The following is a 138568-nucleotide window of genomic DNA, read 5'->3' as shown; positions in this document are numbered from 1 at the left end:
GCTGCTCAGGCGAGGGGAGCTAGAGGTGGTGGTCGTGGTGGGATTAGTGGTTACCCCTCCCTGAGGTGGGAGTCCAAAATTCAACAGCACCTCACTCAGTTCCTGAATCAACTCAGTCTGATCTGGGAACGGGGGAAGGTCCTCGGGGGCTTCCACACAGTGGTTGTCAATGTCCACAAAACACAAATTAGCCTGCAGAAAAAAAAATAAAGAGCATTTTTGTCTCTCGGCTCCACGATCAGCTTAAGCGGTTTAACCAATCTGATTTATTTCATGCAGATAAGGTGGCTGAGCTCCAATTAAGCTGTTGGACCGAGGCTTCCATTATCACCTCCTTTGAATTTCACCGTGATAAGTGCTCACAGGGTTTTATCAGATCAGCTAGCAACAGCAGACAATGTGGACACTTGTGGTGTCAGCCTCCAACAATAAGAACCATTTGCAGTAAAAGGTGTAAACCTGCTGAGCCTCTTTTTTTTAGGGATGTGAAATAAAAACTGCCTCTGTAAGGAGTAGTCAGCCGCTATGCAACCTTCAGCAGTGACCTGAAGCTGACAGCTTTAATCCTCTGGGGACGCTGGGAGATGCACTGTGGAGTGGACAGTTGTAGAAGTCTCTGCAGCATCATCCTTCCAGTCCTTCACTTTTTATTACTGAGCCAAAACAGAAAAATGGGGAGCTACAGAAAGTAAAAACAATAAAACTTCAGGAGGTCACATTTCTTATTCAGAAGCAACGTGTCGTGTTCTGTGTCCCTTTGGTCCCTAGCCCCCTCCAGGTTTTCCTCATGTTCTCTTAGTCTCCCCACTGTAGTTTCTATAGGTTTATTATTTCAGCTCCATATGGGCCATTCCCATCTGTACCGGGTCGGCCCGGGCCGGGTAGCGTAGGTTGTTTACATATCTGGGTGGTCTGGTATTTTTCCGGGCCAACCAAGGCTCATTCTCAGCCCTCTTCTCGAGGGGGTCTGCTTCAGGCCGACCAGGGCCAACACACCCACTGCTGACAGCAAATTCACACCTTCCATTAGAGCAAGCCTCTGATTGGTGGGTAGAATCAGCCCACATGGGCTTAAGACAAGGATGTGTGGAATCAACCGGGCCAGGCTGGGGCCGACTGGGGCTACCCGGCCCGGGCCGACCCGGTACAGGTGGGAATGGGGCTATAGTCTCCTTTAGTGTGTGTGTGTGTTCCCTTCCCCAGTTAGGTCTGGTTTCCGCCCCTGCTCCGTTCTGCTCCTCCTCTCTGTTATTAGTTTCACCTGAACCAAATTCCCCACGCACCTGCTCCTTGTCTCCCATCACCCCAGCCCTGTGTATATTACCCTGTCTGTGTCTGCAGTGTTTGTCAGTTCATTGTCAGCGTTGTTTTTGTCCCCCTCTAGTAACTGTAGATTCTGGCTCATGAGTGAGCTTTTGTTTTTGACTTTTGGAACTTTGGCTTAGAGTCCTGCAGTGTTTGCTTTTTAGTTCTCACCCTAAATAAAGGACTTTTTATTTATACAACCTCTCCAGCCTTGAATTGTGGTGTTCTGCATTTTGGATCCAATCCTCCTGCGCCCGCAGCATGACACAACGCAGACAGGTGTATTTCCAGAAGAGCAACCTCTCATGAATTCCAAACAATCTGATGTCAGATTTAAAAAATGATTAAAACTGCACAACTAAACAAAAAATAGAAGCAATCTCTCATTTTCATAAATTATTCACTGAAGCCCATTATTATGGATTAGTCAGCGCTGCATTCTCCGCTCACCTCTCCCTGGAGCTGTCTTAAGGCTGCCCTTTTCTGGGGCAGAGCAACTTCAAAGAGGACTCAGAGATATTCATGCAGCATAAAGGGATTTTGGATGCAGGCGTGGATTCAGATTAGGAACGGCTCAGAGGAAATACATGTGAGCCAGTTTCTGGAGGCAAAGTAAGAGCTGCAGAGAGCTGTTCTGGATTTTATTATTCTTTCTATATAAATGTTTATTGATATATCTGCACATTTCAGACTGGTGCACAGCACATCTGCACAGTTGTTGGGTTTAATACCTCATGGGGAAGGTGGAGGGAGGACCTCTGAGCTCCGTCTCTGTGCTGGATCCCCATCAGGAAAGGCACAGGAGCATCCAGGAGGTGATGCAAAGGAGTAGAAATGATCGGCAGGTAGACGTGCTGCCACTGAAATGGGAACAACAGGGTGGTGATGCCCTCTGCCACAGTCATTAAACGCTGGTAATCTGCAGAGACAAGAAGCAAAACGAGGACAACTTTAGCATCAAAGGATCACCGGAGAGCACCCAGTCCCAGAGATGTTTTTATTTTAAAAAAATACCCATAAATGTATTTTAATAAAGCCAGCAGCAGCAGCTTCTAGCTGCATGGTGGTGTAGATGGCAGCACCGCTGCTTCAAATTAAGAAAGTTGCAGGTTTGAATCCAAGGTGCAGCCTTTGTTTGCGTGTTCTCCCCATGCATGTGTTTCCAGGTGCTCCGGTTTCCTCCCACAGGCCAAAAACTTGCATCTTAAGTTATCTGGAGACTAAAATAAAAACTGGTCTGGTTTATGTCCAAGTTTCAATATGTGTTTAATAACTTAAAGGAAAAACTGGAGAGTATTTTGGGGGGAAGTTTCTTAACAAAGTTTTACACTTTAAGTAAAAAAGTAAGATATTTTTCTAATTCCCAGTATTTTAGCTCCTCACCTCCTAAAGTGCATCTTTTCCTGTCAGTGGTGCATGTTATTTATTTGCAGCTCGCTACATTAGCTATCAGACAGGTGCAATCTGAATTAAAGTAACATAAAAGTTTAATGTATAAATGAGGTGTTGGGGCCATCTTCACTATCGCTGAGTGAAGAACAAAATCTTTTAACTGCATCTAGAAAAGCACTCCCAACTCACCCTTAGAGTACAGCAGGACTTGTGTCTCCAGCAGGGCACAGGTAAGCAGCTTCACCATACTGTCCACACCCAGCAGGGTGAAAGCCTCTCCGAGAGGATAGTCCCCCAGGGGAAGCTCCCCTGAGCCGGGCCGCTGGCACACGATAGGCCCATGCACTCCGTGGAACCTCAGTGACCGTCCAGGTGGAGGCAGGGGCACCTCATACAGGATGTTATAGATATAGCTCTCCAGAGGGAGAGGTGGTGCTGTCTGAGATGTGACAGCTTGGTGAAGCTGAGCCAGAAACTGTCGCGAAGCTTGCAAAAAGGGGAGCGGCGTGATCAGGCAGAGGGCTTTGGACACATACAGGGTGTCACGCGCTGCATCAAAGGAGCCCACGCAGCCAAGGCAGCCAGGAACCCTGGCTAGAGACTCAGCATCAGACTCCTCCAAGCTGCTCACCAGAGAGTCCATGCTGGAGGAGGAGGGCGAGGAAGCAGAAGAGGAGGAGGAGGAAGGTGAGGATGATGATGAACAGTGGTGCTCTACATGGTGCATCTGATAGAGCGTCTGCATGGCAGTGATGATCTGAGGACTGGTCACCTCCTCGTAGAAGGTGTGAACAAAGCCGTAAGAGCGTGTGCCATCGTCAGAAGTGATCGTGAAGGAGTGAAAGTGAGGGTCGAGTCTGTCGGCCTGGGTGCAGAAGGACAGACCTCTGGGCATGCAGAGCTGAAAGCGAAAAGATGAAAACATTTTAGAACAAGTGGAAATTCAAAACTGACCAAGTAGGACAGCAGTTACACTCAGGGTTTCTGCAGAATTTTAGTCCTTTGTCACATGTTTTTGCTTTAGTTTCAGGGTTTGATTGTTGCCAAGAGTTGACTTCAATATATTTGCTGTCCAGGCATCTGATGTGTTCTAATTGTCAGAATTGCCAATCATGCTAAAAACTGGCCAATTCAAGCTGACTTTTATGGTCGTTTTTGGATGAAGATTGTAAAATGCAAACTACTTCCTCTTTTCTCAAGGGTTCAGAAAATCTTTTCTGAATTCAAATGTTTATATAGGAAAATATATCTGTAAAGAAAACAAATTAAATATGGAATAAGCCCCCAAAACTGAAAGAAAAACCCATTTTAAATGGCTGAGCTAAAATAAAATGTCCTATTTTTATCTGACAAACATTCTCTTAGTCTGATGCTTTCATCATCATGACCTGATTTTCCACCAGTGAACAAAAAGCATGCTCTGCACGCAAAAATAAATAAATAAAACACCTAAATTTAACTGGAAACGGAGTAAAAACGAGCTGGAACAAAGGAAAAGCAGAAAATATTTTTAAAACAACATCAGAGAAAGTCTTCAATAATTCAAATGTCGCTTTGGAAATTCTATATTTTACAAGTAATTAAATTTTTTGAGACACTGGCTGGTAAATTTCCCTGGTTTCACTGCACCAGAATTAGGCTTCTATTGCATCCAAACACATTTCTTGGAATATTTTACAGAAATACCGAAAACTGTTTAGAAAAACAAAACATCACCACACATCTCACCATGTTGACAGCATCTTTGTTGAAGGGGTTCCTGTCTCTGTTTTCTGGGTAATGCACAAGAACTCTTGACCTGAAGGACCGTCGGATGGGGATCTGCTCAAAATTCTCTCCTGAGAGTCACACGGATGCAAAAGGAGGTTACTGCATCATCAGACAGGAATGTTTGACCTTGATTGCTGAATCAGAATTTAAAAATGAGACATAAAACAAGGACATGCAACTTTGACTCATACAGCACAGACAGGACACCCTTGTCTGCCACAGACTAGAAGTTAATTTTATTGTTGACTGCACGGACGATGCTGCTGTGAAGAGGAGACAGGAGCCATGTGAGGGTTATATAACTACTTATTACCATGAAGACAGACAGAGGATGCAGCTCATGTCCGCAGAAGAAAACTCCATTTGCTCACTTTGCCCTGGGTGAATCTAAAACTCTCTATCACATGCATCCTGCATGGTCACAGACATCACTGCATTGCAAAAACAAAATCAGCAACAAATTTAAAAACTAGCAGCTTTGACGCAATTGCTCAATGTTCAGGAACATCCACCTCAACTGGCTACAGGATGACGCACGCGGCCCCTAGACGAGAAAATGCAGCGAGAAAGGAGCACCACTTGGAGTTAAACTGAGTCACACTGGAAGGTGGAAGCCGGCGTCGAAGGAGAAGGAAGGGGGGTGTCAGGGTTCTTTACAAGGGATACAAATTGGAGCCGGAGCTGACTGAGAGGCAGAATCAAGCCACCGAGTTGCCATGGCATCCGCTTTCGCCGCGGCTTCGGAGAGAGCCATTAAAACAGAGCTTTTGTGTTCGTCACCGGTTATTTTATCTTTTGTTGCTGCAGCCAGAACAATTAAAATGTCATTCTGCTCCTGACACGCGTTCCCACTGAAGATCTGACACACAAAAACACGTGACTAGATGGGGTTTTAGAGTGAATCAAAGCCAAGGGAGTTGTTTGGTGTTTGAATGAAAGCTTAAACTTCTGTTTTAGTTTGGCTGTGATCACCAGTAACAATTTACTCGCTACAACTTGTATCATCACTATCTCTTTCACAGTCTCTTTTGCCAATTGCAGCTCAGAAAGCTAAATCCTGCACCGCCGCAAATCTGATTTTATATTCACAACAGTCCTTGTTGGTCATTTTAGTGCAAACCTAAACTTATCATGGTCATTCCATAGATTAGACCTTCCATCTCAGTGATTTATAGCCCTGATTAATGTGATTTATAACCTCTGCTCCCGAAACAGACTCATTCTCAGTGTGCCATAAAAGTGGACATCACTCTCACTCACAAGCTCAGCTGTCCAATTCATCACGTCATTACACTGTAGACAAGGGCAGGTATAGAAAGAGAAAAGGGATTGCAGAAAAGGGGACGTCAGATTTGCTGGTCAAGTGAAGTCAGATAAAAGAAAAGTTGTTTTTAATACAGATTTTGATTTTCCAGAATAAAAGCACCACATTCTTTAAGTTATAGCTGAGAGCATGCATCTCTGCGGTCAGCTGTACATCATAAAGCTGATCTGTTCATCCTGCAATGATGTCAACCCCAACACCATCCCGTGACCGCCACCGGGCCTGCAGCCTCGGCCGTCCAGCATTCCAATAGGCAGTCCCGTGTGAAATTTGATTAGGCTGCAGAAAACACAGTGGCATCTATTGAGAAGCCAACAAGAGCAGATTGTCTCTTGGTGGGCATTCGCTAATTACACCATTACACACAAAAAAACGATATACGTCACCTCATCCTCGCCTCCACAAGAGCAGCACGCACAAGTATTTACAGCCTGGATGTGGAGCTCAATGGAAAATATGTGTACAAAGAGACAAAACCCCTTCAGAGGTGAAGAAGCCCCCCCCACTGTGAGTCTAAAATGACCAACTGTTACATAAGCAGATTGGTGGAGCTCAGATTTCCATCAACTGTTACGGTCACTCACAGCAGGGTGTGTGTGTGTGTGTGGGGGGGGGGGGGGGGCAGACATCAGCCCAATGGTTTGTTAGAGCTCTGAAATCTGCAGCAGCCCAAGCACACTCGACCCAAATTAATGGATGCATTAATTAACTTGGTGCTAAAGCCAAGCAACCGTGTCCCCTTAAGGGACAGTCTAAATTAGTTTCTAATGGAGAGAACACGGGGAAGACAGGGTGTGACTGTTGTCTGCTGCTCCAGAACCTGGAAGTGACGTTGTGCACACTTGTATGGTTCCGTTTCCTCACAGAGCACAGCAGACGTCACACACAGTTCGTGCAGAAGAGAATAACAGCATTCACGTCTGCTTTTTCTTAGAAAGCCATCCACCGTGCTGCTGCTGTCATTTCTGTGGGAACCATCGACACACACACACACACACACACACACACATACACACACACATACACACACACACACACACACACACACACACACATATCACACACACACAGACAGACAGAGAAGCTTAACATGGGTTATAATCTATCTCAGAACAGAGTGATCTGCTCTAACCCTGAACCGCTGCTTCCATTCCCCAGCTGTGCTCCAGAGCAGGATGTTGTTGTTGTTCTCCTGTCTCGGTTCATCCTGTTCTATGCTGTGTTCCTAAACCCAGGTGGAGATTGTGGGTGACTTGCAGAAACCCTCAGAAAAATATCGACCACAATAACCTGATGCTGTGTTTTCCTCAAGCAGAGGTCAGACAGAAAGACCAGACTATGGGGTGTCACTTTCAATCCAAGAAACCTGTTTTCAGATCTAAAAACGAATGTTTTTTGTTTCCTCTATAAATACACAGGCTTATCTTCAAAGCAGTCGTAACAGATGCAATCAGAGGCTGACAGTGTGGTTGTTACATAAATTATCTCATTTTCTTGGCCAAATAGGTCATCTCAGTGAGCTGCACAAATATATATTTTCAGCCATCCTGATAAGAGAAAAATACATGATTTTTAAATGATTTATACCACAAAATGAGCCTAAAGGAAACTGGTGAATATTTAAAAAAAAGACAAAAAAAAAACTCAATAAAAATCTTTTAGGTGTGATTTAATGAGCGTTATTTACCTGCTCCATCGTCGGGCTCCAGGCCCGTCTCGGTGTCCACTCCACACACGACAAAATAGTGGGCGAAACGGCACGAAGGAGCCGAACCACCGACTGCAGCAGCGGTTCCGTTCATCCTCGACGCGATGGCGGTGACAGCCGCTTAAAGCCTCATAACCCCGTAAGAAGCCCCGCTCCTCTGGTCGGTAAGAGCGGGTTCCGATCAGAACTCACCGAATGACTGAGAACCGAGACCGGAGGATCCAACTGGACATCCAGTCTGATCGGGGAGGGAGGAGGAAGGCAGGCTGGGTGGGAGGAGGGAGGGAGGAGGGGGAGGATTGGGAGACAAAAGGCTAAAGAGAACATCACCCCATGCGAATTCCCACATCCTCTGCGACTTCTGCGGCTAAGCAAATAATCATCATCATCATCATCTACCGATTGTTCTTCAAATTATATTTTTGTTCACCTCATCAACATTTTAACAAATTAAAAATGAAATTAAAAACTAAACAAAATGGGTACAAATCAATTATTTCTAAAAATTTGAGGAAAATAAAATCAATGCTGCATTTAATGGTCATCGGAAACAGGACATCTAAAATTTAAATAAAATAAAATAAAATGTATTCTAACAAATCCACATTGTGTTTTCTGTCGAATAAAAGCAAAATTGTGTCTTAGAAAGAAAGAAAAGATGATTGTTGCTTTCCTTTTGCATTTTCATTTAGCAAACAAGTTTAGGAAGAAGAATTTAGCGGCCTGCTTGTCACGTGGACACGTTTGGAGTCAGAAGTAACCAGACAACATGTCAGAACTGGATATACCTGAAATAACAAGGAAATATAAAATTTAAAATGATCGGATGATTAACTGACTGGCACCACGGTGACTTATGGAAAATATGTAACAACTTGTATTTCACGAAAGAAATAAATGCTTTTAATTATAATAATAATTAAAAATAAAAACATGTTTTGGTGAAGATCGCTATAGTGGTCATTAGGGGTATTACCCATTAAGTCATATATTGGCTTCCTTTTTCAACCTAGAACCAGTTCAAAGGACTTAACTGGTAACTTCCTGTGTATCATGCGTCATGAATCATGTGCTGAAGGTCATGCAAGAAGTCTGATATTATGCAGGTATAAAAAATTAACACATTTTGACAGATCTGTATTTTTTATACAGGTGCTGGTCATAAAATAAGAAAGTTTATTTCAGTATATATCTTCTGGATTGTTGTAGATTTTGTATATGTGGTTAAGGTCAGGCGAGTTTGCTGACCAACCAAGAACAGGGATACCATGGTCCTTAAACCAGGTTGGCACTGTGCAGGTGTCAAGTCCTGTTGGAAAACGAAATCTGCATCTTCATAAAGTTGGTCAGCCGCAGGAAGCACGACGTGCCCTAAAACTTCCTGGTAAATGGCTGCGTTAACCTTAGACCTCAGAAAACACAACGGGCCAACACCAGCAGATGACACCGCACCCCAAACCATCACTGACTGTAGAAACTTTACACTGGACCTCAAGAAACGTGGACTGTGTGTCTCTCTTCTCTTCCTCCAAACTCTAGGACCTTGATTTCTAGAAAATGCAAAATTGACTTTCATCAGAGAACAAAACTTTGGACCACTCAGCAGCAGTCCAGTCTTTTTGTTTTTAGCCCAGGTGAGACGCTTCTGACGCTGTCTCTTGTTCAAGAGTGGCTTGACAAGGAGTGTGACGCAGCTTAAAACCGTGGCTTGCAGATGTGTGTGCGGTGGTTCTTGAAGCAGACTCCAGCTGCAGTCCACTCTTTGTGAATCTCCTCCACATTTTTGAATGGGTTTTGTTTCACAATCATCTCCAGGGTGTGGTTATCCCGGTTGCTTGTACATTTTTCTACCACAACTTGTCCTTCCCTTCACCTCCCTATTAATGCTTGGACACAGAACTCTGTCTGAACAGCCAGCCTCTTTAGCTATGACCTTTTGTGTCTTGTCCTTGTGCAAGGTGTCAATGGTCGTCTTTTGGACATCTGTCAAATCAGCAGTCTTCCCCATGATTGTGTAGTCTACAGAACTAGACTGAGAGACCATTTAGGCTTTTGCAGATGTTCTGAGTTAATTAGCTGATTAGAGTGTGGCACCAGGGGTCTTCAATTTCTATGTTTGTGTACACACACTCATACACAATTTCTATGTGTACGAGTGTGTGTGCCTGGGAATGGTTTGTGGATTGGGGGTGAAACTGTCATAATTGTTTTAAGCGTGGGAAAGGGAGGAAATGTGGGTTATATGGGTCATTTTAATCTGTTAAGCACTTTGTGTTGCTTCCTGTGCATGAAATGTGCTAAATAAATAAAGTTTGATTTGATTTAATTCAATTTTGAACCTTTTAACAATATTCAAATTTTCTGAGATACTGAATTTGGGATTTTCATTAGTTGTCATTTACAATCATCAAAATTAAAGAAATAAACATTTTGAAATATGTCAGTCTGTGTTTAATAAATTAATATAATACACAAGTTTCACTTTCTGAATGGAATTACTGAAATAAATCTACTTTGTCATATTTTCTACTCAGAATCCTGACTTTTATGCCAACTGTTCAGTTAGATGTAACAGCAAAGTCCCTGTTACAAAGGTTTGTGTCGCTATTATTTTTCACTCGTTTACAATTATTATGAACGCAGTGACAGATCAATTTCTTAAAGGGGATCAACTAAGTTGTCTAAAATAGTGAAGAATGTCCAACTTTACCAAACATTGAAAGAGCATCAAACGCATCAGACCATATCACATATTTTTTGAACAATTCATACAGACAAGAAAAAAACTAATTCATCTTCTTTATTTAATTAAAATAATAAACTAGCTCATAGGTCAATCCGTGTTCTTCTATGTTTTGGTAAACCATTATCTCCTGAGAGGTATTTTACTTGATTTTATACAAATTGGTGTCCAAACATAGAAATGAGCAGCAACTTCTTTAGATCTAAACCCACCATTTACTAAAAAAAACTATATTTAAATTATTTTTTAACAGAATCGTCACATTTCCAGTATTCTTCCCTTTTGTAAAATACTCTGCTGGTACACGGATCCACAGCTCCGGTCCAGCAGCTGCACAACAGTTGGTTCTGTCACTTGCTGTACTATTTGTGCATAGATTTATATGGCAGCTAGGCCTGCATTTCACATTCATCACTGTTGTCATCAAATAACTATTTAACTACACAACACGTCATAATCATGGCTAGTCTTTCTAACAGATCTGACTTTTTCTTTAAGCTACAAGTTGTAGAACAATAATAATCTTTCTTTATTTGCAGTTTCCTCCTGTTCTTCCTGGGGGGGTGGGGGCTTTGCAACACTTCCGTACACCAGCTGGTGCATTCTGTATCATGAAAACATTCTGCAATCAAATCTTTCTTGCAGCTGTGGCTCAAATCACAACGTGATAAGACAGTGGCTGAACATCAACATCCTTGTCTACAGGGGAGGAAAAGCAAACATTATGGAAGGTTTTAAATCCCTTTTGAGTCACTAAAGGTCAAAAAAACCTTTAAACTGATTAAAATTAACTTTATTAAGAAAGACCGTTCTTTTTGCACCTCTAAACAAAAAAATGTAGAGAGGAATTAATCTGCCTTGTGCTGCTCGAACCTTTGAGAACTTCTGGCAGTAGGATTCGATTCTGAAATTTACCTGAAATACATTCCCAGTGATTTAATTTGATGTTCTCAGAAGATGAGTTCTGGATCTTTGAAGTAATAAAAAAAGGGAACCTGGTGATGAAATCTTTGAGCAGCAGGAAAGATGGAGGTGGGCTGGGATGACACCCACACACCAAACTAATGAGGTCATCCTGATCTCAGCTTTGTTAATTCGTAGCTACGTAAGATGCTAACAGAGGAGGAGTGTCTGAAAAAGAAAACTTAATTCAGTTTTGACTGGTGATGATACGGATCATCCTGTGGAGGATGTTGTTGAACGTCCACAGGAGGTCAAAGATCCTGAACATCTACAGTAGTGATGCTAGAGATGTTTAGTTTAAAAGCTAAAGCGTTGGCAGGGTTGGTGCCTTTGGTAAACTTGGTAGAAGCTTCAGAGAGTGCAGAGAGGGAGAGGTCTACGTCAAAATACGCGCTACCTGGGCCTGGATCTGCCCATCAGGGTGTGAAAGAAGCTGGACAAGTTTGCTGTGGAGCTGGGAAGATTCATCCAGCATGACCCGGAAGAGGCTATCCTGTTTTCGCCGTAGTTCATCTGCCACCTGTGCAGAGGGCCTCCAGGCTTTCAAGTTTCCTGCAAACGTGAGCAGTCGCAGAAGCACCTGAGGGGCTGTTCGCTCGTCAAACAGCAGCAGCACAGAAGCTGGCGCCTGGATCAGAAAACAACAAGCAAGAAATATAAAAACTTTAAAACTAACCAAGATTCATTTCAAAATTAATTTCAAATTTACTTGAGCTTGAACTATGTCATCTATCATGTCTGGATTGGATGACAGGTTCACGAGGACTTTCAGGGTCTGAATCTGGAGCAAAAACATCAGAAGAGCTTCAGATTTCCAATGCTTCTGTTATCTCTTTTGCACAACAACACAAAATCATTATATGTCACATTTAAAAGGTCTGTTTTTAAAATATGAATGTGAAATGCAAACCTGCAACGCCTCACTGCTCACAACCAGAAGAGACAAGAGAAGGGTAACAGATTTCTTCAACAAGTGTTGATGGTTGTCTGTAACTGAGAGATTTGTCAGCAGCCGCAGAGCTCCCAGCTGAAGGTCTGAGTTCACCGGGGACATTTCAATCAGCTCCAGCACTTGTGGCACATAAAGCTACAATATAGAGGAAGATCAATTATTTTATAAAAAAAACGTCTTCTGCAAAAACCAACATCACTGTGTGAACTAAAACAATTTAACGACAGAGTTAATAGCAATGTACCTTAATTTGTTCCTGGTTTGGGATGTTCATACAAAGATTATTTAAAGCATTCAGACTCTGCACTCTGACCTGGGCTTCGGGGTCAGAAAGGAAACGAGCTACAATATGAATCCCTTCGAATTCCCGGATTAGATTCTAAAGAGACAAGAGAACAGAAAACGATGAATGCAAAAATCAATCCAAAGGGGAAAAAAAGCCATAAAAAGCCACATGTTACAGACAGAATATTTAGATATCTTAATGTCCTAACAAAAATAAAATAGGCAAGTAAAGTATGCCAGCATATGCTGGGTTGTTGATCACTTGTAACAGAGCGATCAACATTAGAATACATAGTTTTTCTAAAGTGTAAATTATTCTAAAATTACAATTTAAAGAGCAAGTCACCCCCACCTCAACTCTCTTTGCTGATCAACTATATTAATGAGTGTCTAATCATGCTGTAGACATGTGTATTCAATAATTTGGCACTTTAGTGCATCTTAGTTAAAATTTAAATATTCTGCCTAAAACTGTCAGAGTTGCTCCCACTTCAGGTAAAAACTGCACTGCATTTGAATTCACATCGGCCATCGTTATTGGCTAAGAGGTAGTACCCTATGATGTTAGCTGGTACATTATGATGTCACAATGTCGTTGTGAGCCTGTGTGTGTATTTGTTAGCGGCTCTGCCCTCTCGGTCTGCCAGGCAACAGCATTTGTTGCATTTTTTAAACAGGAAATGGGAGAGAAGTAAGACTCTGGTAGGAGGTGACTTGCTGTTTAAAACTACTTTTTAATCAATTTCTGAACATGTGTAGTTATGTTATAGTATGAATAAACTATATGATCAATTAACATTGTTTTTCAAACGACTAATTTAGGCTAATCAGTGACAGCGTTTGACTTTTTTCTGATGAGCGTGGGATTTTTGAAACATTCCAGTCAGGTTTTAGATCTGAACTTGGGTGAAGACACTGTCCTATTGCTAGTTCTGTAAGCAGCTTTGACACAGTCAATCACAGAATTTGAATCAAACAGTTGGAAAACTGAACAGGGATTGTGGGATAGACACCAGTGGCTGACCTCATATCTGGTTGGAAGGAGTTTCTGTTCTAGGATGGACAGGGCTTTTCATCCTCCATAGCTGACCTAAACTGGGGGGTTCCACATGCCTCAGTTCTTGATCCTTTATTTTTCCCCATCTAGATGATGGACCTATGCAATATTTTTAGAAAACGCTTGACCGATCAGGAACTTTTGGTTGTAACTAGACTCCAGTATAAATCAAGGGGAGATCGAGCCTTCTCGGTGCTGGTGCCGAAGTTATGAAACTGTATCTGTTAAAAAAGCCACTCCGATCACAATCTTAAAAAAACATTTTAAAACCAATTCTTATTTAGTTCTAACTAGGCACTGAGAGCCACATGGCTATGTTTTTATTTTTATTATTTAATCATCTTGTAGTTTGTTTGGTTAATTCTCTTAAACTTTATAAATTCCTAAACTGTTGACATCTTATGGTTATTTTAGCACTGTACAGCCATTTGGTCGTTCTGTGAATGGTTTAAGTGCTCTAGAAATAAAGCTGATTCATTGCAAATCTGTTCAAGTTGCTCTTCTGGCCTCATCTTCTCAGGGTGAAAGGTACAGATCCCTGTGCAAGAGTCAGGCTACTAAAGAGCATTTTCAGCATACCTGATTTACAGTGAAGGCCGCAGCATTTCCTATTGTAACAAGAATCCTACACCTGTCAGATGGGTCTTCACTGGTCTGCAGACATGACAGCAACATCTTCAAGTGCTGTGGCTCCAAATTGTTAGGGGACTGATGGATGACTTCACCTTTGGAGCAGAAAATAAATAAGTTTCAGTTTTATTGAGACTGCTCAGTTTCTTGGTCTTTGCAGAAATTGGTAAAATGCATTCACTGTGAGAACAAACATGGGATAAAACTTTGTTACGATCATTCTGTTATAAATGCAATCTAATTAGTTTCATGATTCTGATATTCACCTGATGCGGCATCACCTGGACGGGGACAGACAACATCAAGTCCGGATACTTTAGCAAGCAGACTCCCCGGTTGTAGCTTAACTTCACGCTGCTGACTGGGTCTGACGGGACTTTCACTTACAGTACTTTTCTTGTTTTTCTTAAACGTTTGCCCACTGATGAGTTTGTACAAACCATAAGAAGCTCCAGCTCCAGCGATTATTCCAAGCAAAGCCTTCATGTTGCCGAGCCTCGGGACAACACTGCCATCACCCATGCTAGCTAATCTCCGCTAACTGGCTAGCCACAGATGCTCCAAATCGCTTCGTGAAATCTGAGTTTTAAACTAAAGATCATTAGTTAGCCAACACTCACCACAAATGCCACGATAAGACAACTACACGCTTTCATTCTCACAACATATCCTTTAACTTCGCTGAGAAGGCACAGTTGACAACAAAAGCAGATTTGTTAAATTACTCTGGTCCAGATTAAAGTGGCCAACAAATACTATCTCTGGGTGAATTTTACAACTTTATATTTATAGGTTTTAATAGTTAGTTGCAATAATCATTTAACACACAGCAGTGTTTTGAATACATGTTTAAACATTTGGTTAATCTTATTGAAAACTTCGAACTTGTTTAAGATTATTCTGTCAACATAACAAGCTGCCGCACGCTTGGTTGCCCAACATTTAATGTTGCTCCACTGATCCGTTTCCTTGGCAACGGATAATTTGCAAGAAGAAAATAGGAATTTAATTTTTTTAAAGGAGCTGATTGGCAAAAGAAATGTTTTACAGGTAAACCGCTCTGGAAAAGGTGAGTATTCAAACAAACACCCAGTTTGTGAAAAACACTTTGGTAAGTTAACCCATGTAGCTGCTTCTTTTCTTGTGCCTTCAGACAAACGCATGGTGGCCCACTTTCACAACATTTTACTCCAAAGCGCCACATACCGTTGGAAACCTATTAAAATCAAATATATACACAAATAAAAGGCTATACTTCCTAAAATGAGCAGTTCATATTTTACCAAGTTTACTTAAATGGGAAGTCACCCCAAATCAACTTTTTTGGCTGATAAACTACATAAACGAGTGTCTAATTATGCTGTAGACAGTGTAGTCAATAATTTTTGCACTTCAGTGCATCTTAGTTAAAATTTAAATATTCTGCCTAAAACGGTCAGTGTTGCGCCGCCGTCAGGTAAAAACTCTGCACTGTAATTGAATTTAAATCTGCCACCGCTATTGGCTAAGAGGTATGATATGATGTTAACTGGTACATTATGTCACAATCGCCATTGTGAGCCGGTGGGTGTTTCCCAATGTCAAGGCGCCTGGCTTTGCGAGGCGATGTCTTGCGAGGCCAGGCGCCTTGCTTATGAGGACACCGTCCTTCCTTGATCAAAGAAAACGATTAAATGGAAAAGACTTGCATCACGTGACCCTGGTGGTCACGTAACGTCACGTGACACGGGAGATAAAGTTATATTTTATACGTATTAGTTTCAATGTAAATATATAATGAGCCTTTTACTTTTTAAAATGTGTATATATTTGTTAAATTAAATATATAAGTGAGTTACTACCCGCTAGCCACCGAAGCTGCAACTAATGAGCAACTAACCAACCATAGATAACTTCTTTGGATTAAAAAAAACATTTTAAATTTGTTGACTTACTTTTAAACTTTTAAACTTGCAAATTGTCCCCTTAGTAGCGAACAGGTGCCGTCCTTTTTAAAATACTGCAGTGTATTCTGGGTAATTTTGACCAAGGCTAGGCTACAAGACACTGCCCAGCGCTTTCAGGGTCTGCATCTTCGAAGGACCCGGAGGGGGGCCAAGATGGTGCCACTGTAAGACGCTTTTTTACGGCGCTGGTGAAACTTTTCGTTCAAAGCTTGAATTTGCTTGCTTTAACCCCTAAAAAATGTAACTAGTATCTTAGCTCTTGTGGGGGACTATGAAGGGAACCTTTTGATCCACATTATTCCTTTCATTAACTTTTTGTTTTTCTCTCTTTGACTCCTGCTGTATTTATTGCTAGCTTACCAGCACGACGTGGCTTGCTAACTGAAAAAAGAGAAACTCCAACTGCCAAAGTTTCGATTTTTTTTTTACTGACAATACTAATACAGGTGAGGACATGGACACAATGGAGGTGACAACGGAGAGCTTTAAACGATGCCATTCGTATGCTAAACAGCAACCTGTGGATGACGACTCTCCCACCAGGAGCCCACAGAAAAAAAAGTCGCCTCGCAGCGAGTCGGAACCCTCAAACGCCGTCCTCCTGGCAGCAATTAACAAACTTACAGAGTCGCAGCTCGGGTTCAGAGAGAAGTTGGAATCCATAGAGGCATCCATTGCGAACAATTTAACGAGTATCCAAGCACTCTTTTCCTCAGTGTAAGCAGCAGAGAAGAACGTCGGGGAGCTCTCAGCCAGAGTGGACCCCCTGGAGCTTCAGATTAAAACGCTGACCGTGGAAAACAAGAAGCTGGTGGACAGGATGAACGACATGGATGCGTACTCCAGACGCTGGAATCTGAAGATCTCCGGGGTCCCAGAGTCCGACGGTGAAAACGTAAAGATGATCGACATCTTCTCCCGGGTGTCACCGGGTCTGGCAGACTCTCTTCAGAAGACCGTGGACGTCGCTCACAGGCTGGGTCCGCGTCCAAAGCAGGAAGATCAACGCGCCGCATCCTAGTCCGGTTCTCGCTCCGGGCTCACCGTGATCAGGTCTGGGCTATAGCTATATTTTCCTCATGGTACTAATTTTTCAGGGGGTGTTTTAATTTTATTTAATCCTAAATTTAATGGTGAAGTCATATACACTGAGGTTTCAGTAGACGGCAGATGGATTCTGTTGGTCATTAGATGTGGAGATAATTTTTTTATTTTAGTAAATGTTTATGGCTTTAATTCTAGGGTTTCTAACACCACGCTCTTCAACTCTTTATCTGATAAAATTCTCATGGAATTGAACAAATTTCCTTCAGCATTTGTGGTTGTTGGCGGTGATTTTAACGAAGCTCCAAATTTATTTTCAGATAGATTTCCTGCAAAAGGTAGTCCAGATAATTTTAACCCTGTTATTTATGATTTCTGTGGTAAACTTTCCTTACTAGATGCCCTGAGAATTTTACACCCTTTGGAAAATAACCTCTTTACTTGGTTTAAAACCGACCTATCTCAAAAATCGCATATAGATTTGTGGCTAATCTCTGATAATTTAGCTCCCTGGGTTCGAAGTTGTAATATTGCTATTGCTCCCTTAACTGATCATGCTGGGATAGATATATCTATATCAAGTTTAAGATCCACTAATTGTAGCAAACCTGGATATTGGAAATTAAACTCTTCCTTGCTACAAAAAAATGATTACTGCTTGGGCATTAATAAAATTGCTACTAAATTCAATTCAATGTCTGAAATTACACCTACCCTAAAATGGGAGCTTTTCAAATTTGAATGTCAGCGCTTCTCCATGCGCTTTGGAAAGCAACAAATAAGAGATCAGAATAAAGCTTATACTAATTATTTAAAAGAGTTTAATGAAATTTTAAGTATACCTGTTCTCAGTAAGGAAGATAAAGTGCGTTTGCACTCATTAAGGGGAAAATTAGACCTTTATTTCCAGAAAAAGGCAAGGGGAGCTTTTATAAGGTCTCGGGCTAAATGGTTGGAACACGGAGAAAAAAACTCATCCTTCTTTTTTAATCTGGAGAAAAAACGTGGAGAGGCAAGAAAAATATCTACTTTATTTATTAATGACAATCTCTCAAAAGATGAAAATGAAATTTCTTCCTTTATCTCTAACTTATCAGAAGCTGTACTCATCCTTGTTTGTGCCTCAAGCCTCTCAGGATTTTTTTGATTGTGTCTCCCCATTCATTCCTAAAATCTCCCCGGAGAATTGTGAGCTTTGTGATAGTCCAATTACGCTTGCTGAACTGAAGAAGACTATTACAAAAATGCCATCTAACCAAAGTCCAGGCCCCGATGGGTTGCCTTATGAATTTTACCAAACCTTTTGGGATGACTTAAAAATATGTTGTTAGAAACCTTCATGGATTGTGCCAAAAATATGGAACTGACTGTCTCTATGAAGCAAGGTGTAATATCCTTAATTCCCAAACCTGATAAAGATCTACATTATTTGGATAATTGGCGTCCTATAACGTTACTAAATTCAGACTATAAAATATTTGCATCACTATACCCAAATAGACTAAAATTTTGCTTGGAAGAAATTATCTCTGTAACACAGTCAGGATTTATGAAAGGTCGACACATCTTTAAATAACCAATAACTGTTAGCAGAAAGAGCACATTATATGGAACCATCAATTACCTGTAGAGGGACATCTAGTGGACAAAAATAAGAACTTGTTATATGACTTACAAAACTTAATTACAGAAAATTGATCTTTTGGCCTTCATTGCATACATTCTTCAAAAGTTAAGTTTTTAGAAATTTGAAAGAATAGCATAAAAATGCACAATATTATCATATTTACATTGAGAATAATGTTTTATAAAAACTTGAAATTACAGCTTTGAAATAAAACATTATTTTTTCTGTATTTCTCTTTAACCAGACTAGACCCAGATACTGTAGGATTAACCTGAGTCTCCCAGTCCTGGACCGTTTCTTCAACCAGCAAGATCCGAGACCAGACTTTTGTTTGAGAAGGGAGTCCCTTTCAGTGCTGCTGAATCTGCTGAACCAAGATCGGCGTCATGGTTGGGGTGCCACAATTGAAACCCTGGTGTTTCTTTTCTGGTTGGTAAGCGGAGCATCTTACGGGGTGGTCTCCAGAGCGTTCAGGATACCTCGTTCGACTGTCCACCGCATCGTCCTCAGAGTCACGGAGGAGGTTGTGGCCATTCGCCACCAGGTCATCCACCTTCCAAAAACCCCTGAAGACCTAGAGGTGGTGTCCCAGGGGTTTGCAGGGCTGGCACGGCATAGAGCTTTTTTTAAAGCTGCAGGTGCCATCGACGGCTGCCACATCAGGATCAAGCCTCCAAGCGGCCCTGATGGTCACTGCTACAGGAACAGGAAACTGTTCCCCTCCATCATCCTGCAGGCTGTGTGTGACCAACAGGGCTGCTTCAATGACACGTACATGGGCTGGCCGGGGTCGGTGCACGACTCCAGGGTGCTCCGCCACAGCCCGCTGTACAGGCAGTCAGTCTACCCTCCTCCAGGGCACTTCATCCTCGCAGATGGTGGGTACCCATGCCTGCAAAGCCCACTCCCACTCATCACTCCCTACAAACGTGGGAATCAAGTGGCTGCCCAGCGCTTTAACAGCCATCATTCCAAGGCACGCTCTGTGATAGTGTGCTTTTGGAATGATGAAAACCAGGTTCAGAGCCATCTTCCTGCAAGCGCTGGAGGTCCACCCCACCTTTGTGCCTCACGTAAGTGTACGAAATGTGGCTTTTCTCTTTTCTTTGAAATATATTTCAATTAATTTATGCATTACAGGTTGTTACCGCTTGTGCCATCCTCCACAACATCTGCCTCAGTGCTGGAGACTTTGTGGTGGCGGAGGATGAGCCTGAGGATGGTGGAGATGATGAGGGGGAGGCTGGTTTGGAGGATGTCAGTGGTGCACGCTGGCGGGACCAGCTGTGCTGTGAGGTGTCTGCCCTGGAGGAGGTTCCACTGGATCATGACTACTGGTAACAGGTAACAAATGAATGAATTTACATTTTTTTTTAAATAGTCTAACATTTCACCACTAGTAAGTAGATTTTGTATGTATCTCCTATTTGTCTATTTATGTTTCAGTCTTGGTCATGTAGCAGCCGTCGACAGCCAGCCCTGCAAACCGATGGACGATGCAGTGGACAGTCAAGACGCATCTTGAAGCTCTTTCTGCAGACCACCCAGTAGGATGCTTCACTTGTCAACCAGAAAAGAGCAGCCACGGGTCTCAGCTCCAGCACTCCATCCTTGACATTCATCTGTTCAGCAGATCCAGCAGCCCTGTTAGGGACTTCCTGCTTCAAAGTTGTTGAAATGGTCTTGGAACAGGACACTCAGGCTAATCCTGCACCAAATATGCATTTTATTTTTCTTTGTCAGCTATTTCTCTTATTTTGTATGTTTCCCTTCATGATTTTGTGTATATATGTTCAACCATGTTCAAACAAAATTGTCGTAAATAAAAGTATTAAGTTTGATCCATTTCTCCATTATTTTCTCAATTATATTTTTTGTTTAATACTTTAAAACATTACAGGTTACAGAAAAGAATCTTGAAGGTCATTTTAATACTGTTTCAAGACATTCTCAATATTTTTAATGTCACTGCAGCTTCCGGTTGTCAACATTTACATGAGTGATACTGGTACTTTTAAATAGTTGACCAACAGTCCACTGTGGTGCTTTTAGAGGCAATTCAAATGCCTCTTTAAAGAGCAAGTCACCCCCTACCAGATTCTTACTCAACTCCCACCTCCTGTTTGAAAAATGCAACAAATGCTGTTGCCTAGCAGACAGAGAGGGTGGAGCCGCTAACAAATACACACACTCACGACATTGTGACATCATAATGTTTCATCTAACATCATAGTGTACCTCTTAGCCAGTAGCGATGGCAGATTTAAATTCAAATGCATTGCTGAGTTTTTACCTGACGACAGTGAAACACCGACAGTTTTAGTCAGATTTAAATTTTAACTAAGATGCACTAAAGTGCCGAATTACTGACTACATGTGTCTGCAGCATGATCAGACACTCATTTATATAGTTTATCAGGAAAAAAAATGTTGATTTGGAGTGACTTGCTCTTTAAGGAACGATTTCAATGGTGGCAATTAAAAATGTTATGTAGTATTTAATTTTATACTATAAACCTAGCATTGCAGATACATGTGCTTGAGTTGAACATAAAATTATAACAAAGCAGGTGTCCAAATATTTCAGCACAGGGCCAAAATCAAGTTTAATGTTCTCAAATGCCACAAAAATGTCATTTGTAATTTTTAAAATGCTAAAATTAGTTTTTAGCCATGACGACAATGATCCTGATACCATGTTTGTATTGCATTATGTGAGCTAAGTGGGCCAATATTGTGTTAAAGACTGAAAAATGACTAACCTTTGAAACAAGCAGGTTTACCATTTTTAATATTTGCAACAGAACATGCATCTTCAGTTAGTGTTAAACACAATGTCGAACGATGTTAGTCGCGTGTCCAACTCCAGAAACAGGGTTTGATATTGGAAATGGATCCTGCTGAAACTTTAAGAAAAATAGTTTACATTTCAAAACAAAACCACTGATGCAGCATTCAAACCAGTCTGAAAAAATTCATACCGTTAACAATCACTTGAACTTTGCTCCATCCGATCCTTCTGTATTATGGTGTGTGGTTTTATATTCTCCATCTCCTGGCAGGGTTCCGGTCGCGATTAAAACCCTTGTCTTGACCCTGCTGAATTGTGATGTAACAGGTCTTTGACAGGAGCGCTGTAGCCCTGGTGGGACGCTTTCTTAACTTGGCAAATGTGTTAGCAAAAAATTGTGATGATTTAGGGAATTTTGATGGAATTGAGCGCAACGTGCTCTTCCAAACTATACAGTTTGAATCCAGAGGATCAACCTCAAACTCTGAAGGCCAGAAAGCAAGATTTGTAGGGTCTGAAAACATCCTAAAGACATTTGGCTGGTTGTAAGTCTTCATAAGGCCAGCTTTTAATGCATCCTCATATCCACCATTTTGGAAAAGGAACCGGTCTTGATCAGAGATTGAGTTCAGCTGATTCCTGGCCATCTTGGGCGAGACTTCTTTCTGGGTTGAATCTGTTCCTCTAGGTTTTGCTTTGGTATTTTTATTTTGCTCCTGCAGGGAATAAACCACATTTTGAATGTAGAGAGGATCCACTTGAACATTCTGGTATCCAAGATGGCCTGAATGTTTGGTTGAGGTGTAAGGTTTTACATTAAACTCCAGGTTGGATTTATCCAGCTCCTGATGAGGTTTATACAGAACATTTTCTCTGAAATCCTTTTGATCTCTTCTCTGTGGTAAACGATCTTTAGGGTTTAACAGTGATCTAGCAGATGCGGTCATCTGTTGTGTGGGCGCATGGCAACCATGGTTTGATTTATTGTCAACACTGGATTGACACGGGGAGGTTTTTGCCGTTTTCTTCTTGTTTTTGGCTGCAAAATTTGGCAAACGCATTTTATTTTTCAGTACAACGTGACTGGAAGATGGTGGCCTCTGTTGGGAAAATACACCAGTGTGTGTCACTTGGTGGAGATCTTTGCCATAAGAACCATCTGATGGGTAACCTGATGATAAATCGTTAATGTGATGCAAATATTTTGGCTTTTGGATGTTTTGCTTATATGATAAAGGTACTGAACGGGAGCTCTTCCCTGAACGGGAGCTCTTCCCTGAACGGGAGCTCTTCCTCGAAAAGAAGCTTGAATCTTGAGATGGTCTGTTTGAAGTGTCAAAGAAGGAGTCAGTCATGTGACCAGTAACAGAATTATCTCCAGGAAATGATCGTGAGGGAGACAGAGTTTGTTCTGGCTGCTTGTAGTTTGAACGAATGTGGTTAGAAACCCTCACAGGAAAGCCACTGGGTCCACCAGAGAGACCAACATCAGCCGTTTCATTAGAAACAAACTCAGGAGCTCCTAAATGGTTGTTCGGGTGGGAGACAGATCGCTGGCTAAATACTTGGCTGTCATGAGCATTAGAGGAGAAAATATTTTCTGGAGAGTAAACAGGAATATTTGAAGAATGGTGTCTGCCTGGTATCTTGTAATCATCCAGTCTGCTCCAAACTTGATTTCTATCAGCTTTATGTACAGAACCAGGGTGGCTTTGTACCATCTTTCCACTAAAACCCCTAACTGGATTTAAATGCTGCATGTTTCCACTCTCCAATGAAACAAAGCTATGTGGCAGAATATCATTTGTTTCACCCTTGTCGTTTGGCTTTAAAATTTCTCCAGAAGACAAATGACTAGAAGGTTGTGAGCTTCTGTACAGATGGTACTCATGTGCAACAGTATAACCTACCAGAGAAGAAACACATTTTAAATTCTCTCATTTTGCAAATAAAGAAATCACGTAAAAATCTTTTAAACTCACCAGTTTGTGGAGCAAAACAAATGCACCCCCATAGCAGCATGCATAGCCAGGAGACTCTGGAAAAACAAGGTTTGAAAGACAGAAACTAGCAACACATATTAAGTTAAAACATAATATTACATTTATACATACCTAAATGGAAGAGCCATGATGATGCATTCATCCACAGAGTCCACCTACAGATGTGAAACCAGCAGATGCTTGATTCAAGTTGCAGCTTGGCTGTGTGACAATCTGCCTAATTAACTGCAGCTGCAGCAGCCGTTCAGAAGGGCACATTTTGAATTTGTTTTGTTTTTTGAAAATGTGCTTTAATAATAATTCCTCTTTATTTAGCGAAGGCCTCAGCACTTTCTCTGTAGGAGTGAACAAAGAAACAAATGCATGAGAATATCCTATTTCCCCTGCAGTCACCAGTTATCTCCACCATTCCATGTTAAAAGCTTCAAGTTGTGAAAAAAAAATCACTTTTTGGAACTATAGATAATTTATTTATTTGATACATATTACTACGTTATTTGAAACTCTACAGTTGAATTATTTAACCCTAATGCAAACCTGTTCACTGAGTTAATGTGATTGGTCTTTGGTGACAGGATGTGGAAGATGTTCACCAGATAGAGAATGAGCTGGCTCGGAGGATGGAGGAATATAAAGATGCACTTTGATGGGAATTCCCAACATGTTCCTCTCACCAAATGTTGTTCCGGACAAAATTACGCAAGAGGAGGAAAGCTGGTAGGTGAAAACGATTTCTAAGTGAAGAAATGACTCTCAGCGGTGAAGCCAGAGAAAACATGTGGTTAAAACTTCCAATCATTTGTTCCCTGCTGACTTTTCCCAGTCCAGTGACTCATGTTGTCCTTCTCCCAGTTTAAATCTTGGGTCAATCCAGACTAGCTTGACTTGTTGTTTTGTTGTGAATGAGTTCATGGTTTTTCTTTTTCTTTCAAAATGCCTTCTGACTGAAAATTGGCAAGAAAAATGATTTTTGATTGTTTCTAACAAAGTCTCTTTTTTTTCATGTTCAGCTGCTATTAATAAACCTGAACCTCCAGTCTCCGCCGGCTGCACGATGCGCATCGCAGCTGCCTGGCATGTTGCTGCAAAAGACTCAAGAAGGGCAAAAGAATACTTTAAGGCATTAAAACCCATTGAATTACATTAACATTTATTCCGAATGATCACTTCTAAAACTAGTTAAGTTTATTATGAATATCTCAGAGTTTAGAAATGAATTTGGCTGAAATCAGGAAGATGCTCTTTCTCTCTAAAGTTTCTGAACCTGATTAACTCACACTCTAAGAGGTGATGGTCCTGTTAAAAAAGCTGCAGATGAGATCTGCTACATAAACTCTGCTGTAAATGATTATCCAGTCTCTGATAGACATTAATCAAAGTCACTTCCAGCTCATTGTGGTTTTAAAAGCATAAATATGCTAAACATGCATCTACATGCAGCATATATATGGGTGTGTTTCTCACAAGAGCTGCTCCAGCTGCTATTATTGGCTTGCACTTACCAACTGCCACATCTGTTTGTATTGGATTTATGTCTGCTGGCAAAGTGAGAATAGTGTTGGCATCTGTGAGGAACCCTTCTCCTGATAAATAGAGCTTTTAACATGACTATGTTTGGAAACAGGTCAGAGCTGCTTGTCCACAGCACACTACCTTAAAAAGTGGCAGAGGTGAGAGAGGACCGTGTAGCCTGTTGAGTAAAAAGTCTTTCAACCCTGACATTTATTCACCCAGAATGTTGATCCTGAACATTTTATGCATTTTTTTCTCAGATATTTCAGTATTGTGGTCCATCTCAACCTGCGCTGCTGCACGCCTTTAAATTGGCCCAGCCTGCAACATATCTGAGTTTTTCATTGTTTTCAGTACCCATGTATAGCTAAAATAGTAAAAAAAATAAAATAAAAATTGTTAAAATATTGGCATTTCTAACAATTTGAATTAAGAGACATGATACAATATGTAACAACATTAAGTGAAAATTGATTAAAAAAAGTCTTTAAGATGCAACATTTATATCAGGACAGTCTGATTATCTGATATTTCTGTGGCACCCTCAAGGGACTCGGCTCCAGCTCCTCCTCCACCTCTCCCAGGGCTTCTAACGGTTTTCCCCAAAGCTCGGGATCCATTTGGTCTTGATCCGGCCCGCTCAGCTGTCTGTCTTTAGGACACTCTCTGTTGTAGGAATGCACGTACTTCTCCACTCTCTCACCGGCATGTTCCAGAGGAGAGTGACACAGCAGGCCCGAGTGCTTCACCCCTGGATGTAGACGTAGCCAGTAAACCATGTAGTGGATGCTTGAAATAAAAAGGAGCGTTTAGTCATTGTTTTTATGAGTCTAAATACATTTTAGTAAATGCTTGAAAAGAAAAAAAACCCACTTGTAGTCACAGAGCCAGGGATTTCCTCCCAGTTTTAGCTGTGACAGGAAGTAAAGGTCTTCAAGAACCCCATACTGAACAAAACGCAGTTTGTTGTTGGACAAATCCAGCTCATGAAGATGCAAAAGCCCAGCTAGTGAACCTGAGTGGAAAAAAAGAAGATTTTTCCACTTCGAATAGAACTGACTGGACTCACCTGGGTCACAAATAAACAGATCCACGTGAGGTCGGTGATTACTTTCTATCTGCAGCTCTCTCAGCAGTCGCTGTCATAAATAAAGCTAACATTGTATACACAGAGATGGCTGGACGCCTGCTACCTCTTCAAAGGAAAAATTAGAAAACGAGGTAGATGTTTATATGTTCCCAAGTTGACGTTTATGTCTCTCCATATGTTCACTAACATATGAGCAAACGTGCACATGTGAAGGATGATTGTGTGCGCATATGAACACACCCACCTGTGTCTATGTGCTCCATGTTGTTGTTGCTGAGGTTAAGGACTCTGAGACTTCTCACTCCCTGAAAATCTCTTGGTTTAAGATGTCGGATTGAATTATGGGACAGGTTGACCTGAACGACATCTTCGGGTATACCTGAAGGCACCTGAGTTAGACCTAATGACAAAGAGGATAGTTACTTACGTGTGTGTGTGTGTGTGTGTGTGTGTGTGTGTGTGTGTGTGTGTGTGTGTGTGTGTGTGTGTGTGTGTGTGTGTGTGTGTGTGTGTGTGTGTGTGTGTGTGTGTGTGTGTGTGTGTGTGTGTGTGTGTGTGTAGGGGGGTCAATAGCATTAAAAAAATGGAGAAAAAAAACTGAAGCCTCATAATTCAAGTCTCCTGCCACTGAGGTAAACTGTTGTAATAACTTGATCTTGTTTGTATATGAAGAAAATGTTTTTAGAAGTACCTCCTATTAATCAGCATTACGAGAGAGAGCAACGTTAACCCTGAATAAAAACGCTCGCCAAACCAGATGTGTCGTTCAGCATCTCCACGTGAACTTCTTTTGAGAAATGGAAGTTCAGTCATGCAGCAGTGATGATTCATCATCTGCTCTCTGACAGGTCTGTCATTTCTCTCAGCCCCACGTGTGACAAATGAATCCAAATGATTTTAGGCTCAGGATCGGTGCTTCAAAATGAACTCGCCTCGGTTGCTGCAGTCCATTTGTACTTTTGGAAAAAAGTAGGTGTGACAGAGTGTCGTAGCATCTGATTTGCTGCGGATTGGACTTGGCTCTATAGGGTCTGTCATGTTGCCATGTGGATCCCCGGGAGACTCTTCACAGAGTAGATCAGGATTAATATTCTTCAGTTTCTTGTTCTTTAGACTGATTGGCTCTGCACACCTAGCGGAGGAGATGTTTTTAAAGATCAACAGTCATCCAGAGACTCTGTTATTACTCCTGCACCTGGTAAACTTGTGCAATTACTTACCTAGCATGATTTCCAAAATTCCTGTTACTTGGAACTTGAAGAGTTCGAATGAGACTTTCCATGGGGCAGAGGCATTTCCAGGGATTGCCGTGCAAACGCAAATAACGAAGATTTGGAATGAAGATGAGAGCTTCTTCGCTGAGTGTAGTCAGTCGGTTATGTTGCAGCAGAAGGGTTGTGAGCTGCGTTAGGTCCTCAAAAGCCTGCTCCTTCACCAGAGAGATCTGGTTCTGTTGAAGGTCTAGACTAATTAAACTCTCATAGCCAGAGAAGGCTCCATCATGGAGGACTTTGATTCTGTTTCGAGCTAAAAGAAGGTGCTTGGGCACTTTGGACCAGGTGTTCGAGGCAGGAATAGAGGTGAGATATTGATCTTGACAATCCACAAAGTTTTCCCCAGATTCTGACAGCTCTGAACACGTAGGTACCACAAACCTGTCTGATCTGCTGTGACGCCCGACTCCTCTTACCATCTGCAAAAGTCTGCAAAAACACACAATTATAATGTTATCAGAGTTTCAGGAGGATGAAATATTCATATTGTCAACGAGAATAAATACACACCTGTCCTGTGCAAGTTTCTGCCTTGCACGTTTGAGGCCTCGGCCCTTCCCGGGTCTTTTCATCTCGGTGGAGGGGAGCAGCAGGAGGAGCAGGAAGGCTTGGTTCAGGAAGAGGATCACACGCATCCTGGACTTTGCAGGGGTTGTCTCTCTAGCAGCAAAATCTAAATCCAAAACAGGAGTTTGTGGTCAAAGGTCCTCGGGTGGAAGCAGAAGTAACAAGGTCAAACGGTGGCTGAGTTATTTTGATGGGAAACAGCTGCTGTTTACTGTGCAGAAAGTAAAAAAGACAAGAAACCTTTAATAATGTCATTCAAATAAAGCATTTAACACTAAGAAAATGCTTGAATCGTTATGTTATTTTTAAAAGCTGAAATATAGATATAATAAAAGATTTTTAGGTGAATGCAAAAACCTGCAGAAGCTCAAGTTAGTGTTATGGTGAGTAAACATTAGCATTAGCATTAATGAAAATAAATCAACTTTAAATAAAAGGTATTTGAAACTAGACCAAGTATTATTCATGTGATTAAAATTAATCAGTATATTAGTTATTTAGAGGAATGGCTGAAAATCACATTATTACTTTCATAATTGTAGCAAAATGAGTATTTTTTTTATCTTTAAAAAACTCTAAAATTAGCAGCTGTATTGTATTTGCCTGTCACCTTGTCACATTTGCTTCTGTTTTTTCTCTGATGTTAGGCTCAGGAAGCCAGCAAATTGCATTGGATGCAAACATAAGTGAACAAGTGAAACATCTGTTCTTTAATAGGATACGATGGAATTGCTGAGGCCTGTCCCTTCCTGCCCTACTAGAGTCTTCCATGCACACTCGTAACAAACGACACCCTAAAAGAAATAGCCAGGTAAACCTTTGTATGATCAGTGTTAATGCAAACTGTGGTTCATCGTCTCACTTGTTTCTCAGAGATAAGTAATGTCTGATTATACGTGTCCTTTCTCCAGTTTTCTGCCTTTAGTATTTACAGAATTGTTTTCTCATTTGCATCTTCCTGCTTGTATTTAACATCTAAAACAGTCTGGTTTGTGTCAATGTAATGATTCAGAGGAACAAAGATTCATATTTTCTGAATTTTTATCACTTCATTAACTATTTATGTCATATTTTACAGCAAATGATACATTTTTGAAATTTAAAAATTACATTTTATAAGACTTTAACAAGTTAAACAACACTATCCTTGCATTTATCTTAAGAGTGGTGTGAGACTCCAGAACTTGAGTCACAGATAAAGTTTTTCAGTACCTGACCACAGGAAAGCGTGTCTTCTGTCATCCACCTCAGTTTGTCCAGCTGCACTCAGGTCAGTTTGTTTTATGGTCCTTTAAGTTTTGTAAATAACCAGTCCAGTAACGTCTGTGGACTTGATCACTGGTTTTTGTGTCCCGAGTCCTCTCCTGTTTGCACGTGTCCGCTCGTGTCTCCGTCTCCCTACTAGTGAGTTAGAACTCGGAGTGAGTGGGGAAAGATTTCATGATCCGGGAAAGTAAAAACGGCTGTCGCCAAGTGGAGGGCTGGGTTTATAAAGTCACCTCTGGCCCACACCCACCCCCTCACCATTTGCACACTGTGTAACATAACACACTCACCACACTCTCCCCCTCTGGGGGTGTGCGTCAGTCTGGCTTCACATGCATGGTTTAGCCTAATGAGGCCCAAAAAATGTAAGGAATGATGGAAAAACTGGGATTTGGTCTGTTAATCAGATGTTTTTATCCATTTCCTCCCAGATGAGTGTGAAGTTTCAGATACATTCCAGCTGGATGCCAATTACTCCGAGAGGTCGTGATCAATGACATGCCTACACTGTCAGGCAGCTGTGTTTTTGTGAGTTCATTTTCATTTGCAAAGTATTTTAGCTTTCAAAAAGCCAGCATGACACTTGAATCCACAAAAGGAGCTTGTAAACACCTCACCTGTTTTTTTTACTTCCTGTACCAGAATGTTGTTTTGTACTTTTTTTACTCCTACAGACTCTACTCTCCAGATGTTCCTCTCTCTCTCTCTCTCTCTCTCTCTCTCTCTCTCTCTCTCTCTCTCTCTCTCTCTCTCTCTCTCTCTCTCTCTCTCTCTCTCTCTCTCTCTCTCTCTCTCTCTCTCTCTCTCTCTCTCTCTCTCTCTCTCTCTCTCTCTCTCTCTCTCTCTCTCTCTCTCTCTCTCTCTCTCTCTCTTCTCCTCTCTCTGACATTTCTCTTAACACCATTGCAGAAACAGCCAGTCTAACAGCTTTTAGTAGAGGGTAAGATCTGTTTACACCCTGTTGCTTTTTTTTTCTTAAACACGTGAAAAGAAGGAACATTGATCTATTTATTCCATCATGTGTGCTTTACGTAACAACAAGCTGAGCAACGTCAGCTGGAAATCCCTGTGCACCAGACCTGCAGACTACACGCTGCAGAATGCCCGAGAATGACTGATGACAGCCTAAGATTCGTGAAAATCCTCCAACACCTCATGCACCTGGACATCTCGTTCTGCAACAGGTGTGCACCTGTGCTCGCAGCAAATATCAACCCTGTATTTAATGTTTCAGGGTGAGCGATGTTGACTCAGCCAGAATCACACAACTGACAAGATGACCTCAAAAAAGGTAAGTAGTATGACTCTTAACCAGAACATTTCTTATCCCAATGTCACCACTAAACCAAATCTTCATTACATTACTTTGTAGCTCTTATTTCATGCATCAGTGGTGCCAAGAAACGCTTTGAGTGACTGCAAGAGGCTGAGTGTCAGCTCCATCCCTACTCTTGTCATCACTGGTTGTAACATCCAAGACCAGGTACTTTTACTCCTGTTGTTAGACACTTCTGAAGTAAATTTAACTTGCCAAGATGGAGAGCAGTCTGTATAAAAGTGTTTTTACTTTTAGGGAATGGCTACACTTAGAACACATCTGAAGAAGCTAGTGCTTGCTGAGTGCATAAAACATCATAGATGTTGACTTTGATGTACAAATATTTTACCCCAAAACTGTATTTTTAGATATTTTAGTGCATTTATGTTAGTCCTTTGGATAGAACATCAAGAACAAAAAATAATTAGCTATTCCAAAGAAGTAGTTTTACTTTCTCCTGATCTATGTGTGAAGATGAAAATAGGTTTTCTTGATTTATATTTTCACACGGACATTTCTCATTTAGTGGTGTTTACAGCTGTGTCTGATGGAGCCTTCAGAGTCTTTTGATTTCACTGCAGAGGTCTGCTTTTAATGCACTCATTAACTGTCAAGTTGTGTTTGCCCATTTGGATATAAACAGACCTAAATAACATTTGTAAAGGTAAGGCAGGAATCACAAACCACTGAAATCTATTTATTTGTTTTTCTGCAAAATTGTTATAGGTGTGGGGAAACTTGTTTATCCAATACAGAAGCGCTTGGATCAGCACAGACAAGTCTGCAGCAGCAGAGAGTGGCAAAACGCAGCAGGGTTAAGAGTCTTATTTCCTGGATTTGGACATCTCGCCTCGGATTGGATAACAGCAACATGACTCTACCACTGACTTGCAACGTGGATGTTTTATCTCTACACATAACACAAGCCTGGAGGAGTTTTTCTGTGTGGTGGAGCTGCTAATGCTAACGGTTATGTTCTACTAGCCGAGACGTTCTCTGCCGTTTCCTGGACGCTAAACCAACAAAAGCCTTCCCCGTCGTGAGTCATGATGGGTGAGTCCATGAATGTTAAGTGAGAGTGTTATGCAGATCTAGCAGGCATTTCAAAAACTAGAGTTTCCTTGTCTATTTTGTTTCAGAAGCTAATGCAGACTATTTTCATGTTCAGCGTGCATGAAAAACTCACAGTGACCAATTATATTCAGAAATAATATTATTAAATCAAACTGGTTTTTCAGAGTTCCACATCTGAAAGAAAGAATACAGACCTGAAAGTTTACTTTACAACTACTTCATTTTTATTATTTACATGCAACTCGGGTGTGTTCACAACAGGGAATAAGCACAACGGACGCTAATAAAAAAAATTTATGCCTAAGAACATTTTAAATATTTATGGCAAAGTATGTATAAATGATTAAATTCATCAAATAGAGCTCCATTGTACAATTAAACAAATGAAATGCAAAAGTCTAAATGCTGTTTGAGACTTTCACACGCTTCAGCCACCCAAAAAAACATGAACAACCTGTTTTTATGCTACACTTGATCTGACACCTGAGCTAAGAGCCTGTAGCAGTTTCCCAGACTCAGTGGGATCCGTGTGTAGGGCACTTTATTTATAATAAAAATACATCCTGAGTACAAACTTAAATTATTGGATAAATAGCATCATTATGATCCCAGATTCAAGGACTCAAACCAGCTTTGTGTCCTGAGTTTGACAGAACCTCTGTCTGCCTGAGCTTTGATCCGCCGCTCTACTGGTGACTCTTCATTCAAACAGCCTGAGAGAAACACAGAGCAGAGAAGAAAAAGAAAAGGAACACAACGTTCTGTGATCATTTACTTGTTGAAAGTTTAAACTTGTGTAATTTTATCACAGTGATGTCACGTAATGAGCGCAATAGCTTACCAGAGATTGTAGTGCAGCTGTCAGTGGTGTTGTTTTCTACTCCGTGCAGAACTACCTCCGGGCTAATATCCACCGACGCTCCACAAAGATCCACACCAGCTCTTAACGAGGACGGGACACGCACACTCACATCTCCTGCAAAAACAATTAATCAAATGAAACAATCATACAAAAGATGCATCAGAACAAAAAAAAGGTGACAGGCGTGTTACATTAGCTACTTACCTTCCTGACTGTAGAGTTCAGCAGCACCACCGTCTCCCACATAAACATCAATGTCTCCGCTGTTAGAGGAAACCTTCAGGAAGCTATTGGAACCATCTGCAAAGCAACGTTTCAGGTGTTTTTATTTTTCTACCAGCTTCTGATAAAATCCACACAGGTGGGGGTCGCCATGCAGTCAACCAGCCTGCTTACCAATAACAGTGTCTCCACACGCATTCTCCACTGTAAGGTTCCCTGTAACCAAAGAAAGCACAACATCGGGCTTAGTTAGTGACATGTCACATTTTCAACTAGAACCCGAAACTTTATCATCAGACAAAGAAAATTCCAATCCTGCACAGCTGAGGTGAAGATGTCTCCGTGTGTTTAGTGATATGAGGCTCATTTGTATCAGGAAAAAATTTAAATTCCTAAAGGATGACACTATTTTTATTATTTTACATCACAGAGCTGTTTGCCTTTGCGATCAAAGATTTCATCTTTTAAAGCTAACTGGCCGTTTTGGCTTATCGTAAAACAAAATAGTTGGAAGATGTGTGTTAAATTGAGACCACATTGCATTTAAATCAACCGTCCTTGGATCTGAGCCCAGAGTTCTGTATGTACCATGATCTAGCTTTACCAAACAACCTAACATGAAGCATGTGTGCACAAGAATTTACTTAAAAGCAACAGCTTTCCTTGTGAAATAAAGCACAACGGCAGCCATAAATGCTCTTAAATAAAGTTGTCACCCAAAAATATCACACACTGCAAAAAATACTAACAATCAAATAAAACATTTTAATAACAAGCATGTGTGCATTGCTCTTTTTTTGTAAACGTTCACTTGAGTGTGCCAATCAGAACTTTCTGAATATAACTTCCTCCGTCTGCACAGAGTTCAGAAGTAGCACACGCCACCTGCTGGCTATGAATCAGGATAAAGGCGTCCTAGAGGTGAGACATGGATGCAGATGTTTGCTCACCGTGTACATGCCCCAGTTCCACTCTCCCAGAGCTGGAGGAGACACAGCTGGACTCAGCATAGATGGCTCTGACCTTCAGCAGTCCGTGTTCAGTTGAAACATTCATAGTGGTGCCCTGGAGCTTCCTGACATTCACCACCTGCACAAAAAAAATGGCTTGAAAGCAAACAGATGAATAATTGTACATTTTTTTCTCAGCTATCTGCCGACATCAAAAACAGCAGAGATAAAAAAGAATCAGTTATGATGAAAAGTGCATCAAGCTGCTGCTGCCCTCTAATGACAGCTGAGAATAAGATCAGGGTGTTGTAATTCAGCTGTACTTACACCATCGCCTCTTGTGCTGATGTTCACATTTCCATGGATAGTTCCCACACCTGTAACATGTCCTCCATGAGCCTGTACCTCGACCTGATGACTCTAAAGTACAATAATTAAAACATTAGAAGAACTGATTACTTTTTATTACAAATTAAATTTATGTCCGTGCTTTTGCTGTTATGTTTACATACAACAACTAAGACAAATGTAACGAAAAACACATTTTTAGGATAAAATGATTTCCCTCTGTTTTATTAGGCAACAATTCTGAATTTGACTAATTTGTTGCTTTAATATTCTGAAATATTTTATAACAGAATTTTATACATAACATTTTTAAATAGTTATATAATATAACTAATAAATTCTTGACTGCTTTGCTAGTACACCCATAATTTAGAGGGTTGCAGTCTGCACAGACACATGTTAGACTCACCAACCTTAATAGAATGAAGTAAACAATTTCCCTGTTGAGTTTGCACTTTACAGATGTCGCACTCCATCCTCTTCACCTGTACATTACCTTTTCCTTCAGCAGTGATGAAGATATCTGGCAAAAACGAACATAATTAAAAAGTGAATTTAATAATGACATGTGCTGTGCTGAGGGGTTTAGAAGCCAACTCACTGCTTTTGATAGGTGCGTCCATCTTTATCGTTACGTCACTGTTTACCTTTTTAGCTGAGATCATCAGCACTTTGCTCCGATCATCGTAGTGGACCTGTAACTGGCCCAGAGCGACGTTTTGGTCGCCGTCTGACCTGAGCACCGTGATGAAGGCTCGGTCAGCCTCTGGGTAAGCATGTGGGTCCAGCGGGTGGACGGTGATGCTGCAGCCTAGCTTGGCCCTCACGGTGGTGAAGGGGCTGACGGACAGAGCCCACTGCTGCAGAGGAGACTCATTGTGCGTCGGTGACGTTTCGGGGACAGAACCGGAGCAGAAGGACCGTAAAGTGATCAAAGGGCACCGGGGAGCTGTGAGACACTTGTGGGACCAGCAGCGATGGAGCCCCAGCGATCCTCGTTGAGCTGCTGATGTCCAAAACATCTCTGTTGGTGAAGGAGAACTACTCAAACTACCGCTGATAACATGAGCTGAACACGCTGTCACGTAGCCGTGTCCGGTTACAGGTGTTTACTACAAGAAACATGAACATCCGGTTAGTTTTCAAAATAAAAGCTCAGTCCTATCATTAGAATCAGGTATTTCTATTGCTAAATGTGCGAGAATCACAACATATCTGTTAATTGTCTACTTAAATACGTTTTAAATTAATATTATTCCTCTTCACATTAACTAAATTAGTAGAGATTGTTTGGGAGCATAATAACCTCAGTTCTTATTTTAGTTATCCACGAGTCTTCTGTTTTTTTAAATCTGTACCTAAACCATCGACATATATACATAAACGTATACACACGAACGTTTGTTTGACCACGTTTTCTTGTTACTTAATCAAAACACAAATTGTTAAGACTGTTAGCATCATCAACAATTAGTTACGTCATAACCCTTTTTTATGCATTTATCGACAATTATTCATTATATAGTGGGAACCATATACTATTCCTTCAGATCAAAACCACTCACACTTGGATTTAGTCCATTATCAGAAACTTGACACACCGGATGTACATGTTTGTGTAAGTTTGGCTCCGCCTTTTGTCTGCTCTTAACCAATCATCCGAAACAGTATGTGACGTCATGTTTAAGCGAAGCGTTTTGGGAATTTGAGTATTTGCTTTTTCACTATCAGTTTTTAAATATAGTTTAATAAATTGAAAAAATGCAGACATTAATTTAATGTTGTTTTTATTTGTCTTCCAAACAATAATTATATTGAATCATATTTAAAAATCAACTGGCCGCCAAATAATTGTTGCCACAAACCCGTCAGATTTTCACTTCATACAGCTAGAAAAATAGCTTGTCTCACATTTTAAACTCAACAACAATTCCGCTTTAAAATTATTATAAAAGACACAAAACAAGCAAATTATTTACATAATCAGTCCTTTCAGTTCAACTTTCCCAATTTAAATGCCAGAAGGGGGCAGCATTGTGTTGAAAATTAATAATACGTGAGTTAAGAATAAAATATTTATTAACAGATTCATTTTATAGTTTTATTTTTGGTTATTGCCCTGAAAGGGAGTCGCAGCTTATTGCATAAAGGCTTTAGGTCTGATCATCATCCTGACTGACTTAAAAGACAGTCTCTCATTAGTGGGGTAGTACTCCTCTGATATATTATACCAGGTACCCCAGAAGATCCCATCCCGGACTCCTCTATATTTCCCATTATAATATCTCCCGTTGAGGTTTGCAGCCATGCAGGCATCAAACCACCACCCGGAGCTGTAATAGGCCCCGCAGTTCCCAGACGGATAGCGGTCGTGGTCCCTGTCCGGAGTGGTGAACGCCCTGTTGTTGTGGTCGTATCTCTTGCTGAAGCGCAGAGCATCACCTGCTGTTCCAGAGTAACCGTCTACTGTCAGCCTGTAGCGCAGCCGCTCACCGGCCACCCTGAACAGCTCGTACTGCGCGAATCCCGTCACTCCATCAAAATCCTCCAGCTCCACTCGCAGCATCATGTCCCTGTCGCGGGTGAGCAGGTGGATCATGTTGTTGCCTAACCAGAACTCTCCTCCATCCAGCACTCCGAAGCCGGTCTGGTACTCCATCCAGGTGCGGTTGAAGCTGACGCTGCCATCCTGTCGGCTCTGCAGGAGGGTCCACCCTCCTCCACCCAGCACCATGTCACAGAACACCGGGAAGCTTCTGCTCCGGAGGTCGGGGGTCACCAGGTAAACCCCGCTTGTAGTTTTTCCTCTCAGCAGGAGGTCCGAGCAATCTCTGGGTACTGTGAGGAAAAAATCCATTTAAAAAGGACATAGACAGGGGCAGTTCTAAGGAGAGTGATGACAGCTTAGACCCCCCCCCTGTGCCCACCCTTGTGCTTAAATAGGACATAAGTAGATTGATTTCTTTTGTGATATTTTCACTTAATGAAAGGTGTGAAACCACAGCATGTGAATGCATTTTTCTTTAAATGAAAAGTTATTCTGAGATGAATATTTTCATGTTGTTACTGAGATAGACAAGCTGCAATGGCAAATCTGTAAAACAAGCTAGCTTAAAACATTTTCTCTTACTGCTTAACAACATTCTAATGTGGCAAGGTGGAGAAACAAGGGTCCGGTGTCATGATCTTCAGTCATCCTGCCTCTCTGCATTGCTGTGCCCCACCTAGCTATGCTCACCTGTTGCTTGATGATGGTCTGTCTAATCATTTCCACCTGTGTCATTCTGGACATAAGCTTCCTCCAACCTCTACTCTGTGCCAGATTATCTGAAGCTCTTGCAGACAAAATCCAGCCTTTACCAAGCCAAGCATGTCTACATTTTTTGACCCTGTTTCTGCTCCCAGGACTCCTGCCTTTGCCTGCTAAGTCCCACAGACCTGGATTTCCCAGCTATCGACCCCTGCCTCCTCTCTGATTCCTCTCTGCCTGCTGGACCTTGGTGCCTTCCTGATATCTGACCCCTGTGTACCCACCTGGACTGTACTCATGACCATGCCCCCTGGATTGTCCTCCCATGGAGATTACTAACCATCTGCTCTGTTTATGTTGCTGCTCGTCAGGAAACTGTCAGCAGTCCAGCAAACGGTTCCTGTGCTCAGCATCTGGGACAGAGCAATAAATCCTCATCAATAAAGAACTATTACTGCTTTATTCTGGTGTTGGCTGAGTTCTTGGGTCCGATTCACTCCAGGTTCTGGTTCTGGTTCTGACACCCGGGTGGGATTCGATCCCTAGACTCCCAGATGAGTCACGTGCACTTACCAGTCAACCAAAGGGACATCCCCTTGGCCAAGTAGCCATGGCGCATGATCAATTGGGACACAGTGACAGGATGCTCACACTGTCACATCTCTACCCCCCCCCCCCCCCCCCCTTCCACAAGCACGTCCTCGTGCTCCCGTGCAGAGTGCAACAAATTTCACATCCATGGACCTATTTGACAGTACTACATGGATCCTGTTCGTGACGCCAAATGTGGCAAGGTGGAGAAACGAGGGCCCGGGCGGGATTTGATGCCCAGACTCCAAGGAGAGTCATGCACGCTAACCAGTCAGCCAAAGGGACATCCCCTTGGCCAAGTAGCCAGGGTGCGTGATCAAACGGGACACTGACAGGACACTCACTGTCACACTAACATATTTTGTAGAGGGAAAAATAAACAAAGTGGTTCTCTGGCATTTGTCTAAAAACTTCCATCGTTAACACAGCTTGTCCGAAACCAACGATTGGACCATCCAGTTGCAGTTAATTATTGAAAAACTTGTATCTAACAGTTCTAATCTAATTTCTATTGCTGTAATCACAAAAACTGGAAATACTTAAAAGCATGTTTGTAGTCTTTTTTTTTTGTCTAAATCCTGGGGCACACCGGAGGCAGACGTGCTGTCACGTCGTGGTTTTGAGAAGTCAAATGATCACAAAGAACGTGCCATCGAGCGCTTCTTGGGAAGTTTCGCGATAGTCACAACATCACGTGAGACACTTGGAACAGGAAGCTGGAAGTTACTCTATTGATGCGTGATCAGACTGGCCGTCATTTACAGAGACTAGTTCATTAAAAATGGCTAAATGCCTTGTTTATCAGAATATTTTAAGATCTATAGGGAGCCTAAGTCTCCTCCCTTTCTGGTCGGCTCATGGGTCCCCGGAAGAACGAAAAAATTGATGCAAGTCAACGGGGCTAAAAGAGCTATTTTCTAATCCACTTTGCCTTACGCCCTTGATCGCACATATGTTGTAGATGAAAACTAATGATGTGTGTTTTTACCTTGCCTGTCACGTACTTTGAGATTTATCAGCTTGTAAAAGTTCGTAATTAGCATGACTACAAACAAGACATTGGCACGTCGCATATATCACATTAGAATCTCCTCTGCCCCAGTGTAGCTGCTACTTATCAAATGGTCAGATTTATGGTGGCTCTTTCCTCCCGAAGGAAGAATTTGAGGCTCGCTGAACTTACAGCCATTTTCCTTCTGTTTTTCTCTGTGTATAATTCGAGGACGTCACTTTCATGAAGTGCATTTGTAGTCCTGGACTTATTTTCACACAGAACCTAAAATAATGTTTCCCCATTCTAAAATAAGTGCGTTCTTGGTATCAAAATGCTTCTTAAAATTCACGGACATCGTAAGTGAAATCCACGGCACATAACAAGCAGAATTAGAAAATAGCGTTTTTGGCCTCATTGATTGCATTACTTTTTTCGTTCTTTCGTGGACCCATGGTCCCATGTAAATGAGCGTGACTTAGGCTCCCTATAGTACTGTATAGTATAGTATAGTGCCGTACCACGCCGTAATGTTTGTTGAGTACTCCACAATGTTGTAAACATAGAACTCGCGCCTATCTATGGTGCGTCGGAACAGCTCTTCTGAGAAGCGGCGCTCCCCATGTAGCCACTCTCATCAACTATAATGGCATCTATGTAAAATGACGGCACAGACGCTGTGCGGATGCGGCGCAAGTGCGGGCGCAGAGCAGCACGTCTGCCTCTGGTGAGCCCAAGGCTTAAAATCCTATTGCAGCTTGAATGTAACCATAACAGTTGTTGGAATGAGGTCATACAGATGCAAAAGGTCAGAGATGTTAGAGGTGGACCTTCAGTGTAATTATAAGACAAATCAATTGTAAACATTTAAATACATACATTTAGTAACATAACTTAAATTAAGTCGATGTGATTGAGAAAATAGAACATTTTCTCCTGTCATTGTAAGATTAGCAGGACACTCCTATCATTTACTTTAATCGTGTTAGTGATGAGTAAATAAATTAATATATAAAGTCAATAATTCATCACAAGGATGTTTTAAAGCTGTTGTTTCCTACATTTTTGTGGTTTTAGCTTCACTACCGTCATGCAGAGCTACACATTTTGCACCCACATGCAGATTCTTCCTTTGACAGATGATAGCCATGATGTATGGCATGAAGATGATCTCAGACCACACAATCATTTTTTTAATTATTATGTGGGGATCATATAAGTTTATTGTGTGCACTTGAAATGCTTTCATTAATTTGCCAAGAGGGTTTTCAACATCCCTCACCTAATTATCTTGATGCATGCAGATAACTGACTTCAAATTGTTCCTGTGAAGCAGCTGATTAATTATTTTGTTGTTTTTTTCAGAGCCTAATTAATTTGTGTTGTTTTGTTAGTTTTCTGATGGAAACAAAGGAAATAATTGCAGAAACTTGAACATGCTCTCTTACCTTTAGATGATACAGATGTTGGGAGCCTTCCATTGATCCTGCCAGGCAGGCTGCCACTCTGGGACCCCTCAGGGCGCTCCTTTGGAAGTCCACCTCCCAGTCTCCCATTAGGATTCAGGCTGTTGTTGACAAAAGCCGCCACCTGGTTAATTTTCACCCTTAGCTCTCGTGCACTGGGAGTGGATGGCTGTGCAGCAAAGGGCTTGGGGTCAGAGGTTGTGGAGGCCTCTGACCTCAGGTCAGAGCTGGGTGTGAAGGTAGAATCCAAACTTCTGAGGACTGTGGTTTCAGGTGCAGTCTCCTTCACATAATGAAGGATTTTAGTCTCTATGAGGGAGTCAGATTTTGGAACTGGACTTTGTTGCGTGGGTCCTGGATTGGTGCTAGTGAAAACATGACGGAGCATCCCACTGGAGACTGTGTTTGGTCTTGTTGTCATTGGGATAGAGGGTGGCTGACTGGCTGTTTGTGGCCTCAGATCAGACGCAGTCCTGCTGTTTGGACTCAACATGATGTCTTCTGCGTTTGTGTAAGGGTGAGGGAGGTGTTCAGCGTTCAAGCTGTTAGAGGTCTTTGGACCCAACATGTGGGTTTTTCTTGTGCTGTTGCTGGATGTCTCTCTTGGGGAATGAGTCACTTCAGCAATCAGTTTTCCAAGGTCAGATGGAGATTTCACATCAGTTTGGGAGTTTGGGATGTTTTCTGAAGGGAGCCCGTTGGTTTTGGATGGGTGTAGAGCTGTTTTTGTCTTTGGACTTGGTGCTGGTTGTATTGGTTGTTTTGGCCTTTGAATGAGTTTTGGTCCTGGCTTGCCAATGTGTCTGGATGGTGGTCTGAACCGAAAGGGAGGCCTTGGTTTGGAGGTTCTGTTGGACTCTGGTGTTGGAATTTTTTCATATAGAGATACAGGCTTTAGGTTGAGTTTTTGGCCTGGTCTGGGTGTTCTAAGGCTAGAGTTAGTTTGTGGTGTGAGGACTGTCATAGGGTCTGTATCTGGTTTATGCTTTAAACCCATCTCAGCCTTTGGATGTTTTGGAGGAAGATTTGGTTCTGAACCAGGTTTAGGTCTTTTGTTAATGCTAGAAACATGAACATGTTTAGGATTTTGACCAGAGGCAGGTGTTTGTCCAGATGTTAACTCTTGATTGGATATAACTTTTTGTAATTTGTGAGTGGTGACTGTCTTCTGGTCATTTCTTGATGAAGCAGTTTCACTTTTAGATTCAGGGTCTTGGGTAGACTTAAGTTGTTGTTTGATTTCCTGACTGGGTTTATCAATCTGATCAGACGTACCATTAATTAAATTAGATTGAAATTTTTGTTCAGGTGTTAAATCTAGATTCAATTTGGGTTCATTTGATGGAATTTCTTCAGATCCATCCACAAATTCGGCTAAAGGCTTTGATGTAGCTGTTTCACTCTCAAATTTAGGCTCCTGGGATGGTTTAGGTTTGGTTTTAATTTTGATTTCCAGCCTGGGTTTATTAATCTGATCAGGCACAACAGTACCTCGATCAGATGTAATCTTTTGTCCAGGTGTTAAATCTGGATTAAATTTGGGTGTATGTGGAGGAATTTGATCTGAGCAACCCACAAACTTGGTTAAAGGCTTTTGCTTGTGTTTTGGTGTTGCTGTTTTACTTTTAGATTCAGGCTTTGGGATAGGTTTAGGTCTGTATTTAATTGTTGGTCTTCCTTGGATGGATTTATTCATCTGATCAGGTCTTCCTTGGATGGATTTATTCATATGATCAGGTCTTCCTTGGATGGATTTATTCATCTGATCAGGTCTTCCTTGGATCGATTTGTTTATCTGATCAGTTCTTTCTTGGATCAATGTATTAATCTGATCAGTTCTTTCTTGGATCAATGTATTAATCTGATCAGGTCTTTCTTGGATGAATTTATTCATCTGATCAGGTCTTTCTTGGATGGATTTGTTCATCTGATCAGGTCTTTCTTGGATGGATTTGTTGATCTGATCAGGTCTTTCTTGGATGGATTTGTTGATCTGATCAGGTCTTTCTTGGATGGATTTGTTGATCTGATCAGGTCTTTCTTGGATGGATTTGTTCATCTTATCAGGTCTTTCTTGGATCGATGTACTAATCTGGTCAGGTTTTCCTTGGATCGATTTCTTAATCTGATTAGGTCTTTCTTGGATCGATTTGTTCATCTGATCAGGTCTTTCTTGGATCGATTTATTCATCTGATCAGGTCTTTCTTGGATCAATGTATTAATCTGATCAGGTCTTTCTTGGATCGATTTATTCATCTGATCAGGTCTTTCTTGGATCAATGTATTAATCTGATCAGGTCTTTCTTGGATCGATTTCTTAATCTGATCAGGTCTTTCTTGGATCGATTTGTTCATCTGATCAGGTCTTTCTTGGATCGGTTTATTCATCTGATCAGGTCTTTCTTGGATCGATTTGTTCATCTGATCAGGTCTTTCTTGGATCAATGTATTAATCTGATTAGGTCTTTCTTGGATCGATTTGTTCATCTGATCAGGTCTTTCTTGGATCAATGTATTAATCTGATCAGGTCTTTCTTGGATCGATTTATTCATCTGATCAGGTCTTTCTTGGATCGATTTCTTAATCTGATCAGGTCTTTCTTGGATCGATTTCTTAATCTGATCAGGTCTTTCTTGGATCGGTTTATTCATCTGATCAGGTCTTTCTTGGATCGATTTGTTCATCTGATCAGGTCTTTCTTGGATCGATTTATTCATCTGATCAGGTCTTTCTTGGATCAATGTATTAATCTGATCAGGTCTTTCTTGGATCGATTTATTCATCTGATCAGGTCTTTCTTGGATCGATTTCTTAATCTGATCAGGTCTTTCTTGGATCGATTTCTTAATCTGATCTGGTCTTTCTTGGATCGGTTTATTCATCTGATCAGGTCTTTCTTGGATCGATTTGTTCATCTGATCAGGTCTTTCTTGGATCGATTTGTTTATCTGATCAGGTCTTTCTTGGATCAATGTATTAATCTGATCAGGTCTTTCTTGGATCGATTTATTCATCTGATCAGGTCTTTCTTGGATCGATTTCTTAATCTGATCAGGTCTTTCTTGGATCGATTTCTTAATCTGATCTGGTCTTTCTTGGATCGATTTGTTCATCTGATCAGGTCTTTCTTGGATCGATTTCTTAATCTGATCAGGTCTTTCTTGGATCGATTTGTTCATCTGATCAGGTCTTTCTTGGATCGATTTCTTAATCTGATCAGGTCTTTCTTGGATCGGTTTATTCATCTGATCAGGTCTTTCTTGGATCGGTTTATTCATCTGATCAGGTCTTTCTTGGATCGATTTGTTTATCTGATCAGGTCTTTCTTGGATCAATGTATTAATCTGATCAGGTCTTTCTTGGATCGATTTATTCATCTGATCAGGTCTTTCTTGGATCGATTTCTTAATCTGATCAGGTCTTTCTTGGATCGATTTCTTAATCTGATCAGGTCTTTCTTGGATCGATTTGTTCATCTGATCAGGTCTTTCTTGGATCGATTTCTTAATCTGATCAGGTCTTTCTTGGATCGGTTTATTCATCTGATCAGGTCTTTCTTGGATCGGTTTATTCATTTGACCAGAGGTTCTGTTAACTTGATCAAAAGGCGGTCTCTTTTCAGATTTAATGTCTGGATTGAATTCCTGCTCCTTCAAAGAATTTTCATCAGTCATTTCCACTGTTAAAAGTTTCAGATCAGGTTTTGATGTTACTGCTTCATTTTTAGATTCAGGCTTTTGAACCAACTTGGGTTTGTGTTTAATTTTGGGGATTTCCTGTTTAGATGTATTCATCTGATTGAAGGTCGCATTGACTTGATCAAGTGTGATTTTCTGTCCTGACTGCATGTCTGTATTGGATTCTGGCTCCTTGTAGGAATATTTCTCTGATCTTTTCACAGACTCAGTTGAAAACACATGATCAGGTTGAGATGTAGTTGTATCACTTTCAGATTCAGGCTGGTGGCTGGGTTTAGGTTGTTTTCCAATCACCCCCTGAGTAGATTCATTAGTCTGACCAGAAGAGGCATTAACTTCATCAGATGTAATTTTCTTTTCAGGCATTAATTCTGGAATAAATGTAGGTTCAAGTAAAAGACTTTGAATAGATGTGTCTATTGTTAGAGGCTTTCCATTGGGTTTAGATGGAGTTGTTTCCTTTTCAACTTTAATGTCTAGAATTGTTTTATTTGATTCAGGAATACTATCAGGAGTTGCATTAACTTGATATCCAGGCTCCTGGATGGGATTTCCATCAGATGTTTCCACATTATCTGCTGAATGCTTTTCATTAGGTTTGGATGTAGCTGTTTCCCTTTTAGATCCAGGCTCTTGGATGCGTTCAGGTTTATGCTTAATTTCTGTAGTTTCCATGCTGGCCTGATTCATCTGATCAGAGGTCTCATGAACTCTGCTAATTGTTATTTTCTGTTCAGGCGTTAAATCTCGTATAGATTTAGCCACCTGTGAGGGATTTTCAACAGATTTGTTCGCACCCAAAAGCTTTTGGTCAGGTTTTGATGAAACAGTTTCACCTTTAGGCGCTTTGGTGGGATTGAGATTGTGTTTAATTTCAGCAATTGCCTGGCTAGAGTGATTTATCTGATCAGAAGTTGCATTAACTCGACCAGAAATCAATTTTTGTCCAAGTTTCAAACCTGGCTTCGATTCAGACTTCTGTGAATGATTTTTATCAGAATTTCTCACTGACTCACTTAAAGGCTTTTGTTTCATTTGAGATGTAACCAATTCTCTATTAGATTCAGGCTTCATTCCTGTAATTTCTTGACTGAAATTTTTCATCCCATCGGAGGTTGAATGAACTCTGTGAGGTGTCACTTCAGCTCCAGCTGTTGAATCTGGTTTGGATTTGGGTTCTTGTGAAGCATTTTCACCAGTTATCTCCGCTGATTCAGTTTGATGCTTTTGATTTGGTTTTGGTGTCAAATGTTCTGTTTCAGTTCTCGTTGATGTCCTTTGTGCAGAACTGGAGATTTGTTCAGTCTTGTCATCCAGTTTTGTTTTTTCTTCACTTTCCAGTGTTTTCTCAGTTTTTTTCTTTTGGTCAGGCTTGTTTGTTTTAAAAGGATGAATTAATTTTTTCTCAGGTTTTGAGTTTTGATCAACATCTGGAGTTTTATCTGACTCGAGGTCTTTGTTGCCTAAAGGATGTCCCTCTGAATGTGTTGAGTTTACAGGCTGAGGGATTTGAACAGAAGTTGGAGGCCTTTGAGGAGGTTTTGGTTTATGAAACTGTAGCTTGTTTCGAAGCGTCAGGTCATGTTGGCGTGTTAAATTGTTTTTCTGGTTTTTATTGGGTACTAAAATATAAGGAGGAGCCCTTCGATTGGGTTTGGTAATGTGGGTTTGTTTTGGGTCCCTGCCAGTTTTAGGTTTCTCAGATGTAGGTTTGTGAGGAGCAGACTTCTGCTTTTGATTGTATTTCGTTTTCTTGTCAGGAATGGGAGCTTGGTTAGGTTTATGGTCATTCTTTAGATTTTTGCGCTTTTGTTCTGCTTCAGGCTTAATTTCGGGTTTGATCTTTTGACCAGGCTTCAGTCCTGGGCCTGGTGGAGATTCCTCAACACTCCTTATGTTGGAACTGATGTTCTTTTTAGGTGTCCAGCGGCTGCGATCAGTAACATTTGGTGATGCAGTCACACGTAAGGTTTGATAAGTTGTTGTAGTTGACCTTTCGTGACCCCGTGAACCTGTGCTAGGTTGCTCTGTTGTTGTTGTTGCTGTTGTTCCTGTAGCTGTTGTTACATCGGTGCCTTGGGTCTTAGAAGTATCGCCTGCTCCGTGGCTCAAGCTTTTTGTTAGTCCATAAACACCTTTGCTTTCATGACTGACATCTGTGATTGAGCTTAAAGTAAAGCTAGGGAAAGAAGGTGATGGAAGAGATGATGTCAAGGTTGTAACTTTGCTTGGGTCCAGCCTTGAAGTTGATCTCGTTATAGAAAGAGGAGTTGGGCTGATCGGAAAAAAGTCTGTCCTTTCAGTTGTTTTTCTGGAGGATAATTCTCCATCACCGTCTCTCTGCACACTCTCTGCTTTAATCTCCCTGTCTTTGTCATCCACCTCCCCCTCTTTTAAAGTCTTCTCTTTTCCTGAGCGCCCAGTGCTCTCAGTCTGTTTTGGGTTCTCGTTATTCCGGCCCACTATTATTCCCGTTTCCATTTCCTCCCTTGTCTCGCCCTCCTGTTCCTCTTGCTCCTCATTTCTATGATCTCCACGATTCTCGGACAGCTTGGTTTTATCGCCGGCTTCAGTTCTGCTTGTTTTGTTTATGTCTTCTTGCCAAACATGAATGTTGCTTTCTTCTTTAGTTTTCTCCTTGTTTTTCACGTTAGTCAGTATCTTTTTTTCATCTTCGCTCTCCAGCTTATCCTCTTGAAACCCCTTCAAGTTTCCTTTAAGTGCATCTTTGATTCTGTCCACCTCCCTGTGATCTGTCTCAAAAACATTCTCACTTGTCACATCGACTGTTCTCGTGTTTCCACCAGCAGTTGGCGTCCTTTTCTGGTCCGAGACATCTTTTCCTCTTGCACCATCTCCTTTTGGTTTTCCATCCTTTGCTCTCACTTCTGACAGGCTTTCTTCCCTCTCTTTTTCTTTTACAGCTCCTTTGTTGCCCTTTCTGTCTGTTTCCCATTTGTGTCTTTCTTCCTCTTCCAGGATCACCCTCTTTTCTGTGTCTGTCTTCTCCACCTTTACGGCATCATTTCCACACTCGAGATTGAAATCTCTTTCGGTCTCTGGTCTCACATTCATCCAGTTCCTCACATCTGCGCGTGTACTCTTACCTTCCGTCTGCTTGTCATGCTCTCTTTCTGTTTGCCTTCCACACCTTCTGTCATTGTGGCTCTCACAACCTGCACACATCTTCCTCAGCTCATCAACGCTGTCCTTCAGTTTCTGCAGGTCCTGCATGATATCTTCCAGCTCTCTGAGATGTGGCAAATGAACAGTCAGTGGCGGCAGGCTTAACAGGTACGGGCACGTGCTCCCATGTTGCCCCTGTCTGCATGCTCCCTCTGGTTTCAAAGTTGCAGCGCAGGGTCCAAATCCACAATCACCCAGGAGGACTCCTTCCTCGGCTCTGATCCAAGGGAGGCTCGAGAAGGCCAGCAGGGTCCCACACACACACAGTGCTGTTAATCTCATTGTGTCTTGAGAAGAAAGAATAAGACTAGAGGAGGGTGAGGGTGTAAAAACACCCAACTCTGTGTGGGAAGCGCAGTGACAGTGAGAGGAGGAGGTGAGGTAGGAGGGAGAAGAGGAGGGAGGAGAACTGCAGCAAGATGAGAATCAGAGACGTCTCAAAACGGAAACAGGTGGGGGGGAGTAAAAGTAAACAGTTTTACCTGTCAGCGATAAGCTGGAAGTGTTGGGAGAAAAATAGCTAAATCATTTTGACCTTATCGCAGAAACAGACCTGACCCGAATAGTTAGAAATCGGTTTGCTTCTTACTGTAATCTCAGAGTTGCATCCTCATTTATCTTCACGTTACCTAATGAGGACCATTCGTCCCGCATTCTCCTCCCATTGTGTAATGATAAATGCATCACAGGCTTAAATGTACATGTGTGTCACAGTTGTTTTGGCCGCCGCTTCTCCGACTTCCTGTTAGTGCATCCACAAACATGTGAATGACAGATGTCACGGGCCAAAATATGCATTTGAAGCAGCGATATTAACAGCGGCGCCTGAGCCAAGGGGTTGTTACTCATAAGAGTGTATTTCATTTTACTGTAAGCTGTGTGTGTAATTGAGCTCTTGAGCAACAAAAGTCTGGATTATCACAGTTATCCAGGAGGGCTGCTGGATTCAAATGCAGTGCCAAATTAGAGTCAACTATCTTGTGTACCAATGACTTTATTCAGACTCAACAAGGGCTGTGAACGGATGGTGAGCTTTTATGTGGAGAGGCTGATCCCAGTGCAGACATACTCCATGATTTGGGCTCTTGGCTAAATCGTTTGCCAGAAAAAGAGAAAACAGTCACAAGAGCTAAATCTGCTTGGTGGGGAGTTTGGATAATGAGGCTTTAGTTTCTCAGACCCCAGGTGTGGATGTCAGAACTACCACAGGGTGTAAGATGACTGGTAGTATGCAAAATCTAACTTTTCCAGAAATGCGTGCATTTGTAAGCCTTGTTAAACTACTTTGACTGTCTTATTTTTAGACTGAAACCTGACTCGTGTGTAGCTTTGTTCTGTCTCTGACGTTTCTCAGCTGTTCTCTGATCAATGGCAACAGCCACCATTAGGCTGAGCGAGGCTAATTTACCTCACTTAACACTATGACGACGAATGCTCACACTGCTGGAAAAGCCTGTAAGAAGATTAGCAACATGCTTCAAGCAGCTGTGTGCATTTTTGACGGTGGTATTTAGAAATGACAGTTTGCATAAACAACGGAGGTCAATCTGAAGTCCAGAAGAAAAAAAATCTTTGAGAAACTTTTAATGAACTTTTAAACAGATGTGATGACTATCTGAGAAAATTAATGGCACAGATTTGGAAAAACTCCACATTAATGTGGTTGTTTTAGGAGTTACGTTCTAGACTTACACCACACCCAAGCCATTTGACCAATAAAAAAACAGATTCATAAAAACCTGCAAATGTTTAAATCAAACACCAAACTGTCAGTAAAAGACAGTGAAAAGGTAACAGCTACAGGGTAATGATCTCAAACGGTTACCTGCAGCTACATTAGGAATTACAAGCTGATGGTTACGGTTTTTCTGTGAAAATAAATAAAATAAAAATAAGCTGCTCCATAAAACTGGGAGGTTTTCAAAGGAAATATAAAAAAGAATGACATTACCAATTAAAACTTTTACAGTTTCAGAACTTTTGCTCTCGGAACATTTTGTTATTTTGAACCTGTAAAATATTTAAATGGGTTTTCATTTAAACAAACACACTTTTTAGTTCTGTAGCTTTCAGAAATAATTTGGTTTCCTGATGATATATACAGTATATAAATAAAAAGAGGGTGCAGTCCTTTGTGTTGTAGCTTCCTACTTTAAATCCTAAGATGAACCCTTCTTCCTCCTCCTCTAAAGCAACTATGAGGTCATCTGACATTTAACAACTGTTGTCAGGATAAAAGCCAGAAATGCGTGTCCTTTCACTCCGGTACTCCAGCGCTACGCTGTGAACGAGTGTGAGAGAAATGTTTACATTCTTCAGCGATTTCAGTCTGAACTCTCAGACTTTTTGATTTATTATCACTGAGCCTCATTTTTCACTCACACATAAATCTCAGTCATCCCTCAGTCGCAACAAACCAACCTGTTGCTCAGGCTGCGTGATGAATAATAATGTTTACAAGCTACACTGCAACTGATTAAAAGGGCACAGTGATCAGATGTTACTAATTCTGTGTGAATTTAATATATTTTCGCCGTTATTACAGATAATACCCTCCCTCCTGACGTTATCCTTTTATGGGCAGCAGGTTTTTTTGCTCCTTAGGCTGCCCTCTTGGGATGAAGTGTTTTGAATTCCCCTGGTGAGCTGGCTTGGCCCACTCTCTGTCCCTGATCATATAAACACTCTGCTTCTTCTCCATACAGACTAGAACAAACATCTGACCATCGGTCTAGCTTTACTGCTCGAGCTTCCTGGCAGGACACTTCATCTCCGTCCAATTTGCGTAGAGAAGTCTGTGTCATTTCTCTTGTCTGTGTTGTGCATAAGTGCCCCATTTCTAACTGAACTGAAGTGAACCTACAGCTGTGAAGTGCAGCATCAGCTTCCTGCAGCAGAGTGTCTAAAGGTACAGCCCTACCTGGACATTATCATTATAATGGGGGGTGTTCGGTTTTTCTACTTCCAATGGCCAAGGAGGGACATGGTCATTGTTTACAATCTGTGAGCCTGCAGGATTGCCGAGTCAGCACAGAGCGTTGTAATTCCCCACCAGCCGACAAAACAGCACTGTTTCCTTATAGTTAGAATATGGAACATTTTAAGAAAACACGTTATTTTTAAAGAAATAATACTTCCACGGGGCATTCAGAGGTGTGCAGAATAAATGTACAATTTCTCCTTTAAAAGCTAGATTTAAAAAGATAAATAATCAAATTTTATTCTGTCGGGCTCGACATTGGATTTATGTTTACATCTAACATCCACTAGAGGACACCACTGTGCTAAAAAGTCAGCTCAGCAAGGCAAGGTTGGACTGTGTAAAATGGCAGACTAGAGACGTCAAGCAGCTGATTCCGAGCCCAGAAGATGTTCTGACAGTAAATATGTTTGTAAAATAAACGTATTAGTGGAAAATAGTCCTTATTCTGTACAATTTGTCTCTGAACATGGTGCTGGAACGTGTCGGCAGTGAACCAACATCCCAACAGCAGGAAAATTAGTCCTGTTGCTGCAATACCACCTCTGACCACCAGAGTTCGCCAGTGTGTTCGCCAGTATCAGTGTTCCATATTCAACCTTTAAGTTCCTAAACTTGCAACAGGAGTGACTCAGAAATTGTGCCCCTAAGAAGCCACAGCAAATGTATACTTTTACTCTAATATCGGGTGAGGCGGGCTAGAGGCTAATGTTGAACGGTGAATTAGAAGCAACAACTTGATCTTACAGTGAAATGAATTTCTCCACTTGTCATTTTACTGTGTGACTCATCTTCGCTTGTCATCTGGATTCCTCTGGCACTGAGACGTACCTGGTAACAGCTAAAAAACTCATGGAACGGAAGTGAGAAAGTCTCTTGTTAGTTTAGAAATATGGGCTGCAGTACCCAAATTTGACCACAGGATGTCATTCTTACAAATTGCACCTTTAAGTGTATGTATGGACATGTTTATTTGGCAAATGATACACCTGCCCTAACCTATTCTCAGCATCTTTCTTCTCTTTCTCACACATATGTATTCACACAAACTCTGTGACCAAGTTTTTCATTTAACAGTCACTGATTCATTCCTTTGCCATGTGTGTGTTTTCATCCATCAGTTGACTGACACTAATTCTAAAAAGTGAGACAATCGAATGTTTCTCACATCTGTTGCTGCGATTTCTTCAGCCAGCAACATCAGATAATGTCAGGTCAGTTAGGTTCTAATCCAAACGCCTGGGTTTTATTAAAAAGTTCTTCCAAATTTATCTTTAATGTTTATGTGTATTTATTTGGCAGACGCTTTTATCCAAAGCGACGTACAATTGTGAATCTATAGGGCCTGTTGTGATCTGTGGGGGAAAACAGAGTATCCAGAAGAATCCACACATGCAAGGGGAGAACATGCAACTCCATGCAGGAAGGCTGCCGCCGAGTTTTGAACCTGCAACCTTCTTGCTGCGAGGCAACAGTGCTAACAACTGCACCGCTGTGCATTCCCCATAGGGAATTAGAGCTGGTGTGACACAGGGATGGGTCAGTCTGAGTGGATGCAGAAATCTCCACGGATCAAACAAGTAAACTAGTATTCTTCAAGAGAGATTTTATATTTTTGGGTACATTTCATGGTGAAAGTTCTATTGACATGTAGCTGTTTTTCTTTCATTGTATCATATCAAGATGTTCATATTGAGTAGATTTGTGCTGCGTTCTCTATATTTTCCAGCTGTGGTAAATCAAAACCATGCAAATGTGCAGAAGGTTGTCCCCAAAGGCATCATAAACCCCATATCTGTTGATTTTGTTTGTTATTTGTACCAAATATACAGTAATCAAAGTACAAAAAGTAAATAGATTATTAAAAAATAAAATAATCAAAGAATAGCAACACATAAGGATCAATAAGATGACAGTTTTTTTAAGGAGGCGTCATATGATTTATTTTGTGAGTGAGACTGTTTTAATATTGAATTTGATAGGGAGAGAGCTTTAACAAATCTGTGTATTGTTTATTTTGAAACAAGGCAAATGGATCTCAGTTTTTGTATGGAAATCTACAAGAAAGTAATGGCTTTAAAATGTGTTTTCCTCTCCATGGAAACTGCCTAAGTGTCAGTGTGCAGGCCAGTGTTCGCCCAGTGAAGAACCTGAATAAGTTAGTGTCTTGAAAAAATTGCACCCTATTTAAAATCTCTGCAGGGTCGATTCCAAATTTGTGGATTCAGATACAGATGACCAGCACATGAAGGGAAGAGGATGTGCAAATGGATGATGTGACAATGGTTCGAGGAAATTCTCCAAATGTTTGCTGGATTTGTTTTTGTTTAACACAGCATTAGAGTACTTTCATCCAGTATTACCACATTACAAGAGACAGCTGCTTGCTAGACATTTGATTAAATTCCTCACAAATTAATAGCATTCACATTGGGTGTGAAGAAGCTAATTATCAACCAGATTTTGTTTTTTAACATTTAATTTAAAGTACGATAACTCATTCCAACTTTGATTAAAATAATCACTGTACACGATGACGTAAGAACAGAATATTGTCATTGAATTTGTTTATTTAACATTATTGCCATCTAGTGGGAGACTGTTGAGCATGCAGAACTCAAGCAATTAAAGGATTTAATTCGACTGCCTCAGCCTAAAAATAAAAAAAATTTAAACTGCACAATTAAAGCTCGTAATTATATATCGTTTAATTAATGCAATTAGCTATTACATGAATTGTGAAGATAAAAATGGTCAAAGTTCTCATTGTCATTATTGACTAAATGGTGTAATGAAAAACAATGCTCCCCTAAATAAAAATGACTTTGTGTAAGAAATGTAAAAAAACCACTTAGGTGACTTTACAAATAATGATTTTGCACTATCTTAAAGAAAAACTTGTTTAACAATATTTATCCTTAAAATATAAATTTATTTTGAATATTAAGTTACTTTGGAGGATAAATTCGTTGTTTTGTTAAATTAAAATTTTAACTTTTATATAAATATGAGTTTAATATGGAAGCCCATTCCCGCCACTGAGATTTAAAAAAATATTATCTCATAATTATAACTTAGCTATCTCATAATAATGAGATAGCTAAGTCATAATTATGAGATACTAAGTCATAATAATGAGATAGCTAAGTCATAATTATGAGATAATTTTTTTTTTATCTGAGTGGCGGGACTGGGCTTCCGTACATAATAATGGGATCCTAAGTCATAATAATAATGAGATACTATCTCAAAAATAACGAGATAGCTAAGTCATAATTATGAGATACTAAGTCATAATAATGAGATCCTATGTCATAATAATGAGATAGCTAAGTCATAATTATGAGATACTATCTCATTATTATGAGATAATATCTCATTATTATGAGATAGCTAAGTCATAATTATGAGATAATTTTTTTTAATCTGAGTGGCGGGAATGGGCTTCCATAGTTTAAGGCTATGAAAACAAAAAAAATGTTTTCTGTCTGATTAAAGAGAAATGAAGCACAGAGCCTCTTCATGTCATAAACAAAACTGAACGCTGCACAGTTCCTGCAGCTTGTAAACAATTTAAGGCCCCGCCTCCGTACGTCGTGCGTAACTCATCAAGCCCCGCCCCCACACTGTCTCTCACGCACCAGTTACGTCTGACCGTAAAAAATAGAAACTTCCAAGATGGCCGAGGCCGTGGACTCCATGCATTTCGCAGCGAACAGCAAAACAAATTCCCCCAAACCCCTGATAGCCAAACGACCGCCCGAGAGTCGTCCGCAGTCTTCCAGCGACATTTTTCCACCCACCCCCAAGAAGGTCCGGGTAGAGGAGAAGGGCCTGAAGCACAGGAAACTGAACGGAGAGGTGTGCGCAGGGGAAAAACACAACGGGAAGCAGAGTTGTGGAAGCCCAGCGAAATGGAGTTTCGGCCCGGCCAAGGCGAGCCACTCCACCGCCTCCACGGTTCCAGCTACTCCTGTCCGGAAAATTTTCAAAATCAGCAACTTCCTAGCCTCGCCTCACAAAGTGAAAAAGTCGAAAGAAAAGCGACACAAGGAGAAGAGCAGCGAAGCCCCGCGGAGCTCCACTGCTGCCGTGGAGAAAGTGAGCCCTGCTAGCTGCCATACAAAGACGGAGAACGGCGACGTGAAAACGCTCCAGAGAGGTAGGACAGCACATCAGGGCGTCCCTCCGCAGCACCTATCTTCACCAAATTATACTTCCATCTAAATCACATCCTAGTTACCGCCACAGGAAACGATTTGTTATGTTATTTCACAGTTTTTGGTACCTCAGGCCTCCATATTTATTAGCCCCATATGGTGGCTTTACACACGTGGAAATGTTTTTTCATCGGTTCTGGGGTTTAATTTGGGGGAAACAACATTTCTCCTCACTGTGATTTTGTTTCCTTTCCTTCAGATTACAGTGGGAATGAGAACGACAGGCAAAAGAAGGAAAAGACCAGAGAGTGGAAAAATCACAAAATGCCACCTGTACATGACTTTGTAAGAGAAAACGGAGACGTGATTTCTCCACAGAAAGGTAGAAAGCAACAGGGACATTTTTTAATTTAAAGAACTGTTAATGTACCAAAACTTTGTAATTTGTGATATTCTTGTTTCTTTGAAGCAGTCCTGGATATAACTTTATATCTAATTAGTAATAACGACTGAAATTAGGATAACATGTTAAATCTCTGAATTCAAACGTGAAGTGTTGATCTCACCATAGATGCTGAGACTATTTCATCACGTTGGATCTAAACTGATTTGTGTTCTTGTACACAGAGTCCAAAGAGAAGCTGAAAGCGGGATCAGAAGAGGATTTGATGCTGAAAAAACTGAAGAAGAAGAAGAAAAAGAAGCACAAAGATGGAGAGCGGGTGAAGGAGCGGCACGGCCAGCCCAAAATGTATCACCGCTCATGCCAGACCTTGTGCTCAGGTTTGTCTCTGGGTCTGCCGGAGTTCCTAGGTCGAATCAACAGGGACAACAGCAGCAGCTTCATCCACACGACACCACTACACCACCAGGATCCTGGCACCACCCCCTCCATGGCCAGGGACAGGTTTAGCTACTCCTCCTCTCAACACTGTGCACCAACGTCTGCTCTGCCGGGGCTGGAGTTTGGTCATCTTATCCACTTGGAACAGCAAGCTAATGGTGGGGCCTCGGTGGTGCACGCTTATAGCGAGCGACTTTCCTCTTTGTCTCCAGCTGAGATGGAGCGCTTTGCAGAGGAGTTTGTATCCCTGACCTTCAGCGAGGACAAGGCCCAGGCTGCCTGCTTTGTGATGGGAATCATCCACGGAGCAGCAGCCTACCTCCCAGACTTCCTAGACTACTTCTCCTGCAAGTTCCCCAACACACACGTGAAGATGGAAGTGCTCGGGAAGAAGGACATCGAGACAACAACCATGGCCAATTTTCACTCTCAGGTGAGGGTGCGTTTTTCTCAACTGGCCTGTTAGACACTGTGAGGATGAAAGCTTGTGTTTTCAGACTGGAAGCTTTTCAGGCTGCAGCAAGCATCCTAGCATTAGGGAAGCTTGAACAAATCTGAAATATGTCTTGTCAGGGTTGATCATGATTGTCTTAGAAACCCAACCAAAGGTGAAGAGATGGGGCACTGTGATTGGCTGGTTGTGGTCAGGATGTGTGGCATGATTGGCTGTTGGGGTGGGTTGGGTCGGCTAGCTCAGCTGACACACTCCAGCAATGAGTTACTAAATGTTAAAGCTTGTTTGTCATAAACACACAGAGAGATATGCTCAGCTCAGAAAAATATTACTTTTATTCTGGTCTGTCTTTTTTTACAGGGAAGAAAATCGTTGCATGTGAATGGGTGAATTCAGTCCTTTTTGTGTAATTTATGTCATTTTCTCTGATTTCTAATTTCATGCGCTGAACTTAACTGCAGACGTACGGTTTCAGGTGGAGCAGCACTTAAAGCCTTAGAGTTAATGGACTGAATTAATTCATGGCTGCTGTTGCTTTCAGCCTGGTATGGTGTGTCAGATTCTTTTTATATGTAGCTCATGCGGTCGTTATGGATTCAGATGTAATGGCGAGGTGCGTTAACAGAGGCAAGGGGTATTTAGTCCTCATTCTGAGAATCACAGTAAAGCTTTACTGTCGGATTGTCCGTATACCAGGATGTATTTCTTCTTTATTTAAAAAAAATTATGTTATAGGATAAGAAAGTGATTAGCAGTCTGGAAGAGTGAATACTCAAAGCCAAAAATGACATTTATTAAAGGTGTCGTTAACTGAAAAAAAAAAACATTTTTGAAATCTTATTTCTGGTTATAATTGGTCACTCTTGAGTTTTTCATGCAGGCTGAAAATGAAAATAGTCTTCTAGCCTCATTTCCTGCATAGGGTTGTCACCAGGGTCCGAAATTAAATGTTTTACTCACCGGCCAAGTTGGCTGGTAGATGATGAAAATCTACCGGCCAAGCATATTTTTTACCGGCCAAAATTCTAAATGATTTAGATCTACCTAAAGCATGTTATTCTATATTATGTTGATTCCAAACAGAGTGACAAAATAATTAAAACATCAATTAATAAGAAAAACAACTATTTTGTCATTTTTACTATTTATTTATTTATTTTTAGAGATGTTTTTATGAACTCTTTCATTGAAATCTAGTCAGACTCCTTGTTTTCTCTGTCCATGAAGTCTGGCCTCCTGCTTCTGACACCGTCTTTGTGCCAAAGCATTACAGCCTCATTTGGGTCCTAGTCCTTGATCTCTGGAGAATACAGCTGCACCATGAGAATATCTGAAAGTGTCAGGGCTAGGGTTGTCACGGTAACCGGTGTAGCAGTAAACCCCGGTAAAAAAGTTGACAATAATAATAACAGTCTTGTTTTTAAAAAAATATATATTATCTTCTCGGTGGATTACTGTGTCTGCGTTGTAGTCGCGGTGACCCTTACCAGCCACCGTATCTCCTGCTGAAGTTGCCGGCGGCACATGCACACTTTCGCACTCGGGACATTTATTATCCCTCAAAGATGACAGCGTCGTAAGTATGGGCGTTTTTTTGATATTTGAAGAATGCCGAGGGACAGTTGTCTGTGAAAGGCAGCAACGCTACGTGGCCATCATAATGTAGCCATTGTCTCATGACTCCGCCATCTCCGGTTCGCCACTTTTCACAAAATCTTCTGGTTGCCACTGGTCCTGGTGGTTTTTCTTCCAGTTCGACGAGTTTTCTTTTGGAAGGCTGGCTGACTCCAGTTAAAAACCGCCACATTTCACCGCTAGTTTTAACATGAAGCTAACTGCTAATTTGATAAACTGATTGAATGGGATTGGTGGAAATGATGTTGGATGCGGCGTTCACGTTTCGCGTACGTTTGTGTACGTTGCATGCAGGCGGGAGGACTATCAGAAATCCATGGAAGATGACTGATAAACATAACTAATTTGGTGCAAACATTTACTCGCCAGGTGGCAGGTAGAGCTAAAAAATTTACTCGCCAAGTGGAGCAATTTGCTCGCATTTGGCGAGTGGCGAGTGTTAATTTCGGACCCTGGTTGTCACGGTGTGAAAATTTAACCTCACGGTTATTGTGACCAAAATTACCACAGTTTTCGGTATTATTGCGGTATTTTTTTTTTAACGTGCTACATTTTCACACAATTAAATAAACCCTGTATGTCAGGAAATATTGTCCTCAGTTTGCGTCTAAATTTTGCCTAAAATGTGTTATTTTGTAATTATGTTGTTTATTTGTTTACATTTTTCCCTTTAGTCTTTAAAATACCAATGTTTGCCCATAACTTCTTATTTTTTGTCTGTTTGATGTCATCATTTTAAAAATATTAGATCAGATGACACTCAATACTCAAGTAGCCTTCTAATCAGATACTTTTTACCCTTACTTGAGTAATAAACCCTATATCAGGAAAATATTGTCCTCGGTTTGTGTTCTTCCAGTGAGCTTTGCAGATTAAGGGAAAATGTCATCGGGCAGTAATCATTGTTAAATTCATAATGATTCTCGGAGAGAGACCAACTCATATCTGCCCCTGGGAGCCCCGTAATGCATAGCGTCATTTCAACATGGGGGTGTCCGCGACACGGTTTATATGCAGGTAGCGGTGCTGCGGCTGCTTTATATAGCGACTCGTTGCATTCTCCCTCAACCCAAATCCTCGGATCACACATTTTAGCTAAAATGCTAACGTTAGCTTGCCTTGCGTTGACTGTAGAGTTGTGGGTGATGGTCACGCAGATGTGTCATGAGATTTGAAGTGTTGCTGCCTTTCACAGACACTTTTTCTGCACGTGCTGCAAACAGAATAGCCGTCTTCTATCAACTGTCCCTCAGCATTCTTCAAATATCCAAAAAATGCCCGTACTTCCCACTTTGTCTTCTTTGAGGGATAAAAAATGTCCTGAGCGCTGCCGTCTCCTCTTTTGGCCATTATTTCAGCTTTAGCTTCAAGGAAGTTTTGGTTGTAAACAATAAAGCGCGCATGTGCCGCCGGCAAGTTCAGCAGATGGCTGGTAAGGGTCACCGCGCCTACACCGCAGCCACGGTAAACCCACAGAGATAATATAGTTTTTTTTAAACAAGACGGTTATTATTATTGTCAACTTTTTTACCGGGGTTTACCGCTACACCGGTTACCGTGACAACCCTATTCCTGCAGTAGCTTCTGATAGAAAATAGACGGTGAAATGCTAGGATTTGAAAAGCCTGACAGATCTACATCACTTAACGTTAATAAACTCACCCATCTTGACTCACCACAGGAAAGGCCGTTGTTGGTTTAACATCTAGGAAACAGCAGAGAACATGTTGGCTAGCAGAACCTTACCGTTGGCATTAGCAACTCCACCACACAGCAAAACTCCTCCATACGTGTTACTTGTGGAGATGAAATGTCAACGTTGCAGAGCAAATGGAATCAGTGGTAAAGTTGTGTTCCTGTTATCCAATCCGAGGTTAAATGTCCAAATATCAGGAAATAAGAGTCCAAATCCCGTCGTTTGAAGGTCAGCTGTGATGTGGCTCACTTCTTAGTTATGGTGCATCAGAGCTATGACTTACAAGGCATTCATTCCTACCAGAGACATCTGCAAATGTACTGATTTAACAAGTGTTCCACACCTTAAAGGTTGTCTATGGAACACGGACAATCTGGCAATCTCTGGTGTTCAGAGGTGGTATTGCAACAACAGGACTAATTTTCCAGCCGTCGGGATGTTGGTTCACTGTTGACATGTTCCAGCACCATTCTGAGAGACAAATCTTACAGGATAAGGACTTATTTCTACTAATAAGTTTATTTTACACCATCCATCCTTGCCTTGCTGAGCAGACTTTTTAGCGCAACGGTGCCCTCTAGTGGCTGATAGATGTAAACATAAACGTAGTGTCGTGCCCATCAGAATAAAATTTGATTATTTATCTTTTGAATTATAGCTTTTAAAGAAGAAATTGCACATTCATTCTGCACACCTCTGAATGCCCCGTGTTGGCATTATTTTAAAAAATATATAGCTTTTTATTAAAATGTTCCATATTCTAACTTTAAAGGTTAAATGACATGTTAAGATGTCTTTTGGGGTGTTTCTCGTGATTTATTTATTTCAGTTGGCCTGGTGTTTTTATGATGTTTCTTTTTAGACAAAAGTAGGTTTAGGGCTTCAATGCCTGCATGAAAAATAATTCTAATGTAGCAACACCGCTCTTCTAGAGTAAGGATTGATGGGATTTTTTCAAACTTCTGAAAGTTCTTTTCATTTTTGACATTTAAATGTCACTTATTTGTTAACACTCATCTTTTTAAACGCCTTTGAAACTTTATGCCATATTTGAGAGCTGTGCGTGTCACCATATTTCTGCTGTGCTGCTGTTTTGTTTTGGATGAGATCGTGATAACAGCAGAACAGTGGAGATGTTTTGGTGCAAACTTAAGTTGCTCACTTAATCCTGACCTGTTGTTTACCAGATAACCCAGGAAGCAAAATAATTCCAGAAAATCCAGAAAGTCTTTTTCAGTCGTGTTAAAGCTTAAATTAGTTTTATTATTCATCAGCAAAAAAGCAGAATATACAGTTTGATGAAATAAAACTTTGGCATTGACGTGTAAAAGGAATTACATTGCATATGGTAGTGTTAAAGGTGATTGGCATAATAAACAATGGCTTTATGACTGCAGCCTCCACACACACATGCACACAAACCCAAAATTTAGGAGGATGGTGAAGATCTGTGCAGATCACACTTACATCACACTTTTTATCTGTCACCTAGAACATGTTTTAACCTGTTGGGTTTAGTCTCTTAGATGTGAAGTTGTTTGGGGTTTGACCTGCAGGTGAAGCGGACTTATTCCCAGGGAACATATCGAGCCGGGGCCATGCGGCAGGTGAGCCTGGTCGGAGCTGTGGATGAAGAGGTCGGAGACTACTTCCCAGAGTTGATCAGCATGCTGGAGGAATCTCCTTTCCTGGCGGTTAGTGCACTCTTATATTCACAGACGTGTCTGTTTGTTACCGTATCGCATCATGTAACCTGAAGTTTCTCATCCTGTGTTTGTGCAGCGGACGCTCCCCTGGGGAACGTTCTCCAGTCTGCGGGTGCAGAGCCCAACAGAGAGCGACGACGGCCCCATCATGTGGGTCAGGCCTGGAGAGCAGATGATCCCAGTGGCGGATATGCCAAAGTCACCCTTCAAAAGAAAAAGGTGGGCAGGACTCCAGATGGGGAGTCCTTTCTTATGAATGAGGAATATTTAAATAAGTTGGATCCTCACTTATCAAGACCCTTGCTGCTGTTTTCTAAAGCCGGTTACCATAGTAACTCCTCAACATTGCATTTATATGCACCGATATGGTAGACACCATCATAACAACATAAAGATATTACATCTGGAAGGCTGAAGCAGTAATTTACTGATCTGAAGGAACTATTTGTTTTATTATAATAACATTTCTCCTTTAAAATAAACACATTTACTACTTTTTGTCTGTATTTTAGCACACACATGCAGTAAATAAATCCTGACAGCGGTGAGTGGATGTGTTTCAGGTCCACCAATGAGATAAAGAACCTTCAGTATCTACCCAGAACCAGCGAGCCCAGAGAGATGCTGTTTGAGGACCGAACTAGAGCTCATGCCGACCACATCGGTCAGGGCTTCGAGCGACAAACGACTGCTGCTGTGGGAGTGCTAAAGGCTGTGCGCTGTGGAGAGGAGTGAGTCCAGAGTGATAGTTTTGCTTAGATAAAACCATGAGATGGGCGTTCTGATTAACACAAAAAATGGTTGTTTGGTGTGAAGAGATTACGTAACATTCAGCATTGCTATGATGGAATTGAGTAAACCGGGACTTTATGCATCTTCCTGCAGCAGCGACGCTCTTCCTCGGATCACCAAAGATGTCGTGTGCTTCCACGCTGGAGATTTCCCAGATGTGGTCATGAGGCTGCAGCTGGACCTCCATGAACCCCCGCTGTCTCAGGTGGGCCCGTTTACCTTTGTGTTCAGAAAAATCTAGACAATATTACCATCCAGTATATAATTATGTTGGAATCCGGGATATCAATAGGCGGATTGGTGCTGCATCTACAGTGATTCAAATGTTGTACCGGTGTGTCATGGTGGAAAGAGAGATGAGCCGGAAGGCGAAGCTCGTGGTTTACCGGTCGATCTACGTTCCTACCCTCACCCATGGTCACAAGCTTTGGGTAGTGACCGAAAGACCAAGATCACGGGATACAAGCGGCCAAAATGAGTTTTCCTTGCATGGTGCTCCCTCTTAGAGTTAAGCCTGATTTAAACTTCTCCATCTGCGTTGGTATGGAGACACACAACGTCATTCAGTGCGTTTACGTGCAGCCAGTAACCCTTTTAAAACCCGAATATTCACAATAACCCGGTTCCGCAGGTCCATGTAAACACCGCCAAAAACCCGGATATGCTCATAACCGGGCATGTGTTCTGCGCATGCTCTGTTCGCAAGGAATCTTGGTCTTTTGAGTAGCGAGACGTCTTGTATGCGCCAGAACACCGGAAGTAAACAACAAGTTGGGAGCAACATGGCGAGTCGCGGCACAGCACCACACTTTTGGAATGACGAGGAAACTAAAGCGCAAACAAACGCGGTCGCTATCTCTTCCGAACTGGGAAACATGTTGTTGTTTTCACGGATACCGGAACAAGAAGAACCGGAAATGACGCATATTGCGTCTGGACGTAGTCCATACGTCCAGACGCTACCCCAACGTCCGCATTTAAATCGGGTTATGGAAGTTAGGGGTAGGGCTGCTCAATTAATCGAATTTTAATCACAATTACGATCTGAGTTTTGAACGATTATAAAAAACAAAACAAGCCGATTATTAGCTCCTCCCGCTTGCGCTGCCCTGAGTTGCAAATGAAGCGCTCCTCCCACAGTGTTGCCAACTTCGTGACTTTGACGCCATTTCTAGCAGCTTTTCAGACCCCCTTCTTGACTTTTTAACTTAAAAATACCTAGCAAACACCTCAGAAACATCTCTGGTAACCCTTAGCTACTTTCTGGATAACTGTCGTCGACATTTCCTGCAGGTTAGCTAAACACTCCGCCTGTGCTCCGGACCGTTCTTCAGGACATTAGGAAAGGGAATGATGTAGTGATGTGTCAGTCTCTAAAGAAACAGCTCTCGGAGCCGGCTCCCTGTTGGATTAACCAGAGTGAGTGACACACACTCCGTACCTGCGGACTCCTGAGCCACTAAAAACGGCTAAATGTGCGTGTGCGGCACGCTAAACACACGTGCAGCTTGCCCCCTATTGCTGAGACCGGGTTGGGGGTGGGGGGTGCAGCTGTGGTTGGGACAATTATTACATTAACTGATGGACTTGTAAATAAGTACTTTATAAATAAGGTAGAAATAAGTTCCTCACGCTGATAAATAATAACTAATCTCCCTGAGGACACGGTGCTAGTGCACTCACCTACAGCACCTTGACATGACTAAATAAATGTTATGCAACATTTTGTGAACATCAATTTATTTGCATTTATTTGTTATAAATGCCACTGTATAATTCTTGCTGTCAGTATTTGCAAGATATTGGTATTTGGGTCTGTACTAGTTAGACTTAAATGAGTTAAACCAAGGTCTATAGCCCTTGGGTCATAGACTATGAGCTATAAGTATATTGGTCTTTTTATACTGGGAATCAGGAGTTATTTTAGTGATCATTTTGTTTCTTATTTTTGTCCTGATTGTGCCCTGAGCAATTTTCTGACTGAATAAAAACAAACAAAATCAACATAAATTGAAAAATCTTCCTAAATAATCGTGATCTCAATTTCAATCACCATAATCGTGATTATTATTTTTGCCATAATCGAGCAGCCCTAGTTAGGGGTAACTCTTTCTATTTATGCTTGTAAACGGGTTATTCTGATCAACTCAGAAACCCGAATACCGACCTTAACCCGATCATAACCCGGATATTGGCTGCATGTAAACGTAGTCATTAGGCATTGGTGCAAGGGCTCTCCGATGGCCTCACAGAGTGATGGAGACATGCCCAAAATTTTAAACATCTGCCAAAAGTGACAGAGAACGCAAGCTTGTGATTGGTCAGGATGCCGCTTCTTGTAAATTTGTTACTAGCACCACCATTGCTCCCTCTGTTAAAAAGTAAAAAGATATTTAGCGGCAGACCCAGAACCGATTGAAGAACGCATCGCGGAAAAAGTCTGAAAATATGAACATTTATTCAACCGTGACTGAAGGAGTAAAAAATATGGAGTAAATGTGGACGGAAATGATGGGAAACATGGGTTTAGAGGTGGCGACCGCATGAAGAGGTGGAGGAGAATGAAGGACAAATTTGTTTGCCTCTAAAATGTATAAACATATTAGTAAATATACTATCGTGGACCAGATACATGAGTGTTATGCTGCGCCGTCTGCTGTCCTGGTGGGACATGGTGCTTTGTAAACACTCCCCAGGTGACAAAGAAGTCCGAGAGCAAAACGTCTCTGTCAACGCGTGTCTCTCTCCCTTGCGGAGAAGTATAAATCGGGCTTTAGGGTGAGAAGCTTGGTTATCTGGTAGGGGCTCTGAGTAGATCCGCTGCTCCTCCACATCGAGAGGAGCTTGGGCATTGGTTAGGATGCCTCCTGGACTCCTCCCTGCTGAGGTTGTCCGGGCACGTCCAACTGGAAGGAGACCTAAAGGAAGACCCAGGAACGCCTTGGGATTCCCCTAGAGGACCTGGCCCAAGTGGCAGAGGAGAGGGAAGTCTGGGCCTCTGCTAGGATACTGCCCCCACGACCTGACCCCGGATAAGCAGAAGAAAATTGATGGATGAATAGAATGTTTTGGTTGATCCTGTAGATTAGTTTTCTGTTATTTATTGAAACAAAAAAATAAATAAAAAGCGACACCAGAGAGGCTGAGATGTGAAGAGTAACTTTAAAAAGTTTGATATAAGAAGGTAAGTGACTGTTATTTGTAGAAATGACAACTTAATGATGTGACTTTAAGGTCATGATACTCCCACTGCATAAATGGTCTCAGTAAAAAAAAAAGAAAAACATGCTTAGGATCAATTGGAACAAAACCCTGCAACCAGAACACCATTCAACCCCATCCAGGGCAAACTGCGATAAATGAGGGAAGAAAAACTGCACCGGAGAACTTCCTGCACCTGCTACAAAATCTTCAGAGAGCTTTATTCCCCAGAATAACTTAGAAGTTGTTAAAATGCAAACATTGCCCCTTTTACTGACTGCACTAAGACAGACAAAGCCAGGGCTCGTATTTCAAATAGTCCGCGCGCGCGCGCGCGTGTGTGTGTGTGTGTGTGTGTGTGTGTGTGTGTGTGTGTGTTCTTGTTCATACTGAGGACCATGATGACCATTTTCCCTACAAAGTGAGCTTACTATACCAGTTAAGAGGTATAGTGTGAATTAAGTTTGAGTTAGGAATAGATCAGATCAGCGTTGGTTATGTTTAGGGTTGGGGTGTGGGTTAGGCATGGTGAAATCATAAAAATGAATGGAAGTCAATGGAAGGTCCTCACTATGATAGAAAAACAGACACTTGTGTGTGTGTGTGTGTGTGTGTGTGTGTGTGTGTGTGTGTGTGTGTGTGTGTGTGTGTGTGTGTGTGCGCATGCGTGCACACACACCTGACTGAGACACATGTTCTGGATCACCTAAAAGCTGCATCATCTGGTGTTGCCTGTAAGGAAAACAGGCAAATAGTTTAATTTGATCGGTACAGACATAGCCTAGGGTGGTTCCTACTCAGACATTTCATGAAATCTCCAACTTATTGTATAACCATTGTGAACATGGTTGATTAATTTATTTTTATAAAGTAATTTTAAGTAAATGTTTTTTTTATGCCGTGTACTCTTGTCCACAGTGCGTTCAGTGGATCGATGACGCCAAACTGAACCAGCTGAGGAGAGAGGGGATCCGATATGCCCGAATCCAACTGTACCACGACGACATCTATTTCATTCCCAGAGGAGTGGTCCACCAGTTCAAGACCGTGTCTGCCGTCTGCAGTCTGGCCTGGCATATCCGACTCAAGCTGTACCATCAACATGAGCAAAAAGAGGAGGAGGATAAGTGTTCACCAAGAAACCCATCGCTTCACATCAAGGAGGAGGAAGAGAGGAATAAGTTTGACCTTGCTCTTCAGACAGTGACGAAGGTGGAGGAGGAGGAGGAGGATGTAGAGGGATGGAAGGGGCCACCCTCAGAAACACTAACACAGAATCTCAAGGAGGAAGAGCAAGGCGATGGAGGCGAGATGGAGTCATCAGCAACACGGTTGCTACTGTCAGTCAACAGTGAAAAAGATGAGATTGTATGCAAACCTATATTAATAGAAACGAGTGCCGAAGATGCAACAGAGGGTGGTAGAGGAGGTGTAGACGCTCAAACACCGCAGAAGGGTCCAGAGGAGGCTAGAACAGAGGGTGCAACCTTAAAGCCTTTACAGCAAGCTAGGAAGGAACATGGTGGGGAGGAAAAACAGCAGGAAAACAGCAGCCAGGTTCTCAAAGAGAAAAGTACAGCAAGCACTTTCAACTCACCCCAAATCAAAAGAGAAAAGGATAAAGGAAAGAGAGAGAAAGATGAAAAGGAAAGGACTAAAGAAAAGAAGGACAGGAATAAGGAGAAGGACAGGGATAAAAAAGACAGAGGAAGAGACAGGGATAGAGAGAAGGACAGAGTAAGAGAGCAGGAGGTTAGAGAGGGGAGCACTTTGATGCTGCAGCAGATGAAGGAGAACGAAGGTAAGACCTCAGAGCCCCCCATGTCTGCTCAAAAGGACGAGAAGTTGGACTCTAAAATGCAGCCTAATGCCAAAAAAGACAAGGAGCATGACAAAGTCAGAGGAGGCTCACAGGCGGCACTTCCTTCTTCTCGACCAGACAGAGAGGAGGCTCGAGACTCCTGCACTCATAAACACAAGTCTTCACACGGGAAGAAGGAGAAGAGCAGCCACAGGGAGGGAAAGGACAGCAACACAGCAAGTCTGCAGAGGAAGACCGGGAAGGAAGATGGCAAAACACACAAACATTCAAACCTTCACCTTAAGAAGGATGGTAAAAAAGAGAGGGATGCCAGCAGCAAGGAGGAAAAGAAAAAACCTGCTTCTAGTTCTTCCCAGACAGAACACAAACCAGTACGGACGCTCTTCACCTTTGACCTTTTTAAACCTATGGAGGCTCACCAAACGTTGGCTCTTTCCCTGTCAGACACTAGACCTAAACTTCAACATCACAGTGACTCCCGAGGTTCTTCCTCAAAGTCTGGATCAGACTCTAGGACAGCTGTGTCCTCCAAAGGACCAAAAGTAAAAGACACGTTTCAGGGGAAGCCTGCTTCAGCGCTACAGGACACTGCACCACAGCAGCACTTGATAAAACACCCTCTGAAAACAACACACCAAACACAGAGAGACTTCTTAACATGAATGTCTAAATGTCTAATCCTTTTTTCTTTTTTTTTACTGTACAACATCTGCCTAGGCTTTGTTAAAATTAGAAAATCCGCCTTTGTTTTGGACATGAGCACACCCAAATCATAAGAGTGAAAACGTTGCTTTGATGCCCTGAAACAAGGATGCAAGTATTTTTTTTCTGCGTCTAAGAATGTAAGCTAAGTAGCTCACTTTACGTTTGTTAGCAGATGTAAGTAGGCTTTATATAAAATGTTGTGACCTGTGTGTCAGTGCCTGTGCACTAGTTAGCTTTGCTCTGAAAGCACCTATCCGAAATACCGGTCTAGCCAGTCTTAAAATAAATCCTCCCTGTATTTAAATTGGCTTCATTCACTGTTGAGGTTGAATTAGAAAGTCACAGAACTCCTAACTCCTTTTTATGTGTTATATCACTCCTAAATCTGAACGAGTGGTTGTTTTCAGACTGGATTGTTTGACTCTCACAGGGCTGTAAATTATACTGTATGTACCAAAACTGTACAGCATAGATGTTATTAGCACCAATGTGAGAAATGTATACAGAAATTGCATATATTTTTTGTAAGACAAGTTTTATTTTCCATAGAACTTATTTATATCATTTACTGTCTGTTTTTATTTGAAAACCAATGTATGTGAAATATTTGTTGTAAATACATTTTATTTCCTAAGATAAGACTTGGTAGTGTGATTTATACTCTGATAAGAACCTCAATAAATGGTTCAAAACATTGACAAAACCACGTAATGTCTCTAATTTTGTGTTTTTGTATCTTGTTTTAAAATCAAGATTTGTCATCTGAAATGTAACACAATTGTCAAATTTCCTGTCAAGACTTGAGATTTTACGATATCTTGACATTGTGGGATTTATTTCTACAGGTACTGTCCAATAACTTTTTCTTATTTCCATCTGAGAAAAATCCCTAAATCCTTGAAATGTTTTGGAGATGTAAAAGTTTTATTATGAATGCATAGTAGAGTTCTGCTCCATCTGAATTATAGCTTTAGAGAAGAAAATTAGATCGTCCAAATCTGAAAGTGGTAGATCTGACTTACAAACACTATTGACATCAGAGTCCAAATGGTACATCTAGTCTACAAACTGCACCATGACCAGCTACAACCACTAAACTAACTTCATTTAAATAATTTATACACCAAACCATGTGAATCTGTTTTTAAAACTTTTAAATTAGGACCAATTCCAGCAGAAAATACCATTTAGTCCCCATTGTTGGGGGAATATATATATATTTCCAATGTGTAGAACTCAGTGGGACACCTAGCCCACTAAATCTGCAGCTTGCAGTCACTTCCTCACAGGCAGTAAACAACAGGATTTATAATATTTGGTAAATAATTGTCCTTCGGTTATGCATCAGCAGTCAGAGGCTTAAATATTATAAATTATTCTCCAATCATGAGATTTTTTTAAGTGAAGTTCAATCTCTTCTGCTGTGAAAAACACTGTGTCCCAGCTCCACCAGTGCTCCACCCATTAGCACCCAAAGAGGGATGCACACAACACTGACCAACACGCTGGCGATGCTTTCCAGAAGGGAGCAGAGTGTCAGACAGAAAGCCAGCTTCAACAACAGGGCTATCAGGTACCAGATCCTCCTCTTCAGGCTCTGCTCACCATCCCGGGGGTCAAAGTCCGCCTTGCAGCGTCCAGCCATGTTCACAATCAGCATTAGGATAAGGATGGTATCAAAGGCCCAGACAGGAAGAAAGATTAGAAACCAATTCCAATGGATTTTGGAGTCCAGCTTGAGGACCAGCATGATAAGGAATATCAAGGCAAAGATCCAGGAGAGGAGAACTCGCTGAGCTAGGGACATCTTCATCTATGAAGTAATGGCAACAAGCCAGGGTCTTCCGCAGACTGAAGTGGGTGAAGAAATCTGAAAGAACAAAAATATCAAACACTGTGGTCCTCCTCTAGTAAAACCCGCAGAGAATAACAAGTAACTTACGTCCAGAACCAACGTTCAGACTTTCAAACGTGTAACAATCAATTTTACATATGAGCATTAGCACAAACATTAACTGTTAAACGGCGTTTTCCCGAATGCAGAACACGCCAACTTATTTTTTAATTAAGAACTAAAATAAAAATTCTCCATCTAGAAAGCGAAAGTCGACACACTGTCAATGAATTGTTTTTATCAGCGAAGTTATCACGTAAATATCGTTAGCTTTTTGCTAAATTCTGCTAAGACTTCCGGTTAAAATACCGGATCAACTGATTTCCGGTGGAGACAAATTTCAAAATAAAAGCAGGATTTATCAACTCTTGTTGGTGTTTGCCCCCGAGCCCACCCCACCCCATGACCATTTAAAATGTCCTTATGGTCACTAATTATCTACTGATCAAAAGATCTAAATGAATGCAAGTGGGTGTCTAGTAACTTGGTTTAAGAACAATCCCAGTGCAGTAAATACATAAATGAAATGAGAACTAGCCCGTTCAATGTTAGGTTCCTTTTCACCCTTTCCTCAGTAATCTCTTTACCCACTTCCTTCTGTCATAACTAATGCACATTTCAAAACAGTTCACTTTAAATGAGGAGATATTCCATATTTTTCCATATTTTTAATTATTATTGAAATGCATTTATTTTTACCAGGCTAGTATAACAAATTAATACAAATACAACTCAATAGACATCATAGATTGTCATAAAAGTAGGTACAAAATACTTGAGGTAAAACAACATTAAAAAAAGATTCATTCAAAAAGCCCTTTTAAAAGTTAATTCGATTTTACAATGATTTCTCACTTTACAATATCAAGTTGTCCTTAAAAAAACAGCAACACGCTTGTATTTACATGGTAGTGGTGGTGCAAAATACAGTGTGAGAAACAACATTCAATTGAAATGTTCCTGTTTTGGTCAAATGTAAAAAATAATCATATTTGTCAATCCCTAAAGTGAATATGGAAAAGCAAATGTCACAAAGGTGATAATTTTGCATTAGACACTCTGACAGCTGCAGAAAATCTAAGAGCAGATTATCTCTTTGCCACCAAGTAGCAAAAACCAGAGCAAAGACACAAGTATGGCATTTTTTTTTAATAATTTCCTCATCAGAAGAAAACACAAATTGCAGTGTAATTAAAAATTTTAACCTCAACAGGAAATTCTCAATGAGTAAAAAAATTAAAAATAGCCTCAATAATTTACATTTTCCTTTATCTGATAGTGAAAATTTGTTTTTCCTACTTGTGACGATGCTTAAGATGTAGCTTCTAAATACGATTTTAAGGGCTTTTGTTTGCAAAAAATGTAGCTGCAAACTACATGCACCATTGCACATGATCATGGGGACTGTGCATTTGCAGATGAATCCATATTTGATGCTCCATCGGTGTTTAGTTGGGATAAGGCTGCATGGTGGCGCAGTGATTAGCACTGTTGCCTCGCAGCACGAAGGTTGCAGGTTTGAAACTCGGCTGCGGCCTTTCTGCGTGGAGTTGCGTGTTCTCCCCATGCATGCGTGGGTTTCCTCCGGGTTCTCCGGTTTCCCCCACAGATCACAACATGCCCTATAGGTTATAAATTGTAAGTCGCTTTGGATAAAAGCGTCTGCTAAGTGAATAAACATAAACATAAAGTCTAAGAAATAAGACCATTAGTGCAACTTGTACTATTTGATACTTTTTTGGAGTTTGTTAATAGTGTGAATTCATTGAGAAATTTGGTCATATTGATAATAAAAATGAATAGAACCATCACACCTTTAGTCCTGTAACATTCAGTACCAATTTGTGTCCAGCTGAATTAAAAAGTTTTCATTCACCAGTGAGAGCACTTGGAAGAAAAGTTGTCGTTGAATATTACGGTATAAAAGTAAAAAGGAAGATGGTACCCATTTGTTGAAATGTTGTAAAAACGTTTCCCCCCATTTTTCAACTCAGATGTTGCTGTAGACCCCTGCACAACCAGCTACACAGTGCTCTGCCTGTCCTCATGGCTGCGCCCCATTGCCTCGGAAGAGAGACGTGGGAAATCGATAAATATCCCGTCTGAGTCTGAGCCAGACTCGAGCACTTGACCAGTTATGGTTTCAGGGCTGGATGAGTCACTGAGCGGTGAAGAGGATGCCCCCTTGCTTAGATCAGTCACTGTTGTTGTGGCCTCGGTGCCATGGAGATGTCCTGAGGAATGAAGGATGGAAGGAGATGACAGCGTCAAGTCCATGGCACCGGCTCCTGCTCCTGTGAACGAAGCATCCCCGGGTTATTATGGACTTTATCATAATGACAAGGAAGAAGACATCTTAGCGTCTGTCATACCAATAAACTCGGAGCCCACACACAGTCTGTTGGAGGAGGGGCCGGACAGCTCAGATCCTGGAGCTAGGTCAGAGTAGGCCAGTCCTTGTTCCTCCAGGCATGATATAATCTCACAAGCTGAGTGGCGCCGGATTCCTCCGCTGCCAACCGAGCTGGCGTCTGGGTCGTATTCAGCCACCGGTGTCAGCAGCAAAGGAATATTGTAACTTTTGGATCGTACCACTGGGTTTTTAGACAGCTGGTCTCCAGACTTTGGCCAGCCCCAAGGTAAACGCTTTTCTGGAGGACAACATTTACATCTTAAAAAGGAATTTGTCACAATTCGTCTCTCTATAGATACAAACCGTTCTGGTGAACCCTTACCAAAAACACAGCAGTGATCTTCAGCTTCGTCTCCACAGTAAAGGCCGTGGGTGCCCAGGTAGGGGGAGACCACCTTCTGAACTAGAGATTCCAGTCTTAGGTATTCCTCATTCACCCCACGGGACTCATGGACCCCCTGAATCACACAGACAGGCAACGAAATGTGGAATTTATCTATGATACAGGTCAAACCTCTGATGCTGGTCAATTGGCTGCGGTGGCCATCTTGAATTGGACTGCTTCTAAAAGTGTTATTCATAAGTTGTCCAGGGCGACAAAATAATCACACAAATGGCCACGGATCAGCTTTCTGGAGGCTCACCTGTAGTATGAGCAACATCTGTGTAACAGAGGGAGGCACTCGGGCCCGTGGACGAGACAGGGCGTCCTCCAGCTTCACACTCAGGACTATGGTGTTCCTGAAGTGAAGCAGGGCCAGCTGCCTGACGGAGGGCTCCTTACCCTGCAGGAAACACGGAAAAGTTCCAGATACAGTAAGGAAAAGGTTACTGCAAAACAAGCAGGCTCTTCATGTGGTTTCACACCTGAACTGGGTGAAAGATGGCCTGCAGCATGGAGAGAACATCGCAGAAGAAGAAGTCCCAGGTCTCCGCCAGAGAGTCGAGTAACTTCTGACCTGCACGAATCGCAGACAAATGAGTAAAAAGAGCTGATTAGACCATCTTCACTGGTGATGTCTGTTAGAAACAGCTCCCTGAGATCCAGTCATACCTTCATAGAACCGTATTTTGTCCCGTAGGATGACCATCCCTTTAGTCAGCAGCTGGTTCTGAGAAAAACCAACAAGAATCATGTGAAATACAGTCTTACATTAAAGCAGTTTCAATGTAAAGTCAAAATAATTATAGGAATTAGAGGTGTGTTACCTGAAGGTATTCAGTGAAAAACGACCCCAGCTCAGTTTTCAATAGATGTCTGAGAAAACAAATAATCAAGATGTTTAATTACACCAAGAGGAGCCCAGGAGAGGGGCCATGGCCAACCTTAGAAAATTAATGTACTTAATGTTTTAAATATTTTTTTTCATTATAAAATGGTTAGATCCAAATGCATTGATTTATCTTTTAAAGCTAAGGAAATTGTAATTTATGGTGTATGTTGTAAACAGTTAATAACAGTTGTATTGATGTAAGAGTGTGGATCTATTTACATGGGTTTTTTTTCTGTACACATCTCCAGCTCTTACGGTGAAATTGAGGGTCAACGTCATAAAATCCAAAACTTCATCAGTAAAGTGTCATCCTTCATTCGGGGGGGGACAAGCCCCATTTGACTTCTTCCGGGGACCCATGGTGTAGAAGTAGACTAATGGGCCATTCCCATCTGTACCTGGTCGGCCCGACCCGGATAGCATAGCTTGCTTGCATATCTTGGTGGCCTGCCTTTTTTCAGGGTGCAACAAGACTGTTTTTCAGCCCTCTTTTGGGCCATTCCCATCTGTACCGGGTCGGCCCAGGCCGGGTAGCACCAGTCGGCCCCAGCCTGGCCCGGTTGATTCCACACATCCTTGCTTAGGTATGCAAGGAATGCAGTCTGAGACACTTTCAGCTTCTGTGTAATCAGCATGATAATGAATGATAATGAATTGAGCATGCCTTAAGCCCATGTGGGCTGATTCTACCCACCAATCATAGGCTTGCTCTAATAGAAGGTGTGAATTTGCTGTCAGCAGTGGGCGTGTTGGCCCTGGTCGGCCTGAAGCAGACCCCCTCGAGAAGAGGGCTGAGAATGAGCCTTGGTTGGCCTGGGAAAATTCCAGGCCACCCAGATATGTAAACAACCTACGCTACCCGGCCCGGGCCGACCCGGTACAGATGGGAATGGGGCTTTTCTGAGGTGGTCTGCTTCAGGCTGACCAGGGCCAACACACCCACTGCTGACAGCAAATTCACACCTTCCATTAGAGCAAGCCTCTGATTGGTGGGTCGAATCAGCCACATGGGCTTAAGGCATGCTCAATTCATTATCATTCATTATCATGCTGATCACCTAGAAGCTGAAAGTGTCTCTGACTGCATTCCTTGCATACCTAAGCAAGGATGTGTGGAATCAACCGGGCCAACTGGAGCTATCCGGGCAGGGCCGACCAGGTACAGATGGGAATGGCCCATTAAGCTTGGTTTATGCTTGACGCATTCACTTTCCGCGCGGTGATGCGGCTCGCGGATGGAACGCGCTTCACAACTCGCAGCTTTTATGGTTCGTGCGGCTCATCTCTGCGGTGAGCCAATATTCTCCCAAACTGAACGGGGCAGCATGGAGCTCTACGGCATGCATCCAACACTACACCACAGTAGAAGTAGAAATTACTGTTTACAACATCATCAACATGGCATTTCAGCATTTTTAACAGCGTCCTCGTCTTTTCCGACAGTGCGAGCTATTTCTCTCCAAGAATTATTAACAACATGTTGATCACGGTGATCTCTGAGAGCTGAATCATACAAATGTCTGTATTTACGAACCTCTGCCATACTAGTTCTTGCCAGTCCGCCATGTTTTTCCGCGTATGTCCGTCCGCGTGGTTTGAAATTTTCCGAGGTGCGCGTTGCGGAAATTCTGGGCCGTGCGGAGGCGCGGTGGAGGGGCGTGATTGTTAAAATGACGCAACTTTTCCGCGCGGAGCCGTGCGGACCTCGCGGACGCGTCAAGCATAAACCAAACTTTAGGCTCCCTATGCAATGCACAGCTACAGGCTAAACTCCCCTAGAGTTACCATAGGGACCAATTTGGTGTGCCACCCCAAAATTTCCACGACCCCCCCGTAAAACTTTTATGGGGACGCCACTGCTTACTTACTAAAACATAATAAAATATTTTGGAACTGTGTAAAGGCCTGAAGTGAAACATTTTACTCAGTTTAACTTCAAGATTTGGTAAAACCAAAATATGTAAACCAGCAAAAACAAAAGAAAACAGCCTGCCATCTTTACAGTACATAATGCTCAGTGTGTGCCAGTGTCTCTGTGGCTTCTCTGCGCATATTTTAACTCTAACAGCCAGATAAAAGTGATGGGTCTGCTTCAGGAAGATAATGAGATATCTGCTGTGACCACATGACTCCTCCGTCCCACACACACACACACACATACATCACAAACACAAACAAGGTCATTGACAAGAAAACATCCAGTCAGCAGCAAAGCAATCACAAAACAGACTGTAATTACACACATTATAGCACAAAATGAGATCAGCACCCTAAAATATCTATTTTCTCATGGTGTGTCTGTGTATGTGTGTGCATGCGTCTGTGTGTGTAACTGAACCTACCGGACGCCTTCGTTAAGTGTGTAAAGTTCATTATCAGCCAAGCCTTTCTTCTGGAAGACTGCTATGACAGCATTGTGGATGCTGCAACAGAAGGACAATGTATAAAAACGGTCACGGCACTAAAATCTGCTTGCTTCCCATCTGGACTGCATCATCAGGTGTACCTGTTCCAGGTGGCGTTGGCTCCCGCTCGCTTCTGCTTCTCCCCTCTGTCCTCTGGTGAACTTTTCTCACTCCTCCCGAGCTCGCTGAGACTTGGAGAGCTCATCAGCTTGAGCCGATGCAGGGTCCTCATCAGGTAAACGTGAAGGAAGGATAGAGGACAGAAGATGAGGGAGAAGGTCAGACAGTGAGCCGACATATACAGAGGAAACAGGAGGAGATCGCTGGAAGGAGAATAACAGCAGAAAGAAAGAGATGAAACAAAGAGCAGCCGGTGACAGAGGAGGAGAGAAGTAGGACAGAGTGGTGCATGGTGAGAGACGGGGCTCTGCGCTAAGAGCAGGATGGGTGGAGTCCAGCTGGGAGGTGAAGCACAGTGTCACTGCGCCGCCTGAGCTCTCAGAACAGCAGAAAACAATAGCTCATGCTCTGCTGGGGGCACACTCGTCCTCCTTCTCCTGTCAGTACAATACGGCCATTGATGCAAACAAATATTTATGCAGATGCCAGTGGATCTGCAGGATAAGCAGGCCTGAAGCAGTAGCTGCGCTGAAAGCAGGGGGAGGAGAAGGAGGAAGTTGTTTGGTTTATTGACAACAGCAAAAAAACGGGATAGGAAGCAGAGATACAATATGGGACAAGAGGGTTTTCCTCCACAGCTGGCCATGAGCTGTCCAGGATAACAAAAGCAGCACAATGAAAGAGAGACAGGAAGTTTACGTCCCCACAAGATTTCCCTAAATTTAGAATATCTTAGTGAGAATAAGAGAGATCAGTGTTTTTTCCATCAGGCCTAAAAGGGAAAACTAGGGTGAGTTTGATGCTGTTTGGTTGATTTATTGCTCCATCTCTATATGGGACAACCCCTGTAGGAGACGTGATTCTCTAATCCTCATTTGTTTCCGGAGTACGTACCCTGATTGTAATGTTTTAGCACCATCATGTTTTAAAACATAAAACACGAATTAAAAGAAAGTTTGTTTTAGTTCCAGGAGCTACTTGTTGAAAAGAGGAGACACGATGAGTCCTGATCACCCACGCAGTCCTGAAAGTCTGCTGCTGACAGCACGGCCGTAAACAACAGACCCTCTCCCCACACCCACACGCACAAAACATGAACAAGGCACAAACTGATGTGATAAACACACACAAAGAGATGAGCAATCAGCCAACCGTATCATTATCAGGCCAGCGTGTGTTGAAGCTCAGCTGGTTAAGAAAATCATCTGGGGCCAGAATAAATGAATAAATATTTCATGCATCCCCCCACCCCTCCAAGGATGCTGCATGTTGTGAAATGTTAATCCCATGCGGAAACTGATCCTCACCTCCTGATTGGGTGCTCGTTTCCGTTGCTGCTGCTGCAGCCCATGTCCGGACTCGGAGGAGGGGCGGAGAAGGTGCTGAAGTTGAGGGAAAGGGGTCTGGGGGAGGACCGGGAGGTGTGCCTCCGCCGGAGTCCATCAAGCATCTGAGCAGAGGAGGAGGGGGAGATGATGAACTGATGGCAAAATGGTTAAGGCAGGATTAACAGGATGCTTTCAATTCCCTTAGAGGGAGAATAACCTTAATAAATAAATGCATGCAAGCAAACCTATTTCTGTTTCTTTACAGGTCTGTTTGTGTTCTGTTGTGTCAACGGGAGAATTTAGCAATCAGACTCCAATATGCAGCTTTACTGGAATCCCACATTACATCAGACAGTGAAAAAAGAGGAAATGTGTGAGTGAGTGGTTCTTGTAAAAGCTGAGTGTGGCCTAACAGTTACAGTTACAGTGCAGGCTAGGGTGTCTCCCTGTGGAGACATATGTCCCCTGCTCTGGCACAAAGAATAATCACCAACGTGACACCTTTCTCTAGTTTAGTGGTAAACGGGCTGCGTTTTCACAAGTCCTGGCCTGTATTTGCGTCAGATCTCTCAGAAACACTGAGTGCTCTCACTAAATGAAATGCCACGCCAGTCTGGGCATTTCTGCTTTTGTTCTCCCCTCCTCCTCCTCATCTTCCTTCTCCTCGTCTGCTGTACTCAGATCCGATCGATGCCACTTTTAATTCCCTTTTCTTCCGACGTATTCATAAACACATCGCTTACTCCACATTAAAAATCCCTAATCGATCAGACCAGACGCGCTGGCGGAGCGGTTTATCCTAAAGAGGGGGATTCACAGTCGTGCGTACGTGTAGCTTTTATTTTCTGTTTTATTTATCCGTACCTGTAAATGAAAGAACGGAGCATCCTGTTGGAGTAAACAACGCCGAGAGGACACGCACGCAGAAATAAGCGTATTATTATAAACAGCGGTGTGTTAAAAGTGGAGCACAATGGCCACAAAGTTGCCGTGTGTAACGCGCCCTCAGCCCGCCCACGACAGCCCGCACTCACCGTTCCTGTTCGTGTTGCTCCCGGTGGGATGACGCGGGCATGTAGCACGGAGAAACCAGCGATTGCAGTACGGGCTCATCGGCCGGAGGCTCCACGGCTCTTCCCCGCCAGTGTGCGCAGCCCTGCGGGCATCAGGGAGCAGGAGGACGGAAGGTCCGACCTCTCATTCATGAGACAGGAACCGCCGTTCGCTCGCTCTCTGGCTGCGGCTCGCCCCCGCTTTGTTTTGACGAGATGCAAAAAAAAAAAAAAAAAAAAAAAAGAGAAAACCTGGACGCGGGCATAAAGCACGCGAACGCGCTTTGTGGTTATTGCAGTATTATACCTGTAGCCTATGTAAACAGGTTTCAACAGAAATGCGTGAGGGCTGGGTTGGTAATTTTAATATCGTAATATCTTTTTCTACAGTCTCTGGGGTAAAGCAGAACTATGTGGACTACAGACAGACCGGAGGTGTGCAGACAGATAGCCAGACAGCAGGAGGAGGTCTGGCTTTTTTGTGGTTTTACAAAAAGGGAGGAAATAAGCAACGATCTGCTAATGCAGATGGGCCCATTATGCTTTTGTGGTGGAAAACCAAAACCACATGCAATACAATAAATACAGTAATTTAAAAACAATCAAATAAAATAATGAATTTTAAAATTCATAATTTTATTTGTGAAACGTTAAGTGACTGAATTAAGCATGGAATAACTGCAGATCATCGCTATGGGGGATCTTTGGCCTGTGCAGATTTGTTTTAGTTTACCAAAACAGCTTGTTTAAGCTCAATGGCGGATATTTTCTTTCAGGATTTTTCTTATAGAGCAGAATTCATAGATCCGTTGAATACAGCTAGTGGCCGTGTTTCTGAAGCTGGAAACCCGTGATAGAATTATCCAGAATGTAAATAAAAATGTTTTAAAAAAATTGTATTACTGGAATTAAAAATGAAACTTTGAAGGGATGCGAAAGTATTTCATATTTTAAAATGTGATGTAACGACAACAGAGACCCAGGAACCGTAAACATACACAAACATTATGGTTCACCATAATAAAAAAGATGTAAAAAAAATACTAAAATAACTAAAATCACATTTTAAAATGTCCAACAGAAATCCAAATTATTGTCTAATCTAGAAACAAAATTAACTTAATTCAGAGCGATACTACTACTACTACTATTACTACTACTACTACTACCTTCTCGGCCTAGTAGAGTGTCTGCCTGGGTCTTTAACCCTCCCGCTGCCCTCACCCTTGCCACATGGGCCCAAGGGATAAACCATCAATCCTGCTCAATGGTCAACTTTCCTCGCAGGGTCACCCATAAAGACAGTGGGAGGGTAAAAAATGGGACCCAGTGCCTCCCTGCTTGACACCCAGCATTAAGGGGTTGGATTGGGGGGGTTTAAACCAATAACAGCATATAACAGCATATATATATATATATATATATATATATATATATATATATATATATATATATATATACACACACATGTGTGTGTGTGTGTGTGTGTGTGTGTGTGTGTGTGAGCAACTCCAGAGTGGTAGAAAGTCCAACCCCTCTCAAGGAAACTGGTTACGGAGCCAGAGCCATGCATTGAGGTGAGTCCGACTATATCTAGTTGGAACCTCTCCACCTCAAAAACCACCTCAGGCTCCTTCTCTACCAGAGAGGTGACATTCCATGTGCCAAGAGCCAGCTTCTGTAACCAAGGATCAGACCGCCAAGGTCCCCGCCCTCGACAACCACCCGTCACACACTGCACCTGACCCCTTTGGCCTCTCCCACGAGTAGTGAGCCCAGGTAAGGGGGACCCACGTTTCCTCTCTGGGCTGTGCCCGGCCAGCTCCATGGGTGAAAACCCGGCCACCAGGCACTCGCCAACGTGTCCCACTTCCAGGCCTGGCTCCAGAGGAGGGCCCCGGTGACCCACGTCCGAGCAAGGTAACACGGTTTCCATTTATGTTATTCATTATATATATATATGGGTTAAACCACCAAATAATGCCGCTTCCCACTGGATGGGTCAAATGCGGAGATCGCCACCACTGTGTGATGACTGTGGGACTTTGAATACTACTATCACTACGTTTCGTTTCTAACTTCAACTTTATTTTGTTACTATTTATGTTGATACATTTTCTCCGGAATCGTTAGGAAAAAATACCTCTCATTCTGTTATTAAAAAGGTAATGGTGTCTCTGCAGAAATGTTGAAGGGTTAATTTTCCGATTGTCAGGAAGGCAGCACGAGGCTCCGCCTCTTCCGGTGAGCCAAGCGGGAAGTTGCTTGTAAATTTAAACTAGCTAACACCTTCGTGCTAATTTGACGTAAACACCACATTTATTGGATTTAAAGCAGTGAGTTTACGTTTACTCGTTTTTTTATTAGCAGCTTTTAGCTAGGTTGAGCTAGTTACGAAGACTAAAGCTTAAACCCAACGAGTCACTTCTATGTTTAAGTAAAGCATTTGTTTTGTTAAATGTTGTTTCAAAAGCCTAGAAGACACTAATGAGTGTTACTGTTTCGTTTTGCTCTATGTGTGTTTCAGTATGTCTGCACAGCTATGACGAGCAGCAACGAGGGATGCATCCCAACGTCATCCAGGCACTTCGGACAGGTAAATAAATCAAACAATTGCAGAACTCGAAACTATTTTAGATGAATTTTCAATCGAATTACACTTAAATTATAATATTAGATTAATAAATAATGAGTGTTTTAATCCCACAGATGCTCAGGTTTTGTCAGATGAATTTGTTTGACTTTTTCAGTGCACCTACACAGCTGAGGAGTACCAGGCGGTGCAAAATGCCCTGCAACAGAAACTTGGACCAGAGTACATCAGTTCCAGAGTGGCTGGAGGGGGACAAAAAGCAAGTGTTTCTTTTACTTTGTGACAAAAACGTGAGACGCCTGGTTTCATTCATGAAGCTTGAGATTCAGAGCTTGAGCAGAAAACATGTCTCAGCACAAAACCCAAGTCTCCTGATGGGATTTGAATTTACTGATCATTAAAAAGGTATTGTAATGATCTAATAGTGTTGTTTTAAACAGGTGTGTTACATTGAAGGCCACCGTGTTGTCAGCCTGGCCAATGAGATGTTTGGATACAATGGATGGTCGCATTCCATTTCCCAGCAGAATGTTGGTACGACTCATCTGCATTTGCAACAAGTGCCTAAAAACTATTACTTGCTGAAAAACAGTCAGAAATAATCATTTGCACATGGATCCTTCAAATATTTTACGTTTTAACGTGTTATAAAAATGACTTCTTTTTTTCTTTTCCAGACTTTGTGGACCTGATCAATGGGAAGTTTAATGTAGGAGTCAGTGCGTTTGTCAAAGTGCAGCTGAAGGTTGACTCACAGTCTCATCAATATTAATCATCAGCTCCAGTTTCCTGTGAGCCTCTACAGGTAATCGAAGTAAAGTGTAACTGGTGTTTTTTCTTTCCTAGGATGGGTCGTTTCATGAGGATGTGGGATACGGAGTGAGTGAGGGGCTGAGGTCCAAAGCTCTGTCCCTAGAAAAGGCGAGAAAGGAAGCTGTCACAGATGGAATGAAGAGAGCACTGAGGTAAAGACCTTTACAGATTTATATTTAGTAACTTTGATTCATGCGAGAAATTTGTGTAACTCTTCAAAAATATTATTTCTCATGTTGAGATGTTTTGGTAATGCCCTTGGAAACTGCATCCTAAATAAAGATTACCTCCTCGCCATAAACAAGATCCCAAAACAGGTCAGTCGGCAATTTAGGTTTTTTGTTAAATTGGATTATTCAAATCCATAAAATTTTCTAAAACTTGACTTCTTCTACACAAAGCCTCCTCCTCCTCCTGACCCGACCCAGACTAAACGGTGCGACGGTCAGCCATCAGTAGAGAAGGCTCGGCTCTTCAGTCTGGTCCAGGAAGATTCACTTTTAAAAGCCGGACCTGCCCGAATGCCACTAGAGCCCAGATTATTCTACCAGAACCATTCAGAAGTTCACACCCCTGGAGCTGCTGGCTTTGCTCCCAGCGGGGTGAATGAGAACATCAAGTAAACATTACAAACGGCTCTCAATCTGCTTCTCTCTTTTACAAGTGGTCATCCACCATAGCTGCTTTTCTCCTCTCCTCTAAGATATGCCGTGAACTCTGTCGATGTCGTCTCTGAAGCACACACGGACCCCAAACAGCTGAGGAAGCTCCGACAGCAGCAGCTTCAGCAGAAGTTCAGGAGAGAGATGGAGGCAAAGAAGCTGCAACAGAAACAGGAAAACTCTGAAGAGGCAGAGGTCGCTGTTAGACGTAAATCCTCCGGAGGTAAAAGTTTCATGTTTAACATTGAACACCAAAAAAAGTGCACTAAACTTTAGTAGTTACAAGACTGATATGGGGCAGGTGGAAGCGATCAAAGGTCCAGGTTAGCCCGGTAGATTATCAACATAGGTTCTTAAAGGGTCCCAGGTTTCGTGGCATTAATTGATGGTGCCATCGAGTGTACATCTGATTTTTTCCAGTTTAACATTTTGCATAACCGTCTGTGATCCAGTGGTGTTGTGATGGAGGGATAGAATCATTCCATTTTTATAAAATCAAGCGTGTGGCTAGTAAAGAGGCAAAGGCAGTGACTCTTTTTAAATGGGCTGGTGGTACAGGTCTCGTACTGGAAAAACAACCAAAATCTGCCAACAAAGGAGGTGAGACTTTGTAAGAATAAGCGTTAGAGATAACTTAAAAAAAAACAACAACAACCGGAAAGGAGACAATTTTGAACAAGACCAGAACATGTGACAGGAGGTTGCTGGAGTTTGTTTACATCTATCGCACAATGGATCAGTGTTTGGGAATATTTTTGCTAATTTAACGTTTGAAAAGTGCAGTCTATGTAATACTTTCATGTCTTGAGCAAATGGAAGAAGCCTTATCCCATTCCTCATCTGATAATCGGGCTTCCAAGTCATTTTCCCCACTGTTCTCGAATATGTGAAATAGAAATGTTGTAGCTAGCCATAATATAGGAATAAATAAATTATATTCTATTATTTTTCACCATATTAACCCTTAATAAGAAATCTAAACAGGAAGGAGACAAAAGAGTTGGAAAATTAGCAAGTGTTTTACGAGAAAAATCTCTAATTTGCAAGTATCGCAAAAAGTGATTATTAATCAGACCAAATTTAACAGAAGACTGTTCATAGTTTCATGTTTAACTTTGGTCAGTGACCTCCAACGTGTTACAGGTGGATCTGACACACTTATGAAACCTTATCAGAGAACTGAGATTTACTCATTTTATGTTTATATTTTAATAAATCCCAATTTAATGTATTTTCTTACAGGTAGTGAGCCTGCTACCAGCAGCGCCACAGCTGAAAACGGAAGTTCCAGCAGCAAGGATTTAACAGGTGCTGTAAACCTGTGTCGCTCTTGCTCAGTTGGACGTTCCTCTCACATATTGAATTCTCTACAGATGATCCAGATCTCTGGGATTTCACTCTGGATGGTATTGAGGAACTGGATGGTCCTGGTGAATCTCCTTCCAAAGGGTCCAGGCCCAGCACTCCTGGGAATCACAAAATGCAGACGCGCAGTAAAACTCCCCAGAGAGCTCAAAGCAAACCTCCAGAGGCTTCGTCCTGCAGCAGAGCACACCAGCCCTACAGACCCCACCACCAGACCCCTCATCAGGGGAGACCAGATCAGGCTTCAGGTGAAACCCTCAGTCCGTGCAGACAAGGGCAGCAGATGAAAAAACGCAGATTGGACCCTTGAGATTCACACAACTCAAAATGTGTGATCTAGCAGCTAACTTGTATTTATTTTTTATTTACTTTAAAGTGAGATTTGCACCAAACAGCTGCTATTAATGTTTTATTCTAACGTTAAACGTGCTTTAATAATTAGCAGGGAAATGGTAACCGTTGCACCAAATAATGTGACAAATAAATAAGTTTTGTATTTGATATTTTTATTTGTTTTTTACATTTTGTACAATGTGAAAAACATACACAAAACAGACGTGGAACCACAGGAGTCTGGAGAGATCAGAAATGAGAGTAAAACTGTTTCAGTGGCCTGGAGCGGTTCTGAGTGGACAGATGAGCTCACGGATCTTAACCTTTTGCAGTTCTGTGCTGTACAGTGGTGAGTTAAGTTTTTAATGCAAGATTAAACACCAGTCAAGTAAACATGCAGAGCTTGTATGCTGATATTTAGATGCTGAAGTTGTGCCTGTGAAACTGAAAAGATGACTGCCGGACATCTTCCAATATTCCAAGGAAAAGCAAAATAAAAATAAACCCAACCTTTTTCTGATATCAAAAACATTAAAGATGGTATCACCACATCAGCATGCAAATGCAAACACCCCTTACTCCCTATAAAACTTTAAACATTGCATATTCTGCATTGCAGTAACTTTTTTTTTTCTCTAGAGAAGATAATTCAATCTACAAGCAGGTGAAAAGAGTCAACAGCAGCATGGCACTCCTGCGAGGTGGTGAGACAACAGCTGAGTCAGCAGGATGACTTGAACCTTTGTACAGCTCAGTCGCTACTTGAACACGTGCTCCCATGAAATAATTTAATAATAAATCCACAAAAAATGTCAGCAAAATCCACGTTACCATGAGCCAAATATAAATAGGCAGCCAACACAAATGTAGAGAAAAGAAACCTTTTTTTCCCACTTTACTCCGTGTGCTCTTTGTTCTGCAGTCCTGGCGTCGGATTCAGTGTTGCATGCTCTGAACTGGAGTTTAACGTCGATTACTGGTTCTGCAGCAGCCACAGCTGGTGGACTGGATTAATCTGGAACCTATTAGTAAGGGTGCAAGGCACTAAGTGTTCCTTGTATCTATGGGTTAGAGTGCGTGTGCATTTTGAGTGGGTCACCACAAGCATACTCTAGTGACGGAGAAGTGAAAGCATTTACCTCACTAGCATATATACAAAAACAATAGAAAAGGGGTGCAGGGCTGAAGAAGAGCTTAATAAATGACACGATTATTCCTGTATGGTGAGAAGGATATTCATAACAACCCTGCAATTGCACTTTTTTTATATTTAACTACATGTTGTTTAACAACCTTTAATAATAATTACAGTGAAACAACATCAAAATCTGATGACTGAATACAGGTCCATAAAGAACATCGTCTGTTGTATTAAATATACGCATACAAAACCAGACCACAGAGAAAACACCCCCCAGGACACTTTTGATGGGAGACATGTTTAGTGACACTTCCTGTTAAACTGAAACATTTGTATAAATACCATCCTAGATATGAGCACACTTCACAGTTCGTATCACAACTGTTGGAAACACACCAGTCTGCCCGGACTGGGAACTTCAGCAGCGTCACTTTGTCAGTTGCAAACATGGCGGTCAACACCAGGACGATGGTCTAATGTGGCAGAAATAAATCTGTACGATAGAAAACTTAAATCACAACACCACCAGACTCTCACAGAGACAGAAATATGTTAAATACAGAATCGTAACCCGTTGGAGAAATCTCTATATACAAAGCCGATGTTTAAATGTTTTCGGGGGAGGATTTAAGGCCACAGTTACAAGGGACATTTCATCTACTTCACTATTATTGCATCATACGTAGTAGTCACTGGGATCTATTCGTACTGCAACCCTATGAATGAGTCTAACTTACCGACATTTTTCTTCTCTTAACCCAACACCATCTCATTATTGGACAAACTCGCTGTCCCACTTTTATCTCTCTTTCTGTACACTTACATTCTCCTTTCACTCACTGATACCACTTCATTAAACAGGTTCTGTCAGATCTATCTCATCAGTCTGGATGTGAACGAATATCCCTTCATTTCCTCTCCCCTTCTAAGGAATGACAATATTGCAACATCTGCTCTCAAGACACCTTTGGCAGCTTTTGGTTACGCCTTTGGTGCATTTCAGGACACAACCACCTTCATCACAGCTTGTTTCCACAGCTAATGGCGGGCTAAATATGGGGACGTTGGTGCTGTGGGTGTATATTGCACTCTTCTGCCAGATAGACTTGATCTACCTGAGACGGCTCAAACCACACAGGTCATCTCTTCACTAGAAACGATAAACAATGTTAAAAGTTGAAATAATAATAATAAAAAAAGCTCTATAAAGCCGGGTAATCAGCAGAAAGCAAGCAGGCTGTGGTTCTCGATCGGCGGCGGTCTGAGTTCTCTTCCCTGTTTGGCCCTTCATCTCAGCCTGAAGAGGGATCCATCTGGGCTACGTGGGCCTCAGGTTGGCCCCTCCATGACTGGCTGACATCTGGTTGGTTGGTGTTGCTCCCATGTGGTAGCCTTGGTGAATTGACGAGGCTGTTGTCTGTGGCTGGTATTGTTTTACTGGCTGTGCTGGGTTATGCACGCTGACCTGGCATGTGCCTGTGGGTCCTGCCCACTGAGGAGCACTGTAGGGGCCAGAGGCATATCCAAAGCTCTGGGCGACTGGCTGCAGAGAGCCTTTACGGGGCCCCAGAGAGGCTGTAGGATTGGTAGTGCTGGAGAGATGAGTGGTGGTGGTGGATGCGTTGTTGGAGGGTGTGGGTGCGGGGCAGAGGTAGCCTGGAGCAGAAAACTTACGGCCCACGTTGCCTGAAGGAATAACCTGTAAAATCAAACACAAATACCAAACATACAATTAAAAAACTGTTATAATTGCTTTAAGACACCTGTATTTTTAATCCTGGAAGCCTACTTCATGTTCAAGCGTGGTTTGTGCTCCAGTTTTAGGCCCCTTCTTGCACTGGGACAAGCTGATAACATCTCTGGCCCAGTTATCCACCAGTTGGTGTAGGTCGTCAGTAAAGGTGCCCTTCCCCTTCTGAGTCTGAGAGCCAGAAGGAGGAAGTCCAGTCACCTGGGAAACTGAAGTAGAGACATTCTGACAAAGACCAGATCCATTTGTGGAGCTGGTCCCACTTGATCCTGGAAACACAGAAGAATGAGTGAGATGTGAGTCAGAAAGTGAATTAAGGAGTAGAATGGGAGCTGCAACATACCAGTAGAGACGCTGCTGAGAATCGGCAGAGATGGAGACGTTGTGAAACGTTCTATAGGCATCCTGCTTACTGCTGCTTCTGTGGCAGAAGGTAAACCCTGCTTTGGAGAAGACTCAGATCCAAGAATCTGAGCTGAAGTCCAGATCAGAAGGTACCAAAAAATAAGTTGACATTTCCCAGGAAAATATTCTGAATCTTCCATCACTTATTAAAACTAAATGTTCCACACAGACCTGAGTGTATGGGACTGGGCTGTCCACTGCTGCGACCTTTGTAGGTTTTGCTTTTGGTCCTACGTCGACCTCCGGCCATAGCGACAGCAGGAGAAAAGACGGACGGAGGATCTTTTCCCATTCGCGTGTACAGAGCTTCTATCTCCTCCTTCTGACGAGCTTGCAAGGACTGAATCTCCATCATGTGTCTGCAGAAGGAATGATGAGAGCTGTGCTTCAGCAAAATAAAGGAGAGATTTTGGTAACTAAGATGGTGAGTTAATATAACACACTTTTCTCTGAGACGACTAATTTCTTTCTGGAGGGCTTCGTCCTCTGTGCCCGAGTCCTCATCGTTGTCGCTGCTATAATGGGCGTGTGTGTTCTGAGGGTCGGAGGTGGGTCCATTTTGCATGCTGGAGCCACGTGATGGACTAGAGCTTGGGGCTGGGGTCACTGCAGAGATTTAAATATAATGTTCACACCTAGAACACACTTATTCTTTGAATGGTGCAGTTTAGTTGTGATGCATCTAAAAGTGGTTTACTTGCAGTATTACATGCTGCCATTTTTGTACAAGGATACAGTTAAATCTCAGACCATCTCTTCTAGTTTGTTTTCAACCTGCAGCGCACCTGTGACAAAAAATCGTCCCACTTTAGCCCCAGGAGACGGCTCAGACGTGGGGATGCTGCTCTTGGACACATGGAAGCGTCCAATGTTAGTTGTGTGACCGACGGGTCGGTCAGAGAGAGAAGAGGCTCCATCAGCTTCAGTGGATTCTTTGGGCAGAGGGGACGACCTGTGGAGAGTGTTTTCTGGACTGGAGGGTGCAGAGGAGGACGACGAAGAGGACGATGAAGTGGAGGATGGTGTGAGGGATGAAGAAGAAACAACACTCAACGGCTCTAGAGTGCTGCCAGGTGCACCATCAAAGATCTGGAGGTCAGGAAAGAGATCACAAAGTTTCAGGAAGTTCAGCTGTGATAATGAACAATGTTTACATAAAGATGTGTCTGAAACTTACTTTTAATCCTTCTTGAGGCAAACCTGCAGCTGAGATCAGCACACTGTCCCCCCCTTGGATAGTTTCTAGACTTGGAGCTCTTTTCAGCTGGGCGTCCACATTTCCCTGAAGCTGCTGGGACTATGGGGTCACACAAACATCAAAAACACATTTAAAACACACCATAACACACATCAAAAATCCAATAACCACAAACAATAAAAATGAAGGAGCTTTTGAATAAAATCCAACCAAAATAAGTAATGCTGCCCGATACCCAGCAACCCCAAACTGGAGGAAAAGGGGCGTCAGAGTTTATATTGAATGGGTTGAAGTAAATATACTATTTTCACCACAGGGGGCAGTACTGGGTACATTTAGTGAGTTTTAACCATGGTTTTAACCAAGGGGCAAACTCTGCCTGCCAAAAGTGAAGCCAACCAGGAAGTGACAAAAATTGCAGTTGGATCCTCGTGCGCTAGGGATTGGGTCCAAAACAGAGCAAATTCTTGTGTTAAAGCATGTTAACAGCCTGTTACAAAAACGGTTTAGGTTTAATAGGTCTAGTTTACAGTCTGAGGGGGTGATTTCTTTGTAACTCTTCTGTTTAGGTGTAATTAAATGCTTTAAACTATGACTGACTGACTGACAGATGGCATGAGCCATCAGAGCTAGCACTAGCTCAGGGAAAGCCTCAGCCTTGGCCTCACGTTAAGAGATGTTTAGTCATTTAGACAATTGTGTTCTCTGTGTATTTGTGTTTGGATGTTAATCGTGGAATTATTAGACAAAGATGGCAAGCTGTGGTACTGATTGCATTAACAGACCATCTTTAGTCTCTGCTTCATTTTTATTGGTACTGCTAATTACAATGATATTTCTGTACTTTATTTTGCTGCTTGAATGGGGTCAAATGCTGGGATGAAATATGACGTGTAGGTAGGGCTGGGTACCAAGACTTGTAGCCAGAGCACCGCAGTAGGGACCGCTGCAGAGGTGCAGAGCGCGGTCTGAGGCTGTGCTTGTTGCCTGTGAAGCTCTTTGACGGAGACCACAGAAACTCCGCAGCTTGGTGAGATGGGTGATTCACGTTAAAGTCACTCAACCGCATTTTTCAGGCTACAAGATCCTGAAAACCTCTTAGCTTCGGTTAGCTTGTAGCTGGGAACAATGGCGGACTCAGCTCTACCTCTTTGCCCATTTTTGGATTGTTTGGGCATGACGAGACGTGTGACATGGCCAAGAAGGCAGTGATCGGAACCGCCCATTTGGTCTGGAATTAGAGATGACCTCCTACTTTCAATAAGAACTTATTTTGGAACATTAGGGTTAGTGGATCTCACCTGTGGTGGTCCAGGGAATGGGGGCAGAACTTCTGAAGGTGGTGTAGCAGAGGGATCAAAATCAGTAGGTAAAGTCTGAAATGTAAAGAAAAAATATATACATGTTTGACCAGATTTAAAAATGGTACATGGCCTGTATTTGATATAGTGCCTTCTAGAGTCCTGGAACCCCCCAAGACGCTTTACAACACAATCAGTCATTCACTCATTCACACACACACATTCACACGCTGGTAGGGATGAGCTACGATGTAGCCACAGCTGCCTTGGGGCACACTGACAGAGGCGAGGCTGCCGTAAACAGGCGCCACCGGTCCCTCCGACCACCATCAGCAAGCAAGGTGGGTTAAGTGTCTTGCCCAAGGACACAGCGACAGTGACAGACTGAGCGGGGTCAAACCTGCAACCTTCCAATTACGGAGCGAGCATTTAACTCCTGTGCCACAGCCCCCCCCCCCCCCCCCCCCAAACAAAAAAAGAAGCTAGATTTATTTTTGAGTGCTGCATCATTTACACACCTGCACCCTGGCGTTAGCAGAAGGGGTCTGGACATGTCCTGCTGGTGTTGTTGTGGAGCCTAGAACATCTTGTACCCCAGAACTGAGGGGAAGGTTAGAAGGGGGCAATGTGGTTGTTCCAGGTGGAGGAGAGCAGGTTCCAGTAGGAGGAGAGGAGGTTCCGGTGCTCTGACTGTGATCCAATGGCACTGCGGAGGCGGTGCTCTGGTCTTTAAAGAGGGAGCGGAGTTTCATATCTAGAGTTTGAATGTCGTCTCTGCCGGCGGTTTTAGACTGGGCGTCAGGTCCCTCTGACTCCACCTGGGTCTGGCTGGGTAATGAAGTAGGAGGTGGGGGCTGAGAATTGATAGGCTGAGAGGATGAAACTGTGCTGTTAAAGGGCTGCTGCTCTGAAGAAGGGACGGTTCCTACAGAAGTGGCGATACCAGCAGCTACAGAAGAGACCAAGGTGTTTGCCTGAGGCACAGGAACCAGGGGGACGGAGGTCTGTGATGATGGAGGAGAAACTGTTGAGGATGGAGGAGGGACAGTAGCAGATGATGGAACCTGTGAGTGAGCCGTTTCATGTGAAGACGGGGGTGGTGGACTGGACTCATTAACTACAGTGTGGGGTGTAACTGATGCAGGTGAAGGTGAAACCCGCCCACCTGGTGCAGGTGGTGGGGATGTTGTGGAAGATGGTACAGAAACAGGGGTGGAAGCCACAGCTTCTGGAGGAGTCGGGACACTGTTAGAACTTGGACAAGCATCAGTGGGAGGAGCAGCGGCTGGCTCGTACTCAATAGCAGCAGGATCTAAGGTGTTGCTTCTGTCCATACGAGCCTGCTTGACTTCACTAAAGGCCTGCTTCAGAGTCCCAGATGGAGCAGAGAGAGAGAGGCCCAAGGGAGCTACGGGAACAGCAGATAGATTTAACCAACCAGGTAACACATGGTCTTAACAGACTGAAGCCATCTTTTTCCTCTTACCATCATCACTAACAGACGTATTAGCAGATGGGGCTCCAAAGAACTGTTCTTTAAGACGAGACTCTGGGACAGGACTGACTATGAACCTCCTTCCTCCTGAGTTAACCACTTGAGACGTAGTACTGGGGGAAATACCTGAGGAATCCAACAGATTTTGTCACAAAACAAAAGCAGATTGTAAATTGAAAATTGTATCAAACTTGAAATGCTTTTAACCTGGCACCATGGGAACAATCAGCTGTGGCTGCTGTTGGAGATCCCCAATCTGCAAAGAGATCAGATGTTAGTTTCTGCAGGCAAGTAGGAGGAAACCATCTAATTAGACTGATGAGATGGTGGGTGGAACAAACAGACCTGGGGGAAGCCTTCCTTCAAGCCCTCTCTTTTCTCATCAGCCATTTCTATGACCTCACGGACCTGCTCAATGAAGGACTCGCGCTCACTCTCCAGGATGAACTCACTTTCAACCTGAATGCATCAAAACAAGCTTAGATGCTGAAGCTAACATTAGATGTGTTACTGAGAACGTTCGTCACACATGAATACAGGGTTTAGTGTGAATGTGTGACTTCACTACCATGATTTTTGCTATCTCCTCTGGGTTATCGCCGTCAAGATCAAATTTGAAGGTCACCATCTTCCTGTTGTGCGTTTCCAGCTGGCACTCTGCTACTCTGTCTCCCACATTAGAAATCTGTAAAACAAAATGTAAGCAGAAATTATCGATGCCAGGAGCGGAACTAATGAACGTGAGGATAAACGCATACACTGAGAACGTTCAGCTTTGCCCTCGTGGTCTTCTCATGTCGAGAGCGACTGCGAACCGACTGTCGCTGATGGCGCTTCATAGAACGCCCCTCATGGCGACCCCCGGATGCAGAATTTCCTTCATTTCCATCACTGAGACCTGAAGCTGCATCTGACAGGCAGCTAGGAGAAACAGATTTGATATAAAAGTTTGAAACTCGTGAAATCAGAATATTCCCAAAGACATATTGTTGTTCGTCTTACCTGTCTGTAGACGGGGGTGCGAGTGCAGAAGCTCCAGCAGACTGCTCCACTGGTGTTGACAGAGGCATCGTCACAGAACCCTGAAGCAAAAGAACACACGCAACAAAACAGCAGTTAGCATAAACTGAATGATCATTAAAATGGAAACCTAAGATTTTAAACGTTTTCACAGCACAAACCACCAGGGGGAGCTGTGCAAGAGGATGACGACAGTTCTGAAGGCCATGACAGTTTGAGATGTAAATATGGCTATTTTTATCTATTAAATGTGTGACTGTTCCATAAATCCAACATGTGGCCTTGTGTGTAATAAGCAATGAAACGACTGGAATGAACTGCCTAAAATATGCAAATATGCATGAATCTACTGGTTTAATAGAGATTTGAATTTCAGCAAACTGAAATAGCCTACTTTGGGTTTTTGTATGAGCCCTTCCCACTAACATTTTACATAAGCTACAAACCCTAGAAATATGTTTCCTTCAGGTGCGAGCGTGCACACGCAACTTGGATTGTGCTCTGTGAAATACCTGCAGGACAGAGAGGCACGAGGCCTGATACAGGAAGTAAAGGTGCTCTGCGTTGATTGGTGGAGACATGATAGGAGGACTTGGATCATTGGCCCAAGACTAAAAGTCATGCAAGAACAAGCAGCATGCCAAAAGGAAAAAGGTAGAAAAAAAGACAGATGTAGAAAAATGGGTTGAATGTTCAGGAAAAACAAAAACAGACAGCATGACATTCATATCGTTCAGTGAAGCAGAGAGAATTATGAGTTAGAGCACACACTCCAATCAGCCACAACATTATGACTAAACCAGGAAGTGATTATTTAGTCATCAAAACTGCTCGGCTGAGTGGTGAGAGACAAATTAGCCAACAGCCGTAGATCCTTTAGGCCCTTTGGATAACAGGGAGGAGTTTTTCCTGACATTGGTCTGACATTAGAACAGACTGATATGAATGTAGGAGTAGGAGTTAAAGCAAAAGTAACAAAAGAAGAAAAAAGTCAATCGTAAACATGAGCACCTGCAGCTGTTGAGCTCCAGCCTGTGGCTGTGTGAGGTTGGTCTCTGGCTGCTGCTGCAGAGGAAGAGCCGCCTGGGACGGCTGGGGCATCACGACCTGCTGGGAAGGAATCTGTATGAATAAAAGAGATAAACATTAAAGACAAAAGGTAATGCTGGGATATAGGTTGCTTTCTGAGAGCCTGAATTATTTCTAACCTGAAGTTCTGAAGCTTACCTGTTAGACAACATTACAATAAAGCTAGGTCATCTGTTAGAAATACTAGCTGCAAGGCAAGGCTCAGCAGAAACAATGTTCTTGTTCTAGGTTTAGAGTCCACGAACCCGTTTCACAGATTTGTAAAAAGAGGCTACCAAACAACAGTACAAATACTTTGGCCCTTTATTACACACTCTGCTTTAGACCAGTGGTTTCCAAAAACCTTTCTTTGAGGACCTCTTGCTCCTATCCATGACAAGCCAGGACCCCCCAACCCCACTCCCTACATGCATGCACACTTTAAATGTGATAATTTACAAACTTCATACAGACATACAGAGTTATAACTTCTATATGTAGTGTGTTAATGGGATTTTAATGGGATTTTAACAGAAAGCAAGTAACTGGGATGACTGGAAAACTAAGAATCTGCTGTGAACACAACTTTTTAAAGCCAAGAATTTTGACTTTGTACAAAAAAACTATTTAGGAGAGGTTTTTTTTTGTGGATGTTTATGATTCATCTTTGCTGTTGTGGTACATGAATAATTATAAGGTGTTTGCAATAGATCCTACCCAAGTGCAAGTCATTAAAACACTCCTGCTGTATAAAACATACCTGTGCAGGTGCAACTGAAGCAGACTGGTTGGTGGAGACGACATCAGGCGGAACACTTTGTATCTGTAGGTGGAAAACAAACAAGCGAATGGTGAGAATAGAATTGCCTTTATTGATCCCACAGTGGGGGCATTCACTTGCTACAGCAGCACATACACTTAGAGAAAAGGAAGATGAAAAAAGTCTGCTAGATGAATCAAGACAGGAATGAAAGTAAAGAGCAGAGCTAAGGCGAGTCTACTCTCGCCAAATAAAACTGGTAAGTCGCGCTTGATCCTTTATGGATAGCACTTTTATTTCTAACCAACTTAGACTAGCTTAGTTTTATTTTCAGTCTCCTGCACAAGTTTTAAGGCCTTATTTTTTATTATTTTTTTATACTATAGCTCATTTCAGAACTTTTTTCTCATAAAATATCTTATACAGCGTTTCCCAGGCATATTTGGGCCAAACTGAGGATCAGAGAGTCATTTTCTTACTGCAAATAAGGGCACGGAGGAGGCTGGCCACCCAATAGGGGGCAAAAATAAGAGAATTATGTTTCAATTATCAAATATTTAGGCTTTTAATCTCACCTAAGGGTTCCTTCCTCTGTTTTCAATTAATTTTACACATGGTTACACACATTTAAGTGGCAGTTATGGGGGTTTACCAGTTCAACCAAAGCACAGCTTTATCAAGTGTTCCAGCCACTAACTAATGTCTTTTCAATACATCAGTAATAAAAATGTTTATAAACTAAAGCTAAACAGGGACAATAACAACAGTAAACAGAACTATTGCCTCTGATTCTTATCAGAACTACAAAACAGTTTTAGGGGTTTAAGAATAAAACATCTAAATCAGCTACATTTCCTCACCGCTGCCAACTGTTGTGTTGGATCATTCTGAATCTGTGAGCATGGCACCTGGGTCTGAAGGTGCTGACTCGGAGCACCGTAGGAGACTCCAGGCTGAGCAGGCAGGGTCTCAGGAAGGACAGAGGTACCAGGTAGCCTGTCCCCCATGTCCCGCACTTCAACAGGAGACAAAAGATGAACAGACCTCAATCTTTCAGAAAGCTAACCAATGTGCTCTGAAGCAGAGATTTTAAATATTTACCTCCTCCTGTGTGCTGTAGCTGTTGGTCAGTCTCAGGTTCCTCTGACTCTGGCTGGATACCGGTTACACTCTGACCCTGAACTGGGACCTGAACTTGCCCGGCTGACTGGGGAACATAAGGGACCCCCTGGGACATGCCGGTCAGGAGGGTGGACTGAGTAGAGCTGTAGCTCTGGAGGTTTTGCTGAGAAGCTGGTTGGGCACTGATCTGTGAGCTGTGCTGGTTAAGTTGTGGAGCTACATACGAAGCAGGCTGTGGTACTGGCTGAGACTGGGGCATCTCAACGCAGGACGGCTGGCCTGGCTGCTGTGATGACAACTGACTCTGTAGCTCCTCTTCAAGCTTTCTCTTCTCTTGATCTTCTCTGACCTACAAAATAATCAGCGAGAAATACATTTAAATCAATTCAACCATGATAGGAACATCAAAGTACATAAATAATCACCCTTTGACTGATAAGATTATCTAAAACCATGAGCTACCTGCTGCCGCTGTGCCCTCTTACGACTGATCAAAGACACCCTGTCCTTTATGGCCTTTGCGATGGTTTTGTGGTCACCTTCACAAATGTAACCAGACTCAACCTATGATAGAAAAACATACAAGTCATTAGTGATTAAATGAGGAACAATTTTTCACCAACACATTCAGTCATTGGCCCTTTTTCCACAACATATCAGTGCAAAAAATGTTGTTAAACTGTTGCTATTCTAGTTGGTTTCCTTTTTGCACGCTTCCATCGCATCGACCACAACCCCATCAGTTTGCCTTTATCTAAATATGTAAAACTACACCAATGGACAAAAAAAAAGCACATCAATCCTGCTTGAAAGAAGCAGTATCTAAAGTAAAAAGTCATTTCAATTCACCATTTCCTGAGCCACGTCCTCTGGGACATCTTTGTGGAGGTCAAAAGAAAACTCAATGGCTTCGTTGTCTTTGTACTTCCCCTTAAGTTTCTTTACGTCTTCAATTCTCAGCCACAACTTGATTGCCTCCATCTCTCCATCATCCTCTTCTGCCAGCTCCACCCGTACACCTGTATCCTCTTGGAAGAAGGCGTGGTTCAGAAGGTCTTTGATTGAGTACCTAAATGGATGGTAAGTGTAGTGAGCAAAGGACGGTCCACCCCCCTAGAAATGAATATCCTGAAGTTATGTCCTATAATAGGTGACCTCTCATCCTTGTTCTGACGAATACATCCCTCAATGATCTCCTTTACTTCAGGAATGGCCACCTTATCGAAGCTGCCTGGCTTCACCCCCTAAAGGAAACACAGAACCCTAAATGATTACTACTTTCAAAAACGTACCTTTCATTTGTCTGGAAAACACAGAGTAACGAACTAACCTCCTTTCAATTTCGTAGATCAAACAAGATTAAAAAGGATCAAACTTTCTGCCTTTAAAGATTTACCTCAATATTTACCTTTCTTCAAATAAAATAAGTAAAGAAACCTCCTTTAGCCCGGGCTTTCCAAAAAGATGTGTAAGCGGTACGCAACGTAATACACGTTTTACCCGTGAGCTTAGCGTAGCGGCCCTTCCTTCAGAAGCTCACGATAAACGCAGCTGGTCCCATAAGACCATAATATTAAAGGAGATTTAATTTAGCCACTTCACATGATAACAGCTAAGGAGGTTATGCTACTGCTGGCATATTTTATTTAGTCTTTAGGCATTTTTTTTTTTTGCACAAGTCTTTTATTCTGGAATGCTTTATTGCTCCCATGTGTAATTCCCTGTCTACCCTGATCTGACCTGCTGAGCTTGACGTATTCTGGAAGCGTAAAAAAACAGACCAGGGTCCTCATTTATCGAGCTTGCTTACGCACAAAACGGGGTTGTAAAACTGCGTAAACAACTTTCCACGCAAACATTGGGATTTATGAAAGAAAACGTAGTGGAAAAATGTATGCAACTTTAAGTTGACTAAGGACCTGGCTTACGCACATTTTGGACATGGAGAGCACCTGCAGTGCTGCTGAGAAGGATAAAATTATGAAATCCTGCAGCATTATCACTTGTACTGCTTCATTTTCACACAGAACAAGACCCCCCACACGCACACACGAGCGCGCACAGGCACACACAGCCTGAAGCGGAGAATACGGAATGCAGAATATCAGCAGGGGGGCAGATTGAGGCAGAATGTCTGTGACAGTGTGAGCGTCTTGTCACTGTGACCCAATCGACCATGCGCCCTGACTACTTGGCCAAGGAAGATCTCCCTTTGGCTGACTGGTTAGCGTGCCTAACTCTCACCTGGGATTCTGGGGATCGACTCCCGATCGGACCTTTATTTTTTTTTTTATAACCGCCACAGATCTCTCTGAATAACTCACAGTATTGACAGATTCACCAATGTTGTGCCACTCCGTGGAATTTCTCTTATTTGTTTTGCAAAAGCACTTCCTTTCATTTCTCCACCTCACCCACAGGTACCTCAGTTCCTGCTTCTGTGAAATTGCGCTTCCTTGATCTGCCTTGATCTATGGTCGCCATCGTCATTGGCGGAGCGCTGCAACAGCCGGCTTATGTATATGCATGAGATCCACAAGGCACTTTGCATTGACTATTTATGGCAGTAAGTGGGCGTGGTGAGGGCGGGATGTGACTAAAATGCCACTGAGAAACATTCTCGTTAGTCTCTGATTTATGAAGCGGAGATTGCGTACTCCATGTTTGATAGATCACAAACCTGCTTGACGTAAGTACATTTTTTTGCTGAGCTTAAGTACGGTTTTAGTAAGGATTCTACGCAATGTTTGATAAATGAGACCCCAGGTGCGCAAATTTAGGATTTGCTGTGTGACAACGCTTCTGGGACGTGCCACTGTGCATCCAATAGAAACACACCCATTGGCTATAATGGGAGCTACTAGCTGCATATTGCAGTTAGCAGACATCATGCACCGCTTCCACATCTGGTGGAAAGCCGGAGTCAGGATCTGAATACATTTCAGTTTGGAAATGAAAGGTCATACATCCTAAAGACACACCACCACTGCAAAAAAAAAAAAAAAAAAAAAAAAAAAAACACAACTGAATAGGTTCCACGAAAACTAAAATAAAAAGAGAAGGACTTGAGACAGATGGTTGATGAGGAAAGATGATGGATGACTACAATAGAAAACTCCAGAAACCGGTTTGAGCTCCTTATCTAAGAAGCTTTCCAGAAAATGAATGAATCACCAGTTACTATTTTGAAAGTATGTCAACATGAACTAGATGAATAATGTGTTAAATGTTTTAGAGAAACAGAGATAGCAGGACTGTGCTTGCTGAGCCTATTACTCCACTGTATGGTTAGCTAACCATTTGACTCAGAATAAAAAAAAAGAAGGAAAAATAATGAAGTAATGGAGATTGTTGGGGAACAAAGCACATTTTCGCTTTAAAGATAGGAGTGGACTGAGGACAGAAATAGAAGATAAACTAAAAAGTGTCTACAGGAATGGAAAATGACTCCAGAGACAACAGCCTTCTTGATACACAGGAGGAGGTGAAGGCATGGCTGAGGCGTGACACGGAGGGTTGAAGAGGAGACTTACGCTGGTTACTCTGCGGTAGATCTGTGCAGCGTTCTGGCACTCTGAGTAAGGGTACTCTGAGGTGGCCATCTCCAGCATGCACATTCCAAAGGCATAAACATCCACTGACTCGTCGTACTTCTCCTCATACATCTCAGGCGCCATGAACTCAGGGGTACCTTAAATCAAAACAACCATTCAGAACTCTCGGAACTCCCTTACTGACTGAGTGGGCTTCTCACAACCCATTGCCCCTCTGCTCCTCTAACCCATGGGGGGTTGAGGAAGAGGAGGATGAGAAGAGTGACCGGTCGGATGACATCTCCTGGAGTAGAATCTGTGAGGTGAAAGTTGGAGGAAAGAAAAAAAGAGAGGGAAAGGAAAGGAAAGCAAAAAAAAAAAAGAGACAAAAACAAAAAAGGAGGGGAAAGTGGGCTCAGTTAGACTGCAGAGAGAAACGGACGTGTTTGTCTGTGTAAGACCTCGACATGTTGCTATACAAAAGGGTGACTATGGCAACCAATGTGCAGAACACAGTTTTTGGTGAAAATTTTAATTTATATGAAGCTCAAACTCAAGGCACTCACTTTCCTCAAGACAGAGCAGAATTACATGTTTGTGACAAAGCCAATTAGCTCTGTAAGGAAAACACGACTAGCTAAAAAAGTAACTTTTGTCAAGACCTTATTTTAAACAGTTACCCTTTATAGTACACTTACCTTTGGAAGTTTGACTTACCATCTCCTCCTGACCTGCGGGAAAAATCAGTTATGGCCAAGGCTGACAGAAGCAGATTCATTAGCTAGTTACAGAGCTGAATGTGTCCTGTACATCGGCTTTTTTGAAAAGGGTTATATTAGATTAAATCTCAGGTCCTACACAGAAAAACTCATTTGGTTAATCGTAATTGTTTTTGAAATTTATGTGTATTACAGCACACAGTCAGACTTACCAGGCCCATAAAAGATACTTACTCAATGACCAGCAGTACCCTATTCATTCCAAACAGCAGAATGGGGCACAGCTGAGGCTAGAGCCTACGTTTTAAGAACATACTAAAGAATGTGAACAGAAAACAAAAGGAAAAGAAAAAAAAGTAAGGAAAAGAAAATGTAAAATGCTGACAGAGAGAATGTCGGGAGACCTCCCTGGACACAAAGATGAAAAAAGACACTGCAGTCCTGCAATATTTTAAGACAGCAAGAGACAAACACTAGAAAAAATAACCTGTTGAGGAAAACCCATACAAAGAGATGTTAAAATTGTAATCATCGCTGGCAAACAGACCACATATTTCCAAACCACAGAACAAAGACCAGTCTAAGACACAAACAAAGGTCATATCTAATGCCCCCAAAACGGCATGACGACTATTAAACTAATGATATTATTGTTCATTATTACAAGGAGAAACGTTAGGCGCTACTTACAGTCAGTAGATGCCTGGGAAAAACAGGATTGTCTTTTTGGAGAAACAGAACAGAAATGCTCTCTACACGGACCAAAATTTATAAATGTCGGCAAAGAGGAAATGTCTTGTGGTTATCTGCCTAAGATCACCACAGTATTTGGCCTCCATTTGAGCTGTGGTTTGAAAGACAGCTGAAACACTGTGGTCTGTTTTGAACCACACAGTCAGAAAAATAACTTTTTCATGAGACGTAATAGTCACAACTTTAAAAGAAGGTACTGTCCCACAGGGGTCAGGAGGCTGAATGGACTTGGGATTCATACCTATGACACTCTTGGCAAAAGATGCACGCTTGAGCGTGGCGAGTCCCAGGTCTCCTATCTTGACGGATCCTGTTGGTCCTGTGATGAAGATGTTGTCACACTTCAGGTCTCTGTGGATGATTGGGGGGGTCCGGGTATGAAGGAAGTGGAGTCCTTTCAAGATTTGTCTACACCAGCTTCGTAGCACTTTAATTTTCATCACCTTGAACCGCTTCAGATAGCTACAAGAGAACAGAATGTAATTGGGACACACTGTCTGAGATCCACAGAACACGGAATGATAGTAAATAGTCTAATATGAGCTTTCTGATATAAGTCAATAACAGAGAAAAAGAACTTGCGTAATATTTTCAACTGTACTTTTAGAAAACAGTAAAAAAAAAATTGGTTTTGAAAACATGGTGTTGATCATAAAGAACCATGCCTAAATAGATTTGATTACATCTCAGATAAATCCGTCACAGTTCAGACTCACGTTTTGAGTGTACCAGACGTCATGAGTTCTGTGACCAGTACAATGCACTTCCTTCCCTTGGAAGGTCCCTCCCAGGAGTCATAAAAGCGAACAATGTTGGGATGCTGCAGTCCCTTTAACATCCCTGCTTCCTCCTTAAAGCGTTGCCGCTCGGACTTTGAGAGCTTACGATCCTGCAGAAAAACAAGAAAAACATTTTAAAACTTAAAGAACAAGAACAAACCATGTCTTTAGCTGTGTGTAACATATGCTGCTGTAAAATTAAGTACATTTGCTGAAATTTAGTATCTTAAAAGTTTATTTATTTGGGTTTTCAAACTGCAGAAAACTTTAAAGGAAACCTTCTTTTCACACAAAAAATGACTTTGTGCTTTGAACCAGATCCAGCTCAGATCAGGAGGATGTGGTTTAGTTTTCTCTGGCAAGGACTGAAAACCAAAAGAATGCGTCCGACTTGGGCAGACATTCTAAACAAACCAAAATCAGAAAAGCAACCAAGGATGAAAAATGACAAAGACTATCAAAAAAAAAAACAAGAGTTAGCAGCTGTTCTTTTTTAACCTTTTTCAATATTATATTACAGTAGCTACACTTAGTCACATGACACAATGAAATTGTTTATTTATTGTGGAGAAAATAAATATTAATTTTAACCAGAAAGACATTTTAATGAGGTTGATCCCACGTTATATCCGTTGACCACCTATTGGCTTGAAACATTCACTTTAATGCACAATTCTCTTCTCTTAGCTAATTATTTTAATTTAAACATGTCATCCATCACAGCAACCCAAGACAGCAACAAAAAGAAATAAAATAAAAAGAGGCTATAATAATTTTCCCATTTCTGATAAATTTACTGATCTTAATTTTTTAAAGAACTGAAAAAAAACAACAACAAACAAATATTGAATTCATTGCTTCATTAGATTTTCTGCATTAATAAAAACCCTGAAACATGCTGAACCACCCCTCCCAACTTAGCATAGCCTAGCATGACCCACATTTACAGAATGCATGACTACAGGGCTGGAAGCTTGGATAAGCCACATGAAACCCAATAGCCAAATACCTCCCCAGAAGCCCCAAGAGACCTGGACACATGCCAAGCTGTCCAGGAAATTCAGCCCATTTGTGAGCAGCGGAGGAATTTCTGACTTGGCAGAAGATGGGAAAACTTTCCAGTGTCCCAAAAAAAAAAAAAAAAAAAAAAAGGAAACTCAGATTACAGCTTTAGCTGGAGAGATGCTGGGAGTTTTCATGTCTAAAGAAAACACTGGGCAGACAAAATGATAAGTTGAAATATTTAAGGGGCAAAAAAGCCACTATGCTTAAAACCAACAACAGCAAACACAAAGTAAGCTGCATTTCATTGGGCAACAGACTAAAAGAACCAGTTTTGTGACATATTTACTAAATCTATTTGCAGCCCTTCATGCTTCTTCTGCATGCTGTCTCAAAATAAGAATGCAAACCATCCACAGATGTACATTCAGACATCCCACAGTAAGATTTATACACTGACAGCTGTCTATAAACAAATGCATCCCTCTACAAAGACCAAAATAGTCAGGTAGATTTTGAATGGTTAAAAAAACAAGTGTAGAGTGATGTTCTAAAATCAACTGTAATTTCTGCAATGTAATAATTGACATTTAAGTCAGGTGAATTACTCTTAAAGCTTGGCCACCCTTCATCAATGAGTAAATAAGAGTTTTGTTTTCCACCTATCCAAATAAATAACTGCTATATGATGATTGCTGATGGTATTTTAGATTATACTTCTAATAAGATTTTAGGCATTTAATTCCATCGTAAAATCCCATCTACTGTTAACTACAAAGTGAAATGGAAAGCACTGCTTCCAGGCAAAGGCCCTCATAAATAACTCAACACCCCCTACATTAGACTGGGAGGAAAAGGTCTGTGAACATGACAAGACTAAATGCTAGGAGGCTCTTCTGAGCGCATTTAGGTAAGAGCCAAACTGTGAGTGGCTTTATGTTGGCATCATGATCGCATGACTTATAACAAGAAAGATCAGCAAAACTGCTAATCAAATGTCAGATAATCAGAACAGGTCCTTTTGTATTTCTAAAGTGGTAAAATTGAATCTAGTCCAATGCAGTTTGGAATAAGACCACTAAGATTCCGTGTTCCAAATACTACACAATTCATCAAAAATCTCTTCTCATTTGCATGGTCTCCGGTTCAAGTTTTAATGTTTGTAGCATTGTTTGTTAGTGCTGTACAACTGTGAAAATTTCAAAAGAGCATTGTAAAGAACATTTACTGCCAAAAAAAGAAAATCTCCTTTAAAATTTCAGAAACATCAGAAGAAAGATCAAACTTGGCAGAGGAGATGTTTAGAGCTAGATAATGTTGTTGCTTGGTGGTGACAGGGAACAGAAAAATCTTGGTAATTTTTTTGTAAAACCTGTTACAAACTTGCTGTTGCACGATCTTTAGTCAATCTCTGGAAGGGTTTTAGTGGAAAAACCCAACTAGAGCCTGGGGCAGTGGTGTGCATGTTACAAGATGTACCTACGCTTAGCAATCAGAAGACTCAGCATGATTTATTCCAGTGTGGTTTACTTTGAATATCACTGTTTTAGTGTAAAAGGTGGTGTGGAAGTAATTGTGCTGGAGCACCTTTGCTATATTGCTTAAAATGCTCTTCACATACGGATGGCAACCAATAAATTAAATGTTTTGTCAAAAATAAATAAATAAAATAAATAAAGAACAATTTTAATCACCTCTGAAATGTACAATCCTAGAAAACCCCCATCCAATCACAGTGAACATCCCGTTTTTGAAGCAGCAATCAGGAGTTTCCCCTTTTTAGGAATTATGTTATCTTAGAAATCTAGATAAACTGTAGCAATAGCAATACACTCCGACGAAGATGCACATTGCATCGAAACGCTAGATTTTGCACCTATTAAAAAGTCCTTGCTCACCTGAGTGCTCCAGTGCTTCTGCTTTACTCGTTGATTGTCCTTCAGCTCAATATATATTATTTACAGATCTCCAGGCTTGAATAGTTTTTTTATTTGTAAAAGCGACAGTCTTACCCTATACTGTGATTTAATGTAGGCAACACGTCATGTTTTTTTCCTTTGCTGAGCCTGCCTCTCATTTATACATACATACAAATATTTTATATATATTTTTTTTTTTTTTACACGTATGTAAATAACATACATGAGAATAATTTTAAAACAATGTGTTTTAGATCCGACAGCTGGGCTAAAGATGTGCATTCACAAAGGAAGGCGTTGCTTCCAGCCGTAATCACAGAAGAAGGTGAGAAGGGCTTAAGGTGCGATACATTTTCCTCCTCAGATGTTCAACTGTAATGACTGGATCTTAATCCCTCATCATCATCCGATGGTTTGGCATGGGTTCTAGGAGTTTTGATCTGTTATTCATCAGGTTTTCTTAAACTGATGCTGGCACTGAACTGCTGTGATTATTAAGTAAGGAATAAACTAAGAAAGCTAAAAACGGTCTCATTTTTCATCATGAAAACACCACACTACATACTAAATTGTTATATGAAGGTGCCAACAATGAGTCAAAAACATAGGGTAACATTATGTTTTTATGGTTGTTTAGCAGGTTTATTCTAGAACGTCTCAGGTTTTGGTACACAAATTTCTTTATTGTAATAAAGTAGACTGAATTAACATTAACATTCTAGTGAGCCATTGCACATGGGAATGGACATTTTCTCAGTTTCACAACCAGTGTTTCACAACCTAATAAAACACAAATCAACTGTAAAAATGGCAGCAGATACGTCAGACTGTAAATACAAATTAGAGCAAATGTGGAACCAGGGCAAAGTGTGGCAAACAGCCACAAACCCAACAACTTCTGTGATCTATTACATGGAAACCATAGGTCAGGCCACACCTTTTGTTTTACCTCAATTACACACCTGTAGGCTTCAGTGATTACAGCACCGCTGGGTGCGTAATGTAATCACTTTATAATCCTTCCGGCCCATATAGAGCTCCGGACCCCACGTGACTCTCAGTTAGTGGATGCCATTTTGGCATGCAAAAAAGGTAAACAAACACGGATGTAACCATGAACATGAACGGGATCCGCTTGGATTTTACTTCGTCGGAGTTTACTTCACACTTTAAAACAGAAGAAATCGTTTTATATAGTCAGAAATTAAATAGACTAAACATCTCCGACCCTTACCGTGCCCCTGGGATACTTTTTAAAAACGCCAGAAGCTGTCGGAGCAGACTTCTTACCGGCACAACACCGGACCTGGCCAGGGGAACCCCTTGGGATTCCCCCGGCTGGAGGAGCTGGCTCCTGCGGCTGGGGAGAGGGAAGTCACGCTACTGCCCCCGCAACCCGACTCCGGATATGCGGATGAAAATGGATGGATGGACGGACAAATAACAGATTTACACGTAAGTAGTCTCGATGAGACAGATAATAGCAATCCAAAGTGCTTTTTATGTGTGATCTGACAATTGATCAACCATTGCTTAAAAATTAAATACAGCTTAGCCGGTTAATTGCTGTGATCATAAAACACGTAAACGGCAGCACGCAGAACTCACGAGGAAACGTTTTACGTGATGTTTACTTGCTGCTATGAGTAATAAGACAGAAAAAGCCACGCCAAAATAAGTTTAGGAAGCCCACTAAGAATCATAATAAAAGCATTTAAAATAAATACCATACACAGTTGAGGAAACGTTGGTTTAAGTACCTGATATGAAGTGGTTGCTGTATAAGTGAAAACCTTTACTCTCGGGATCCCACAGCTTCATTTTTGCCCGGTCACTAGCGCGTTTTATTACAATGATCCAACGTTTGCGGCGCTCTGGATCTTGGGGAATCCTGTAGAAGGCTCATTCCTTATGTCGTCCGCGTCTGTTCTGCATCCTGGGGCACAACAGGAATCTACCATATTTCCCGTTTGATTGAGTTTTCTGACAATAACAAATAGTCCAGCTGCCGGCTTCTGCATGCCAATATGGCGCCGTTTCGATTTGAACTGTTGCATGCCGGGAGAAGTGACGTCAACTCCCGGAGCTCTATAGGTGTCACCAGGGCAATGCATTTGCAAATAAACATTGAAAACATTCACTCAACAAGGCCACAACCTTACTAAAGGTTCAGAATTAAAAATGCTGCATTATGTTTAACAGCTCAGCTTTATGTTCTGGATTCAATGCTATATTTTAGCTAAAAAGCTTAGCTGTTTTTACTAAAAAATAATTGTGTTATACAATGTTTCCTGAGTGGTAGCCATGAAATTTATAATGTTTCATTAATTTGAGGGATACTGGCAAGGCATTAAATTTGATAAATGTTACATTTCGTTCAAAATCTGTTAAAACAACCAAATCTACTATTTGAAACCATCTATGGCAAGCATTCAGGAAACAAATCTTGAACACTTAACAGTGAGAGACAAGTCTTTGGCCAGTTGGACAGGAGGGACGTCTGGTGTCCTTCTAATCTCTGAAGTATGGCTGCAATCAAAGGAATAAGGATTTGGGGAGGCAGTGAGTGAAAGATGACGTAAATGAAAATGGATGTGTGATGAAGAAAGGGGAGGAGGTTCCAAATGTATTCCCTCTTTCCCTCAACTTCCTCCCTGCGCTGACCTACTTATTTGCTCAGACATGCCTGAAACATGAGACACGAAACTAATGAGTAGGGTCAGAAGTAAGTCAAAAAGGGCATCCGCCTAAAATTCTTAAGAGATTAAGAACAAATAGCTTTTTATACTTGAACCATGACAGATTACTTACAATGACTCTAGGCAAACCTTTTACACAGAATGTGAAATATTTTTGTTGAGCAACTAACAAAGCCTCAGGAGGCTTTGTTAGTCGTCTCCAATTAATTAGTTTGTCTCCAACTAATGTTCTAATTCTTATTTTTTATATAATTTTTACTAATTAACTAAAAAATTTGTTTGTGTCCAACTAATTTTCCTTAAGGACAGGTGATATTGACTAAAGGACAGAATACCACTTGTCCATCATTTTATGATCTCAGGATTGAGTATAATAATGTTTTAGGTAAACGTTTTGGCACAGAAGTGTTAAATTGGCTTCATCCTCCAGTCAGGTTAAAGCACAATTAAAGAAAACTAGTCAGACCTGTTTCATCAAACTGGAATCGTTATTGCTTCAAGCAAACGCTCATTTCCCAAAAGACAAATTAGAGTCAAATTAGTAAATTAGAGCTTGGGGTCATTCCCTTGACCCTAAAACCCATGCTTATAGGGGAAAAACAATTTTATTTAAACTATTTACCTTTTTATTGCATCTTTAGGTTTTTTGCTTTAAACACAGGAAAGGTTTTCTTGCTGCCCGCAGTTAACGAAGAAGGGTGACGCCGCCATTAGCGGCTAGCTGATCAAAACTGTCAGCACGGTAAAAAAAAATAAAATAAAAATTTCTGTGTTACAAAAAAACCAACCTAAAAATGCATTCAGAAGAAAAACAGAATGAATTTACAGAAGATACTTACTTTTTTATCAATGTATTAAACAACATCTGATTTAGTCTTAAACTATCAGAGGCCAAGGCTTCTGTTCCTTCATATCTAAATTCAATTATATCCAAAAGGATGATGAACGAAAACAGACATCAACCTGATACCTTTGAAATTACAACTCATCTGATTATGGAAACAGCAAAACAGCAGTGTTATACCATCCAATCAAAGAGTATTACTATTCATTCATTACTATACGATAAACTAACAGTAATATCACTCAAAGAAACAGATCAAATTCAATCCCAGTTCTGATCTGATAACGACATAGATAAGCAACTCAGCTGCATCGATCTTGAAGCTATTTGCGGATTTAAGACTAACAAGAAAAGTAAATTATGATTTTCTTTTCTAACTAAATCTCTGGAAATCAAACAAATCTCTTCCTGTGTGACGTCAACAAATTTAAATCACGTTATTTATTTCATATTTTAGTATTTCATTTTGCCAAAATACAAATCATTATCAACAAAAGAACACAAGCTATCAAAGTAGCTGCAGATAGCTCACTGTGGTATATTTATCTTAGCTTAGCATAGCCAAGCAAGACTTGGCAGGTCAGCCTGCTGTGCTTCACACAGGAGATTCCTCCGTGAGGAATGTGACCCGTTTTACATCCACACAAGCTTTAGTAGCAGGAATGCAGTGAGCATGCGTGTGATCTGGTCTGTGAGAGGGGGGAGGGGCACGTGTCTAATCTTCACATTGTTCTGAAAACAGCCTGCTTGTGTGACGATGGTTTGATCTGTTGCTGTGCGAAACTACTCGCTTTCATGACCAGGTGGAAAAGAACCGTACAAGAAAACATTCATGTGGAGCACAAGAGCTGCTATGGTTAGGCTCGCATCAGAGATAGTTACTCAACAAAACCAGAGGCAAAATAAAATCTAATTCAAATTAGGTCAAATATCAAATCTGCAAAGAATATATGTTGATTTTAAATGTTTCACCATATATAACTTTAATTATAATCATCGTTCATTTACGCATTTAAAATAAAAAATCTAATCTTTGTATTTATGGGACTTTTGGTGCAGTTGATATACATGCAATCTTCTGTTATCAACAAGATAACTAGGATAACTTACTGTTTATTTATTTTTTCTAGTGTGTGAATGTGTGCGTGCATGGGTTGATGGACTGATGTGTTGTAAAGTGCTTTGGGGGGTTGTAGAACTCCTGAAGGTAAACGCCTGCCAGTTATCATTTTATTTACCAAAATGAATACCGTTCTTCAGACGATAAATGCAAATATGGAAAAATGAGGTCTAGTCAACAGTATAATGTCCAGTATTGAAAAAGCTAGTTGTTATAACCTGACAATGTAAAAAAAAAATTAAAACTTTAAAAGACTATCCTTTTATAAAGGATTTTGAAGTAGGTTGGGGGGAAAAAAACACAGGAAACGGGAAGTTCTTCACTGTGCTTTTATGACCGATGCATTTTATAACAATCAAAAGGAAAACGATGACCACGTTTATCAGCTTGGGTAACAGTGGAGGAAATGCTCGTGTAACTCTGCCATCCAACGGATAAGCTAGGGGAGGGAATCAAAAACCGGTTCTTGCTGAGAACCAGTTCCCACTTTCTATTACAAGGAATCATTTTAGCAAACGATTCCCTTATCAATTCCAGTCTGCACAAGCTATGCAACTTACCACGTACGTTGCATAGCTTACGCATTTACTCAGCAGGAACCATTGCGCCTAAGCGACAAAAACGTTTGTTTGGTTATACTTTTCGAAAAAGGACGACAACAGGGCAACTTGCAATTCTTGCAAAGTAGATATTTCATCAAAAGGAGGAAACACTATAGCCTCTTTTGTTAGACAGACCATGCCGACAAATCGGCGTAATATTACAGCAATGGTATGTCTATAAGCGCGCCATGCCGGCATTGCGCGACTTTCACGGCATTCGTTCCGCCTCGCTTGGTAGTAATATTGTGGTAATGGTCTGTCGCATGCGCCCTGGCGCAACAGAGGCAGATGTCATGATGACGTGGGGAGTTATTGCTGAGCTCCAGCTGACAAATTTATTGAAAAAGAAAGTAAACACGGGCAATAAGGTTTGCTTTTTGAACAAAATCAGCTGAGATGGCAAACTGGAGCGCCACAGTGCTCCATGAGCCTCTCTGTTAAGAGTTGAAGGTCAGATCACCAGAGAATGCACAGGCACTGATGGGGACAGACACCTTTAGGAGCTGCTTGTTAAAAAAAACTTAACGATCACAGCTTCAATCGCAATAAAAAGCAAGTTATGTCCAAGATAAACGGAAGTCTGCGGCAGCGCAGAGACCGCCCCATACCCCCTTTATGCCGCCATCACCTAGCCTGGCAAGCCAGACTAAATAAATGTATTATTTAAACTTTGCAAAGCAAGAATTTGGTCTAGTTCACTAGGCTAGCCATCACCTAATCTTTTATAAAATTGCCACGATTGCGCCACATTACCGCCACGGTCTGATCTTATAAACGACTTTTATCCTCCCCAGGGAGCCGCGGCAAATCCCGTTTTGTAAACGCCATGGTCCTGTAAAAACAGCTTATGAGTATGCAAAGCACTTGCACACAAAATATGCAATAACTTAAAGTGAATGTCGTGTTTTTGACCCACCTGGGCTGGTGAATTTCAACTCAGCAGCAGCAGTGACGTTTGCACGTCTCTCCTGTTAAAACTGCAGGTAACTTATCAATTAACACTGGCTAAAATGTTAGCGTCATTTACTTTATTTACACACCTCCACACTAGCAGACTGCAGCAACTAAAGTACGACCTGCGGTGATATTTGGCTCATTTTGCAAAGGCTACAGCAAAACTTCACTGAACAAGAAGAAGACTGCCTTTCAAGAGGAGCATTAGAGAACAGAGATCTTTTCTGAACGATACCAGGTACAGTTGATTATTTATCGTTAAGAATCTGACAGTTGTAATTCAGAAGACAGTGTGCAATTAATATTTGCCACTTGGGAATTGAAAAGGGAATTCATAAGGAATTTGATTGATAAACAGACCTAACAATGGCATTGATATTGATAAAACCCATCCCTAGATATGACAAATGCAAGAGAAGTCTAAACAAAATCCCAGCACACAAGTCAGTGTTCAAGGCTGCAGGTGTTGACTATTTCACACAGAAGATCTAAAACCGACAACAAATTATAATAAAAGAGATTGATCAATGTTTTCCCCATCCTAAAGATGTGAGCCAAGCGAACATTTGTTTGGCGGGGAAAAAAAGCTCAACTATCAAAGGAAGTCGTGTTTATCTCAAACATCCTGCAGATGGGTGTAAAGCCATCGAATTATAATATAGCTTCTGTATTTCTAATGTCTTTGGGAGACCACCTGCTGAAAGGCTTTCATTCTACCATCTACATAGTAGCTCATCCCCACCAGCATGTGAATATGTGTGTGAATGACTGATTGTGATGTAAAGCACCGGGGGTGGGGGGTTACAGGACTCTAGAAGGCGCTATATCAAATACAGGCCATTTACCCTTAGCTACAACAAAAAATGTGTTAAAGCGTCATGTATAGCAATTAGGGAAATCATATGATACCAAAAATGGAAAATGTCATACCTGCAGCTCGCACCAGGCCACCTCCACTGTGGTATCTGTATCCAAGCCCTTGTAGACGGTCTTGAAAGAGCCACGTCCAATTTCTATATCAAACTTCAGGAATCGTCCATCTGGTGATGTTCCCACTGCTTTTGTCTCTGCCTCTTCAATGTCATCCTGCTCTCTTTTCTCAGCTTCTCTTTGCTCTGCCTCTGCCCGTGCCTTGGCAGAACCCTTATTTTCCTCTTCCCCCTCATCCACAGGAGGCTCCTTCACCTCAGTGGTGCTTACAGGTTCTGAGTGAATTGGCAATTCTGTTACTAGGCATGGTGCAGTGTGAGCCGCTACCAACGCCTCTCCATCACAGAGATCTAGTACACGAGCAGACTCTTGTGCTGAAGGCGCATCTACCTTGGCTATTTCTAAATCCTTATCTTGCTTTTCTCTTTCAATTTCAGCATATTTTTCACTTTGTTCTTTTCTTAGTTCAGCCTTTGATAATTGAGCGGCAGCGGCCTTTTGTCGCTGAAGAACGGGTTCCTGCGTCTCACTTCGTTGAGGTGCCAAAATGGGAATTTTACTAGGTAAAGGAAGGGCTAACGCCGTAGCGTTGGAATCACTGATGACACTTCGACGTAAAAATCGATGTTCAGGGTTACACCTGTCGCGCTCCATGGTGTGATGCCGGCGTCTCACTTCTAGGGATCGAGGCTCATTCACCATTGAGTCAGATCCAGAACTTGGGCCATTTCCACTTTTTTGATGGGGAGCTAGGAACTTCACCATTTTGTCATCTGGCTTTTCCGACATCCCACCACCCAGACTAAGAAGGTACAGTAACAAAAATAAATTAAAACAAGAAGTTTTCCATGTCTGTCACATAGGCTTGAGTGAGATGTAGTAATGTGTGCTTCAAAAAGAAAAATTTAAACTCAGAATATCTATCTGGTGCCGTCCTTTTTCACTGTTCAAAGTGTGTCTTTATATATGTAACACAGAGACTTGGGATATGTGATGGGGGTGTTCTCTTGTGAATGGAAAGAGACCGAACACCACAGCAGAATGTAGAGTATTGATGATGACACAAAAGTCTCTTTAAGTTCACTCCATCCATCCTGTAAGACACAGGGTGCAGCTTCTTTCAAGCATAAGGAATCAATGGTGAGGAACAAACGTGTGCAGCCTAAAACTGGCACTGATCACCCCGCTCGGGGCAAAAGCAGGACAAGCCAACAGCCTGAATGTGCTCCACTCCACGTTTTCTGCAATAAAAACAGAAAACAAAAGCTTGCTTTTCACGGTTCAATTCATTTAAATGTAACCAACATTATGTCAACACAAACGGTTCAGAGACCAGCATAGCTTTGAGATGACTTACAGAACCAAAGAGTTCTTATAAACTTTTCATCTACACTTTTATGATTTAATTCCATTTTAACTGGATTTCAAGAGCATTACTATAGATTATTCAGTTTTAAATGGTTATTTATGATCGTAATGTTTAAGCCTCTTTCTGATATGATTTCTGCTGGTTTGCCTTTATTATAATAATTTATCTCTGCAAAAAATATAAAGTAAACATACTAGCATATAGATAACTTAAAGTATTTCATGCCATTTTTTTTTTAAATGTATGATAACCCAATACACAAACCAGTAAATCGTTGCCTCATATTTAATGAGAGTCTTACGTGTCTGGTTCAGCAGATTTGACAACGCATTATCACAGATAACCAGTGACATGAATAAATAACATGTATGGATTGTTGAGAAATAAACATCGTTAAGAATGCCTACAATTTCATTCGATCAACCGCAATACAAGTCATAACGCACGACCCACACAAGCACAGCATTCGTTACCTTCAGTATTTCCGCAAAAAATAAACAAATTAGCATCTGCTAGCTGTGCAAACCTGCAGTAACAATGTTGTTACATATTAAACCTTTTTCCTATCGTGGCTGCGGTCATAGGCAGCGTACGCAACCATAAATGTCAGAAATGTTAGCTGCAGAGACAATAAACAAACACTGTAAGACGAAATTTAAAAAATATGATGATACAATAAATTTGATGATAGTAACGTACCTATGTTTTAATAATAGTGTTAAAAATACCAAATTCAGTTGAAATGGCAACACAGAGTCAACGTTACAAAGCGAAGCGGAGCAAAGGCTCTTTGTTAGCAGGCTAACCACTACAGCTAGCACAGAGCTAGTTAGCTGGCGTTGGCTAATCCTTTAACAGGAAAACCAACGATGACTAATTTCCGCGTCATCATGTCTTCTTAAATTTTATGAAGCCCTGTAAATCATCTTACAGCTTTCCATAAATAAAATCAACGTCGTATCACTCTCTTAACATCATCTGTAACCACCAGTAAATGAGAATATCTCGCAACTTTACCGTATCGAAGTACAGTTTCCATCCCGGAGTGATTAACCCCGCACCGGATACATTCACCCGGTGTGAACGTCGGTTGGAAAGGCGGTGACAAAAAGCGCCACAGCTACCCAGCAAAGAGACGTTAGCTAGGCGGGTCTTGTATAGAAAGCCAATTTATAATATAATCTGTAATTTTCAAAGCAGATGTACTTACTCCACTAAGATCAAAATTGTTATTTCAGCCTTTTTAAAATACCGCTCGTTAAATCAGTTAAAAATTTCATATACCTCCAGCATTGTTTTTCCTTGAAAAATATACAACACGTCAATCATTTATTTCTACAGAGGGCGTAATAATTTAAAAAAGTGTATTTTTTGGGTTGTGAATGTGAAAACCTGAAAAAACTTTAAATAAATATCCAATCTTATTGTTTATAATACAAATATAATCTTCTCAAATATAACTTTGATGACTTTACTAACTTTTTATACTAACAAATATAATTTATCTAGTATTCATATCATTACAAAGGCTGAACAATGAGAAATATTAGGATACAAATGTCATGTTAAACGCACACTTCCATCTCTCTTATTCTTTCATCTAATCTTTCACTGCACATTCCATTTTTACTGCTTTCATCTAAACTGGCTGATTTTATTGTTTAGGGCATTGACAAGGCTCACCTGATTGGTAAGAAATTTGTATATGCCATTTATAGCTCTTTACAGCATTTTTGTTGCACACACTAAATGTCTATTAAGAAACCTGGTAGGGTATCATTTTAGTTACATTGTAGATGTCCAATATGTTAGTTCATCTTTGTAAAGTATTTTATTTTCTGATATCTAAAATGATCGAAAAACATTCTTGCAGAAAAAAAAAATTCTTTTGACTGAGATTGTTTGGTGTTAGGTATATCCAACAGCTACCATAGTATACAATCTCAGTTACAGATACGTAGTAGAATAATTATTTAAAAAACTGTTATTTTGGGTGATGCCAATGTTGTTTCTGAACAACAAAAAATTCCTTTGGACTAGAGATGGATTATTCTATTAATATTTCAAAAAGGACCATGGAAAGTGTTTGGTTTGATTATATGTTACCACAGTTTGGTTTGATTACATGTTACCATAACTCTCCATACCACGGCCCAAGAAGGAGGTCCCATCTCATATTGCAGTCTCAATTCAACATTAATGCAACAATTTTTCGTTTTGTTTTTAAATACTAGTAACAAAACACAAGCCAAAGATTAATAACATAACAATGAATAATTCCTGATAATGTTAGGCTTCTGGTAACTGTAGCTTATCGGTGTCTTTCTGTAAACAAGGCCACTGTTCGCTAAACGGGAAGATGAAAGCTCACCTTAAATATCGCACATGTGCAAATTTAGAACATTCAGAACAACAATGAAACATATTAATCTGGCGTTGAGAGCATAGATTTGTATTTGCCCATCCACTTTTATACACAAAAGAGCCACATGATATATTAATGAATAATTTATCATTAATTCAAAGGTTTAATCGTCTTGCAAATAAGAACGTTGATTTGGTTTTCTTAAAAAAAAGTAAAACATATTTTGTACTAAAATGACTTTTTAAATTATGATGAGCACTGTCACCTGGTGGTATTGTTTTGAACTACACTTGCCCGGTGTATGCGGATCTCAGCTTTTGTAGGGCCAATTGAAATGGCTAAAAATGTAAAAGTCTGGGTAGTTTCAAAAAAGTTAAATGCAATGAACAATATGTGGGAAAGTTTTCAACTAACAAGAGAAACCTATAGTGCAGAGAGAATGCAATAATGTCACAATTTGCAATGAATGTGTCTATTAATATAAAACATTTAATATAAATATGTGTATACTATGAGAAATTTCTGAGGTAAAATAATCAGGTGGTGCATGCTTATGGTGTTAATTATGAAATGTCCAATCTGATGAAATTTTCTTAGTGACTGCTAACGTTTTGTGCTGGTCACATTTTGGTGCTAAAAACAGCAAGATGTGCACGTATTCAGAACAAATGGAAAATGCTACCAGTATGCTTTAGATTACAGTCACTCGGGCCACAATGGGATGTGTTCACAGAAGTTTGGGACCATATTCTGCAAGCAGCACTGCCTTATGAGTAGCTACTGACAGCATCTGAGTGCACGCAAAAAGCGGGATGAAGCTTAGCTTTAAGATCACTGATAACTTACTTTATGCATCTTTATTTTGGGGTCATACCTTATGTTTCTACTAATTCCCAATTGAGTACAAGCTGCCAATTTTCCCCGTTATGGATGACTCATCCTTCCAAAACACACAACAAATAAAAAAAGAGGAAATAAAAATGTAAATAAATAAATTTAAACAGTTAAAAATTAACAAATACATTTCGTAATAAATTAAAAAACAATTGGCTAACTATTGACGTAAATAAATGAATGTTGAAATAATGAAATAAATAAATACAATACCGTACTTTATGAGTTTACATAGATCAAACGAAATCAGAATAAATGACAAAAAATAAAAGACAATTAAAAGTGTCTTTGCAGGGTCCATGGTATTATTATTATTATTATTATTAGTAGTAGTAGTAGTAGTAGTAGTAGTAGTAGTAGTAGTAGTATTTTGCTCGCTGTCCACAGTCACTAATAGGCCATATCATATGGCTCGTGACCGCGCGTTTAAAATTCAAGCGTGGCGAGAAAGGCACTCGTGAACGTGCGCAGAGGGCTTGACGTCACTGAGGCGCCCTGGCTCTCCTGAGCCTGCTGCTACTGCTGGCAAAAAGATGGGAAAACCAGATAACCAGTTATCGAAAAAAATACTATAACATGTCCAATCTGACGACCATCTCCATTTGAAAAGAGACCTGAGCTCTGCCACTGATCTGAGACAACAGACAACAAGAAAGGTAGTTTGTTTGAAGAGGTTTTTTTTCCCTTTTCCTTTTTACTACTGCCTATTGTGTTAGCGACAAAAAATAGAGATTTAGCTTGACCGTTGAATTTGGGACGAACTAGCTTACTTGTGTCGCGGCTAGCTAACGCTAGGCGTACGCGTTTAATGATTTACATATTTCTTAAACAATAAGAAGACTCCGCTATGTAGGCGAACCCCTGAATGAAGGAAGTGTAGCTGGAGACGACAAAACCGTTCAGTAGAGGAAAATGGATTTGGTTTGATGGGTGTATCCAAAGCAGACGCCGTACTCACCCGTTGGGAACGTGCTAAAACGCTAAAATTGTGTGTTAATGTGTCTGTTTTTGACACCCCTTGCTGTGAAATTGTCACATCAGAGGTCTAGGTAGTTGTTATTATCGTTATTTATCTGTAACTAAACGTTTCAAGCTAAGACCTTTCCCCCCCTCCATGTCTCTTACGGACAATTCCCTTTCCCCTCCCATGCTAGGTTAAGCGTGAGCACATTGTAAAAATCAGTGGGACGTTGTTTTCGACATTTAATTCACGGGTAAAATCTAAAAACTCGTCTTACTGCGTCTTAAGAACTCAAATTCTGGCTTAAGACAAGTCAAAGGCAGCTTTTTGCCATTAGCACCAGTTTGTTGATGTGGTTTAGCAGCTGGCAGGGCAACGCCGACTGGAGATAAATAGTAAAATGCAACAATAATTAATTCTCTGTGCTCATGGGTGTGTTAAATACTTACATTTTTTGAAAATTACTTTTATTTACAGAATAAAAAGTGCACATGTATTAGCTTATTAGAACATATCTATGATACGCTATGATTATAACTGTTAAATAATCCAAAGCATGTAACATATGCAGTTTAATGATATACATATGGGTAAAGCCCTAGTTCACACACAACTATGTTACATTTCTTGACTTTTTTCCTTAAATGTAGCTGTTTTTCATATTTTTGTTATTTTCAATATATAATTTAACACATTTTTATATGACTTTTAATTCAGAGAATACCGTAAATCCTCTAATACAGGCCGGTATTCAATTAAAGGCCGGGTCTCCAATTTTGGCCGGTGTCAGAGTCAGCGGAGGTAAATAATGGCCGGTCTCTTATTGTGGCCGGATGGAATGTGGTAACAAGCAAGTACAAGCGTCCCAGCGGCAGGGTTATAGTCCCTAAATCAACCAGCAGGGGGCAGTAGGGGTTCACGCAGACATTTATTAGGCTTTTTCTTCAAGCTTTATAACGCTTCAGACACGATCCTCTATCACGCTCCTACCACACAGAGTCACGGTGTCAGTTAACCATGCTAATTCAACCCGCTCCACAGAACACACATCACCTTCCCTGTGGCTTACATAACACTCACACAACACGCAAATCAGCACATAGGAACTAGCAGAACGATAGGAAACACATATAACACAATACCCAGAATGCACCTGGCTTACAACCCCAGCCAGGTCATTACACTATCAAGTTCAAAGAGAACGTGCTGATTATGCTGCAGAACACTATGGGGAGCAGCAGTAGGGGGTGTATGAACTACAGTAATCCCTCGTTTATCGCGGTAGATGCGTTCCAGACCTGGCCACGATAGGTGAAAATCCGCGAAGTAGGGACTCCCAGCATGCCCCTCGCGGGGATTCCCTCCACGTCGCATCTACGTCACAAACCGCGGCTATAAATGGAAGTCGCCTTTACAGCTCAGTCATCGTTTCTTCAGATTCATGATCAGAGTTTCCAACCTACCGATCAATCCAACGAACTATCAGCTCATAGTAAGTTATCTTACTTACTTCTGGAAAGCCCGGCATTTCTGTGTCACTTCGTTGACGCTCGAACGCTCGGGGGTTTCCTAGAGCAGCCGGCGTTTCACCGACGCTCTCACTTCCGCGTCTGTGAAACCACGCTCCCTATTGAATTATCGTATGATCACATTCTCTGTGATCAGCAATGCGCTGTGCCAGACCGTAGGTACTGACACGCGATCGTTCATGTCGGTTCAATTCCTTTAATGTTTTCTGTCTTTTATTTGCGCCTGATGCATTTCGCTGCATGCTGTGGAGCGGGGCGGTGCGCGCATCAACTTGTCCTCCAACGCACTGATCACTGATACGGCCGCCAAACAGCGAGCGCTCCGCTGTTTTTGCGGTCGGTAGATATTTTAGAACTGCAGTTCAAAGGTAACTCATGAGGTGAATATATATGAACCCAGGCAGCAGTTTTTCTTTAGGATTGAGAGGAGATGCAGGAAGATAATAAACAGACAGGACAGAAAAATAGTCAAATAAAAACAAGTTAGTTTTTGTACCTGCTGTTGCAACAAACAGACACCACTGAAGGTAATCAGAAGTGAGGAACAGAAAATGAAATAATTATTTTAATGTTTAGAGCAGCAGGAACTCCGAGAGGCTGCAGGCACATCAGTGAGTTTGCGGCTGCTGCGCAGGGGGAGGGGGGAGAGGGCTGAAGCAGAAACTACCGTTGTTAAAAGAAATGTGTTTAACTTTGAAAATGTGGGCACAATTTTAATTGTCAAAAACTCCAGCAAACCATTAGTTCATTTTGCTCAAATAGAAATAGAGGCCTGCCTCTAATACTGGCCCTCCTTCCAATAAAGGCCTGGAGCTTGATGAGCTTGAGTCAAATACAGGCCCGGGCCTGTATTAGAGGATTTACGGTATTATAAATCACAACATTAATCTTTACAGAAATACTACCTGTTGTAACGACTTTTAATAATATCCATATTATAAAAATCCTTATATTAAGAAAAATGTATTTGGAATAGCAAAATTATACATGTTTTTAACTAGAAACCATATTTCTTATATCAGATTAAGATGTAGGTTGCGCATTGGCGCAGTGGTTAGCGTTGTTGCCTTGCTGCAAGAAGGTCCTGGGTTGCAAGGAGTTTGCATGTTCTCCCTGTGCATGCTTGGGTTCTCTGGGTACTCCGGCTTCCTTCCACAGTCCAAAAGCATGACTGTCAGGTTGTTTGGTCTCTCTAAATAGTCCTTAGGTGTGAGTGTATGTGCTTGGTTGTTTGTACTGCGTGTGTCTGTGTTGCCCTGCGATGGACTGGCAACCTGACCTGGGTGTACCCCGCCTGTTTGCCCAAAGATGGCTGTGTCCACACCACCTCACCTGGGTCCACACCACCTCATTTTCATTTAAAAAAATCCAGTGCATTTTGAAACACGTTCATAGGCATGCCATGCCTGTGGGCGGCAGTAGTTCCCAAAATTGTCTGCGTCTTTAATGAAAACATTACTTAGATGTGGATTAACTAAGTGGTGGGCAAAATATGCCCTTAATATTGTCCTTCGCCTGTGGTCTTCTACACAGAGCAGTGATTGAGCTTGTAAAAACAAGTGAGCATGAGCACACGCACACTTGTGATGTCAGAGCGTTTTACTCATGGGCTGCGAAACCTAAAACCCTGATTGTTTACATCCACAAGTGAATGCTGACTAAGGCAAAGTCACAAATGTTGAGATCTGATAATGCTGTTTAAACTTAACACATATTCTGAGATTGTATGAATGTTCTACATACGGTACAGTTGATGTTTAATTTACAAGGATTTCCTCTTGTCTTTGCAGGGAACCATACTTTTCTTATATCATGATTATGTTTTTCACCACTTCCAGTTAAAGCAGGATAATCAGCACATTTACCCTGCTGTTTGGAGACAGGACCACCAAATCTAAAAGGATATACCTGCACATACTTGTCCTTCAGTCCTGCTGTTTGCTCCTTTTTTTAGTTTAGCAGAAGATGTATGGTAGTGCCCGCTCTGTTGGTAGAGGTGATGCCAACCATGGTGGAGGAAGAGATGCAGGTGGTAGTAGTAATCAGGGATCTGGCCGTTCTCCTCGCCTTCCCCGCTCCCCTCGGATGGGACACCGACGGACCAACAGCACCGGTGGCAGTGGAGGAGGTCCTGGAGGAGCAGGAGGCAAAACACTCTCCATGGAGAACATCCAGTCTCTTAATGCTGCATATGCCACCTCAGGACCAATGTACCTGAGCGATAATGAGGTAGCCATGGCAGGAGACCACATTCCCAAAAGTGGCGTGGCAGTGACCGCCACGGGGAGGCAGAGGGTGACGTATGGGTCAAGAAGCAGTGGTGGAGTTGTAGCAGCTAGCACTCCAAATATCTCCACCTCAGTGCCTGCTAATGCGGTTCTGCCAGCAGGCATGTTGGCAGGTGATGCACTAGCTTTTGGAGACCACCACATGGCTTCTACAGTGCCCCATTCTCTACGACAGGCCAGAGACAACACCATCCTCGACCTGCAGGCTCAGCTTAAAGAGGTATTTTGCTAATAAACCTCCCTGTTTGCAGATTTCTTCTACTGGGAATGTGGACATTTCATTGGACAGGATGACCTTTTCAGATTTGTTGTAATTATGTGCGAAACCTTTACCACGTTCTCTCAGGTTCTGCGTGAAAATGAGATGTTGCGGCGCGAAGTGGAAGTCAAGGAGAGCAAACTGAGTTCCTCCATGAATTCCATTAAAACCTTCTGGAGCCCAGAGTTAAAAAAGGAGAGAGCCCTGAGGAAAGATGAAGCTTCTAAGATCGCGGTTTGGAAGGAGCAGTACCGCATTATTCAAGACGAAGCTCAGGTGTGCTTGTGTGTTTGTTTAAACATATTTGCATCATTTCAGTTTCCAATTTCACCAACTCAGTGTTCAGTATGAGTAGAATCGGCTGCACCAAACATGTTTTTAACAGCAGAACCAGATTCGACTGAGCATGTAGGCTTCAGTAACTGTTTCTCTCTTCGAGTTTTGAATGTCTAGTTAATCCTCTTACATGCAGTTATATGCTCATGCTTTGTAGATGAAAGGAATGCAAAGTCTAATGGTTGCATTTGCATTTTCTGTGTGTTTTAGAAATGGCTGGAAGTGGTGGGCAGAACAAAAATGCACCATTAAAGGATATTTTAATGTGTTTGACTTGTGCGGATTATAAAAACAACTAAAACGATTGTAGCAGCTGGTAATAATACATTTGTTGCAAATATCAGCTTAGATGTAGTTACGTACATTTAAGAAGGAATATTGTTGTTTTTTTTTTGGACAAAGCTGGCACAATCATACAAATTTAACAGGTAAAGGTGCTATCCACCTGTTATTCTGGGTTAAATGTTTGCATTTTTATCCATTCTTGTCCACGGACTTTAAGCATATGGAGACAAACTTTCCAGTCCAATAATTTATAGAACATACTGAATATGCATCTGCTCTGATTCCTGTAACAGGAACGTGTTTAACTATTATAAATGGGTAAATACAGTTAAGGCCTCTTTTTTATGAAACCTTACACAATGTTGTAGCACTTGTGCGAATTGGGTTTCATTAATGAAGACAAATGGTCTTTGTTTAACTGTGAAGTCTAATGGATGGGCAGACCTGCTGTATAATTTGCCTCCTTCACCCCTGCTGACTCACAGAAACACACTGTAAGCTAATTCCTGGTTATTCCCGACCAGCGGAGGGCTAATCAGTGGTTGCTTTAATTTAAACATGTCTGCCTCCACCTCTTCACGCACGGGGGAAAGCATGGCTGCTCCTCTCAAAGGCTGATTATGGCCTTCAGTTTCAACTGGATGGAGGCCCAGATAAGTGTGTGTGTGTGTGGCTGAGGAATGGAGAAGGTGAATGTGTGTTTCTCTGCCTATGGCTATATTTTGGGGAGAAGGTGTGTATGAGTGAGTGTGTGTATGTGGGGGTTTGGATTGGCACAGTCACAGCAGTGAGTCAGCCTTAGTCACGGGATGGTTAGTGAAAGGAGAAGTGAGAGTATCGAAGGGAGGAGATGGGACTAGAGCAAGGAAGGTGGACGAATAGTGAGTCAGGAGGAGAAGGTGTGTGTGTGTGCTGGTGGAGGGCGAAGGAGAGTGTGACAAAGGGAGGAAAGGGAGGGGGCCCGAGGACAGAGAGAAATGAAGGCAGACACTGACTTCTCTCTTTGTTCTGTCTTTTTGAAAACGCTCCCAGCTGGTTCAGACCAGAGTGTAACACGGCCTTCTGTTGCTGTCTCACAGCGTCTCTCTGCCAAGTGTCCGTGGCGTCAGATGCCACAAACAATGCAGTACTATACTGGGCTGATTGTGTTTGTCAGGCCATGAAATGTAACCCTGTCCATGAAGCTTGCTCGTTATGTGTGCATCAGGCAAGACTTTGCTAATGTGAAGCAGTTTCTCCTAGGATCTGTTCCTATAAGCTAGGGCCATTGCACATGATGCATTATTCAAATAATACTAATACACTTGACCTGGTATACCCCCGTGTAAATCACCTCCTTGTAAGCAGAGCAAGTGAAAGTGTCCCCCGTGTGTCTTCAGCATCTCCAGATGACTGTTCAGGCTCTCCAGGATGAGCTGAGGATCCAGAGGGACCTGAACCAGCTGCTCCAGCAAGACCCCGCCAGTCAAGGGAGGGACCTGGCCCTGACGTCTGAACCCACGGAGGAGAACTACCGGCGCCTGCAGGCCGAGTACGAAAGGCAGGCCAAAGAGCTCTTCCTCCTGAGGAAAACGCTGGAGGAGATGGAGCTGAGGATCGACACGCAAAAGCAAACACTTGTAGCCAGAGATGAGTCCATCAAAAAACTTTTGGAGATGCTTCAAAGCAAAGGTGGGTTTATAAATGAAATGAGGTGAATCTGGTCAGTCGGTGTATGAGAACATCTATTTTTCTTCCTAGCTTTTTCAGCCAAGCTGATTTTTCTTCATTCGTGATATTGCTTTCTCAGGTCTGCATGTCTCTGCCTCTCTGCTCTCCGTGTGCAGAGACAGATAGCTTGTAGAGTCCTTCCTTTAATCAGTCACTGCAGTGTGACTGTTGTAAAAACAAAAAGTGCTCTGCCTAAATAAACTTAACATAAAGGTGGAAGCACATCTACCAAAATCTAATAATCAGCCTGGATCCTCGTGGTTGACAAAATCCCAGCATGCTTATCACGCTCATACAGCCGTTATGTGATTAGTGTAAAATCACTACATGTAAATACGCTGAATAAGCCAGCCCCGAGTCACCTTTAGACTCCAGATTAAGCCTGTCAACACCTGAAGGGTTTGCATTAGATTTAGGGCCAAAGAAATCACACGTTTTTAAACATCTTTATTTTTTTAAACCAATCTGAATTGCAGAGCAGTTTCTGTTTCAGCCTTTGCGGCTTCCGCTGAGTAGTTTTGGTGTTTTAAACCATGTAATTGATCCTTCTTACTTTGGTTGTGTCAGGGCCGTCTGCTAAAGCATCAGAGGAGGACCAGGAGAGGACCAGGAGGCTGGCTGATGCAGAAATGCACAGGCATCACCTTGAGAGTTTACTGGACCAGAGAGACCGAGAGATCACGGCACTCAGAGAGGTAATGTCCAGTTGATCTTAAGTTTATTTACTTTAATAATATAACTAAGTGTTTAAACACACACGCTCTTTCGGTTTAATCAACAGGAGCTTCACCGTCGATATGAAGGAACTCCAGAGTCCACCAAAACTAAGGCTTTACAGACTGTTATTGACATGAAGGTGGGGGTTGATCAGTCTTGTTTTACATCACACTGGCCCGTCCAAATCAGCTGACCTATTTCTTTTAACATCAGGATGCAAAAATCAACTCCATGGAACGAAGTCTGAGGGACATGGAGGAGGAGCTGCTTATGCTAAAGTCCAACGGACTTCTGAGCTGTGAGGAGCGTCAGGAGGAGATGAAGCAGATGGAAGTGTACCGCAGTCACACCAAGTTCATGAAAAACAAGGTCAGAAGACACCAGGACATGGATTCAGCTGAGTTAATTTTCATGCTTCATGCTGATGTATCAAGTTTAAAATTTAAATGCATGTTTTCGTTCTTTTTTTTTTCCCCAGATGGAACAGGTGAAGCAGGACCTCTCTAGGAAGGACACCGAGCTGCTCGGATTGCAGACTAAACTGGAAACACTAAATAACCAGTTTTCAGACAGCAAGCAGCACATCGATGTCCTCAAAGAATCCCTCACTGCCAAGGAGCAGCGTGCTGCCATCTTACAGACGGAGGTACATCCAGCAGACACCCTGTATTTACTAAAGCTAGCAGCAGAACCCTCTTTTGTGTTTAAGTCGTCTTCCTCATCCCCGTCCAGGTTGATGCCTTACGTCTGCGCCTGGAAGAGAAGGAAGCAACTTTAAATAAGAAGAGCAAGCAGATACAGGAAATGTCAGAGGAGAAGGGAACCCTCAATGGAGAAATTCATGACCTAAAAGACATGCTGGAAGTTAAAGAGCGCAAAATTAACGTGCTGCAGAAAAAGGTGGAGTTACAAAGGTTTATTTGTAGGATTCTCTCTTAGTTTTGATGTGAAATGGCTACAAAGATGCATTCATCCTGTGACGGTGCACGTTGTGTGGTCAGTGCTCATTTTGACTGATCATTGTGGGGTTTGACTTGCAGATCGAGAACCTGCAGGAGCAACTGAGGGACAAGGAGAAGCAGATGAGCAGCCTGAAGGAGAGAGTGAAGTCCTTGCAGGCCGATACTTCCAACACAGACACGGCTCTCACCACCCTGGAGGAGTCACTGGCAGAAAAGGTACATTCATGTCCACACAGACGTTGGCTCTGCCCGAGTTATTATCCTGTTAACATTCTGGCTGAACATCATTAATGATTGTTTTTATGTCATCAAAGGAACGCATCATCGAGCGCCTTAAGGAGCAGCGAGACAGGGACGACCGGGAGAAGACGGAGGAGCTTGACTGCTCCAAGAAGGAGCTGAAAGAGTTGAAGGAGAAACTGAGCTTAGTGCAGGGAGACCTGTCAGACAGAGAGGTGAGAAACGGATGCAGAAGCACACACTTTTTTTAAGAGTATTTTCACTTCCTTAATTCTATTAAAGATTGATCTTCTATTAAAGATTGATCAACTTTTTTGTATGCAGACATCTCTGCTGGACCTGAAGGAGCATGCTTCTTCCCTGGCTTCCTCAGGACTAAAGAAAGATGCCAAACTCAAGAGTATGGAGATTGTCTTGGAGCAGAAAAGGGAGGAGTGTCTCAAACTGGACAACCAACTCAAGAGAGTGAGATAGCAAACAGAAAATTCAACGTTCTTTTCAAGCTAATGTGAAATAATCGGCCTCTAACGACAATGCTGCTGACCATCAGGCTCAAAATGCAGCGCTGGAGGCTCAAGCCAACACAGAGCTGGCTGAACGCATCAAACACCTGGAGCAAGAAGTGGCTCGTCACAAAGAGGATTCTGGGAAAGCGCAGGCTGAGGTGGACCGCCTTCTTGAGATACTGCGGGAAATGGAGAATGAGAAGAACGACAAAGACAAAAAGATCAATGAGCTGGAGAGGTGGGTTTAGACGCTGATACTGTGTGTGTGTGTTGGTGTGTGTGTGTGCGCGCGTGTGCTTAACTCATTCACTGCCAGCCGTTTCCTGATCAGAAAAGCCCTTTGCTGCCAGCGTTTTTTAGTGGTTTTACTGTTTTTCAAGAGTCACAGAACTAAGGCTGTAGCGAAGCCTCGATGACGTTGACGGCTCGATTCTAAAAATTTGTCAACGTCAGATCCGGTAGTCGACGCACCACGCCCACTTGTTGCATCCCCAGGAGTTTGTAAATAGAGGAGGAATTTGCCTGTTTTCCCTCTAGTTCGCCCTCTTCTCCGCCTCCACTAACATCTCCGCCAAATACCGAAGACCCGGAACAACGTCCTTCCGCTACTAGATTCCTTTCCTGTTTTGCCCGCCTTCGTCTCCCGGCAACGGACAACAACTTCCGGGGTCAGATGCGCTGCTTCGTCTCTACCGCAGATGTAGAAAATCACCGGGAGCGTTTCTCCCTTCATAAAGGAGCTTCTTTCAGACATTGGGAGAGCTGTTTTGGTGGTAGCAGTCTCTCCTCCGTGCTGGTCTGCTTGCTGGGTATGTTTGGTTTATTTAAACTTGGTAACTTGAACTTAACGTTGGTAAAGCTACTGTTAGCATTTTCGCTAACAGCTTCTTGCGTTTGGATAAGCTGTTACATTTTGGTTTAGAGTTCATCTTTTTTGTGGTGTAGATCTCCCTTTTATTACATTTAGAGTGTTTTGGGTTTTCGGTTTAGTTTAAAATATCACCTTGAGTTTAGTTTAACCACCCAGTTTAGAGTTTGGACCTTTGGAGATATTTATTTTGGTCCAGAACCCAGTAATCTTTGCCCAGTGGGACATCCCTAGTTATTTGTACTTTTGTTTTAATTCCCCACAGGCAGAATTAGTTTTGTTATTCCCAACCTGTGGATGAAAAGATTTATGTTTTTTTTGTAGTTGTAAATAAACCTGATCATCATTTTAACTTTTAAATCCCACGTTATTGTCCCTTCCTTTTTGCACACGAGCCAAACTACCCAGGAAAGGTCGTAACACCACTCGCCTCACGCTCATAAGTGACCAAAACAAAGCAGCATGGAGATACTCCGTCTCCAAACACCTCTCAGGCAGCAGCCTGCACTCCCAAGTTCTACACGTCACCAGAACATAACCAACCGCAACACAATAAAAGCAGTGTTATACAAAATGGAAGGCCTGTAGTGTTTATTCTCTTACAGTAACAATTGATCAATTTTTTTGAAGAATTTCTTAGATTTTTTGGTTTTTATTAACTGTGCAATAGAAAAATAATCATTAGATTGTCTAAATAGTAGTTAGAATAGTCGACTATTCGATAAAATAATCGTCCGAATAATCGTTTTAAAAATAATCGTTTACCCCCAGCCCTACACAGAACGTTGTGCTCTATGATGATGTCAACGTCAAAATTAACAAAACAAAGAGGAAACTCACCTCTTACATCAGGAAGAATCCGTGCATTTCGAGCGGTATCCATTCTTTCATAATCCGTTGTTGAATCATGATCGGCAGAAGCTTTTCCAGTTCACGCCTCACCTTTTTTACAGCAGAGGCCCAAAACGATCAAACACATGGATTTTCTGCTTCCTGATCACGTGATGTGTGACGTACGCGGATGAAGATCGGCTTTAGTGCTGGGATGTTTGTTGTCACGGTGCAGGGGCTCGTTCCGATGCCCACCCAGTAAAAAAATGCAAATGACGACTTTATTCGTCAATGGCAGTTAATGAGTTAAAGGGATACTTTGCAACTTTTTCATATTTTTAAATAATTTTCTTGAATGTTCTAAAATGACCCTTTACAGGGTAAATTAAACGTCACTCAGACCCCCACCACCCCTGTGGCCAGAATATTCCACTTGCAACTTCAGACTGGCAGGCCGCTCTGTTGAGACTTGAGCCGACATACCTGGCGCTGCAGTCTGCTTCCAGCACATTTCCTGTATGCTTTAGATCACGAACATAGCTGATTAGTTTACATGAGTGATTCATTACTAAATTAAACACTAAGGAAGGCTGGGGAGACCTTTCAGCTGTTGGATTAAGATGTTAACAAGACAAATGCACAGCATGGAGATAAGTTTTGCCTTTGGTTCTACAAACGGGCACTAGGTGGTACTAAAAACAAGCTAAAACTGCCTAGTTCCCCTTAAAAGGGAAACTGGCAGAAAACTTAGAAAAAGAATAAAAATAAGTTTTATTTAACATTGGATGTTGAGGCCTGAATTCAGATTTTGTAATCTGCTGAACAGATTAGTTTTAATCAGATGTCACTTTGATAATGATGATGATGGTGGTGGTTTCTCAGGGAGTAAAAAGCGGTTTGTTTTTTACATTTTCTCAGTTTCTTAGCCTGAGTCTCCTTTTCTCTTTACTGCTTTCTTGCCTTTGCTCTGCCGGATATTTCCCACCTCACCAGTTTGGCCTCCAGGTTAGTATTTTCTTCTTTCTCCCCACCTGGCACCCTTTTCTCCTTTACCATCTTCTCGTTTCCCTCCTTTTTCTTTCTCTGCACCTTTTGACTTTTTTAAAACTTTCTTTTTGGACTCACGACTCTGTTTTTGCCTTCATAATCTGTTATTTATCCTGAATCAAATCTAATGTTGAGCCTGTAGATTTGTGTAAGATTTGATCAGACTTTTTTAAAGTTTCGTGATGCTTATACAGGCAAATGAAGGACCAGACCAAAAAGGTGGCAACACTGAAGCACAAGGAACAAGTGGAGAAGAGCAGGAATGCTCGGCTGATGGAGGAGGCTCGGAAGAGGGAGGACAACATGTCTGAATCATCTCAGCAGGTCAAGGTGAGGCTTCTGCGCAAGCTGCTCTAGGCATTCAGCCCTCCTTTGTCAGATCTAACGAAACTCATTTCTGCCGGCATGAAGGACACTCTGCGCCAGAAAAGCGAACGCATCGAGGAGCTGGAAGAGGCTCTGAGAGAGAGCGTTCAGATCACAGCAGAGCGAGAGATGGTGCTGGCACAGGAGGAAGCAGCCCGGTCACTGCAGGAGAAACAGGTACATGACACATGCATGGTAAGGCAGTACTAATCGATCAACAGAGCCAGCTACATACAGACCTTAACCCTAAATGCTCTCTCTACCATCCTTTTGGTTTCTGTGTTGCTGCTCATTCTTTTTTTAATTCTGCCTCTTATCTAGGCGCCTCTTTTTTCTCAGTTTTTTTATCTTTGCTTGTCATTTTTTTTCTCTTGTCTTTATTTTCTGCTACACAACCGCCTCTCAGAAGCACTCACTCAAACCAATGCATGAGTCCGACCTCTCCCACATTAAGTGGTCCAAGGTATGAGTCCACTACGTGTGATCACCATCAGTGGTCAGCAGCACTTACGGAGGGTGGACACAATAAAAGCAACACTTGTCTGATTCATGCAGTCACACGTAGCTGCCCTCCAACAGGCTGTGAGATTCACGCTCAGACTGCATGTTTTTGTAAAGTGTTTGTGTTGTTTCCGGCCCACGTAAATGTCACAGGAGGATTTTTAACCTGCTGTTTGCTTGTCAAATAATCACCATGAAGGGTTTCTTCCATATGTCGATTAGCCACATGCTATTGCTAGACTACATAGCCCCATTTACACATCTTTTTGTGCTTTTGTGCCCTTTAAAAGCAAATAGCAGGTATTAAAATCTGTATTTTTTTAAAGGTGTCCCTTTTTTTTAATTAGAAGCATCATTTATTGAAATGAAGTGACACTTTGACTGATTGTTAGTTTTTTTAGATACCTAGTATTAGTTTTTACCGAGTTAATGGTTTGTGTGTGTTTAAAGATGGAGGAGCTGCTGGGTGCCATGGAGAAGGTGAAGCAGGAGCTGGAGTCCATGAGGGCCAAGCTGGCGTCGACCCAACAGTCTCTGTGTGAGAAGGAAGCCCACCTCACAACGCTGCGAGCTGAGCGCAGGAAACACCTGGAGGAGGTGCTGGAGATGAAGTAAGACACACACACACACACACACACACACACACACACACACACACACACACACACACACACACACACACACACACACACACACACACACACACACACACACACACACACACACAGCAGGGTGGATTATCGATTGCTCCCTTAATCTTGTAAAATGTCGTCCAATCTGGCGTTCCCCAGCTGGCATGCTGCTGCTGAGCCATAAATAATAAATGATGCTTGAACTATTTACTCGTGTGTTTAATGTTGTTCCGTCTCCATCCAACAGGCAGGAGGCGCTTTTGGCCGCCATCAGCGAGAAGGACGCTAACATCGCCCTGCTAGAGCTGTCGTCCTCCAAGAAGAAGAAGACTCAGGAAGAGGTGTCTCAGCTGAAGAGAGAGAAGGACAGACTGGTTCAGCAGCTAAAGCAGCAGGTTAGTATTCACAAAGGGATTATGGGATTATGGGTAGTCCCACCAGGACTGCATGTGTTTATGAACAGACCAGTTCAATGAAGATTGAGCAGGGAAACCTTCCAATGTTTCATTTTTCAGACTCAGAACAGAATGAAGCTGATGGCAGACAACTATGAAGACGACCACCTGAGGACGGCACCTGACCAGACCAATCACAAACCCTCTCCAGATCAGGTGGGTCAGCGTGCCTGCATGCCTCCAAAATGATATTTAGAGGAAGTAAAAGTTCTTGCATGAGAGCTTTCCTTTAGTGTAGTTTAAAAACTAACCAGATTTTCCTTCCTACCGCTGCGTCTGCCTCACCTTGTGGCTAACAGGATGATGAGGAGGGTATTTGGGCGTAGCCGGCCTTTTGCTCTCCCCCTCTCTCTCAAAGTCACTTTGTTCACAAGGGTGAGCTCGTACAAAAGAAGAAAACCTGTCCCATTCGTCACTGGCATGTTTACGTGCGCTGTATTCATCTGTGGTTGCCTTCATTCATGTGTTATTTGGGTGGGATTGTGTTTGTTTTGCATGAATGAACCAAGTTTCCTGACCTCGTGGTATCTTAGCTTTGCATGCTGATGCTTTAAAACTAATTCAAAGTTAAATAACAGTTTTGATCAGCAGAAAGAGTCGGATGATTGGTGCATGCTGATGGTGAAGATGTGTTTTCATTATATTCAATCTGGACCAAAGCTCGTCTGTTATTCAACACTGGGAGAAAAAGATTTAACTTCTCTTTTTTTGGTCCTGTTTCTCATCTCTCTCTCACTTGGGACTCAGCAGATGATCCCCCCTCTTCTAGCCTTGTCCCAGACCCGCAGTAAGCTCAAACTCTACATCGCCCACCTGACAGACCTCTGCCACGACCGAGACCCCAGCATCCTCAGCATGCTCACGCCACCCTCTCACTATCACCACGGCGACCCTGAAGACTGGGAGGAGGACCTTCAGAAGATGACAGTCGAACAGGTAGCAAAGAAACTCCCACATTATGTGTGTGAATAAAAACTAAAATTTCACTAGAGTGTAAACAACAGGGTGGTAAGATTATTAAAAAGAGTTCTATTAGAAGATTAAATTTTGTTTTTATTCTCTTTAAATATTTTCATGTTAGGTCGTGTCTGAGGTTGGGTTCTGCATAAACAACTACAAGATAAACTGTTTAGCTTGTGAATGAGTTGCAGCCCAGTTTATTAAGCTAAAAAATATCTAAAAATAAGATTCCAGCAGAAAACGGTCTCACCGCCCTCAAATGCCATATCAGGGGTGGACCTTTAAAGCGCCCGAGCGCCAATGGCGCTAAATTTTCTCGTCGGGCGGTAAATACTTGACGACTCACCGCCCGGGTGGCGCCCAAGCCTTATTTGTCATTTACACACCGGCTTTCATCTACATCATGGCCGCGCCCTGTAGGAAGCCGCCGTTTTCATTTCGCGCGCGTGAACCTGCGCGCCTCTAGCAACGTACTGCACTTGTACGATTCATGCACGTACTGCGCGATTCTAGTTATAGTCACGTGAACTATAAGTTCACTATTAAAGACGAAGTGGAACCACGCTAGAAACACACAAGCACGCAGGGAGATGCCGCCGCCACAGGGATGGGATTTCTTGATGAAATCTCCGGCAAAACGCTTTAAAACTGGTGAGGAGCGAGACAGTTCGAAACGGTATGAAGCAGAGAAGCGTGTGCGTAGGTGGAACGATTCTTGGCGGTTTAAAGAAAACGGGAGGTGCAGAGAATGGCCTTGTTCGAGTTGAGCTGCGCCTCGCCTGGAAAACAGACGAGAGCAGACGGAAGCAGCAGGGGGAGTGGCTGAAAGCTGGCGTTTGGTCAGACAGATTTCCCTACATGTGTAGCTCGGGGGTGACGATGGCTGAAGATATCGCGTGAGCGTTCACACTTGTTCAATTTTCAATTTTAATTCTGGTGCCTGTTGGCAGCTGAAACACATCCTCACATGCTTGTGGATATCATATATTGTATATGAAGACATGACTGTAATAATAAGTAAAGGTTATCAGCTGTAGGTTTAGTGTGCTCATAGGAAACGTGACAAAAGAAAACAAATCACATTTCTCTTTATGGCCTATATAGTTGTCATCCTCAACATAACATGATTTACAGAATACATGTGACCAACTATCATTTCATGTTCTACCACCGGATGTTTGGATCAAAATGTGAACCAATCAGATCTTGGATCAGATGAGAGCCAGGCGTTTCCCGTCATCTAGGTTTTGCAGCCGAGGGAGAGCAACTGCAGCGCCTTGCTCCAAAATCTGCGGCCTCCTTGATCTCACGAGGTTATCGTTGCCTACGTATGCATGACGTCAGAGCAAGTCGGACACGAATCTAACCGGCATGCACTGAGCACCGATCACCGCTGGTCTAATCTGCGCAGAACTGGCTCATCTCGAAAACAGCCAATGGCTCGAGTACAGCAAAGCGGAGTTGGTGATGTACTGCGTTGTATGCCGGAAGTATGCGACGACAAAATCGAGTTGTTGAGGGAACAAACAAATTCAAACTTGAATATGTTATTATGTTTGTGAATGTGTACAAAATAAAGGTTTATTACATTTAAAATGGTTCAGTTGTTATTTTGACTCGTTTTGGCAGCTGAGCAGCGGGGCCGGTAGATTCTTGGCGGGGCCGGTAAATATTTAGAGTTACCGGCCCGGCTGGCCGGTTGGTATTGAAGTTAATGTCCACCCCTGCATATGCATGTTTGTGTGTTAGGGATCATACATCTAAATTTGCAGTTATTTACAGATACATAAACATTTAAAATGTAAAAGATGCATTTAAATATAAGTATTTAATTTTGTTTCTAGTTGGAGAGGGAGCTGGAGGTGTGTGAGAAGGAGAGCGGGGAGCTGCAGGAATATGCCAACTTGGTTCTCCAGCAGATTTCGGACTACTGCCCAGATATCCTGGAACAGGTAGTCAACGCCCTGGAGGAGTCGTGCTGACAAATCTGACCTCCAGCACAACCAGGCGGAGCCCTGAACCCCGACTACCTCCACTCAAAGGAAGGAGATGCTGGGGTGTGGTTCCATTTCCTCCTCTGCCTCCTCATATAACCCCAAAACTAATTCAAGACTCACAAGTGCTTTTCTGTCCTAAATCTCTTTTTTAAGGGAAGTCAATCCTAATGGTTACATTATGGCAAATGGGAGAATGGCTAAAGCACACGGACATAAAATCATCTTAATGAACTTTGAAGAAACAATTTTCTCTGCAGTTTTGTTTGGAGAAAAAAAATCTGTCCGGCGAAAGAAGCAAACTTCTACAAAGTCTAGAAGTCTTTGCTCTGCAGAGGTTCACCCAGACGAGGCACTTTTACCTTCAATTCAAAATCACGACATGGGACAAGAAAGCACTTTTAGCCTTTTAGCTGTGGGGAGCTGCTACATCTGGAGGGAGCTGGAAAAGCGTGGAGCCGTGCAGATGTTTTGAGTCAGTTTCACTGATCGTAGTAACGCTGCCTACATGTTTTCACCTAATGAGCACAACATGAATTATTTCAGCGTAGCTCCGATTAGCTTAGGTACGTTTTTGAGCTGACAGCGACTGGTTCATCGGCTTCAGAGGAGGATCAACCCATGTTCTCGAGAAGAGAGGAGTAAAGGAAAAAAATTGTATTATTTCTAGATGGTTTTGCACACAACGTTCAATTGTTTATGATGTATGCAATGTTTCTTTGGAGAACGTTCTCGTGGCCTTGGAGCATGCATGGAGATCAGTACTGGACCTAATACAGGGATGTTTATTTCTCTGTAATCCTGGTGCTATGGCATGATGTAAGAACTTTAAGTGATCTTCACCCAAAGTTTCTACTGGAGTCACTTAAAGCCCGTTTAATCTTTAATTTCATTGATTAAATACAAAAAGAAATCCCCTTTTCTTGTATTTTCAGATGCCTCTGTTGTTTTTTTTAATAATCAGGGCTTAGGTTTTTTAATTACTAAGTGCATTGACATTAAAAGAAAAGTCACTTTCCAGCAGATTTTGACTTTACAGATCAGTTTGTAAATAACATGCTATTTAACACGTGCAGTAACTGAACAAAGGTAGTTATTTGGAAGGTGTTGTGCATTCTTAACATAAAAATCTGAAAAGTTACAAGCAGTGCAGTTGTCCTTTGTGTCCAATTTTGTCTTCTGGACAAAATGTACGTGTGTGATGGTAACTGCCATAACTCGCAGAAAGTCTATGTTCTATGGAGATATTTAAATAAATATGATCTACTATAAAAGTTTACTGTATCGATATGCATTGAATGTTTGCACAGAGTATTGGAAGAGCGAGTTGCTCTGATCAAAGCGAGTCCTCAGCAGAAATTGAGGGAAGAGGCATAAAAGAAAAAGTGTCAAAACATTGTGTGAATTAGACGTTTCAAACCGTGACTATGTGATGGAAGAGTACTTTTGTCCTTTTTAAAGGTATTTTCACCAATTGGTGATTTTTATGTTATCTGGAGAATGCTAGTTGTTTCTTTGTCAATGATGTTTTTTTTTCTTTAGCCTGATGGATAAAAATAAGTCCCCATCTGCTGTTGTGAGAGAAAAAATTACTAGTATAGATCTAAAAATACAGTTTTAAAGCAAACTGCACACACAGGGTGTCAGATGAAGAACCAAAGACACAGCTGGTGTTGAGATGTTTTGTTTCCCTTTAGCTCCTCGCAGCTCCAGAGAAGATGTGTTTTACTCCCCGTTACGTTGGCCTGTGTCCCGTCCTGTCTTAATGTCTCATCATCTCTTCTCAACTATTGGAGAGCACAGAGCTGATAAAGGGGCTTCAGTCAAGTTTGTTCTACGATTCTATTTTGTTTTAAATTAAAGTACTGCCGTCTGTCTGTTCATGTCTAAAATCAAACTTAAAAAAAACATGTTACTTATTTGGATTTTGTATGTATGTATGTAAATAAATAAATTATAAGCCTTGTTTTCTTGTGAAGTGTTCCTTTTAAATTAGCTAAATTATACCTTTTTTTTCATTACTTAAATTCTTCACCTGATGAGGTGTTACTACTGCAAAAGTAACACACACCAGACTGAAGCATGCAGAAGAAAACCACAAAAGGATGTGGCTCGGGGAGCAGCTGATGAAGACGAAGGCAAGGAATTCGTATTTCGACTGAGGGATGAGGAAATCCAGACGAATAGCCGGGTTACAGGGTTGATGGTGGATACAGGAGCAACATCACATATCACCAACTTGGACAACTTCCAGAGATTCGATGAGGACTTCAAGCCTAAAACCCATCACATCGAGCTGGCTGATGGAACGAGATGCAAGGGCGTAGCAGAGAAAAGAGGAGAAGCTGTGGTTACTCTGACAGACAGCAGAGGACGACGACACCGAGCAGTGCTTAAGCATGCGCTGTACATCCCATCTTATCCACAGGACATCTTTTCAGTGAAGACAGCCACTAGTAACGGTGCAACAATTTTCTTTAAACAGGGCGAAGACGTGCTAAAATGTGCCGACTGAACCAGATTCCCCATCATAGAGCATAACTGACTGTACTATGCAGGGGTGTCAAACATGCGGCCCGCGGGCCGGATCCGGCCCACGAGATGGTTGTGTAAACTTTATTTTCATACTTTACAATGTAGAGTTAAAATAAACTTATCTTTGTGAGCAAGTTTTCTCTGTAACGAGTATAAATAAAACAAAGCTGTGCTCAAGGCTCACACAAGAACTTGAATCACATCCTGAAGTTGGCCGCCACTCAGGATGTGACTTCTGATGTTGATGTGCTGGTGAAAGCTAAAAGATGTAAAGTAAAACGAGTCAAATATACTTTAAGTGCTGCATGGAACTGATCTAGCCATGTTATCTGTAAGCTCTAAGGAATGTTTTTTTTTATTTATTGATTTATTTATTTCAAATTTTCAAGTACACTTCAGGTGTTGTACTTGTACTATTTTGGATACACTGTCCTCATGCTCCAGCCTTGTTTTATACTGATTGTATTAAAACAAAGAAAACAATCTGAAGTTGTTTTTAATTTACCGGTCCGGCCCACTTGGGACTAGATTTCCCTCAGTGTGGCCCCTGAGCTAAAATGAGTTTGACACCCCTGATCTACAGACTGTGAGTAATGATCAATGTAACGCCTTGTACGGCATACAAACCTGGCATGAAATCATGGGTCATTGTAATTATGATGATTTAAGGAGACTACAAAACGTTGTTGATGGGATGAATATCAAAGAAATGAACGACAAACAAAAAGATCAATGTGAAACATGTATTAAGAGGAAATTCATTCAAATGAGAAATAGAAAACCAGATGCTAAGGCTAAAGCAGTATTAGAGCTGGTCCATACAGATTTAGCTGGACCAATTTGCCCTGAGACTAAGGAAGGCTACAGGTATGCCCTATCATTCACTGATGATTATTCAGGAGCTGTTTTTATATATTTCTTAAAACAGAAGAGTGACACTGTAAAAGCTACTGAGAAGTTCATAGCAGACACAGCTCTATACGGCAAGGTTTTATGCATAAGATCAGATAACAGCACAGAGTTCACAGGACAGGGCTACCAAATGGTGTTGACTAAAAATGGGACAAGACACGAAACTTCAGCCCCATATTCGCCTCATCAGAATGGCACAGCAGAAAGAAGCTGGCAGACTCTTTTTGACATGGCGAGATGCATGCTGATAGATAGTAATTTGCCTAAAACTTTGTGGGTTTATGCTGTGCAGGCAGCAGTTATAACAAGAAACAGGTGCTTTAACAACCGCACCGGTCAGACCCCCTACCAAACGATTCGTGGTAAATGACCCGATCTATCTAGAATGCATAAGTTTGGTAGCAAGTGCTATTCATACAAACAGGTGAAGGGTAAACTAGATTCGAGATGTGAGGAGGGACTTTTTGTAGGATAGGACAAAAACAGCCCTGCCTACCTGGTTTACTATCCACAAACAGGACAGGTGCAAAAGCACAGGTTAGTGAGATTCAGTACAAAAAATGGAATAGAGCAGGAAACGCAAACAAACATGGTACCAGCAGATGAGGATGAGTTAGACATATACCCCAAAACCAGAAAAGGAGTGGCTGAGACTGCAGAAATGGAATTAAAACAGGAGCCAGTCACCAAACCAGAGGACAGCAGTCAGATTAGCCCTAGCCTTGATACAGAGCAAGCTGCAGCCCGTTACCCCACTAAAAGACCAAGCTATCTGCAGGATTATGTGACAGAGGAGGAGTCTGACGATCAAGCTTCGATAAACGTAGATTACTGTTACAGACTTCTATGTAATGTACCCTTAACATATGAGGAAGCTGTACACTCACAAAACGCTCAGGAATGGAAAGATGAAATGGAGGAAGAGATGTCATCCTTAAGAGAAAATGACAAATTCACTCTAAAGATCCTGCCTGAGGGCAAGAAAACAGTGGGAGGTAAATGGGTCTATGCATTAAAGAGGGATACAGAGGGAAAAGAGAAATTCATGGCAAGATACGTAGCTAAAGGATTTACTCAAAAGAAGGCCATAGACTACAGGGTTTCCCTTACATAGGCGTAGCCGTGGCGACCCGCCACGGCTGAAATCCCACCGCCACGCTTCAAGATCCCAAGTTTTTGGTTTTTTTGCGCTGTTTCCTGAAGAAGCAGCGGGAACTACTATGTTGTCGCTTGTGATCACAGCCGGCGGGCAGCAAGGAGGAGCAGGCAGGGCAAGGTGAAGTTACAGCATAAGTTACTGAGTTTAAAATTAGAAAGGTAGCAGTGGATATAATGCTTTGTGGTTTACATGTTTCAATAGCATTAAGATAAATGAGTGTTGACGATCTTGACAGGGTTTCCTCCAGTGCTTATTAGGCCAGGTTCTCCTCCCCCCACCAGGCTAAGCATCACTTATTCATGTAAAATTCATTTATTTTTTCGTGTCTGACTTTAACCACATCTAATACTGTATTACGGCGTGAGCGCAACAGTGACAACTTAAGATCGATGTGTGAGCAGCCTGAGAGGTCAGGTGTTTTCATCTGAACCCTTAAAACCTCCAGCAGGCTACGCTGCACTATTGACGTGTTAGCTCGCGGTGCTGACAACTTAGCGACGTGACATGTCTTGGAGAAAGCGTAAAAACACGTTGGATGCTTCTTCTGAAGCGGGAAAATAACACCTCTTCTTAAGCAGAGCATGACGTCGCCTCGGCTCGTTCACGGCCGAGCTGGACAGAGCTCGATAACATTGACCCACCACAGCCACTGGGTCGTTGGAGCTGTCCCGTGACTGCCTGATGGAAAACCAGCGGGTTTCATCAGACTCATCAGATTTCCTAGGGGAAACACTGGACTATGAGGAAACATTCTCACCAACCGCAAACCTAACAAGCATACGAGTGTTAATGCAAAAAGCAGCCCAAGAAAGCCTGAGTCTACATCAAATGGATGTGAAAAGTGCTTACTAACATGCACCGATAGATCTAGAGATATACCTAGAACAGTGGTTCCCAAACTTATTTAGCCGCGCACCCCCTTCTATGTCCCGACCATGTTGACGCACCCCCCAGCCCCACATCAGGGCATGGCGCCAATATATATATATCAGACGTCACGCTAAACCAGGGGTCGGCAACCTGTTCCCATCAAAGAGCCATTATTACCCGTTTCCCACAGTAAAGAAACACCGCAGCAGCCGCGGCGTTGTGGGCAGGGCCTACCCTCAGACAGCCGAGCGCTGCTCACAACAGGTGACAGCAGCCGGTACCGGTCGCTCGTGTACGTCAAAGCTATCTTTCATAAGAAGATAATCAATAAAACGATTTATATAAAGTGGATCCAGAAGTTGTAGCCCATCTCTGCCTACAATATTTAGATATTTTTCACCCTGTTGGTGGTTTTACTGAGCAGGTGCCACTTTTGTCATATGTTTCTT

The 138568-nt window shown here is 41.9% G+C and overlaps 12 protein-coding genes and 1 long non-coding RNA gene across 28 annotated transcripts in view; 4 read left to right on the top strand and 9 right to left on the bottom strand.

Annotated features, from left to right (window-relative positions):
* Positions 1 to 7736, bottom strand: part of LOC107388926 (DENN domain-containing protein 5B) — a 13693-nt gene extending 5957 nt beyond the window's left edge. Inside the window, exons 1-6 of one of the 3 annotated variants that reach the window (XM_015964732.3) lie at positions 7479 to 7708; positions 4426 to 4535; positions 3470 to 3598; positions 2887 to 3341; positions 2037 to 2224; positions 1 to 192 (exon numbers count right to left, since the gene is read on the bottom strand). The exon at positions 1 to 192 is cut by the window's left edge and continues 318 nt beyond it. In XM_015964732.3, coding sequence (XP_015820218.3) covers positions 1 to 192; positions 2037 to 2224; positions 2887 to 3341; positions 3470 to 3598; positions 4426 to 4535; positions 7479 to 7487 — 1083 coding nt within the window. In that variant the 5' untranslated portion in view covers positions 7488 to 7708. Of the gene's footprint in view, positions 193 to 2036; positions 2225 to 2886; positions 3599 to 4425; positions 4536 to 6611; positions 6724 to 7478 lie in introns of those variants that run through there. The other 2 variants (XM_015964731.3, XM_070550404.1) reach the window with 2 other exon arrangements.
* Positions 7737 to 11013: 3277 nt separating this feature from the next.
* Positions 11014 to 14865, bottom strand: armc10 (armadillo repeat containing 10). Its single transcript, XM_015964729.3, has 6 exons — positions 14396 to 14865; positions 14079 to 14224; positions 12402 to 12536; positions 12116 to 12292; positions 11915 to 11986; positions 11014 to 11833 (listed from the first exon to the last, which is right to left on the bottom strand). The coding sequence occupies exons 1-6, from the start codon at positions 14649 to 14651 to the stop codon at positions 11582 to 11584; spliced, it is 1038 nt and encodes a 345-aa protein (XP_015820215.3). The 5' UTR covers positions 14652 to 14865; the 3' UTR covers positions 11014 to 11581.
* Positions 14866 to 21509: 6644 nt separating this feature from the next.
* LOC139061489 (uncharacterized) lies at positions 21510 to 23760 on the bottom strand. 2 transcript variants are annotated; one of them, XM_070550412.1, is made up of 5 exons: positions 23652 to 23760; positions 23520 to 23575; positions 22353 to 23443; positions 21728 to 22253; positions 21510 to 21652 (listed from the first exon to the last, which is right to left on the bottom strand). In XM_070550412.1, the coding sequence occupies exons 1-4, from the start codon at positions 23666 to 23668 to the stop codon at positions 21786 to 21788; spliced, it is 1632 nt and encodes a 543-aa protein (XP_070406513.1). In that variant the 5' UTR covers positions 23669 to 23760; the 3' UTR covers positions 21510 to 21652; positions 21728 to 21785. The 2 variants fall into 2 exon arrangements, with proteins under 2 accessions (XP_070406513.1, XP_070406512.1); XM_070550411.1 differs by having other exon boundaries at positions 21728 to 23443.
* A 1484-nt stretch (positions 23761 to 25244) lies between these two features.
* LOC107388923 (leucine-rich repeat-containing protein 17) lies at positions 25245 to 29410 on the bottom strand. 2 transcript variants are annotated; one of them, XM_015964727.3, is made up of 7 exons: positions 29196 to 29410; positions 27927 to 28089; positions 27363 to 27845; positions 27075 to 27274; positions 26387 to 26542; positions 25926 to 26067; positions 25245 to 25841 (listed from the first exon to the last, which is right to left on the bottom strand). In XM_015964727.3, the coding sequence occupies exons 2-7, from the start codon at positions 28049 to 28051 to the stop codon at positions 25559 to 25561; spliced, it is 1389 nt and encodes a 462-aa protein (XP_015820213.3). In that variant the 5' UTR covers positions 28052 to 28089; positions 29196 to 29410; the 3' UTR covers positions 25245 to 25558. The 2 variants fall into 2 exon arrangements, with proteins under 2 accessions (XP_015820213.3, XP_070406514.1); XM_070550413.1 differs by lacking the exon at positions 29196 to 29410 and having other exon boundaries at positions 27927 to 28177.
* A 224-nt stretch (positions 29411 to 29634) lies between these two features.
* On the top strand, positions 29635 to 31431 carry LOC139069666 (uncharacterized). Its single transcript, XR_011520355.1, has 4 exons — positions 29635 to 29777; positions 30484 to 30540; positions 30622 to 30732; positions 31294 to 31431. It is a non-coding gene; the product is annotated as an uncharacterized lncRNA (long non-coding RNA).
* A 411-nt stretch (positions 31432 to 31842) lies between these two features.
* On the bottom strand, positions 31843 to 35138 carry fam185a (family with sequence similarity 185 member A). The gene is made up of 8 exons (XM_015964098.3): positions 34625 to 35138; positions 34437 to 34546; positions 34003 to 34095; positions 33676 to 33814; positions 32900 to 32941; positions 32708 to 32803; positions 32483 to 32617; positions 31843 to 32354 (listed from the first exon to the last, which is right to left on the bottom strand). Exons 1-8 carry the CDS (start codon positions 35043 to 35045, stop codon positions 32242 to 32244), a joined length of 1149 nt encoding a protein of 382 aa, XP_015819584.1. The 5' UTR covers positions 35046 to 35138; the 3' UTR covers positions 31843 to 32241.
* Positions 35139 to 35793: 655 nt separating this feature from the next.
* On the bottom strand, positions 35794 to 47571 carry LOC107388921 (uncharacterized). Its single transcript, XM_070550402.1, has 2 exons — positions 40304 to 47571; positions 35794 to 36861 (listed from the first exon to the last, which is right to left on the bottom strand). The coding sequence occupies exons 1-2, from the start codon at positions 47487 to 47489 to the stop codon at positions 36161 to 36163; spliced, it is 7887 nt and encodes a 2628-aa protein (XP_070406503.1). The 5' UTR covers positions 47490 to 47571; the 3' UTR covers positions 35794 to 36160.
* Positions 47572 to 53837: 6266 nt separating this feature from the next.
* LOC107388919 (lysine-specific demethylase RSBN1L) lies at positions 53838 to 67908 on the top strand. Its single transcript, XM_015964722.3, has 8 exons — positions 53838 to 54349; positions 54607 to 54729; positions 54975 to 55624; positions 60533 to 60670; positions 60759 to 60901; positions 61246 to 61413; positions 61568 to 61679; positions 65594 to 67908. Exons 1-8 carry the CDS (start codon positions 53866 to 53868, stop codon positions 67157 to 67159), a joined length of 3384 nt encoding a protein of 1127 aa, XP_015820208.3. The 5' UTR covers positions 53838 to 53865; the 3' UTR covers positions 67160 to 67908.
* A 197-nt stretch (positions 67909 to 68105) lies between these two features.
* tmem60 (transmembrane protein 60) lies at positions 68106 to 69285 on the bottom strand. Its single transcript, XM_015964723.3, has 2 exons — positions 69145 to 69285; positions 68106 to 69072 (listed from the first exon to the last, which is right to left on the bottom strand). The coding sequence occupies exon 2, from the start codon at positions 69013 to 69015 to the stop codon at positions 68611 to 68613; it is 405 nt and encodes a 134-aa protein (XP_015820209.1). The 5' UTR covers positions 69016 to 69072; positions 69145 to 69285; the 3' UTR covers positions 68106 to 68610.
* A 1629-nt stretch (positions 69286 to 70914) lies between these two features.
* On the bottom strand, positions 70915 to 77811 carry prr5a (proline rich 5a (renal)). Of its 2 annotated transcripts, none has more exons than XM_015964720.3 (11): positions 77671 to 77811; positions 76616 to 76758; positions 75290 to 75511; positions 75126 to 75206; positions 72719 to 72767; positions 72564 to 72621; positions 72377 to 72468; positions 72154 to 72294; positions 71832 to 71967; positions 71469 to 71747; positions 70915 to 71390 (listed from the first exon to the last, which is right to left on the bottom strand). In XM_015964720.3, the coding sequence occupies exons 2-11, from the start codon at positions 76756 to 76758 to the stop codon at positions 71119 to 71121; spliced, it is 1473 nt and encodes a 490-aa protein (XP_015820206.3). In that variant the 5' UTR covers positions 77671 to 77811; the 3' UTR covers positions 70915 to 71118. The 2 variants fall into 2 exon arrangements, with proteins under 2 accessions (XP_015820206.3, XP_015820207.3); XM_015964721.3 differs by having other exon boundaries at positions 75290 to 75415.
* A 1657-nt stretch (positions 77812 to 79468) lies between these two features.
* On the top strand, positions 79469 to 83847 carry rad52 (RAD52 homolog, DNA repair protein). 3 transcript variants are annotated; one of them, XM_054733177.2, is made up of 11 exons: positions 79469 to 79608; positions 80216 to 80284; positions 80439 to 80540; positions 80722 to 80815; positions 80959 to 81026; positions 81128 to 81246; positions 81336 to 81411; positions 81496 to 81713; positions 81798 to 81979; positions 82999 to 83064; positions 83130 to 83847. In XM_054733177.2, exons 2-11 carry the CDS (start codon positions 80231 to 80233, stop codon positions 83429 to 83431), a joined length of 1281 nt encoding a protein of 426 aa, XP_054589152.2. In that variant the 5' UTR covers positions 79469 to 79608; positions 80216 to 80230; the 3' UTR covers positions 83432 to 83847. The 3 variants fall into 3 exon arrangements, with proteins under 3 accessions (XP_054589152.2, XP_015820205.3, XP_054589153.2); XM_015964719.3 differs by lacking the exon at positions 79469 to 79608 and adding an exon at positions 79903 to 80024; XM_054733178.2 differs by lacking the exon at positions 79469 to 79608 and adding an exon at positions 80017 to 80125.
* Positions 83848 to 85721: 1874 nt separating this feature from the next.
* wnk1a (WNK lysine deficient protein kinase 1a) lies at positions 85722 to 113053 on the bottom strand. Of its 2 annotated transcripts, XM_070550403.1 has the most exons (28): positions 112955 to 113053; positions 110569 to 111809; positions 100436 to 100608; positions 99961 to 100181; positions 98248 to 98405; positions 95870 to 95958; positions 95564 to 95783; positions 95177 to 95278; positions 94694 to 95063; positions 94453 to 94607; positions 93593 to 93655; positions 92776 to 92886; positions 92277 to 92375; positions 91747 to 91826; positions 91503 to 91665; positions 91313 to 91429; positions 91090 to 91203; positions 90952 to 91000; positions 90736 to 90870; positions 89768 to 90657; positions 89250 to 89324; positions 87928 to 88047; positions 87536 to 87839; positions 87194 to 87356; positions 86922 to 87109; positions 86689 to 86820; positions 86385 to 86614; positions 85722 to 86294 (listed from the first exon to the last, which is right to left on the bottom strand). In XM_070550403.1, the coding sequence occupies exons 2-28, from the start codon at positions 111355 to 111357 to the stop codon at positions 85914 to 85916; spliced, it is 5691 nt and encodes a 1896-aa protein (XP_070406504.1). In that variant the 5' UTR covers positions 111358 to 111809; positions 112955 to 113053; the 3' UTR covers positions 85722 to 85913. The 2 variants fall into 2 exon arrangements, with proteins under 2 accessions (XP_070406504.1, XP_015820204.3); XM_015964718.3 differs by lacking the exon at positions 92277 to 92375.
* Positions 113054 to 115712: 2659 nt separating this feature from the next.
* On the top strand, positions 115713 to 132877 carry LOC107388525 (ELKS/Rab6-interacting/CAST family member 1). 8 transcript variants are annotated; one of them, XM_070550405.1, is made up of 22 exons: positions 115713 to 115852; positions 119477 to 120194; positions 120321 to 120509; positions 122234 to 122525; positions 123132 to 123259; positions 123346 to 123420; positions 123495 to 123650; positions 123760 to 123927; positions 124014 to 124181; positions 124322 to 124459; positions 124558 to 124698; positions 124808 to 124948; positions 125034 to 125227; positions 127682 to 127693; positions 127930 to 128065; positions 128147 to 128278; positions 128508 to 128564; positions 129053 to 129213; positions 129482 to 129629; positions 129750 to 129845; positions 130440 to 130625; positions 132494 to 132877. In XM_070550405.1, exons 2-22 carry the CDS (start codon positions 119652 to 119654, stop codon positions 132629 to 132631), a joined length of 3399 nt encoding a protein of 1132 aa, XP_070406506.1. In that variant the 5' UTR covers positions 115713 to 115852; positions 119477 to 119651; the 3' UTR covers positions 132632 to 132877. The 8 variants fall into 8 exon arrangements, with proteins under 8 accessions (XP_070406506.1, XP_070406509.1, XP_070406508.1 ...); XM_070550408.1 differs by lacking the exon at positions 132494 to 132877 and adding an exon at positions 129989 to 130064 and having other exon boundaries at positions 130440 to 130515; XM_070550406.1 differs by having other exon boundaries at positions 115719 to 115852; positions 119641 to 120194.
* Positions 132878 to 138568: the final 5691 nt, after the last annotated feature.

Source organism: Nothobranchius furzeri, chromosome 4 (genome assembly GCF_043380555.1).
Source record: "Nothobranchius furzeri strain GRZ-AD chromosome 4, NfurGRZ-RIMD1, whole genome shotgun sequence".
Classification (NCBI taxonomy): Eukaryota; Metazoa; Chordata; class Actinopteri; order Cyprinodontiformes; family Nothobranchiidae; genus Nothobranchius; species Nothobranchius furzeri.
This window is presented reverse-complemented; position numbering and strand designations above follow the sequence as displayed.

Excerpts from the sequence above, each read along its gene's own strand:
- LOC139061489 (XM_070550411.1), bottom strand. Across the intron at positions 23,444-23,519 it reads TTGTTTTGCTCCACAAACTG|GTTATACTGTTGCACATGAG; the intron begins GTGAGTTTAAAA and ends CTTCTCTGGTAG.
- LOC107388923 (XM_015964727.3), bottom strand. The coding sequence starts at position 28,051 with ATGCGTGTGATCCTCTTCCTGAACCAAGCCTTCCTGCTCCTCCTGCTG. Across the intron at positions 27,275-27,362 it reads AATTTTGGAAATCATGCTAG|GTGTGCAGAGCCAATCAGTC; the intron begins GTAAGTAATTGC and ends CTCCTCCGCTAG. Across the intron at positions 25,842-25,925 it reads CCCTGGCTCTGTGACTACAA|CATCCACTACATGGTTTACT; the intron begins GTGGGTTTTTTT and ends TTTTATTTCAAG.
- LOC107388919 (XM_015964722.3), top strand. The coding sequence starts at position 53,866 with ATGGCCGAGGCCGTGGACTCCATGCATTTCGCAGCGAACAGCAAAACA. Across the intron at positions 54,350-54,606 it reads CGTGAAAACGCTCCAGAGAG|ATTACAGTGGGAATGAGAAC; the intron begins GTAGGACAGCAC and ends CCTTTCCTTCAG. Across the intron at positions 55,625-60,532 it reads TGGCCAATTTTCACTCTCAG|GTGAAGCGGACTTATTCCCA; the intron begins GTGAGGGTGCGT and ends TTTGACCTGCAG.
- rad52 (XM_054733177.2), top strand. The coding sequence starts at position 80,231 with ATGACGAGCAGCAACGAGGGATGCATCCCAACGTCATCCAGGCACTTC. Across the intron at positions 81,412-81,495 it reads TAAACAAGATCCCAAAACAG|CCTCCTCCTCCTCCTGACCC; the intron begins GTCAGTCGGCAA and ends TTCTACACAAAG. Across the intron at positions 81,714-81,797 it reads GGGGTGAATGAGAACATCAA|ATATGCCGTGAACTCTGTCG; the intron begins GTAAACATTACA and ends CTCTCCTCTAAG.
- fam185a (XM_015964098.3), bottom strand. The coding sequence starts at position 35,045 with ATGTTTTGGACATCAGCAGCTCAACGAGGATCGCTGGGGCTCCATCGC. Across the intron at positions 34,547-34,624 it reads GGACGCACCTATCAAAAGCA|ATATCTTCATCACTGCTGAA; the intron begins GTGAGTTGGCTT and ends CGTTTTTGCCAG. Across the intron at positions 33,815-34,002 it reads TCAGCACAAGAGGCGATGGT|GTGGTGAATGTCAGGAAGCT; the intron begins GTAAGTACAGCT and ends TTTTTTGTGCAG.
- tmem60 (XM_015964723.3), bottom strand. The coding sequence starts at position 69,015 with ATGAAGATGTCCCTAGCTCAGCGAGTTCTCCTCTCCTGGATCTTTGCC.
- wnk1a (XM_070550403.1), bottom strand. The coding sequence starts at position 111,357 with ATGTCGGAAAAGCCAGATGACAAAATGGTGAAGTTCCTAGCTCCCCAT. Across the intron at positions 95,064-95,176 it reads AGAGGGCACAGCGGCAGCAG|GTCAGAGAAGATCAAGAGAA; the intron begins GTAGCTCATGGT and ends ATTATTTTGTAG. Across the intron at positions 86,615-86,688 it reads TCTCAGCAGCGTCTCTACTG|GATCAAGTGGGACCAGCTCC; the intron begins GTATGTTGCAGC and ends CTGTGTTTCCAG.
- prr5a (XM_015964720.3), bottom strand. The coding sequence starts at position 76,758 with ATGCTTGATGGACTCCGGCGGAGGCACACCTCCCGGTCCTCCCCCAGA. Across the intron at positions 75,512-76,615 it reads AACGAGCACCCAATCAGGAG|CGATCTCCTCCTGTTTCCTC; the intron begins GTGAGGATCAGT and ends TTCTCCTTCCAG. Across the intron at positions 72,768-75,125 it reads ACACTTAACGAAGGCGTCCG|ACATCTATTGAAAACTGAGC; the intron begins GTAGGTTCAGTT and ends TTGTTTTCTCAG.
- LOC107388921 (XM_070550402.1), bottom strand. The coding sequence starts at position 47,489 with ATGAGATTAACAGCACTGTGTGTGTGTGGGACCCTGCTGGCCTTCTCG. Across the intron at positions 36,862-40,303 it reads AACATCTGTATCATCTAAAG|TACCCAGAGATTGCTCGGAC; the intron begins GTAAGAGAGCAT and ends TTTTCCTCACAG.
- armc10 (XM_015964729.3), bottom strand. The coding sequence starts at position 14,651 with ATGGGTGATGGCAGTGTTGTCCCGAGGCTCGGCAACATGAAGGCTTTG. Across the intron at positions 12,537-14,078 it reads CGGCCTTCACTGTAAATCAG|AATCTAATCCGGGAATTCGA; the intron begins GTATGCTGAAAA and ends TTGTCTCTTTAG. Across the intron at positions 12,293-12,401 it reads CAAACCAGGAACAAATTAAG|CTTTATGTGCCACAAGTGCT; the intron begins GTACATTGCTAT and ends TCTATATTGTAG.
- LOC107388525 (XM_070550405.1), top strand. The coding sequence starts at position 119,652 with ATGTATGGTAGTGCCCGCTCTGTTGGTAGAGGTGATGCCAACCATGGT. Across the intron at positions 120,510-122,233 it reads TTATTCAAGACGAAGCTCAG|CATCTCCAGATGACTGTTCA; the intron begins GTGTGCTTGTGT and ends GTGTGTCTTCAG. Across the intron at positions 129,846-130,439 it reads ACAAACCCTCTCCAGATCAG|ATGATCCCCCCTCTTCTAGC; the intron begins GTGGGTCAGCGT and ends GGGACTCAGCAG.